The sequence below is a fragment of the Budorcas taxicolor genome, chromosome 12 (assembly GCF_023091745.1).
Source record: "Budorcas taxicolor isolate Tak-1 chromosome 12, Takin1.1, whole genome shotgun sequence".
Lineage (NCBI taxonomy): Eukaryota > Metazoa > Chordata > Mammalia > Artiodactyla > Bovidae > Budorcas > Budorcas taxicolor.
Window position 1 is genome coordinate 54338080 of NC_068921.1, and position 144179 is coordinate 54482258.

Sequence of the window (144179 nt, forward strand, 5' to 3'; positions counted from 1 at the left end):
ATTTGTAGACTTTTTGAAGATGGCCATTCTGACCCATGTGAGGTGATATCTCATTGTAGTTTGGATTTGCATTTCTCTAATAATGAGCCATGTTGAGCATCTTTTCATGTGTTTGTTAACCATTGTATGTCTTCTTTGGAGAAATGTCTGTTTAGGTTTTTTTTTCCCACTTTTTGATTGGGTTATTTGTTTTTCTGGTATTAAGTTGTATGAGCTGCTTATACATTTTGGAAATTAATCCTTTGTCAGTTGTTTCATTTACTATTACTTTTCCTCATTCTGAGGGTTGTCTTTTCACTTTGTTTCCTTTGCTGTACAAAAGTTTTTAAGTTTAGTTAGGTCTCACTTGTTTACTTTTGCTTTTATTTCCATTACTCTAGGAGGTGGGTCATAGAAGATCTTGCTTTGATTTATGTCATCAAGTGTTCTGCTTATGTTTTACACTTAAGAGTTTTATAATTTCTCATCTTACATTTAGGTCTTTAATCCATTTTGAATTTATCTTTGTGTATGGTGTTAGGAAGTGTTCTAATTTTATTCATTTACATGTAGCTGTCCAGTTTTCCCAGCATCACTTATTGAAGAGATTATCTTTGCCCCATTGTATATTCTTGCCTCCTTTGTCAAAAATAAGGTACCTACTGGTGCATGGGTTTATTTCTGGGCTTTCTATCTTGTTCCATCGGTCTATATTTCTGTTTTTGTGGTAGTACCATTCTGTCTTGAAGACTGTAGCTGTGTAGTTTAATCTGAAGTCAAGAAGATTGATTCCTCCAGCCCCATTCTTCTTTCTCAAGACTGCTTTGGCTATTTGGGGTCTTTTAGCTCAGTTGGTAAATAATCCACCTGCAATGCAGGAGACCCCAGTTTGATTCCTTGGTCAGAAAGATCGGCTGGAGAAGGAATAGGCTACTCACTCCAATATTCTTGGTCTTCCCTGGAGGCTCAGCTGGTAAAGAATCCACTCGCAATGAGGGAGATTTGGGGTTTGATTGCTGGGTTGGGAGGTTCCCCTGGAGAACAGAAGGGCTACCCATTGCAGTATTTTGCCCTGGAGAATTCCACAGACTGTATAGTCCGTGGGGTCGTGAGAGTAGGATACAACTGAGCTACTTTCACTTTCATAAATAGTGAAATTTTTTGTTCTAGTTCTGTGAAAAATGCCATTGGTAATTTGATAGGGATTGCATTGAGTCTGTAGATTGCATTTGGCAGTACAGTCATTTTCACAATATTGATTTTTCCTGCCCAGGAACATGGAATAACTCTCCATCTGTTTATGTAGTCTTTGATTTCTTTAATCAGTATCTTATAATTTGCTCTATATGGTTCTTTTGTCTTCTTAGGTAGGATTATTCCTATATATTTTATTCTTTTTGTTGCAATGGTGAATGTGATTGAGTCCTTAGTTTCTCTTTATGAGTTTTCATTGTTAGTATATAAGAATGCAAGTAATTTCTGTTATTGATTTTGTATCCTGTGTCATTGCTAAATTCACTGATTCAGTTCAGTTCAGTCGCTCAGTTGTGTCTGACTCTTTGCGACCCCACGGACAGCAGCACGTCAGGCCTCCCAGTACATCACCAACTCCCAGAGTTTACCTAAACTCATGGCCATTGCGTTGGTAATGCTATCCAACCATCTCATCCTTTGTCTTCCCCTTCTCTGCCTGCCCTCAATCTTTCCTAGCATCAGGGTCTTTTCAAATGAGTCAGCTCTTTGCATCAGGTGGCCAAGTATTGGAGTTTCAGCTTCACCATTAGTCTTTCTAATGAACACCCAGGACTGATCTTTAGGATAAACTGGTTGGATCTCCTTGCGGTCCAAGGGACTCTCAAGAGTCTTCTCCAACACCACAGTTCAAAAGCATCAATTCTTCAGCGCTCAGCTCTCTTTATAGTCCAACTCTTACATCCATACATGACTACTGGAAAAACCATACATAGCCTTGACTAGATGGACCTTTGCTGACAAAGTAATGTCTCAGCTTTTTAACAGACTGTCTATATTGGTCATAACTTTCCTTCCAAGAAGTAAGCGTCTTTTAATTTCATAGCTGCGGTCACCATCTGCAGTGATTTTGGAGCCCAAAACAATAAAGTCAACCACTGTTTCCACTGTTTCCCCATCTATTTGTCATGAAGTGATGGGACCAGATGCCGTGATCTTTGTTTTCTGAATGTTGAACTTTAAGCCAACTTTTTCACTCTCCTCTTTCACTTTCATCAAGAGGCTCTTTAGTTCTTCTTCACTTTCTGCCATAAGGGTGGTATCATCTGCATATCTGAGGTTATTGATATTTCTCCCAGCAATCTTGATTCCAGCTTGTGCTTCCTCCAGCCCAGCATTTCTCATGATATACTCTGCATATAAGTTAAATAAGCAGGGTGACAATATACAGCCCTGACATACTCCTTTCCTGATTTGGAACCAGTCTGTTGTTCCATGTCCAGTTCTAACTGTTGCTTCCTGACCTGCATACAGGTCTCTCAAGAGGCAGGTCAGGTGGTCTGGTATTCCCATCTCTTTAAGAATTTTCCACAGTTTATTGTGATCCACACAGTCAAAGGCTTTGGTATAGTCAATAAAGCAGAAATAGATGTTTTCCTGGAACTTTTGCTTTTTCAGTGATCCAGCGGATGTTGGCAATTTGATCTCTGGTTCCTCTGCCTTTTCTAAAACCAGCTTGAACAGCTGGGAGTTCACAGTTCACGTATTGCTGAAGCCTGGCTTGGAGAATTTTGAGCATTTGTTTACTAGCATGTGCGATGAGTGCAATTGTGTGGTAGTTTGAGCATTCTTTGGCATTGCCTTTCTTTGGGATTGGAATGAAAACTGACCTTTTGCAGTCCTGTGGCCACTGCTGAGTTTTTCAAATTTGCTGGCATATTGAGTTCAATACTTTCACAGCATCATCTTTTAGGATTTGAAATAGCTCTAGTAATTTTCTGATAGTATCTTTAGGGTTTTTTATGTATAGTATCATGTCATGTGCAATCAGTGAGAGCTTTATTTCTTCTTTTCTGATCTGGATTCCTTTTATTTCTTTTTCTTCTCTGTTTGCTGTAGCTAAGACTTCCAAAACTATGTTGAGTGATAGTGGTGAAAGTGGACACCCTTGTGTTGTTCCTAATCTTAGGAGGAATGCTTTCAGTTTTTCACCATTGAGAAAAATGTTTGCTGTGGGCTTATTATATATGTCCTTTACCATGTTGAGGTAGATTCTTTCTATGCCCATTTTTGGAAGAGTTTTAATCATAAATGGGTACTGAATTTTGTCAAGGGCTTTTTCTGTCTCTATTGAGATTATCATATGGTTTTTATCTTTCAATTTGTTAATATGGTGTATCACACTGATTAATTTGCGTATATTGAAGAATCTTTGCATCCCTGGAATACACCAAACTTGATCATGGTGTATGAGCTTTTTCATGCTAAAACCCAAACTATTAACCACAGTGTCAATGCCGCCTCCATAATAATATGACCCATAGTTGGGTGGTGGCAGTGGTTTAGTCACTAAGTCGTGTCTAACCCTTGTGACCCCGTGGACCATAGTCCTCCAAGCACCTCTGTCCATGAGATTTCCCAGGCAGGAATACTGGAGTGGGTTCCCATTTCCTTCTCCAAGTATGATCCATAATTAAACTAACGCAGAATGAAATTGTATGTGGATAAATAATAAAAAATATTACTGACGGAAATCAGTACAATGTGAAAGTAGAATGAAAACAGACAATGGTGTAGACTGATTAATTTATTTTGTTTTATTCTGTAAAAGATCCTGAGCCAAGTGCTACAACGAGATATTTCTCTGGTAATAGTTTCATTCAATCCTTCCTAGAGTATAAAATTAATTTTTTGAGGTCTTTTTCAGATTTTTGGTTCAGAAACATTAAAAAATCTTATAATCATTACTGTTCATCTGTGACTAGCCATATCTAGTTGAAATTTATACATCAGGGACATAAAGACTTTCACCCACAAAGTAAGAAATTACAATAACATAAAAATAGTGAAGTATAGGGACTTCCCTGGTGGTCCAGAGTTAAGACTCCATGCTTTCACTTCAGGGGACATGGGTTCAATCCCTGGCTGGGGAACTAAGATCTCACATGCTGTGTGGCTCAGCCAAAATAATAATAATAAGTATAAACAAAGTGTAATAGGGGTGAAATTATTCTCCTAGCTTTGTCCAAAAAAGTTCAACTTTAAATTTATCATATATGCATTAAAGGGGTGAGCACTCCACTCCATAATCTAACTTCTTTGAACTGAAAAGGTATTAAACATTGTAAAGAAATTAGTGTACATTCAAATTTTCACATTATATTTAACCTCTCAACATTTTAGGAAGGCTGTGGCAAAGAGAAAGACATTGTTTTTCTTTAGGCTAAAACTGTATAAAATAATATATATTCGAATATTTCTTCAATTAATCCATTTCATATGACCTACTAAAAAGAAATCCCAAAGGAATACTACAATAAATGACACTACATTCAACTTTTGCAAACCACAAATTGTCCCTATAATGTCACATTTCATTTTAACCCAATTTCAAGAATATAACTCTCCAATTCTCAAAGGTAATTTAGGCTGTATTCAACACTAAAAGGTTTCAGCTTTAGTTAATATGGTCTTCATTGTTGCTTGAACATCATGTACCTAAAATATTGGAACAAGTTAATGTGGTAAAGCAACCAGAGGTACTGCTGTGAATGAAAGGCACTTTCTTGTGTGACTCCTGGAAAACAAGTTTTTTTACTTTATAGAAACACTGTATGTATTATTTTAGCAGTCATCAAGAAATTACCAACCTAATGCCTATAAACAGAATAGTTAAAGCCTCTTTATAACAAATACTAAACCAAACTGTACATAGTACACATACAAATTTTCAAAACACTCATATTACCTACCATTTAAACAAAGCTCATTGATTGAGTACTGTGACCAAAGGAATTTTATCCATTGTTTCTAATACAATTTCAAATGGAATCATTTGAAACCTTGATTAAAAATGTATACTGGTATGTCATGTAAAGTATTAGGGAATAAAAATGGGCTTTTTAAGACCCATTATACAAGTTTTGTTCTTTGAGGAACAGAAAGAAGCAAAATAACACATAGGATTTAAAATAATGCATATCTTGCTACAATGCCCATCCTTAATTTTTTCCTACCATAGGGTTATATAAAGAAACAAAATTATCAAATGGAAGACCACACAGAGGCATCCACAAGCATTGTAAAAATCAATTTAAGAAGTGCAACTGTGGTTGTCTTTCCTGGGTTTTTAATTATGTGTTTGTTTGCCATGGTGGCCTAATTTAGTCAAGAAGATGAGCCAACATTAAAAGCTGGTAGGAGAGGTAAGTAATCCCCAGGGTGGGCTGCTTGTGCTCGGGAGTTTAAAAGCTACATATACAGAGGCAGAAGCCAAGGCCCATTTGAGAAGGGGGTCCACATGACAAACAGTGAAAGGCGAGCAAATCAAATTTTTCACAATTAGTTGAACAACAACTGTGACAGGTTTAGCGCTTAGCATTTTCATTTGTGTGCTCAAATTTGGTTATCTGTCCTCTTTTATGCAAATGCGATGTGACAGGAGAAGCTGGGAGCGCTCGAGCAGGCCAATCACTCACAACAGGGGCTAGGGCAGCTCGGCTGAGAGGCCGGGATTAAATGGACTGGATGCTGATGGATGAATGACAGGAACCGCGCTGAAAGCCTCATGAACTGATTTAAAACTTCTAAGGGAGGATGCCAAGAATATAATTATGCTTTATGCCCCAGCCTAAACTGTCAAAAATAAAAAGATAAAAGAAGAATATAAATTGTACCAAATATTATCAGCATTCATAATTTAACTAAACCCAGTATGTTTATCCTACATTGAAAAATAGATAAGATTGGAAAGCTATGTTCTTGTACCACAGGCCTTAAGACTGAGGCAAAGTTTAGCACTTTTAAAGTGGAGCCAATGGAAGGAAATCTGAGACATCACAGGTTTTCTCTTAACAGGCTTCCATCTCCAACAAGGCAGAGGTCCTCTCTGCAGTTGATGCAGTCAGTTCATCTTCAAATATATCTCTGCAAAGAGGTCAGGTTCAGGATGGCATCGCCTTTGTGCTCAGGACCTTGGAGAGCAACCACCAGCACCCAGGACACTCTGAGGGACCACTTCCATGAATGGGTAGGGTGTTTGGCCAACAGTCTATTATTCTATGAAGCCAGAAGTGTTGGAAAACACTAGGACTTGTTACCTAGTTCGCTTTGCCTAGGTCTTATAATTCTGCTGTTTCTAAAAATTCTTAATAGAATTTTTTACAACACCTCATTTCTCAGAGGGTAGGGTCTCCTGTCTGAGAGCAGGGATAATAACTATTGTCCTCTGTTCCTTTCAACATCTCAATTAACAACTTCTCTATTATCACTCCACATACACACACACCTCCTTCTGGGAAGACATCAATGACTTCAGACAAAAAGAAAAAGCCCACATATATGTACTTTATGGATAAATATATCTATATTTGGGCTTCCCAGGTGGCACTAGTTGTAAAGAAAGAAAGTGAAAGTGAAGTCGCTCAGTCGTGTTCGACTCTTTGCGACCCCGTGGACTGTAGCCCACCAGGTTCCTCCTGACAATGGGATTCTCCAGGCAAGAATACTGGAGTGGGTTGCCAGTTCCTTCTCCAGGGGAATCTTCCCGACACAGGGATCAAACCCAGGTCTCCCCCATTGCAGGCAGACGCTTTAACCTCTGAGCCACCAGGGAAGCTCCCCTGCCTGCTAATCCAGAAGACATAAGAGATGTAGGTTTGATCCTTGGGTGGGGAAGATTCCCTGGAGAAAATGGCACCCCATTCCAGTATTTTTGCCTGGAGAATCCCATGGATAGAAGAGCCTGGCAGGCTATAGTCCATAGGGTTGCAACTGATGTGACTTAGCACGCACATACACACATCACATATCTATATATCTCTCTATGTTTGTATAAAGGGACAATGTAATCTTAAATTCTTTTTATAAAAAGGGAGGATACCAAACAATACTTTATGAAGAGATGTAGAAAGTAAAAATGGTAACAAAGGTAAACCATGTTTAAATGAGCTACATAATACTCATATTCAAGAAATACATAGGTATTAAAATGTAATTTGTTGCAGGTGATTGATACTATTAGTTAATAGAAACTTTTTGCTCTACAAGAAACTTTAACATAATCTGTTACCTTAGTCTTAAAATCATCATTCCTTTCTACAGGATTAATTACTATAGAGAATGTCATACAATTCAGAAAATACTAATTGGTATACATGTTTATTTAATTAAAAATTAAAATACTGATTCTGTGCAAAGTATTCGACCTTATTGTGCTAATGAGAAAGAAATCTTTAAACCTATCTTTAAAAGACAATAATAATATTACAAATTAAATGTTTGTTACTTAAGCTTTTTAAAATTGTTTATAGAAGTAAAAATATATATACAGGAAGGTGCACAAATCATAAGTGACATTTAACAAAGTAAACACACCTGTATAACCACCATTCAGATGAAAAAATATAGCATTACCAATGCCACAGAAACCTGGTAATGCCTCTTCTCAGTCACTGACCCCTTCAAATATTGATATAACCACTCTAATTTCATCAGCACAGCTTGGTTTTGCCCATTTTTGAAACTCATAGAAATTGAATCTGATTAAGTCTACTCTTTGTAGTCCTTTGTGGGGAGACGAGAGTGACTAATACTTTATTCAATATTATGTTTGTGACATCTGCATTGTTGTGTGACAGTAGTTTATATTTTCTCATTGCAGAGTAGTCCACTGTGCGCATGGCATATTCTTCCCGTTGATGGCCACTGGTTTGCTGCCAGCAACATTCTTGCCCATTTACTTTCAGTTCAGTTCAGTCGCTCAGTCGTATCCGACTCTTTGCGACCCCATGAATCGCGGCGCGCCAGGCCTCCCTGTCCATCACCAACTCCCGGAGTTCACTCAGATTCACGTCCATCGAGTTAGTGATGCCATCCAGCCATCTCATCCTCTGTCATCCCCTTCTCCTCCTGCCCCCAATCTGTCCCAGCATCAAAGTCTTTTCCAATGAGTCAACTCTTCGCATGAGGTGGCCAAAGTACTGGAGTTTCAGCTTTAGCATCATTTCTTCCAAAGAAATCCCAGGGCTGATCTCCTTCAGAATGGACTGGTTGGATCTCCTTGCAGTCCAAGGGACTCTCAAGAGTCTTCTCCAACACCACAGTTCAAAAGCGTCAATTCTTCGGCACTCAGCCTTCTTCACAGTCCAACTCTCACATCCATACATGACTCCTGGAAAAACCATAGCCTTGACTAGATGGACCTTAGTCGTCAAAGTAATGTCTCTGCTTTTGAAAATGCTATCTAGGTTGATCATAAGTTTTCTTCCAAGGAGTAAGCGTCTTTTAATTTCATGGCTGCAGTCACCATCTGCAGTGATTTTGGAGCCAAAAACAATAAAGTCAACCACTGTTTCCGCTGTTTTCCCATCTATTTCCCACGAAGTGATGGGACCAGATGCCATGATCTTCGTTTTCTGAATGTTGAGCTTTAAGCCAACTTTTTCACTCTCCTCTTTCACTTTCATCAAGAGGCTTTTTAGTTCCTCTTCACTTTCTGCCATAAGGGTGGTGTCATCTGCCTATCTGAGGTTATTAATATTTCTCCCGGCAATCTTGATTCCAGCTTGTGCTTCTTCCAGTCCAGCGTTTCTCATGATGTACTCTGCATAGAAGTTAAATAAGCAGAGTGACAATATACAGCCTTGACGTACTCCTTTTCCTCTTTGGAGCCAGTCTGTTGTTCCATGTCCAGTTCTAACTGTTGCTTCCTGACCTGCATACAAGATTTCTCAAGAGGGAGGTCAGGTGGTCTGGTATTCCCATCTCTCTCAGAATTTTCCACAGTTTATTGTGATCCACACAGTCAAAGGCTTTGGCATATTTTCATTTCTATGGAGTCTATATCTAGATGCAGGATTTCTGGGTCATTGAATGTACACACATATATAAACATGACTCCACAGCTTTAGTAGATCCTCCCTAACAGTTTTCTAAAGTAAAGTAAAGCCCTTTTTATATAGTCAGGAAATCTCACTATGTCCTTTGAAACTTTCTTTTAGGTTACCGAGGGAAAAAATAAAGAAGAAAGAAAGAAAACAATTGACTAAAATTAAATACACATGGGGTTGAGGGAGGTGAGTGCTCAGTCGTCTGACTCTTTTGTGACCCCATGGACTGTAGGCCACTAGGCTCCTCTGTCCATGGGATTTCCCTGGCAAGAATACTGAAATAGGTTGCCATTTCCTACCCCAGGGTGTCTTCCTGACCCAGGGATTGAACTGCGTCTTCTGTGTCTCCTGCATTGGTAGGTGGATTCTTTACCACTGTGCCACCTGGAAGCCCATAAGTACACATGCCACACACACAATTCACAGCCAGAAAATAATGTGCCTTAATTGAAGTCTGAATGCTGATTTCTCCTAGCCCTGCCAATATGGGATATGCCTCGCTGTATAAAGAAAAAGTGGCAGTTCCAGCTGCAACTCAGACTGGAAAATGATCAGCTTGTTGAGTGACTTTGCAAAAGTGTGCCATGAAACTGAAGTTAGATACATCTGCCCACAAATCCCAATTTTATGTATCAGACAGGGGATCCACCTTAAATCATTCAGAACATGAACTATTTTTTACATTTCTTTTTAAATTAGCTAATTAATTTTATTACTGGAGCATAATTGCCTTACAATGTTGTGTTAGTTTCTGCTGTACAACAATGTGAATCAGCTGTGAGGAGATACATACCCCCTCTCTCTGGAGCCTCCCTCCCACCCCACCCCTCTCGGTCACCACAGAGCATGGGACTGAACTCCTTGTGTTATACAGCAGCTTACTGCTAGCCATCTATTTTACACATGGTAATGTATACATGTCAGTGCTACTCTCCAAAGAGCCATGTCTTTATCCCTCTAACACATCTGATTTTATCCTTTTAGAACAATAGAAGGCCTGTTGCATTTCCATCTAGAAATGCACTTTTTCAGTGGGTGAATGGACAGAGTCTTCACAATTCAGTCTCACAGCCCATCATACACAACAGAGGGCCTGGATATTATTATTAGCCAGTCATTGCATGAATGAGCTCATCTGCTACCAAAATGGGGTACGTGCAGCTTAAAAAAGAAAATCCAACTGCTACCACTACTACCAAGCAGGTCAACACATAGTCACAACTCAAAGCATCAACAACCAAACCCCCTGAGCAACATTTAAGTCAATTTCAGGAAAATGTACAGTCTGGTCTACTCTCACTTTTCCCCAGCAGGTTTCAATAGCTCAAAGGGAGAGGAAAACTGAAAGCTAGATCTCTTCCCCTAAGGTGGCCCCTGGTCTGAAAATTCCCCCACTTTACACTGGAAACCATCATTGTCTACAGAGTTAAGTTTTTCCTATTGTTTTTTTGCACACACTGAAAGTGAAGTTTTCACCCACTAGTGCACAATCAGCATGTACTTCTGTGGGTTCTGTTTAACCTTCCTTCTGATAACTGAGTTCTCTTCTTGACCTGAGTTGTGATGCTCATTTCTCATAACTTAATACTTTATTTCATGTCATTCTCCAGCATGAGAGTTTCTACTTCTGTGTTCCTGGAGATGCTGGGTCCTTTCCTGGAGGGCTTTGGTTTAGGGGTGCATACATGCATCCTGAGTCACTCAGTTATGTCTGACTCTTTATGACCACAAAGACTGTAACCCACCAGGCTCCTCTGTCCATGGGATTCTCTAGGCAAGAATATTGGAGTGGGTTGCCATGCCCTCTTCCAGGGGACCTTCCTGGACCAGTGATCGAACCCATGTCTATCGTGTCTCCTGCATTGCAAGCAATTCTTTATCCATGGAGCTACCTGGGAAGTGGTTTCGGGTCATCCTTTTCCAAATCTTTGCACAATCCCCTGATGAATCTCTCCAACCCCCATCCCCCTTCCCAACCAGTGTTGCCTCTTCTCTTCTCTCTGAGTCTCCAGATTTGATCAGCACAGTTCCAAGTTGCTGCCTGGTACTGTCACCCAGAGATATTTAAACTTCCATCTAAATGCTTCATCCCTCCTCTCTTAGGCAGTCCCCATTGCATTTCCAGGCCTACATCATTGACAGCAGATTCTTAACCAATCATAAGAATAATCACCAATAATTGTAGCTCAATTTTCTAGACTCTGCCTAAACCAAACAAACCCTGCAAATACAAATAATTTGTAGGGAGAAATCCTTTTTCAATAGTGCCAAAATACTTAAGCTTCCCTTCTCTACCAGACAGATTTTTACTCACCCCTTAACACTCAGCTCAGGTGTCATACTCTGTGTGGAACCTGCAGCACCTCCTTCAGACAGTTAGCCATTTCATGTTTTAAACTTCATGAAACCATTATAACATTTCGCATACTGTATTGAAGTTACCTACTAGGACATCTGCATTCCACACTGGGCCATGAACTCTGCAAAAGCAAAGGCTGTATCTGTTCACACTTTATAACCCAATTCAATTCAGCAAATTTTCAGCACTGAGCACCATGTCAATTTTAAAGTCAGTACTTACTAAATATTTCATGCAAGAATAAAAGTGACAGAAGATAAATTTACATTATATTAAAACTCTTTCTAAAAATTTCTGGCAGAAACTTCCTTTTTTATTTCTGCTTCCAAAAGGAAAAAGTATCTTTTCCCAGAATCCATGTTTAGGCCAGGAAACCTCAAGGTTTGTTTTTTTTTCCAGTTTGTTTTACATTTATAAATTTAAATGATGAACATCTTGAACTATATTGCATAGCACACACAACCTTGGAGGTAACCTAGTCTAGGGAGACAGCTAATACATGGCAGTTACAATGCTGCTCTCTACCTTCTGCACTCACAGCAAGCAGACAGCACTAATCGATCAGGGACTCCTTCTCATTAAGCCCAGACTTAGCTTTAGAATTCTTAGCTCAGCCCTTCACAAGTTACTTTCTAGAGTTGGTGGTCAAGATGTATCCTACTTATCATTTCTGGTCTGGTTCATTTTCTTTCTTTCTTTTAATTTTTATGGATCATTTTCTTTTATCACAGATATGCAAAGTAAGGTCCCGAGAGGTCAAATGACTTTGCGAGGGCACAGAGTCAGTTAGTGGGAGAGTCTAAAGTGGAATGGAACCCTGGTCACTGAAGGCTTTTTCCACTAGAATATACTTTTTATTGCTATAGTCAGTTAATAAAAATTAATACTTTGTTCATCTTATATGTATGTGCCTGTTATATATGATACATACTAGTTTACAACCTTTACTTACTGCTTTTCAACCAATGTGTCATAAAGACCTCCTTGGAGTGTAATATCAAGCCAGTCTTCCCTTAAAATCATGGAGGCATCATTTTTTGAAAACTGGCTGCAGCTTGGTCTGGCTCTTTAGGACAAACAGTGCATTTTTTTAAGTCAAAAGTAAGATGCCTCTCAAAGTTTCCATAAAAGTTGTAAAACACAAAAGAATGCAATGAAAAAGAAGCACCAATGAGTTTAACTGTTTGGTAGCCTTCTTATAGCTTCTTAGCCTATCAAAGATGTATTTGAAAAAAATAGCTATGGAAATTATAATGTAAGCAAGACTTGTCATCTATAGTTCATTTAGTAATTTCTGTTAACATTTTCATTATCCTCTTCCATCTTGGTGTCACTGCACCAGTACATGGGGATATCAAGTAGGATTCTAGAACTTTCTTAACAGTATTTTTAAGATGCTCAAATGCTGTGATTATCTATCTTTATTACACACAAATACTTCCTTGTAAATGAATGTATGTAAAAGAAAACAAGAAATATATTAAGTATGTGCAAGAATCTGTTTTCTTTTCCAGAGCATAAAACCCAACATTTTCCAAAGGGGTAGGTTTGTTTCTTCCCAGTGGGTTGAGAGAGGTATAAGAAAGAAACAAAGAAAGTTGAAATAAATTAAAATCTCAGATTCCTTAGCCTCTTTTTCTTTGAGTAGAGTACTGAAAAATCCTCTCAAAGAATCAACACCCAGGATACCTCATTACTAGAAATAGAGAGGGAAATGAGAGAGGGAGTAAAGAAAAAGCAACCCCTTAGCCTGAGAATAGATAAAAGAAGGAGAACAAAGTTCCTGGATGTGGAATTACACAAAGGTTAGCCATCTGAGGATAAGAAATGATATAAACTATTACCAAATAACAATGATAGCCTCGGGGAAAACTGTCTGATTTTTGTGGACCAATCAGAAGTAGCTGTAACTGACCTCTGGCAGATATTTCAGCAACAATGTGTCCATTTATTTCAACGCATGACTTACAAGTACAGCAAATTTATGACAGTGGTCCTGTGGACATGCCTCTTCAAAGACCTAGGATATCAAGCCAAAGTATTAGCAATCTTATTTTTCCAACAATCCCTGATGGCAGCTGTTGCTGTTACTTACCTACTGCCTCTCAGACCCACGCCGAACCCTCTATATTTGGCTTTGTAACGCTGGGTGTCTGCGAACTACATTTCCCAGACTAACCGCCAGTTGGAGACGCTGTTGGGAGACCACCGAGAAAGAAACGAAAAAAAGAAGCTCTCACAGTATGAAAGCATCTACACTACCATATGTAAAATAGATAGCCAATGGAAATTTGCTGTTTGACTCAGGGAACTCAAATCAGGGCTCTGTAACAACCTAGAAGGGTGAGAAAAGGTAGGGGTGGGAGGGAGGTTGAAGAAGGAAGGGACAGATGTATACCTATGGTTAATTCATGTCGATGTATGGCAGAAATCAAACCAATATTGTAAAGCAATCATCAGTCAATTAAAAACAAATGACTATTTTAAAAAGAAGCTCTCACTTCCAGCTCTCATGTGTATCCTTCCAGCATCTTTTATCAGTTTCAGAATCAGCTGTGTGTGATCCCCTCAGATCAGCCCAAGCAGCAGCTGAGAGTCAGTCCCTCTTCCAAGACAGTTAACTGTTCCCTTCTTTTCTTTGCTCTTCAGAGAGCAACGCCCTCTCTACCACTTTAAAACTGGTAGACTGGTAAAACTGTTAACTACACTTCATTATCCATTTTCGTAAACTGTTACATGAGTCTATCACTGGGAGATAAAAAGGTAATGTTACCGAGCCCAAGCTCCTGTTCGCCACAGGACACGCAGGCCAATAAATCGGGAGATGGGTTGTTGGAGCAAGGAATAATGACTTTAATGGGAAGGCTAGCAAATTGAGAAGGTGACAGACAAGCCTCTCAAAAAATCTTCCCTTAGTCAGAATTCAGGGTCCTTTTATATACAATAGAGGAAAAGGAAGAGACTTTCAATGGAATCAACCAGTGGCAGAGCTGGGCTGTTAACGGTCACTGGTTGACAGTTGCTCACTTGCTTGGGGGAGGGGCCTACAGCCGGTGTCTGTCTGAATGGAGCATGCAGGCTGGTGCCAGATGCCTTGGGTCCCCTCTGGGACCACCACTACAGTAACACAACTACATGCTTTGCTATATGCGCATGAACTGAATAAAAGACGAGCAGTGAACAGTCACTGCCAGACTTTGAAGGAGGCAACGTGATTATTCACTGATCATGATACATATCTCTTACATGACAATGTGTGGAGGGAAGAGCTAGTGGTGATATTTGTACTTGATACAGTTAATCACAGTTAATATATTGTGGTATGTGTTAGTCGCTGAGTCATGTCTGACTCTTTGCAACCCCATAGACTGTAACCTGCAAGGCTCCTCTGTCCATGGAATTCTCCAGGCAAGAATTACTGGAGTGGGTTGCCATCTCCTTCTCCAAATATACCGTGGTAACTGATTTGAATCATGGTATTTGAGAATTGGTGTTATTTAAAGGGCAGTCACTGAAATTTGTGCACATTGTAATGGTCTAAAGCAAGGGCTGCCTATAGTTATTTGTGTTAAGACTCAACAATTTGGGAGTTCGTAACTTCCTTCCTTTTGAATCTTACATAACTCACCCAATGTACCTCCAGATAGACTTGAAACGAATTCATAGTAAAATATTCTGAACAATGGAGTTCTGTCCATTCTCTATATTCTTTATTTCGTCATGCTATTTACAACTCTTCTGGCATTCACACACTAGATGTGCTAGTCGTGATGATTTGTGCCCACTGCCTCATTTTTCACTGAGAGCTGCTCTGCTTAGCAGGTTTTTGTGTAAGAATAGCCGAGGATATTACGTAGATTACAGTTGTCTGGTACAGAGGTTGATTCAATGTTAGCAATTTCTCACAACTTCCTGTTTTATAATTCCATACATCCATGCCCTTTCCTTTGAGACATTGCTTTATTAGGGTAAGCAGCAGATATTTACTGCCATGTTGGTGGCTGGGCAGTATGACTTGTTTGAGCTGAAGAAATACAGGTGGACATGGCAACTTGCCAGTCTGAGGTCTCAAGACACATGACTTGTTTATCTGCCATGAGAAGAGAATTCCCAAGAAGCTCCTCCTCCTTCAGCTAAGGCCCCAGTGGAACAGAGCTGAAGCCAATGCATAACCTGGAGCAAAGCTTCCCAGTTGACCTCAGTTGTAGCTGATGCACCATCAACCTGTGGACATGCAGGAAAATGAAGAATGAGTCTGGGGTGTTTCATTACACCACCACCTCCATCTCTCTCTCTCTCCTGCTCTCTCTCTTTGGTAATAGCTGATTAATATAGGACAACAGTATGCACTTAACCAATTATAATCCACTCTCTGAAATTACACTATAGATTCTACAGTATAGAATGCTAAGTCACTTCAGTCATGTCCGACTCTGTGCGACCCAACAGACGGCAGCCCACCAGGCTTCCCCGTCTCTGGGATTCTCCAGGCAAGAACACTGGAGTGGGTTGCCATTTCCTTCTCCAATGCATGAAAGTGAAAGGTGAAAGTGAAGTCACTCAGTCATGTCCGACTTAGCGACCCCATGGACTGCAGCCTACCAGGCTCCTCCATCCATGGAATTTTCCAGGCAAGAGTACTGGAGCGGGGTGCCATTGCCTTCTCCAACAGTATAGAATAGCAATCCCCAAACTTTATTGGCACCATTCAATGCTTTCATGGAAGACATTTTTTCCACAGACCACAGTGGGGATGATGGCTTCAGGATGATTCAAGCCCATTACATTTACTATGCACTTTATTTCTATTATTATTAGATTAGCTCCACCTCAGATAATCAGGAGGTTGGGGATCCCTGGTATAGAATACAAAGCAGAATGGAGAAGAAACAAAGAGAAAGCTAATACACTATGGAAAAGAGGTATAGCGCGGCATCTTTCAACCTTGAATAATTTTGCAGTTCCTGAACATATGTACCTCTTAAGCCAGTTTCCCTCCAAGATGCAGAGCTCATAGGGAGTGCTGGAAGCAGCTCAAGTTCTTTGCGATGCAAAAAGCTCAGCTCTCAGAGTTCCACAGGCTCCATGGCACTTTCAGTTAGGGCTCCAGAGTATTTAGTAGCAGCTGGAGTAAAGCAGGGGAAATACTGAGACTTTCCACAGGATTCCCCACATCTACACTAGACCAGATCAGAGGGTAAATCCAACTCATCTTCCCAGATGAGACACTGGGGGTGGCTGGTGGAACTATCCCACATCCATTGTCATTACAACTCTCTGAGCCTTCTTTTCCCCAAGACATGGAGCTCAGAGGTGCTGTTTTCTATCCCCCAAGACTTGATAAATATTAATCCAGTGAGTCATTACCAGGTCCCAAATAAATCCTTGACTTACACAGCTTCATCACATTTTTCAATTGTTCAGTGAGAAAGGTGTTTTTTCAGCCTTGCTTTACATATGAGGAGACTGACACCTATACTCTGAATCATTTGCTCGATGTCACATAGGAATACTAAAGCCAGGTGCTCTCTCTGCTTACCTTATGCTACTGGTTTCTTAGAAGCAGTAGCAGGGACCAAAAGTACCAGGTCTTGCCCTGTGAAGGTTTGCATTACTCCAGGTATCAAGACACAGCTTGAAAGAGACACATAGTTCAGAGACAGAAAAAACGAAAAGCAAATTTTGTGTCTTTTATTCCTAGCAAGCATAGACAAACACATGTTTTTCTTACATAGGGTGTGGTGTTAAGGCTGGTGTCAGGTTTTATTTCATCTTTCTTCGCTGGGAATCTTCTTCTCACCAATATCCCTTTTCCCACATTTATTATTCAAAATTTCCCTTCTCTCTTTTCCCAGAAAAACCCAGAGAAGCTTAATCCATTTATTTTACAAATATTTTGGATGCTTACTATGAGCAAGGTACTTACATTTTGTAATGAACAATTATTTAAGACTCCAGTTGTGTTAAGATTTGTGGGGACTGATTGTGAATGACAATCAGCATCGCCCAGCACTTGACACCTGCCTCAGTCATGACCAAAAGCACTATAAAAATGGATTTAAAATACAGAGTTTGGTTAGTTTCTTACATTTCTGGCTGCCACGTTCCATTAGGCTTGACAACCACACTCTAGCATACACTAGAATACTCACTGCTCTCACAACTCCTCTGTCATCCCTTCCTACGATGGACCCTGAAATGTCTTATCAATTATAAACAAATTCCCTTTTATTCTTAATCTCCTCCTTCCCGTTGACTCTTTTCCTTCAGTCTATAAAATATGCTCATGTGTCTACTATTCTTAAAAGAAAAAACCACCACCACCTTTCCCTTACCCAGCAAGCCACAACACTGAATTTTGCCTTTCACTTTCCTCCATTCAGAGGCCACATAGAGGAGGGGCTTCCCTCATAGCTCAGTTGGTAAAGAATCTGCCTGCAATGCAGGAGACCAGGTTCAGATGTTAGTCTCCACCTAACCTCTCATTCACTCTTCATTCCATAGCAGTATGTCTTTGCTTTCCACCAAACTATGTACAGACTTATGAATTGTCAAATACAGCTTGACTTTACTTGACTTCTTATTTGATCAAACTCTCATTTGTGAAGTTCTCTCTTCCTTTGGGTTTTGTGACATCACTTCAGTTTGGTCTTTTCTTCTAGCAACCTTTCATCTACTTCAAGGTCACCTCCTCCTCCAGTCCTTGCACATGATGGAGTTCACCATCCTTACTCTTCCCTCTGCATGCTACATGTTGTCTCTGGAGAATCTCCTTCATGTAGATGGTTCCCAGACCTGTCTCTGCATCCCAGACTTCTCTCCTGAGACATCTGCCCACAGTTCACTTCCATTTCAATATACCACAGGCCCTGAAGCTCAACATTCAGAAATGAGTTCAACTTCTTTTCCTGCTCTACAAACCTGCTCCCAATCCCACAAGCCCCTTCTCACAACCATCCAACTTTACTGCTCACCCCAGAAACCTGGGTTTTCTCTGCCATAGAAAAAACCCAGGTTTCTGGGGTGAGCAGTAAAATTGGATGTAGCATGTAGCATACAGAGGGAAGAGTAAGGATGGTCAACTCCACTATTTGCAGGAACTGGAGGAGGAGGTGACATTGAAGTAGATGAAAGGTTGCTAGAAGAAAAGACCAAACTGAAATGATGTCACAAAACCCAAAGGAAGAGAGAACTTCACAAATGAGAGTTTGATCAAATAAGAAGTCAAGTAAGGTCAAGCTGTATTTGACAATTCATAAGTCTATACATAGTTTAATGGAAAGAAAAGACATACTGCTATGGAATGAAGAGTAACTGAGATGTTAGGTGGAGACTAACATCTAAACTTGGTCTCTGAAGCAGGTTTGTAGAATAGGAAAAGAAGTTGAATTCATTTCTGAATGTTGAGCTTCAGGGCCTGTGGCATATTGAAATGGAAGTGAACTGTGGGCAGATGTCTCAGGAGAGAAGTCTGGGATGCAGAGACAGGTCTGGGAACCATCTACATGAAGGAGATTCTCCAGAGAGGACATTGGTTGTGATAAGGGGCTTGTGGGATTGGGAGCAGGTTTGTAGAACAGGAAAAGAAGTTGAACTCATTTCTGAATGTTGAGTTTCAGGGCCCTTCACTCTCCTTACCCTTGCAAAAATCATCTTTTAAAACTGTAAATATAATCATTTAACACTCTACTTGCCAGGAGAAATATCAATAACCTTAGATATGCAGATGACACCACCCTTATGGCAGAAAGTGAAGAGGAACTAAAAAGCCTCTTAATGCAAGTGAAAGAGGAGAGTGAAAAAGTTGGCTTAAAGCTCAGCTCTCAGAAAATTAAGATCATGGCATCTGGTCCCATCACTTCATGGAAAATAGATGGGGAAACAGTGGAAACAGTGTCAGACTTTATTTTGAGGGGCTCCAAAATCACTGCAGATGGTGATTGCAGCCATGAAATTCAAAGACACTTACTCCTTGGAAAGAAAGTTATGAGCAACCTAGATAGCATATTCAAAAGCAGAGACATTACTTTGCCAACAAAGGTCCATGGTTTCCAGTGGTCATGTATAGATGTGAGAGTTGGACTGTGAAGAAGGCTGAGTGCCAAAGAATTGATGCTTTTGAACTGTGGTATTGGAGAAGACTCTTGAGAGTCCCTTGGACTGCAAGGAGATCCAACCAGTCCATCCTAAGGGAGATCAATCCTGAGTGTTCATTGGAAGGACTGATGCTGAAACTCCAATACTTTGGCCACCTCACGTGAAGAGTTGACTCATTGGAAAAGACCCTGATGCTTGGAGGGATTGAGGGCAGGAGGAGAAGGGGACGACAGAGGATGAGATGGCTGGATCACATCACCGACTCAATGGACATGAGTTTGGGTATACTCCGGGAGTTGGTGATGAACAGGGAGGCCTGGCATGCTGCGATTCATGGGGTCGCAAAGAGTTGGACATGACTGAGTGACTGAACTGACTGACTGACCCTCACTTCTTTCAATCCAGCACCTTCTTTCTTATAAACTTTAAAACCTTGCAGTGCCCTCCCCTCCAACACCACAGGGTGAAGTTCAAAGCTTTTACCATGCTCCGAACCTTGTTTCTTTTCAGACTCCTATCCTAGCTTCTATTTTCCATAAAGCCTTTTCAGTTCAGTTCAATACAGTTCAGTCGCTCAGTCGTGTCTGACTCTTTGTGACCCCATGAATTGCAGCACGCCAGGTCTCCCTGTCCATCACCAACTCCCGGAGTATACCCAAACTCATGTCCATTGAGTCAGTGATGCCATCCAGCCATCTCATCCTCTGTCATCCCCTTCTCCTCCTGCCCCCAATCCCTCCCAGCATCAGAGTGTTTTCCAATGAGTCAACTCTTCACATGAGGTGGCCAAAGTACTGGAGTTTCAGCTTTAGCATCAGTCCTTCCAAAGAACACCCAGGACTGATCTCCTTCAGAATGGACTGGTTGGATCTCCTTGCAGTCCAAAGGACTCTCGAGAGTCTTCTTCAGCACCACAGTTCAAAAGCATCAATTCTTCGGCACTCAGCCTTCTTCACAGTACAACTCTCACAACCATACATGACCACTGGAAAAAGCATAGCCTTGACTAGACAGATCTTTGTTGGCATAGTAATGTCTCAGCTTTTCAATATGCTATCTAGGTTGGTCATAACTTTCCTTCCAAGGAGTAGGCGTCTTTGAATTTCATGACTGCGATCACCATCTGCAATGATTTTGGAGCCCAAAATATAAAGTCTTTGACACTGTTTCCCTATCTATTTCCCATGAAGTGATGGGACCAGATGCCATGATCTTAATTTTCTGAATGTCAAGCTTTAAGCCAACTTTTTCACTCTCCTCTTTCACTTTCAAGGATTTTAGTTCCTCTTCACTTTTCTGCCATAAGGGTGGTGTCATCTGCATATCTGAGGTTATTGATATTTCTCTCGGCAATCATGATTCCAGCTTGTGCTTCTTCCAGCCCAGTGTTTCTCATGATGTACTCTGAATATAAGTTAAACAAGCAGGGTGACAATATACAGCCTTGACATACTCCTTTTCCTATTTGGAACCAGTCTGTTGTTCCTTGGAAAAAGTAAAAGAGTTCCAGAACAACATCTATTTCTGCTTTATTGACTATGCCAAAGCCTTTGACTGTGTGGATCACAATAAACTGTGGAAAATTCTGAAAGAGATGGGAATACCAGACCACCTGACCTGCCTCTTAAGAAACCTATATACAGGTCAGGAAGCAACAGTTAGAACTGGACATGGAACAACAGACTAGTTCCAAATAGGAAAAGGAATACATCACAGTCTATTAATAATTACTTTTGCCCACTCCTCTGAGAACTTATTTTCATTATTTGATATTTATGGAAACTATTTTTCCCTTAAATATCAAGAAAAAGAGAAGAGCTAAAAATGGATTATGGGATGGCAAGATGTTTGTTTACCCATGGTCTTGAGAGGTGTATGGCAGGAAATAGGAGATGTGTTAAAAACAAACAAGCAAGCTCTGAGCAGATGCCGTGCACTGGGTCACAGGAACAAAGCTGATAGAGCTGGAGAAGCATCACTGACTTTCTCACGCCATGGGGCAGCTTTGGCATCCTGGGAAAGGGAGAGGGACACTGTGTGGGTTACCAGTAAGGCAGCGTTTCAACAGAGGCCACATAGTGGTGGGGCTTCCCTCGTAGCTGAGTTGGTAAAGAATCTGCCTGCAATGCAGGAGACTGGGTTCAATTCCTGGGTTGGGAGGATCCCCTGGAGAAGGAAATGGCAACCCACTTCAAGTGTTCTTGCCTGGAGAATCCCATGGACAAAGGAGCCCGGCAAGCTACAGTCCATGGAGTGGCAGAGTCCAACAGGACTAAAGCAACGAAACCACCATCACCACATCTGGTAGCAGCTGTGGTGAAGAGTCCAGACTGAATTTAGTAAGGAAGAATGTAAGATGAGATGTTTGGGAAATTCTGAGTTATAACTGGGAAAGATGGTAAAGGGGGGATGCTAGTTAGCAATTTCACAGGTGGGGGCTATGTAGCGAATGGTATTCCCACTTGAAAAGAAAAGTGGTCATTTGATGGGAACTCTTTAATTCCATTACCAAACCTAAAATCACAATGAATTTTTTTCTCTTCTTTCCCCTAGTTACAGTGAGGGTTTGTCTCTTACTATCTAAGGATGGTCCTTCTAATTGTGCTTTGATCTTTTCTCATCCCATCTTTTGGGCCCAATAAACCAGCATAAACTAGCATCATCACCTTTTTACTGGGACTCCTTTCTGCAGAGATTCAAACGTGATTAAGTCTCTGGCCTCCCTTTATCCCATCTGCCTTGCAGGCTTCTTAACATTTCTCTTCTACCCTTAAAAATCTTCTCAAAAAACCTGAGCCTTACCCTCATTTCTTGCCTCAGCATAGCCCACTTTGTCTGTGTGTGTGTGTGTGTGTGTGTTAATTGCTCAGTCATGTCTAACTCTTGCAACCCCATGCACTGTAGCCCACCATGGTCTCCTGTCCATGGGATCCCCATGCAAGATCCCTTGCATGGGTTGCCATTCCCTTCTCTCTATCCATCATTAAAAAGCAGTGGGTTGCCATTCCCTTCTGTCTATCCATCATTAAAAAGCAGAGAAGCAAAACAAATAGACAAAAACACATTCCAGGGTTATCAATGACATCTGTATCCTAAGATCGAGTGGACATTTTCACATTTCATCTTTACTTTATCTTGCAACATTTGAAACTGTTAATCATTTCCTTATTTCTAAAACAAAGTGGGATTTTGTTTTTATAGTTTGGCCTCTATAAATCCCATTCCTGGTTTTCTTTCTACCCCTGTCATTGCCCCTTCTAATTTTCCTTTGCACAATCTACCCACATTATCTGGATTAAATGTAGAGTTCCTCACTCTATATACTTGATCCCTAGGAATTTCCTGGTCACCCACAGATTAAGATTTCTGTAGTAAATAATTCTCAACATTGTGGATCTCTGTGCTATAGCCACACTGGGTTTCTCTCATTCTTCAAATGCACATTTGGTCCCTCGATAGTAAGTTTGTACAACACTGTTCACTTCCTCCAAGACTACACTCCCCCAGAGTAACTCCTGCTCAGCTCGCAGACCTCAAATGAAAGATCACTTTTTATGGGAAGACTTTCCTAAGTTAGATCCATTCACTTTATACTTTTACAAAGTTCTGTTCCTTCGGAGCATTTCATTTATAACTTTGCTTTTGTTCTGTTTCCTTCCCCCTTTGAATGATTTCAACCCTCCTGAACTGTTAAAGGTCAGGAAGAGTACAATAAGCGTCAGCTGTTTTTCTCCTCTCCCAGCTTATCATAGGTGGTGCCATTTCTGTCTGAAGTCCTTTCAGGCAGCAATGCTGATGGGAAGAATTAAGAGTCAACATATACATAGGACTACTTCATTTATTGGCACTGGTTGTGGTTTAACCAGTGGGAGAAATAAGTCTGCAGTAATTTCAAGTTTTCAAGTGCGCAAACTCCATTTATTCCTTTTACATACCTCAGATACTTGCTCTCAAGACCTCATTCTTTAGAGAGAGCACACATCCAAGACATTAACCTAGCTTGCACCTAAACTGGGACTACTTAGATGCTACTCTGCCTTTGTGAAAATTAAAATTCACACACAGTTGTTAAGAAATAATGGTGAAAGATCCCATTACCCTTTACCAAATTTCCCCTAATCCAATGGTAAATCTTTCAAAAACTGTACTGGTTATCACAACCAGTATACTTACACTGGTTAGACAAGATAGAGAACATTTACACCACCACAAGTATCCCTAATGTTGTCCTCCCACCTCCAAAATCACTGGCAACTACTGGCCTTCCCCATCTCTAACTTTGTCATTTCAAGAACGTTATGTAAATAGAATCATGCAATATCCTTTATGGGGCTAACTTCATTCAGTGTAATCTCTGGAGATTCATCCAGAAGTGGCATGAATCGATAGTTCGTCTTTTCTTTTTACTGCTTAGTACTTTCCTGAAATGGATGTATCAGTAACCATCCACCCATTGAATAATGTGGATTATTTCATTTTTTACCGTTAAGAATAAAGCTTCTGATATTTGTGTACAAGTATTTGTGTGAAAATAAGTTGAATGTCCAAGAGTACAACTGTTGGTTTGTATGACAGATGCATGTTTAGCTTTTTAAGAAACCACACTGTTATCCAGAGTGGCTATTCAACTCCCACCAGCGATGTGATCTAGTTTCTCTGCATTCTTGATGTCAGTTTTTACTTCGGCCGTTCTGATAGGTATGTAGTGATGTCACACGGTGATTTTAATTTCCATTTCCCTAACGGCCACAGATGTTAAATATCTTCTCATGAACTTATTTGCCATCTGAATGTCATTTCTGAGGAAACAGCTCCCTGTCTTTTGCCTATGTTCTACTTGTTTTTCATTCTTGAGCTTTGTTATTGATATAATCTAGATACCAATTCTGACATATACTAGAAACATCCATGTTTTGCAAGTCGTCTTCTACTTTGTAGCCTATCTTTTTGTCCTTTTAACAGATTCTTTCACAGAGCAAAAGTTTTAAATTTTGATGATGTCCAATCTATCATGCTTTTATGGATTAAGCTTTTGGTATTGTCTTAAGAACTTTTCATGCCTAGCTTCAGGTTCCAATGATTTCCTGGAATTTTTTTCCTATTATAGTTGCATATTGAAGTCAACGATCCATTTTGAGTTGAGTAAGGTGTAAGATTTAACTCAGGGTTCATTTCGGTTTTGCCAATGGATGTTCAACTGTCCTAGGACAATTTGTTGAAAAGGCTGTATTTCTTCCATTCAACTGTTTTGGCACTTGGTTAAAAATCAGTTGGACATACTCATGTGCGTCTGTGACCTCTATGCTATTCCAGTGATCTGTGTCTACCTCTCCCATAAAGAACCCAGTTTTAGAGAAGAAATATTGTACAACATCACTTCTATGTGGAACCTAAAAAGAAATAATACAAATGAATTTATGTACAAAATAGAAACAGACTCAAGACTTCAAGATTGAGCTTATGGCTGTCCAGAAGAATGAGAAGTAATAGTCAGGGAGGTTTGGGGGAGAGTTGATACACATGTATGTATGGCTGAATCCCTTTGCCATTCACCTCAAACTATCACAACATATTTATCACCTAAATCCCAATAAAAAATAAAAAGTTTAAAAAAGAAGTCTCTAACTTTAGCTATAAAATTACTCAAAATTGGATTTCTCCCACTTGATTAGTCTCTTAAAAAATTGTTTTATTCTAGTTCTTTTGCCTTTCCATATAAATTTAGTACGATCTTGTGTCCACACACACACAAAAGTACGTTAAATCTGTGTTATCAGTGTTAAATTTGTGTATCAGTTCTGGGAGAACTGACACATTTACTTTTGGGCTTTCTGACATATGACTGTCTCTCCATTTCCTTAGGTCTCCTTTGATACTTTTTATCAGCATTTTGTAGTTTTCAGCATACAAGTCCTGCACACACTTTGTTAGATATACACCTAAGTAAAAATTTTTTTCATTTACTAGAATTGGCAGTTTAATTTCAAGCTAGTATTTAGAAATACAACTGATTTTTCTGTTGTATTCCAAGCTAGTATTTAGAAATACAACTGATTTTTCTGTCTACCGTATGCAGTACACCATACTTGTTCACATCTGGAACACACGTAATTGTTCACATTTGTAACATTTCCAGGTCCAAATGGGGAAGAACTACTACAGGTAGGTTATGTACACAGCACAGTAAAAAAAGGAAAAAAAAAAAAAATCTGGGACATCAAACCCGGACATTAGGTGTAAATGGTATGGCTTACGCTCTCGTCAGATTAGAGTTCTTCGTGAGGAAGGAATAAGAACTAGCTCAAATTGCTATCATCCCCACCTTGCTCTCCCATGAGAAACACAAGTAGGACCCTGAACAGATGTGCCCTGGAGACAGGCTTTTCTATGGAATTTCCTTGTCTTTTGGTGCTACATAAAGCTTATCAGTTGAGAAAAATGAAAATGTACTACTTGCTTCCAGGTCAGAACTTCCACAAATGCAGGTCTAAATCTATAACTTATCCTTCTCTTCCCATCCTTGGCACCTTAGATGGGTCTGTTCTTTTGTGAGCACTCCCACTCTGGGAATTCTCTCCTTTTTTCACTGCTTGTTTAATCGCTAAGTCATGTCCAACTCTTTTCGACCTCATGGACCGTAGCGCATCAGGCTCCTCTGTCCATGGGATTTTCCAGGCAAGAATACTGAAGTGGGTTGCTATTTCCTTCTCCAGGGGATCTTCCCAATCCAGGGATTGAATCCAGGTCTCCTGCATTACAGGCAGACTCTTCCTCGTCTGAGCCACTAGGGAAATCCTTTCCACTGGAGACCTTGACGAAACAAAATTTAAAAGACCTACTTCTTTTAGGTTGACCAAATTGTTGGTTACAATTGTTTTTAATATATGCAGTTTTCATACTATTCTAAATATGACATGCATGAGGACTGTCATGACTAGTAACTGGTTCAGTATTCAGTGTTTTTGTCAAGATACCTATTTGGTTTTTACTTAAATTCTTACCTTAGGCAGACATAACAATTGTTAAATGCCAGAGATCTCCTTTTTAATCATTAATTTGTTAATTCTGAATATTAACTTGATAAGAAAAAAAAATGTAAAGCTGGCACATCATCTACCAGTTATATTTTTCACCCAAAACCAAAACCCTAAACAAGCAAAATACTGCATTAAACTTAGTACAAATTTGCTTCTAACTCCGAACTTTCAGACAGTTATAATTTCTAAGTATTTCTCCAACACAGACTTTAATAAAAAAAAATAAAGGGTATCTATTAAGTTTTAAGTCACAGATGTTACTTAAAAAAAAAAAAGATTAGTAATGTCCCTGCAAATTCTGATTTAAATGAGATATTAAGGACAAATAGCATCTTAACATTACAAAAAAAAAAGGTCAAAATGTGAGACTCTTATGGTTTACTTTTGTGTAATTTGTACTGTACCCTCTTTGAAGTCAGAAATATAAAATTGGTCTTTTCATTAACTCCATGATCTAAATTCAAAATCTTCAACACAAATACAGGGCATATTATATTTCAGATTATCAGAATGATTCTCACAGCACTGAATACAAATTCTTGCATAGTACTTCAATAATACACATTTGAGATATATAAAAAGTAAATTAATGTTCAATTTAAGAAAACTCTGCTATAACACTGTCAAAAACCCTTGAATATTGGAACTGTCATATTACATTATGTATTAGAAAAATATTAGATAAAACATGACCATGGATAGCTCAGGAAAATATTCAAGCAATATTTTGCAAGGAATCTTATTATTCCAAATAAAATGACTCTTCTAAAAATGGACTTTTATATAAGAAAATATATGGAACCCATCATTTTCTCATTTCTACGTAATTTTTTTCACAGTTTACTTCTCTTTATGTACTTCAATCATGAATGTTCATGAACTTCATGGGGAAGACAAATTTTTCTGGAAGCAGTTTGCAGAGCTGGCATAAAAAATAAAGGGAGTCTGCTTTTACTGTAAATTATTTGATACCTCTTTGAGTATTCTTATAGTGGCTATGGTATTAAGAAATGGAAATTCCAGTCCTTATTCTGTCATTTAACTTATTTAATAAAGACAAAGGTTATCTGCCCTACTGTCCAATAAGACTAGTTATGAAACTGTAGAAGTTCTTGAAAGTTTATAAAATGCTGTAACAAAAGTATACAAATCTGTAGTTCCAAGGGGCAAAAAAAATTGCTATGGTAGGGAATATAAAATCCTGCCAACAACACACTATAGAAAATAAAAATAGAGCTTAACCTCTGTAACAAGCATTAGTTTGCTATGTTTAGAACAATTTCAGTAAGTTCTAACACATTTACAAAGAAAACTGAATGAATGCTCTTTTCCAAAGCTAAATTTATGAAAATAGGTGTTCATACCTATCTGCCTGTAAAAGATCAAATTAAAATATATCATTTAAAAAATAATGTACTTTGATGCAGCAGTTCTGAGAAAATATCTTGAAGAAATAATCAAAGATGTTTAAGGATATGGCATTATTTACAATAAAATAAAAGCTGGGAAAGTTCTAAGTGCCCCAAATGAGGAGATAACACACTACAAGTCATCTACAAATGGAGGAGCTTTAAAAATGGTATATTAACCTATTACCATACATGGAAAGACAAAGCAATATGCATTATATAATCCCATTTTAAAATGGCTGGGGATCATTTGTAAATGACAGGATCATTTGTAAATATCATCCTACTTGTCTTTTTATTTTGAATGTCTAGCTTTTCAACAGTATGTCATACGTGATTTTTTACAGGATTAAAAAAGACCAAATCCACTCATACTCTATACAGAAGTACTTCCCAGGTTAAGTGAAGGCTAACATGATTATTCTGCAAATACTCCACATATTATATAATTTTTAATAATTTTACTGCCATTGTGTATTAACCAAAGTCCTCTATTTCAAGCCAGAGACTTCTATTTCATAACCAGATCTCTAATTGGATTTGTATCAACTTATGCACTTTGAGATGATAATGTATTTTCCTGTGGAAACAGTGGAAGATAGGCTATTACCAAACTTACTTAACCCATGTTATAGATGACAGAAGGAATATCTGCAATTAAAGAAAAAACAAAAAATATCACAATACTGATCACTCAATAAAAGCATGAAATGAACATGCCGAATGCTGGAAAAGCAGATCAAATTAGATCAGGAGAATAAACATTCAGATGAAAACTGAAAATTATGGAGGGACATTTTGAAAACTTTCATTGCCCTTCGAGGTTGACAGAAATGCTTTATGTCTCTAATTTCACTTCAGAATCTATGGTAGTCCTTCTCTGATATCAGAGTATCGTTATACTATCACTCATGATAAGGAGAAACTTTTTAGCCCCCAAATGAAATAAAGAGAACATTTCCAGCAATAAATAGGCAGGAACTAGGGAGAAAAGGGATACAGAAGATTTTTGTATATGTGTGACAAAAGGAGTCAAGAACACTTTGGTACCAAAGGTGACTTACAGCAATTTTAAGTGAGAATGGCTGTGAAGAGAGGAAGAGGCAATATAGAGCCATTTCTTCATATAAATATTTTCAGAATTTTCAACTGTGCAATGCCTGAGAGCTGCAAATTTTCCTTTCTATTCTATGTTCATATAACTGATGCAAAATGCAGGACAATTTTAAAAAGTTAACAACTGCTTTTAGTAAGACTATTTTATTTAAAAAATTTTCAAAATATAAAAATAATAAACATTATGGGTATTAACAAACAAAACAACATAATTCAACTATAAATAATAAAAATGTTGACAACCCCACATAAACACGTAATACTATAAACATTCTAGGCATACAAGAGTAGTTTTCTAGTTCAAGTTTTACCATTTTCAAGTTTTATCACTTTAAAAATAAACAAAAAAGCTGCTACAGCTTAACCAATTACTTTCGCTCCACTCAAAGAGCAGGGAAATTTTCCCCCATGCCAACACACATTCATGAAATGGGATACTTATGGGCACAGGTATTAAAAACTGGAATAATCCAGTCTCCAGACAAGAAGGAATTCCTTTGGTGTTTTTAGGTTCAACAATCCACAGAAATTGAGTTAAACTAAACCACTATTAAAGGAAATCTTGTGCCAGACATGTTCTGAAGTAATATCACACCCAAAACAGGTTCAGGATTCTGAGAATCAAAAGTAAACATCTATGAATGCTTTGCTGATACTTAAAAACTGTATCTTGAGAACATTCACTAAGGTGCTGGAATGAAGTCTTGCAGATGCAGAAAATCTGCACATCAACACGAAACTTGTACAATGTAAATAATACATCTCTTTACAACTCATCAAATGTTCTATAAATATTTACGAATTACCCTGCCTCCTGATGAGTAAAAGACGGATGGGAATTGAAAGCAGAAGAGGATTATACCATTTTTTAGGACTAGAGAAGTTTTCCATTTGCAATTGGGAAAACTGAGCCATGCTCAATGTATCATTTTTTTTTTTAAGTCTAGTCATATTAACACTATTCCTCTTATCAAAAGAGCTGCTGACAAATTGAAGAAAATATTTTCTTTTTGGGAAGTTGGACACCAATTAGTATAATGTCATTCTGCATCATTCTCTTTAAATTACAGGGTGTTTCTAATTGGCTGGGCTCTTTACCTGGCTCATCACAGACCGCTTTTTTAATTATGCTGCTAGATTAGATTAAGTTATAAGCAATCATAGATTTAAGCTCAGCAAAGTCTGGATAACAGGTTGAAAAATGATATTGAAAGGTTTTGTAGCACCAATGACTTTTTCCTAAGACACTTGAGGGGCTGCATCACTTTAAAGTATTATTTCTCTTGTAAACAAGACCAAAAATATTCAATTGATCTGTACTTTGAGCACAAATATTTATAAACTCTATTTGAAAAAAAAACACACATATAGCATGACTAGGGCAGCTAATAGTGTAAAATCTAAGTATATTGAAAAATATAAAGATATATAAAAGGCTTTCATAATGCAATCGTGCAGAGGTAAACTGCTTCATTCAATTACACAAAAGTGATTCTGTACAGTTATCTACATATAGCTCCATGAAAATCCTCTTCAGGAAAATGAAATAATGAAAATCCTCTTTAATTAATAAACATATGGGAAATTATTAAAATATGTACCTGACCTACCAAATCTCAAAGCAATTTTTCAAAAAGTGCAATGATTTTAACGAGAATTAAATCATCTCAACTTCTGATTCCCAATGGCATGTTCAATTTCATTTTGCTTTATTTTGTTTTTAATTTAAAAGCAAAGGGGGAAAAAAAAGGAAGATGACAAAATAAGAGAGAGTAGTGGTATGTGATCCACAGCTATTAACCAACCCAAAGCTGATAACAGCAAGTATGGTCTCTTCAGAGAATTATCTTTGGGTTTTCAGCCCAGCACATTAGAGCTATTCTAACTATTACACAGACAGAGAAGCTTTCCTTACAAAGAAAAAATACTGAACTAACCTGGGAAAATATCTGCGAATTCCCAGCGGCTACATGTTAGTTTACAATGTGAACTAATACAAAAGTCTAATTTTTAAAATGCCTTGTAGGCTACAAGGTCATAGGTAAAAAAATTTCCAAAATACTTACTGTTCCTTTAAACCAAGCCTACATTAACCATGCTGTTTTCAATTAATATGAATCAAAATAGATAATTTACATTATGTCTGACATATTCATTCTTTTTTCCTGACAACAAATGCAATGCATACTCAAGAAAAAGTGCTTGCAGAATAGTTAACTTTGCACAAAAAGGTGAAAATGTGAGCATGGCTGAATGGAACTAAAAACAAAAGGAAAACAAGGGTGAAGAGAATCAAATATAATTTGGACTCTTTTAATGAAAAGTTGCAATCAAGTGTAACTTCTAAAATGTTAATGAGAATCTAAGAAGGAATACTAAGAAATTAATGTTCTGAAAACTTTATGATGCCCATTATAAAGAGAGTATTTTGGATGAAAATTTAGAATAAAATTTAACTTCACTCTTTATAAACAATTCTACACCATATTGCTTATAAATAAAGAACACAGACATACACCTCTTAAGGCAAGAAAACTACTGTCTTTAACAGTGTTAGACACACACTATTTCCCCTTGCTTTTAAGATTGTCTTTGATGTCTTCGTTGCAAGTGAAGAAAACAAGGAAACACTATGTAAATTAGACGTTCATTAGATATTTCTCAATATTTATAATTCACAGATCATCCCATACTACTTGAAAAGCAAATTATTCTCCTTGTTGATTTTGAAGAGTTAAGAATTTTTTAAAAATTATTTGGGTAAGTGGCCTTGGCATAGACTTCAATAAATATATTTAGAAGAAACAGGCAAGTTATTACCATGTGAAAAAAATATTTTAACCACTTGTTCAAAATTACTGTAAGTAACCATCCTAACTCCAGAAATGTATCCTAAAGCCCAGAAAAATTAAAGCCAAACCACGGTTTAACTTTTTAATCATTTTCATCATTCTAGATTGTTCATGCTGATGAACATAGTATCATGGCTTTATAGATTTCCTAGATACAATTTCAACTTGGCTGAGCCTGAAAACTCATTTCATGTTAGGAAAACCAAGAGGATTTTTTTTTTCCTTCTTAGAGTGTTTAAAAACAAACGGCTATAAAGGGGAAAAAACATTTAAGTATAAGATCAAACAAAGCACACACTCAGATTTACTTCTGGACTCAGATGCACCCTAAAAGAACTGGAAAAATAAAAATGCTAATTATGGTACATGTAAACATCTATTCAAACTGATAAAGGGCCAACATAAAGTGATAGTATCATATTATTATAACAGTCGTCTCCAGACAGGAACAGGTCTTGCTGTTGTAGTCACAAAGCTAAATTCAGGCAATGATGATCTCCCTCTGCTGGAAAAAGAGAAGACTATTAAAAAAAACTTTGAAAACAGCAAATAAATCTAAAACTTGAATCATACCATACATTGACCTCCAACTTTTTAAAACATTACGTCTGAGAAAAGAATCAAAATGAAAGTTGCAGACAAATTTTTCAAAGATCAACCATGGTTTAAAATGATTTTAACAAAACCTCTCTGCAACACGCTTCACTGAAACATTAAGCTGCACAGATAACAGCTCGGCAACATGGTTATGATCCAAATTTTTCATTAGGAAATGTCATCATGGACCATATAGTAAATTTTTATCAGTGTGGGTTGGCAAAGTAACAATTTTAAGAAATCATTAACAAATTTCAAGATATTGATAAAAATATAAAAGCAAGAACGGACTACAAAATAATCGTGAGCTATATATATAATTTTCTTAAACTTCATGGGATAACGATTTCATTCTTCAATCACACTGTATGACATAAAATACTATACTAAGCATAATGATAAACAACAAAAGTAAATAAAAAGGAACATATCAAAATGAGACAGTGTTTGGTATACAAAAGAAGACTAACTTGGATGATGAGGTGATAAGAGGATAGATGAAATAAAGTAACAGGGAGGGAAGGGTTAGAAAGAAACAAATATAAATTGGTACAAAAAAGTAAAAAATGCTTCAATTATACTAATCTAATAAGTATATAATACTGATAAAATGCAAGAACCAAATTAGGAATTTCTCTACTGAATAAGTATAATGTTTTCATTAGAAATTACTAATGCATGTCAATCAAATTCACCAAGGTTTCTTTCTTAGGTCTTTTAGATAGCTATTCTGGATATCAGATAGCTGTCATCTGATAATCTACTTTCATCTGATAGGTATACAATACTCAGAGAGCAAAAAATCTATTCTTCTCTAAAAGCCTGTATGCTGTATACATACCTTAGAGCAACTAGCCCGTTCAGAAAGTTAATAAGATAGTTTCTGAAAATATGGGAAAAGGAAATTTTTTTCTTTCTGCCTTACAAATATTGTATGCTCATGAATGATCCCTAGATTAAATTTCTACTTTTAATCATACAGGGTTTCAGAAGAACGGGAACAGCACTGTGAAAGACCAAAAATAAGCTAACAAGCTTACCGAACTAAGCTAACAAGCCGAAACTTTTACACAGGACATTTTTGTTTTAAAATGCTAAGATTTTTTTTGTAAGGGAAGAAAAAAAAAATCTTACAAATATTTACATAAATTCTAGGACTAAATCTAATTTTCTATAATTAGTTTACACTACAGGTAAGGACAAAAGGAAGAAACTATAAATTGATAAAGCTTGTATGATACTCTAAAATAGCCATTGATATTTCAACATACTAGATGAGCAACTATTTGCTTTCTTTTCGTAACCCTTAGAACCAGTGAGTAGTGTTCCAAGTAAGACTGAAAATACAGTCCCCATAAAACAGTTCTAGTAAGAAGAAATTTCCTCCAATTAAATCATATTTTTCACAGGTAGTCAGCTAAAACAATGAGGTCTTATCTTAATAGTTAACTATCATTTGATACATTTGATCATATCACAAAATAAAACAAGAGCTATGGAATACTATCCCATTCATGCAACATGATTTCATTAAATGCTGAATACTGGTTAACTACCAAAATTAATTTTTAAATGTTACAATTATCCAATAACATTTAAAACAACACTGCTATGTAGAGACATAAGATACTGAATGAAATATGTAAAATGACAACTCCACCATCCCTTGAGGTAATCCTAATCAATCTTTTAACAAATGATATATAATTTCCTTCAATTTTTTCCTGAAAAAAGTAGCTGTCTACATCTCAATTCCTTTTTCATTCCCACTTCAGCCCAGATCATTACTATCGCAAAGAACTTCTAAGGAAAACTACAGAATTAAAAAATGTATTTCAAGTTTTAGGTAAATATTATAATAAAAAAGAGTTTTAAACTCTGAGTTTAGAACTGAAAGGAAGTTGTAAGTACGAAGAAAAAGTGCGAATACAGAAGTTAATCTATACTTTTTAGGTTCAATGTAATTTGTGTAGCAAAAGCAAACATCTGGGAACAGTATACAAAACTGTACCAAGACACACTGTATGACTTATCATAACCAAATCTAAGTTGCTTCTACTGATGATAGAAATAGTAACAGCAACAACAGGTAGGCAGAACTGGTATAGATATGGTAAACTGTTTTAGATCAAACACTAGGGAAACTAAAGATGTGAAAGGAACCTTGAGAGATCATCTAGTCCAACCCTTTTCATTTTACAGACAAGGAAACAACCCTGGATAAGTTAAGAGACTTGTCTAAGGCCAGAGAATTAGTTACAGAGCTTGGGAACAAAAGCTAAATCTCTTAACACTTGTCCAGTACTCTACACTCGCTCATCTTTGAATATAAAAAATTAATGGGATGGACTAGATTAGTGGCTCTTGACATTTCTATTCTTACACACTGATAGAAACCAAAAGGCTATCTTACTCCTGAAATAGACATTTAATATTCCAAAATGTTAATAGCTTACTAATTGCTATGGAAATTCCGCTGAAACTATGTGTATATTCTTCCATCACTATTTGTAACAAACCCCACTGGTACAATACTTAACAGAATCAACTGTTTACTAAGATGATCCCAATTGATTGAGAAGACCTTCAAGAAAGATTTCTGGAAAATTGATAAGAATTAACAAGGGAGGTAATTGTCACTCCATTACTGGAGATTTAAATATGCATTCATTCATTAATTCATCCCACAAACAACTGAATGTCCACTATGAGCCAGGTTTTATGATAATCACTAGAGATAAAGATGAATAAGACATGGTCCCCTTCTTAGAGGAGCTTGTAATCTAGTGGGGAAGACAGACATATAAACCAGATAAACTATATTACAACATAAGTACTGTAACAGAGATATGAACAAAGTGCTGTATTAAAAGGGATGGTTAAGGTATGAACTGGCTAATGACCAAAAAGACCAGTAATTCTGTGTAACATCTACTACATTTACTGCAAACACAATCTCATGCCCGATCAATAATTACGAAGGAGGTAGCAACATAGTTTTTAAAAAAGTTGGCACTGAAATCAGGTGCCTGAATTCAAATCTAGTTCTTCTATTTACTAGCTATCACTTTGGGCAAGTCACTCCATCTCTATTAGCCTAAGTTTCCTTATCTGTAAAATGGATATCTTAAGTTTTAAATGAGAAAACATGAAAGTACATGTAGAGTACTAGTATTTTTTTAATAAACATACTCATTAATTTAAAAAACCCAATAGCAATTTAATACTAAATAATATTTACAATTAAAATCATATTAATGATAATAAAAATATAATTATGAACCTGATAAATGTTGCTAATATTTAATCCCCATACTTCAGGACCCGATCAAAACATACTTGCGTTCTGATTCATTCAAAGAAACATGGTGTAAAACATTTTAATTTTAGGTTATGACAGAATTTAAGAATAGGGAAAGTGATTAGCTATTTATGAATTTAAATAAACAATATGTAATTTCAGTTACATTATAAGGGAATTTTACAATAATTACACAATATCACACTAAAATTTGCTAATCAAATTATAAAGCCAAAAATCAGTATGGAGATTTAACTGGCCTTTGAAAGATTTTCTTTCTTTATAATACCTGTTTGGTGTAAAGAGAAGAAACGTGAGCCTCTGCCAATTTGGCATCTTTCACGACTACTAAAAAGAAAAGAAAACAAACTTACCTAATGAATCAGAATAGCACACAGTCAACATACAAGAGACTATACATAAAAATATATCATAGCTCTAAGTATGGTAAAGAAGTTCTGAGTAAAGTCACTATTTTGACAAAAGAAATCTGACTGTGAAATTTTAAATATAAACATGTACATCAACTGCAAGCCAAAACGTTCCTATAAAACAGAACTACCATTGGGAGTATACATACAACTTTAAGTAGAGGAAGAAAAGAAAAAGAGGAACAGCATCCATGAGCTACTCCACTGGCAAAAGACTATGGTGGTGAAATTACAGTTTGTGACTGTGAGGACCCCAGCATGGGAAGAAAGTTTTTTTGTGTGTGATTTTCAATATAATCACTGTAATCTCAGAAGGGGCAGAAATACTTGCAACCAAAAGGATAAATTTTAAAAGATAAATATGTAATCTCCCACCCTCCATTCTACAAAGAACGCATTTATTTCCTAGAAACTGCTGTATCAACTCTCAATGATCATGTTGTCCGAGAAGTCCACTTAAAAATCACAATATTGTTGCAAATGTCAAAGATTTTTTTTATAGAAGTATAGGAAATGCACACTTAAAATATCAGACTGGAACACTTACCAAACAGTGCTTTCCTAAAGTAGTATCTATAGTACATTTCTTTATTCATACATCTTCAAATGGTCAAGTTTTCTTTCATACATCCAAAATGTAATGTGATGTTTTCTTATTCACCAAATGTTATCTCTACTTGAAGTCTGGTTCCAAACTAATCAGCCTGCTTTTAAATTTTAAGACATCTGTTGAAAGTTTATAGGATCAAACCAAACTCAAGTGGTATAAATTTTAAACAATGGATTGTACATTATTGTAAAGGTACCAGTAACCATTATAAGAATAAGTTAGTGATTATAGCTCCTTTTGTGATAACTGGGAAGAAGGGTAGATCACCATCTGGAATGGTCTATTTATTTTAATTCTTTTTCTTTTCTTTTTTTTCTTTTTTTAAATCAAGGAACATTGTCTTTTTTTTTTTTTGTCATTGCTTTTTTTCTTTTCTTTTCTTTTCAAGAGACCATTCCACTTTATTTTTTAACATCTGAATGCATAAGGACTCAAATGCAAAGCAGTCATACACCGTTATCATTAAAACCCATATGGTAAAATACATACACAAGTCCAACAAAAGGCTAATACATAGTAAAGCCTAAGCATACTACTATGTAATATTATGAATACATAACTTGGAGACTTTAGTTAGAGTACTATGTTATCTATTCATTTTTTGAAAACATTCATTAAGATTTTAAATGCAAATTCATTCCTTATTTGGAGTAAAACAAAATTCTCTAAGTTATAACAAGTATTGGTCATTAAGTCTTCAGACCTATTCATTAAATTACAAAGAACCCAAAGAATTCTGTAATGTTCAGTAAGTATGTAATAAAAACATTGCATATGTTTCTAGTGTGATGTCTTTACCAATTGTTTACTGAAATAAAACGCAAACATCAATCTTTCAAAATACAGGATTCAGAAGGTAGTTTTCTTCTCTTTTGTCTATTTGTGAAATCCATCTTCATCACATTTTACCAAAAATTGTTTTTACAAATATGTAAAAGTACATTAGATAATACTAATGAAACACAGGTAGAGTTCTATCATATGCAGATCAATGATCAGTCAAATCATCTTCTCCAAGAACGAGATTCATTGTCCTCTTCTTCTTCATCATCATCTTGAAGTAATGAATCATCCACCAAAGACTCTTCCTGAAACTTTAGGTTAAAATGCATTTAGGAATTTACCCAAAAAAAAAAAAGAAAAGAAAAAAGGTGACACTTTTAAATACTGATTACTCTCAACAGAGTTGAATACAAAAGGTATTTCTATAATAAAAACATTCAAGAAACAAAAAGCAACCTTTATCCACTCAAAGGTTTCTCAATACTATCTATTCTATTGCTTACATCAAACAAACACTAAAAAAAAATCAAAGTAATAAGCCTTTGTACATGCCATTTCTCCTGCCTCTCTTTATCAAATTATGCCATCTTCTATACCTACAAAACATTGCTGCACACCTTTTTTTTTTTAAAGAAAACATCAGTAATTCTTCTCTGACACTATATCAACCAATAACTTGAATAAAGTTTATCAATATTTATATTTCTTTTCTGCTGTATGTAACAAACATTTTCTTTTACAGCATTCTTTTCTTTTCCCCATTCCCTTCATAAAAGCTTCTCAGACTACTTTTCAAACTTTTCAAAATACCTAATACCAGGAGCTCTCCTGCTTTTCTCCCCATTCAATTCAAACTCATGGAAGGACAAAGGTATAATCTAAAATATAAAATGACAAATCATGTATATGAGTTTCAAAATACACATTTTATTCTTGCATTTGACTATGGACATGTATAACAGCCTCAAATGCTCTTCAAACAAAATGAAGTGCCATAATGAAAATCTAATCAAGGTAAAACATGGAACCATTTAGTTTTCCCACCTTACCTTTATTCCTTAACTTCCTCAATTTTTTTTCCTACAGCTTATTTCATGATTAAACAAAACAGAGTTGCTTATTTTTAGATTTTTGATTTCAAAGGGCTCTCCCACTTCAGTGGTCTTTATGCTCCCCCGTCTCAGCCATAACACTAACTGCTGTTATGCAAGAAAAAATATACTATTCCACACTCACATCTCTGCCAATTATAATGCCTCTCTATTCCCAGTCCAAGTTCTTGGTTATGAAAAGCTTTTTTTATCACTTGGGGTTCAGCTACACTGCTACCACCTCCTTCAAGATTCTTTTGGAAAGAAAGAATCATTCCTTCCTCTGGGTACCCACAGCATATTGTTCAAATCTTTAATCACCATATCAATCTGCCTTTTATTATAATTAGTTTCTTGTGTCTATCACCACCTTCTTTTCCAGATTGTATTGCTCCTTGATGATAGGGACCGTGTCTTATTCATTTTTCTGCCTATCACAGTATCTACCATATAGCAGGCATTCATTCTGATGAACTAAAATGATACGAATTAAAATAAAACCTGAAATGTCGATAAAGTAATTAAGTAAATATATACTCTAAAACTTAAAATATCACAAGACTTCCTGTGGATGAAAATCTCATGAGCAATTATTGTCTTCTAAGAGTAAATGAAAACTGAGTATATATGTGATTTTCATATATTCTTTTTGGATTAGCAATCCATAGTTCTCATTAATACATAAAATTTAGTCATCTGCATTTTATCTGCTATCCCCTGCCTGGAAGGTAGCTCAGGAATAAAAGCTTTATGTTAAAATCACAGCCATAGATCACATTTTATATAAAAATAAACATTTAAGGGTAAAAACAAATGGAAAAAAAAACATACTTCCTCTTCATCAGGTTCAACTTCTTCTGTTTCAACAGCTGAAATATTAGTTATTGGCTTATTCCATGCCAGCTTTAGATCCTGCCCTTTGAAACGAGCTCCATGAACTGCAGCCTAAAACAATGAAAAACATTGGAATACAGAACCTTAATAATTTGTGAAGAAAACAATGAAATGTTATAGTACCTAAAATTAAATACAAGTGAAGACAGTTGTCTATTTTTGCTTTGTGGTTTATTTCTCTATTTACTATTTATTATTACAGTTTATAATTTACTTTATATTATTATTTATTTCTAAAGTCAGCCTAGTGATTTGAGTAGAGCTATTTCACTACTGGCCGATATCTGACTAGAAGAACTATGCCTCCAAGTCTACAGTAAAATGATAAGTGCTACTCAAGGCAATAATTGCAAAGCCCTTCAAGATTCTGGTTTCAGATTTTAATTCTTATTAATTCACAAATGACTCATATAGTAACTAGAAACTAGAAGCCTCTAATAAATTTAAGGATCATTTTGCACCTGTTTTTATACTTAAATTACATCAAGTAATCACAAATAACATAAAATGCCTGATGTATCATTAATACAAAATACAAATATCTCAATGAAGAGAAAAAACCGAGCTTTTCTATTGAAAACTAAAGAACTTCCCTACAAAGCTTTCAGAATTGCATATAATGAAAACTGAGCAAACAGTCAAGCCTAAGTACTTGCTACATTAAATGGCTGGTTCAGAAAGAGTGCTTTCAAATTAAAGTACTGTGAACTAATATAAATCAATGTTAGCAACAAATCAAAATAACTGTCACCAAAGATTTACAGCAAAACCTCAAAGTACAGCATAATGTGAAATGTAGAAACAATTACATGTTTAATGACATCTGACCACGAGTAGTATGATATAAAGTCCCCAGGTAAAACTTTTAAATCTACACATATAAATTTATGGTTAATTTAAAAGATTTCATGCCTATTAAAATGTAGCTCAGAAATTTTTAGTCCATGACCCCAACATGTCATATAACTAAAGAAATTTTAAGTACTTATTATATAAGAAACAAACTAATTTTTTGAGGCTATAAATATTACATAAAAACATATTCCTGTAAGGAATTCCAACTATCTCACACAAAATGTCTACTCATAAAAATTGTGTTTTCATGTTTTCTTCCAGCTAAAGAAGGCAAAAAATGTTAGTGATGTCATCTATTGGAAGTTTCTTCAAAAATTTATGATCTAATTTTGCACATCTCTATATTCAATACTTACTTCAAATTCATAAGGCGAATCTACAACTCTCTAAAGTTTTAGTTTTAAAATTATTTACTGGGTGCTGTCATCCAGGCCTTGTTGTTCAATTTACCGGCTGTGCGTATGCGTTAGTCTCAGTTGTGTCTGACTCTGAGAGACCCCATGGACTGTAGCCCTCCAAGCTCCTCTGTCGATGGGATTCTCCAGGCAAGAATACCAGAGATGGTTGCCATTCCCTACTCAAAATTTACACATTATAAGGCAGAGTAAAATTAGCATAAATCTGAGTAGCCTGGGATTTTCGGAATGCTAAGTGAGTTCTGGTTTCAGCTGCAAGGCATCAGTTGCAGGAACCCCTAACAAAAGTCACCTGACCTTTGAAGCTTTGAAGTCAGGCAATGACTTTTCTCTAGCTATGAATGTCCTAGATGGCATTTTCTTTCACTATAAGGCTGTTTCATCTACACTGAGATTCTGTTTACAATAGCCATCTTCATTAATTATTTTAGCAATAACTCACAGCAGCTTCTTTATTGGCACTTGCATTTTTATACTATGGAGATAGATTCTTTCCTTAAACCTCATGAACCAATTCCCTGCTAGCTTCAAACTTTTCCTCCGAAGATTCCTCATCTCTCTCAGCCCTCACAATATTGAAAAAAGACAGGGCATTGCTCTGGATTAGACACGACTGAGTGACTTCACTTTCTTTCTTTACAAGGATACTGTGGCTGGATTTATCTTCTCTCCAGACCACTAAAACTTTCTCTATATCAGTGGTAAGGCCGTTTCACTTTCTTTTCATTCTTGTGTTTACTAGAGTAGCACTTTCAATTTCCTTCAAGAACTTTTCCTGTGTGTTCACGCCTTGAATAACTGGCACAGGAGGCCTCAATTTTGTCCTAGCTCAGCTTCTGATATACCTTCCTTACTAATCATTTCTAGCCTTTGACTTAAAGTGAGCGATGTGAGACTCTTCCTTTCACTTGCATGCTTAGAGGCCACTGTAGGGTTATCAACTGGCCTCATTCCAAGGTTGTTTTGTCTTAGGGAACAAGGAGGCCCAAGGAGAGGGAGAGATGCAGAATGGCTGCTTGACAGGGCAGTCAGAACACACATTTATTGACTGCCATCTTATATGGGCACAGTTTATGGTGCCCCCAAATAACCACCATTTGTTCTGGGGTCACCAGAACAAATATAATAATAATAATGAGAAAGCTCAGAATATTGCAGAAATTATGAAAGTGTGATAGAGAGACATACAGTGAACAAATGCTGCTGGGAAATGGTGGCGACAGATCAGCATAAAGAAGCACTGCCACAAACCTTCAATCTGTCAAACAAACAATGATATCTGCAAACTGCAATAAAGTAGAGCACAGTAAAACAGGGCATACCTGTGTGTGAATAAAAACCACACAGTACAGAATTATATGAGAAATATCAGCAGCCTTCAATTTATTTTCTTTATACGTGTGTATATACATGCATACATGTATACATACATTTTATACATGTATATGTGCACATCTGTATATGAATGCATTTTCCCCCCACTCCCAGCTCTGACCTCTGAAAAAAATTGTTATAATTAACATACTCAGTAGTAATGAGCATGCTTAGTACTCAGACTATGGTCTTTAAATACCTTTCCCAGTAACAAGAACCAGAGCTCCTTAGAGAAATGGCCAGTTCCTGGTCTGGAAGAGAAAATGTATAAGATGAACCTAGAACACCTTTTCATACCAGAAAGAAAGAAAATATCATAACCCATTAGAGTCCTGTCAAAACCACTCACAAAAAACCTAAAGACAGGACACATCAATAACTGAGAACAATGGATCAATACCCATGAAATGTTTAAATCTATGAATTTATAATTGTATAATTCCAATCAAGCTAAATCAAAATATGCATTTATTATGGATCCCTAAAGGAAGAAAGTAAAATATTTATAAGAAAACCAGGGAAATGTAAACTCTGACTGGGAATTTAATAACATTTAAGGAATAATAATTTTTAGGTGTAATAATAGTATTGTTTTATTTTATTTGGCCTCTAATATTGAAAGAGACACACTGAAAGGTTTACGGCTGAAATGATAAGACTGGGAATGGCTCCAAAACAAGGAGGTAAAGTGTTGTAGTGGGTGGAATATAGACAAAAAAATATTGGCCGTAAGTGGATAACTGCTGAAGCTCAATGAGGAACATGTAGGGGTTCATTTTACAATTTTCTCTAATTTCTATGCTTTGAAGTATAAATGAAGAGACTGTTTAAGCACTGAAGCATTTTATTCATAAGCTTGCTCTAGAATTTTGCCTGTTTAGTCTTACACAGCATCATTCGAAGTTTGCACCAAATTATAAGTAAGACGAGCAGGCAAACATATGACAGAAGGGGAAAAAAGAAAAAGGCTTGAAGATCTGACAAATGAAGAAAGAAAAAAAGTATGAAAAGTAGTTATGAGGTAGGCTCTGTATCTTACAGAGAAAATGATTCTAGAAACAACATTTGGAAAAGACTGGAATAAGCAAGGAGTGTTTGCCTTTTGCCTTTCAAGTTATTTAGATTATAAATCTAAACTGAACATACAAAATGCAGCTCTTCACAAACCTACTGACAAGAAAATCCTTTGTTAGAGCTCTTATAAAACCAATGTCTGCAAAAACACTGTGGGGAAAACGGACCTAAGTCAGAAGAGCTAAAGCTATAATTCCGGTATATCTTTCATTTTTAGTAATCATAATGGTAAAACTATCTATAAAGTTAAAACAAAGTTTATTAATGTTTGTAATAACCACAGTATATAATGTTTAGGCAGGAGTTACATTAAAGAACCACCAAGACAAAACTCAAAACATGTAAAATCTGATTTTCAGAATTTATAGAGAAAGACTTTTATTTCTTTAGCTTTAAGTTCAAGTTACATGGCCACTTTCTCACAAGCTTCAGACTTAGATTTACTAATTCTCACAGCAGTTTTCATCATATAGCAATACTTAACTGGTAAGTAAATCAGTAAGAACACACAGCCTGTTAAAAACACGATTTGATTTCTCTTGACTGAATCCACTTATACACTCAGTTCTTGCCACAGATTTACTATTTATTCAGTTAGCCCCATCAATTTCTGACTTGATGTTGAACTATCCTCTATGAATCCAATTTTGTGCTTCTATCTTCAGGTCTAAAGAATGAAAGTTTTGAAATCATTTCTTCTATCTTGTTTTTATTCAGTTTCATTGAATTAACAATCAATTCTCATTCACACACAGACACACACAAATATTAATAATAGCTAACACTACGATGGTTTGGGCTTCCCAGGTAGTGAACTGGTGTCTCCTGCATTGCAAGTGTATTCTTTACCAACTAAGCTAAAAGGGAAGCCCACAGTGGTAAAGAATCCACCTGCCAATGCAAGAGACATGGGTTCAATCCCTGGGCCTGGAAGATCCCCTGGAGAAGGGAATGGCAACCCACTCCAATATTCTTTTCTGGAGAATCCCATGGACAGAGGAGCCTGGCTGGCTACAGTTCATAGGATCGCAAAGAGTCAAACATGACTGAAGCAACTTAGCATGCACTCAAGATGATTTACTATGTTCCAGGAACCGTGTTCTAAGTATACTTTATAAGTTTTGAATCCTCACAACTACTGGAAGTTGAGGCATGGGTGTCAAAACCTACCAGTAGAACAAGAGTCTCTTTCCTTTTGCTATAAAAAGCTTCATATCTCTTTGAGTTTGAGACTGTCGAGTTTCATCTTTGGAAGTGACTCTCATAAAATAGGAACTTAACTATCCTATTCTAAAACCAGATCCTGGTTGCTTACAAAAGTATAGGAACAATTCAGAGTAGGAAAACTAACTTTCTAACCAGTCATAGGAAGAGGTCACTTTTTTTCTGTCCTCTTTGGGTACTTATCCACCTTCAGTACATTGGGGGTGGTGACAGAAAAACCGAGAACAGAAAATAAAGCAACAGGATTCATCGTCTAATTAACCAGAGTCAAACCTTAACCATCTTAACCTAAAGTTAAAATGATTCTGTTAACTTAACCTAAAGCTAAAATATTTCAATCTCTTTTCTGAGGAAAATTTCTTACTTTTCAATCATATTTGAATGTCTTTGATTATCTTATTCCTTGTACTTTTACTTTAAAATATTATGCATCTACTGACTTAAGAAAATAGACACATAATCATCTAATACAATGGTTCAGAAATTATGAACAATGAAGTATTTGGAAATAAACATTAAGAAAGGTGGACAAATTTATTTTCCTGGGAAAGCCTATCTTTTGGCTTGAGTTCTATCCACCCACATATTGGTATTAAATTTTTCATTATATATAATGATAGTGATGAGAGGCCTGGCGTGCTGCAGTCCATGGGGTAGCAAAGAGTCGGACACAACTGAGCAACTGAACTGAACTGAGTGATGGGACAAGTAATTTTTTGTACTTTTTAAGCATTCTTCTTTGAAAAAATTAAATATTGGTAACTCAATGTCAAACACACTAATTTTTAAATCGCTCAACCTAACTCAATCAGATCCAAGTTAACTGAGGTTGTTCTGTCACTTACTCAATCTTCACATAATTTATTGTTAAAATTTCTCTTTACACATTAGTCCTTGGTCTTTAAACTGACTGCTATTTGCTTGGAAAATATATACACAGTATAAGAATATATATTAAAAAAGTTTACGCCTGAGAGAGAAAAAGCAAAACCCAAGAAGGATGGTATATGTCAACAGATCTTACCTATTAAAAGCAAAGCATCCAAAAATTACTTAAGAGGCAGAAAGTTTTTTTTTCCCCTCAGTCATGTAAATAAACAGGGAGAAGTAACAATATACATTTTTTAAGCAGTTACTACATTCACAAATTTGGTAAATACTGTAACCATCTGAATGTAACTACCATTGTTTAATAACATGACTACTTTCCAGAAAACAAATAGAGTATAAAAGATGGTACTCAATCTACCTATTCAACATTACTCTGAAAATTGTCACTGAAGGCATCATTTAAAGGAAGCTCATTCTTAACTTACACTCTACAATACCTCTGAGAGAACACTAGATCAAAACTCTTTTTTAATATAACATATATACATACAAGCTTATAAGAAAGTTTAAAACTTTAATCAATTAATTAGCTTTTGTTTTCACAAAAGACTTTTAAATAAAAAGATTTCTTAAAACTTAACAAAACTCTAGGATGAGAAATTCCTATAAAACTATCCACTACCCACCAATCTAATTCTGAAATTCCATTATTCCAGGGCCCAGTTAACACTTCGCTGAGACTTCTCAGACACACAGTCTTTGTATCATAGACTACAATGTCCCAAGAATAACTCATACCAGGGAAATCCCCAGAAATGCACTGCCAGGGGATATTTACTAGATGAGGGTAAATCAATTTAGAAGATTTTCAAAACTTATTTAGACCACAATCATCTCAAAACTTTTAAAAACCATCCTACTCTTCCATTCCCCATTCATGTTAGGTTAACTGTTTGGAATGCTTAATGCACTTTTCCCAAATCAAAAGGGTACATCTATTTCTCTACAATCCTGAACAAAGAATACACAGGATTAAAAACGTTACTATGAATTCACTACATCTCATACTCATTTTTCTTTTTTTAATCTTTTAAATCCAGAAGAAAGACAAGGTTGCACATACTTCTGGTCATTTTTCAGAAAGAAAATTCAAGATCTACATTTGAAGACAACTACACTGAAAGGTGAGCACCGAAGAATTAATGCTTTTGAACTGTGGTGCTGAAGAAGACTCTTGAGAGTCCCTTGGACTGCAAGGAGATCATCCAACCAGTCCATCCTAAAGGAGCTCAGTCCTGGGTGTTCACTGGAAGGACTGATGCTGAGACTGAAACTCCAATACTTTGACCACCTCATGCAAAGAGTTGACTCATTGGAAAAGACCCTGATGCTGGGAGGGATTGGGGGCAGGAGGAGAAGGGGACGACAGAGGATGAGATGGCTGGATGGCATCACCAACTCGATGCACATGAGTCTGGGTGAACTCCAGGAGTTGGTGATGGACAAGGAGGCCTGGCGTGCTGCAATTCATGGGGTCACAAAGAGTCAGACACGACTGAGCGATTGAACTGAACTGAACTGAACTGAACACTGAAAAGACTCTAAAGGCTAGCACTATATATTCATGTCTTGGTAAAAAGCTGTAGAGGCCTAGACGAAGATATCTTGAGCTAGGGACACTGCATGGTTCAGCCAACTGAGTCTAGAATGCAGCAGATGAGGGATGATTAAGAAGAGCAGCCATCAGGATTATTTATTATTTCTGCTTCTACCTTACCCTTCACCACTCCTTCTGCCAAAGCAAACTTGTTTTGGGCCAGCTGAGAAAGGGAGAAAGTGAAGGGGCCTTACTGGTATTAAAAAGAATGGAAGAATTCCTGATGTCTCAAGACAGTACAACTTGTCATTCAACTTGGTGACTAGCTATTCTAACAATTCCATGTTATATATCAAAACTGCCTAACTGCTTTAGAACATTCTTTGTGGCCATGAATTCCACTTCATATGTCCTATGTCTTGTCAAAATGTAGTTAAGCAAAAAAAAACAAAAAACAAACAAACACCACACATATTAAAACTTAATTGTAATATTTATAAAACATTTAAATCTGAATTTCAATAAATTAGATTATTTGTAATACTTACTGCTTCAGCTTCTGCTCGTGTCTTGAATGTAATTACTGCATGAAGTGAAGAGTCATCAATCTGACAATCTTCAATTTCACCATATTGCTTTAAATTAAAAAAAAGTATTTCCTCCAAATAAATATTTTGAAACATCCAAAATCCTAATGGTTTTAAAATATTAAAATGCCAACAAATATAACCCAGATACATAACAATTCAGGGTGATAAGAAAAAAACTATGAGTAATTCATTTTAGTACTTGATATTGTAAGATAAAGGGTAGTCTTATTTTCAAATATTATTTTACTATTCTATACTTTTTAGAATTAGGGAAACTTGACTGAATTATTCTTTTTTATTTTTTATTGGCGTATAGTTGCTTTACAATGTTGTATTAGTTTCTACTATACAGCAAAGTCAATCAGCTATAAGTATACCTATATCCATCACTTCAAATTGAACTGTTCTTTAAATAATGGAAACATTGGTCAAAGACTAAGTTTCCTTATTGCCATTTCTTTTATGCTCATTATTCTAATTCCAGAAAATGCTAAATCCTTTCTAAAGCAGATCATTATCCTCAGACTATTCTTTGAGTGTTTTTGATTCCCAATTTAAAGCTGGGGGGCAGGGGAGGAGGAGTCAGAGAATTTAAGTAATTTTTCCAAAGTAACTAAGTTAATTACCAGGATGAGAGTCCAGGTCTTTCAATTCAAAAGTTTATCTGACTGCTGTTTACTCTTACTCTACACTCCTCTAGAACACATTCTTTGAGGACATTTACAAGCTAAGCATATTAAATTATCTTTGGGTGTGCTGGATTTTATTTTTTCCATGTACAGGAAGATCTTTCTGCAAATAGCAGAAAACAGCACCTTTATCACATAAAACTTCAGTCCCTTATATATCATTACTAATATTGTCCTTCTTTCTTACCCTCAAATAAAATTAAAACCACAATCTCATTAAATGCACACACTATACAAAGAAAAATTCTCTACGGCATAGTAAAGAAAATGGACCACAGAATCAGTCAGACCCCAGCTCTGTTAGTGTTAGCTTGAACAAGCTGAACAAATTCCTTAATCTCTTCATGTTTCATTTTCCCAATCTCTACAAAAAGCACAATAAAGGTACCTACCTCAGAGAGGTGTCAAAATAACTCATAATATGGTGAGTTATATAAAGCATTCAGAATAAAACCAGCTACAAAAGAAGTGCTTTATGTTTTAGCTGTAACGTTTTATTACTATACTAGCTCCAGCGCATAAATTAAAGAAAGCATTTCATTAATCACAATTTGTAATGATGTTTAGTACTATAGGTTTTTCCTGATACCTGTCATGTTCAAATCACAGGTTGAGATAGAGAAGCTATCTTATTTAAAGACTGACAATTTTTAAATGTTCATTACCACTATTAACTGAGTAGAATTCGAATCTCCAAACTCATGCAAGAATGAATATCCATTTAGAGGCTCTGAATGTTTCTAAGCTTTTCTAACCTGCCCTCATAGCTCAGTTGGTAAAGAACCCGCCTGTAACGCAGGAAACCCCAGTTCAATTCCTGGGTCAGGAAGACCCCCTTGAAGAAGGGAGAGGCTACCCATTCCAGTATTCTGGGGCTTCCCTTGTGGCTCAGCTGGTAAAGAATCTGCCTGTAATGTGGGAGACCTGGGTTCTATCCCTGGGTTGGGAAGATCGCTTGGAGAAGGGAAAGGCTATCCACTTCAGTATTCTGGTCTGGAGAATTCCATGGACTGTATAGTCCATGGGTCACTAAGAGTCCAACACGACTGAGTGACTTTCACTTTCTTTCACTTTAACGTTTCTAAAACCAAAACTGTTTCAGTCTTACCAAAACACATTCCTAAACTCACCTTGTCTGTCTGAATTATTTTAGCATATTCTTTAATAATTTCCTGATTAGCTATATAATTATAACTATATGTAATACACAAGTTTATCTGGATCTTCTTTCCCTTGGGAAGGTACAGAAACAGGGTATATAGGAGGTACTGGGCTATAGTATCTCTAAGCTAGAAAACTTTCTGATTCTTTTCTGTCTCCCTTTAAAGTCATAAAGCATAAGATATTCCAGACCCATCACTGTTAAATATTAATCATCTAAGTTATTTCTTAAACATACATCATTTCTTTCAATACCTCTTGATGTCCTAAAAAACTATAGTTTCACATCTGTAACTACAGTTAACAGCCTGGAATATAACTGTGAAACATTTAAATCTGAACATTCAAAAGGTTCAACTACCTGTGTACCTATCTACAAGCTTACCCATCCTTCAAGACCCAACTTCAGTTTTACTACCTCATGAAACTTGACTGTTCATTTACCATCATATGCCTGTGTGAAAAAAAGTTCTCTAAGCTATTGAGGCAGTTATAGTTTTTAATAAATTTAACTTGATTATAAATTGTTTTAGTTTTCTTTAACTGGTTTGTGTTAAACCATTATATGTAAAATCCTCTAGGATAAAGAACTGGTTATTTACTTTATATACTTTATCTAGAGCAATTACTCTAATGCTGCAGGCAAGACTGATGCTTAGTAACTAACCTTTGTGATAACACTAAGAATCACAACATGCAAGTTAAAAAGCCCTTTAGGCAGACATAATCTCCATTCTGCACATGAGCCCAACAGATTCCAGGATATCCACATAAAATAATGGATTAGCAGGGACTAGACTCTTATTCGCCTTCCTCATACATAACTCTTTTACCATTAGATTGACTCTAATTATACCCTGGTATCAACTAAGGCATCTTCAAGATCATATTCCAAAATTTTGTCTTGTTTCATTTCCAGGTTAGCTAGATTAAGAATAGAGTATTAATGAATAAAATTCCACCTTAACTTTTAAAAATCTGAGTGGCCCAAGCAATATGCTCAATTTTTCCTAAAAGTAAATATCAAATGAAACTAAACTCTAGGACTTCCCTCTCTGAATCAGTAAGTTTAAATCATTCCTGTCATAATATCTGAAGGCCTACTAAGTGTAAGAAAAGTAACATTTCTTTCAGACAATGATTAAACAAAAAACTCCTACAATTTGTTTCTTAAATAATTAAAAGATTATTATAGATTAATCAAACACTGTGGTGAGATTAATGTGTTTAAATTACTCATTTCATTTTCATATTTTCTCCTTTAACATCCATTACCCCTAACAATGTATCAGTATTTGTTTCGTTGGACAATAAGAAAGTACCGCAAAGTGAGGAAGAAGATCTTCTCTATCACTCTCTGTAAATGCAGAAATCTCCAATGCCCTGGGACGGTGATCCACCACAGCATGACCAGGCACACCTCGACCTCGGCCTCGACCCCTGCCTCGGCCGTGAGCTGCACCTCGGCCTCTTGAATGAACTCCTCTACCACGACCAGATGAAAGAATCCCTCGCTTGGCAGCCTAGACGAGATTAGACAAGCAGGTTATAAACATCTCCATTACGAACACAAGCCAAGTATTATACTCAGATCAGTCACACATCTGACATCAGTCATACAACTGAATATCACATTCAAAGAATGCCCTACAGAAGCATTTAATAATTCAAGCTAGAGTTTTAGTTTTTAAAGTGAAAGGAAATTTAGCTAATGAATTTAGCAAACAAAATAACATTAATTTAAGCAATATTCTGAAATTATTAAATACACCTTTTCTACTAAGTCCTTACTCTCCAAGACATCAAACTATATCACAAAAAGGCCAGCCATTCTTGAGTTTCAAATAATGCAGTGTTGAATATTATTTCAGAAGTGAAACATAGAGATACAAAATACCTATACATATATGTATATATATATATATAAAATAAGTACATTTTTTTCCCAGTTATGACTTTCAAATACAGTGTTTCTATTTGTTTGCCTGCTGACTTCAGTAGATAGTTATTTCAAATTCATTAGTTTGAGCACTAACACCAGTATACAACCAATGTAGTATAGTAACTTATATCCCACTGTATCACTCTCTATGATTACCACCCCATTTCTACATTCCACAAATATTTAATGAGCTCCTCCTGCGGGCTAGTCTTTACCCTCATGAAACTCAAATTCTAGAAGGGTAGAGAAATTAAGCAACTAAGTTATTTATCATATTAATGAAAACTGACTCCAAAAATGAGGAAATGCTTTACTTAAAGATATGAATAAAGTATTAAAGATCTGCACACACACACACTCATGCTCAGTAGTGTCAGTAGTGTCTGACTCTTTGTTATCCCACGGACTGTAGTTCACCAGCCTCCACTGTCCATGGATTCCCAGGCAATACTGGAGCGGGTTGCCATTTCCTACTCCAGGGGATCCTCCCAACCCATGAATGAGAACCCATGATTCTTTACCAGTAGCACCACCTGAAAAGCCCAGTTTGCTATAAATAAGCTACTAGAACAAAAGTTCCATGAGGAATTTTTTTCCTTGTCCTATTCTCTACTTTATTCCCAGCACGTACAATAGCAGCTGGCAAACCACAGAAATTTAGTATTTGTTCAATGAATCAAAGAAGGTACAAAGAATAAGCAAAGCAAGGCAAGGATGAGGGGTGAGGGATACAGCATGAAAAAGGAACCAAGGTTGAAAGGAACATGGTACTTCTAAGAAGGAGTAAAATCCAGCATGGCTGGACCACACAGGATGGAGAGATGAGGCTAGAGGGGCAGAGCCAGATCATGAACAACTTAAGGGCAAAGTTAAAGATTATGATTTCATCCCAAGAGCCACAAAAATCAATGAAAACATCTAAAGGTCAGAAGTAAAGCGATATAATCAAATCAGTGTTTTAAGATGTTATTCTGATAAAGAGAAAAAGAGAAGATAGGAAGGAAACCAGTCAGGCTATTATAATATCCCCAACAACTGAAGACAGAAGCTTGGTCTACAGTGGTGGCAATGGAGGTAGAAAGAAGTAAAATAAACATATTTAAAATATACTGGAGAGTAATATGTATACTACTTGGTAATTAAATGTATATGAATACTGAAGGAAAGGGAGAAATCAATGAAGATTTCCAGATTTCTGGTTTGAGCAATCGTGTTGATGAGTTTAGGGACAAAATAAGCACAATTTTGAACATGTCAAGTCTGAGGATGTGGAACATCCAAGTGGAATTGTCAAGTAGCCACCACTGCCAAAATCTCTGCAAGTATAAGTATTTTATTCATATCAAGACAGTTAATTTTAATATTAGCTAAAGTAATCATCTAAAATCCAAATAATAAATTTCAAAGGTCAAGGATTAAAGTTAATAATAGCACAGCACATACAAAAGTATCCTCTTGGGAACTTCAATGTCTCAAAATGCTCCTTAAAAAGGGGGTCCATGGACAAGTGAGTTTGAGCATTATTGAGTATTTAAATATGTACTTTGGGAGATACACAAATTATAAGCTTCTAGAAAACCATAAACAAAAAAACATGTTTACCATAATCTCGTTCAAACTTATTGGGCCTCAGTAGCTTTTATCACTAATACCTATTAATAAAATATGGCACTGGTGTGGCAAATGAATACACTCTGGCAAATACTGCATTACTGCACATACTAGTATTAGTTGTAAACTAAAGTTCGGCCATCATAAATGAAAAACAGAAGATGTCGTTCAGTGTTTAGCTATATTACGATAAAGAACAAAAACATGAATCAATGATATAAAGAATATTAGTAATACTATTATTTATTAACTAAAATTATAGGCCAAAATTTTTTAAATGATAATTGTTTTTAAAGTCACACCAACACAAGCATGAAATCTCCAGAATGGTAAAAACACAATTTCTACATTAACATAAAAGAAATCTGTTTTTCAAAACTTGTTATCTTAGGCAGGACATACAGACAACCATATAAATTTTCCAGAGAAGTAAAATATATGCAGGTTTAGGACTCCAACCTATGGCTTCCTATGAAGACAATACAGGGTCTTGAGATAAGAACAGTGACTGCTGAATGTTAAACTCTTTAATACCCAGATCCCAGTACTAAATTAGATTTGTACTATGCAGAAAGTGAAGAAGAACTAAAGAGCCTCTTGATGAAAGTGAAAGAGGAGAGTGAAAAAGTTGGCTTAAAGCTCAACATTCAGAAAACTAAGATCATCCAGTTCCATCACCTCATGGCAAATAGATGGGGAAAGAGTGGCTGATTTTATTTTGGGGGGCTCCAAAATCACTGCAGATGGTGACTGCAGCCATGAAATTCAAAGACACGTACTCCTTGGAAGGAAAGTTATGACCAACCCAGACAGCATATTAAAAAGCAGAAACATTACTTTGCCAACAAAGGTCTGTCTAGTCAAGGCTATGGTTTTTCCAGTGGTCATGTATGGATGTGAGAGTTGGAGTATAAAGAAAGCTGAGCGCTAAAGAATTGATGTTTTTGAACTGTGGTGTTGGAGAAGACTCTTGAGAGTCCCTTGGACTGCAAGGAGATCCAACCAGTTCATCCTAAAGGAGATCAGACCTAGGTGTTCACTGGAAGGACTGATGCTGAAGCTGAAACTCCAGTACTTTGGCTATCTGATGTGAAGAGCTGACTCATTTGAAAAGACCCTGATGCTTGGAAAGATTGAGGGCAGAAGGAGAAGGATGGCAGAGAGAGGATGAGATGGTTGGATGGCATCACCGACTCAATGGACATGGGTTTGGGTGGACTCCGGGAGTTGGTGATGGACAGGGAGACCTGGCGTGCTGCGGTTCATGGGGTAGCAAAGAGTCGGAGATGAATGAGTGACTGAACTGAACTGAACTGATGTTGGAAAAAGAAAATCAAGTTGCTAACAAATTTAGAAAAAAACAGTATTTTCAGACTAAGCAGAAACAATAAGCTAAGATACAAAGAATTTAATTGTGGCAACAATGATAAATACAGACAAGTACCAACTACACTAATGATATAAATGTCCCTTTACATCAAAATGTAATTCTGATTTTTAAATATCTTTCTGCTTTAGAAATTATCATGGTCCAATTTCATTAGCTTTTTCTTATATAAATAACCATATAACTAAACTATAAGAAACTAGTTTTTTCTCTTTTAAAAACACCCACAGCACCACCTATAGGCAAAACTTAAGTAAACATGTTCTTTGATGTTAATTCTACCACAGAAACTCTGATCCTCATAGTAACTCAATGTAACATGTCTATAGATGCACAGAACATCTCCATAAGAACACCTGAAAAAACTTTAATAGATTTTGGATCCAGGAAAAAAAACAAAAATAGAAAAGGAATAAAATTTACCAGAAGTCGAGAGACCAGCTGCCACCTTTCGTTAAATACTAAGAGATTTTTCTATTAGTTCTAAAAAAATTTGCTAACCTCTTCCTTCTTATATCAACTTCCAATATGTTTTCCAGAGACTGCCAAAGACTGCTGACCAGAATGAGAATATTTTTCAAATAAACATGCAAGACTACAACAACATACTGTGTGGTTATGATGAAACATACCTCCAGCTGTAATTCTGTGTACTTTCTCCTAAGTTCAGTGACTTCTTCTCCAGCTTGCATCTTCTTATATAAATCCAGTTCTGTGTCAAGCAACTCTTTCTGCATCTAGAAAACAGTGATTAGTAATTCAGGTGACAATAATATCCTGCATTTATACACACACACACACACACACACACACACACACACACACACACACACACACATTTTTTATAAGGAATGCTTTTTACATATTGCTATTTAATCTATACATTTGTTCTCTATCTCCAGTCCTACCATCCTAATTGAAGCCATCAATCAGCTAGGTCTACACTAATGCAACAGGCTTCCTAACCTGTTCCTACTTTCACTGATTTCCCTACAATTCATTTTCCATATGGAGGCCAGGGTGAAATTTCTATGGACTGACACAGAAGAATTTTCAGCAAATAACTGTGAAAAGGAAAACAAAAACCTAAGGTGCAAATGAGGACCATATAGTACCCTTTCGCATAAGAAAGCATACATACACACACATAGCAAGAGGGAGGGAAGAGTGAGGAACACAGTGCCAGGGATCAAACAGGAATGATCATCTACATAATCCTTTATATATATGAATAGTATAACTTTTGAATCATGTTAATTATTTATTTATTGAGAAAATTAGGGTAATTAAATTGAGAGAGTGAAACAGAAGAGAATTATGTCAATGGAGCCTCCTTCATGGTTATTACCGTGCAACTGCTGAAGATTATTTGAAATAACTTCAAATCAATTAGGACTGCGTAACCTTCGTATAGTCTGGAAATTGATTCTTCTATATTAAAGATACACTAAGATCCTCATATATTATGAAATAAAATACTTTTTAAAAATAAAAATACAAGAAGATTAAATCAACAAGAATAAGGGGCAGAGGAATACATATAGAAATAGACCTAACTTTATCAAATTAATAACATAACCACACAAAAGGAAAAAAACAAAAACGTGATCCCATACCACAGTTTAATTCTATACTCTTAATGGAGTACATTGTGAGGTTGTAAAAAATGCAAACAAATTCTGAATTTTATATTTAGTTAGCTGATTAAAGCGGTATTATTTTAGCCATTCTGGAACCATCTGAATGTGCAAGTGTATACTGTATTGATACTGTTCTTTCGTTAGTGGGAACAAGTTGTCATTATGGGAACAGGTAAATAATAGAAAGGCATAATAGAACAGGCATAATAGAAAGAAACAAAGAACACTGTGGTGTTAGATTAGAATCAGAAATATCAATATGATCTCATGATTACATATATATATACACACACACACACACACACACCACGTGTAAGTATTTGTAACTCCATGGGTTTTTTAAAAATCACTTACTGTCATCTGAAATTAACTTGCTCAATTTCTTATGTCTAATCAGTTAATCTGCTTGAATTTTCTCCCATTCAATCAGTTCATTCTGTACAGTGACTCAAACTGTTACTTCTGTTCATTAACAGTTTATACCACCAACTACTTACAAAATAAAGCTCAAACTCCTATCAAGCATTCAAGTACATATATTGTTTTGTCCTCAAGCTACTTTTTAAAGATTATTTATTACTATTCTCCTAATTATTGACTTTCTAGCTACCATGTATAGGATTCAAACGATGAAATCGTTTGCTTATTTGTATTTATTAACTTATTAATTCATAGAGAAGGGGGAGAATGGTAGCAAAGGAATTTACTGAAGAATGAATCTTAATGCAGTATTTTCATTTTTTTTTTACATGCACATGCAGTATAAATAACAACACAAACTGAAATACCTGAGTCTTAGTTTTTATACTTTTTGGAAGACAGCGTCCAGGAGAAGCAGCTTTGACCTCATCTTTCAACTTGGTAATATTTTTAGTCAAAACCTCTAAAGTTTTCATTATTTCTGCTTTATCTTCAGACTTCATTGCTTTGTTTTTCTCCAGTTTTGAAATTAACATCTGGCCAATTTTTAAAAACAAAAATATAAGACTTATTTCTACTACTACTTAGAAAGTAAACATAGCAAAGTAAATATAAAAATAAGTAAGTACTACTTATAGCTTATGTATTCATGACAAGGCTTACAATCACCAAGACAGCAACAGCAGACTGGTGACACTCTCTCAATTCAAGTCTTAATCTTGGTTCGCACTGTGAAGAACTATAGTACTGCTTAAGCCTCTTAGAATATAAATTTCTTACGGTTATAAGCTTTAAATTTAATTTAATCCCTGAAAAGTCATCAATTTGAAATAGCAATAATTTTACTTTCTAATCCATCTGTTGATATTACTGAGTCTAAGTATTCACACTCCAAAAGCAGTCTGTAACCCAGAAAGGATCACAGGAAAAGTTTTACGGCTTCCTTTCATATGAGATATTAGAAAAATGTAATATTTAATTACCTTCTTTCTTTTGTTAGAGGGAACAGTAACTGGCTAGGCTAAGAACAATACGCTGTACAAAGATAAGAAGAAAGAAGATAAACATGGTAAGGAGTAGAAGACACCACACAATATAGATTCTATAGTACTATAGTATAATGCTATAATCTATAGTATTATAGATTCTCTGAGTCAAGATGGTTTCAGTTTTTGGTGTAAAGCATTGTGATGTCTCTTTATCAAGTATATACAAATTTAAATCAGAAAAGGCATAATTTTAAACCAAATGTTCAAAAGTTTGTGTATTTTTAATATTTTGAAATGTTATAACTTTTATTACCAGACATAATTAAGAACTGACACCTGACTGAATGTCGTAACTAGAGCGAAACTGGCATCTTCTACTCCCTATTACCATGTTTATCTTCTCACTTGCTATGTCAGGCATATTGTTTTTAGCCTAGCCAGATATTGTTCCCTCTGACAAATCTAACTTTAATTATTTTACCTTCTGTGTTTCAATGTGCTTTTCTAAAATTTCTTGTTTCCTTTTCCTTACATCTTGCTGAAGTTTCAGTGCCTCCTAGAGAAGGGATCAAAAATAGTATTAGAAAACTTACTTTTCCAAAAAAACCCCACAATTACTTAAGAAGACAGAACTGTGCTCTAAATGAGATTGTGGCAAGAAGCTTGGAAACAAAAATAAATGCAAAATTTTCCTATGTAAAGCTTAAACAGTATGCAAGTTTCAAAGATTAATCAAGAGAGCCTTTCATTACAAGAAGAAAATTAATATTTACTAATATACTATGGAAAACAAAAGTTCAGTGGCAGCCAACATATATACCTTTATCTCTATTTTATGAAAAAATACATACATGCAGAAAAAAGCTTCCCTATATGCAAATACTGTATACTACTAATTACACTTACCTGCTTTTTTTTCTGTGCTTCATTATTATCAACTGCAGAAGTGGAAACAAGTAAGGTTTTTTGTGCAGCCTTCAAAGCAGCTGGATTATACACCGTTTTTGTTAGGCCAGTAGATGTAGACAACACCTACCAATACAAATTCAATTTTTCGAAAAATGTATCAAGTAGTCATGATCTCCTGAGTCCTATTTTCTTCAAAACTCAACTTTAAAACACTCCTGTCAAAATTTAGCACACTGAACTAAAACTACTTATATAGTAACAGTAACTAAGTCACATTTAGCATCTTGAAAGGAAGGGTATGAGTGGGGGATAAGCTACACAGTGAAAAAATTTTTAAGTAATATCATATACCTTCAGGAAAAAAGCAAAAAACAAACATATAAAAACTTCAAATCAATAAACACTGGTGGTATTACTGTAACACTGATAAAATATTAGTTGCTGAACACATTACTAGTATTCCTAGTGACTAAAGATAAACTGTACACAAGAGCACAGCAGAGGAGGAATTATGTCCTGAAAATAATTTTAAATGATGATTTATAATTGACACTTCTGACATTAACCTTATTGCTTTGTCTTCTCCATTTCTTTGCTAGCATTAGCATTACTCCTTTTTCTTTAAGGGACCTTATTCCCTTTAATTCAGCTCAGGTTTAGCACAACCATTCAAGATCTCTGCAAAGTCAATCACTTATTTCTTCTACCTAGGTTCCTCTATGAAATAATATTCCTATTAAAATATTTAGTAAAGATGACTTGATGATACTTTAATTTATATTTCTCCCTCAATCTCTCTTCCCTGTCCTTACTGTAAGAGCCCTGAAACATAAACCATGTCTTTCTCTTCCTTGTGCTTCTTCCAGTATCTAAACCTTGCTACCAGCTAATTATAAAACCATGAGTGAGTTCAGGAACCTTTCTGGGACTCATTTTGCTCATTAAATAAGAAAGTTCAACCTGATAGTATCTAATGTCCTCATAAACCCAAAGATTCATTCCATGAGGGTAAGGATTTTTTTTTTTTTAACATGGCTCACTGCTGTATCTTCAGTGCCTAGAACAGTGCCAGACACAAAGCAAGTACTCAATAAACACTTTTGCACTAAATTACAATGAAGCGATGGTAGATCAGAGTGAACAATCTTTTTCTCACAAAGATCAAGAAAATTAAAGTGTACAGGCTGCCTTTTTTATCTTCCAAAAGAAACAGAAAGTTTTCTGTTCCAGAGAGTGGTTGATTACTGGCTCTTGAGAAGGAATTTACAGATCCCTTCAAAGAGATCTATGAATGCCATAAAACCTAAACATGAAACCACATGTGAGAGTGTGTAACTTTCCAGAGGAAAAAACACAGCTTCCAAAGTCATGACCTAAAAGAAGTTAGAAGAACAACGTAAGTAGAAGAGTATCAATGAGAAATCGAGTCCTATTTTCTGACTACTGAAAGTAGCAATCTGGACATGATTTTAAATATTTTATCATGAAATTAGATTAGGGAACATCACAAAGCTTAAGCAACTCATCACTATTGTAAGTACTCAAGAATGTCATAGCTTCAAAATGGAAAAAAAAAAAAATCCAGAATACTGTAATTATACTACCTCCATACAGCACAACTGATGTTTAAAAATATAGGATTTTTACAGTAGTTGGTATGTTCAAAATTTGATAATTTTCTTCAGTAATGAAAACACTCAAGGTGTCACTAACAGATATGAAATGGTTGCATTCAGTAAAATACAAAATGGACACGGATTTAGTTCACTAACTTGTCACTATTCTATCATGCTACCTTACCACACTATGCAATGTCAAACTGTATGAAAACGTAAGGGTGAGACAAACACTGTATAAAGGGAGAAACACAAGATGATCTGCTGAAGCAAAAGTTGGAGTGTTTCATAAACCATCTTCATCATGATGGTTCTATAACAGTTGAAAAGCTGTGACCCAAAAAGATTTCTATATTCAGACAAACTTGGAAACAATATTACAATACTATTTTGTCCTTTCAAATGGTATATTATCATAAGAGCTATGAGAAAGCCAAAAGTAAAGAAATCCATAATTTAACTAAGCATTTCTCCAATTTCAAGGAGTAGAGAATTCTCCCTTTCAAAGTATTGTTATTAATACCAGATACCAGACTAAGGTGTACTATTTCAGGGTTAATAAACTCATCTGACAACAAGATTTCTGTATTCCTGTATCACTTCCTTGTTTTGTCCAGGAACTTCCTTCTGTAAAAACAGAACATGAGCTAACGTATTTCACTGAGTTTAAGACACCACTGACTAGGAGGTCATTTAATATAACCCTACTAAAGGAAAAGGCTGCCAATTATAACCATAAACATCAACAACTATAAGATACAGCCCAATTTCAGAGGTGTAAAAATGTGAAAATAAAATGTCTTACAAACAGTGAAGTTACAAATGTTGCTCACTGTCTGAAGCTATTTGGTTTCAGAGTTTAGATAGTAAGCGTTGGAATAACAAAAAATACTTGCATTTTTCAAAAGATAAAAATAGACTTGTGACAAAAGAAAATCTGTTTAAAAATGAAACCAGTGGAGGGAAGTAACAAACCCAACAGAAAAGATGATGCTACAGTTCTAAGAATATAATCAAAACATTCTAGTAGCCTTTCTAAACAACCACATCTCTGTTTTCGAAAGGGTTTCTGCATATGCCTTATTTTTACATATTGACTTTATTTCCAGTGACCTTGCTGCATTCACTTATTAATTCAAGTTGTTTGTGAATTCTTTTGGATTTTCTACATATATAATCATATCATCTATGAGTAAACAGTTCTGTCTCTCCCTTTCCAACATTTATGCATTTATTTTACTGCTTTATTATAATGGTTAGGCCCTATACTTCTGGGAAAAAGTGACAAGAGTGGACATCCTTTATTCAATATTTCACCATTAACAAATAATGTTAGCTGTAGGGTTTTTTTGTGGTTTTTTTACAGATATACTTTGTCAAAATTAAAGAAATTTCTATTACTAATTTCCAAAATGTGTAATGTGACTAAATAATTTTATCACATGTTTTTTCCTACTTCATAATCACATGGGGTCTGGTTCCCCTTCCTTCAATATCTACCCCATTCCTTCCCTCAATCTTTTATTTTGTTAATATGGTGAAATAAACTGATTTTCAAATGTTAAATCAACCTTGCATTTCTGGAATAAATACTACCTGGTCAAGATGTATTCTATTACCACTGCACACTTGCTAACATCATATTTTGGACTTTTGTGTTTATGTTCATGAGATATTGGCTTGTAATTTTCCTTTCTTGTAATACACTTGTCATGTCTGGTATCAAAGCTTTTGTTGAATTCATAAGATGAGTTGAAAAGTATCATATCCTTTGTTGTTGAAATATATACATCACTAATACCTCTTACTTTCAAGATAAAAGCCAATTCTTCAATAAAATAGAGGTTATAATCTATTTACACCTCCTTATTCATTTCCTATATAAAATATTACAAGCCATGACTATTACTAGTACTTATAAAAAAAACAGATTTTTCTCATGGATAAAAATGGGGAAAAAAAGTATTTTGTAAAAATTACTTACTGCAAAAGAAGGTTATTACAAATTAAGTCATCCAAGTATCATTTTTTAATAATTGGTGCCAAGTTAAAAATCAAACACAAAAGAAACACAGTTAAGATGACTCAAAGCCACATCTCAATAAGCTAGTTCTCACATGTTTCTAAAGCAAATGCCAATTTTATTCTTCATAAATCTCCCTACAGTAAGCTTAGGCATTCAGGCATCATTTTATTGATCACTCTATTCAAATAATACCTACTTAGCAGCTACTACGGTATCTTAATATAGCAGCAAAAATCAGGTTTTAAGTTTCCTCTTTCTTAGCCCTCTCACATGCAGTCTTTACTCAGCCGTTAAAAAGAATTCATTTGAATCAGTTCTGATGAGATGGACGAAACTGGAGCCGATTATACAGAGTGAAGCAAGCCAGAAAGAAAAACACCAATACAGTATACTAACACATATATATGGAATTTAGAAAGATGGCAATGACGACCCTGTATGCAAGACAGGAAAAAAGACGCAGCTGTCTATAACGGACTTTTGGACTCAGAGGGAGAGGGAGAGGGTGGGATGATATGGGAGAATGGCATTCTATCATGTATACTATCATGTAAGAATTGAATCGCTAATCTATGTCTGACGCAGGATACAGCATGCTTGGGGCTGGTGCATGGGGATGACCCACAGAGATGTTATGGGGAGGGAGGTGGGAGGGGGGTTCATGTTTGGGAACACATGTAAGAATTAAAGATTTTAAAATGAAAAAAAAAAATAAAATAAAAAAAAATAAAAATGAAGCATAGTAAAAAAAAAAAAAGAGTAACAAAGAATCACTAAAGGGTTTATTGGCTATTACAAGAGGTAGGGGATAAAATTTCATATTTGTGCACTTATTTGGCTTAAACAATGACAGAAATTACTGTTTAGATACAAGGTTTGAGTTTTTTTTTTTTTTTTTAAGGTTTGCGTTTTTGCCTGCCTTCAATTTTTTAAAAATTTAAATAACATTTGATGAACATTCTCCTACTCTTCCCTAAGACTTCTCTGCATCACTGAGCTCTAAGGATTACTACGCAGAAGTCCCTACTGACTAGGGAACAGAAATAACCAAGAATAAGCAAAACCAAAATGCTATTCTGTAAACAGGTTCACTGAAGACTGGAAGTTACATACTGGTAAATAATTGTTTTCCTTAGAAGATTGATTACAATCTTAACTGAGTAATTTTCTTTCAAAAATAGCCCACTACCATTAGTGATTTTTTATAAATTAACGCTAACTATATTAGTAAATGTATACTATCAATTCCAAATCTGTACACTTTTTATCGAAAGCTATACAAAACATGTTAAAAAATGAGAACAAGTAGGAAAACATACTAGAAAAGTTTTGTAGAAGTTGTAATTAATACACTTTAATTTCAGAGTACAAATCTTAACATAACAGATCCTAAACATAATCAGGGCTGTAGACCTCTCCAGAATTGCTTAGTACTATACTAAGGGTAATGATCCTTATACTGTTGTGTTATTCCTTAGTTACTTATTATCAAAGAGGATAAAAATAATCAAAGTAAATATTCAGACACTGCTAAATTTAGTAGCATAGACTAAGCCACACAGAATCAGGCAGGGGCGGAGAGGCATATACGGAAAAATCTGGAGGTTTCACAGCAGAGGTTAGATTTTCAATTTTTAAAAGAATGACTCGAACTAGAATTCTGTTAGGCAGAGGGAAATACACTCCAGAAAAACCACCACGAGAAAGAAGATAAAAGAGGCAGAAAATAGCAAGAGACAATGAGCAGAAAAGAGCTTATTAGGGTAGAAAGGAAGACCTAAAACAGAGGTAACAGAACCAGAATAATTGAGGTATGATGAGCTATTAATCCAGCAGTCATTTAGCTGAGAAAATTAGTGTAAGTTTCTATAAGGAGTTAAAGATAGTCTGAGGGTAGGATGGTGGCAGTGTAAATTAGAGGGGGTGCCAGCCCAGAGGTCAGGGAACTGAAGGTGGCAGAGACCTACAAACACAAGTGGATGACTCTAAAGCTTCTGGACTGCACAACATGAAAATGGGGCCATCACTTCCAGAGGTGGGTGGCTAGGAGAAGATATTAATTTAGAGAGGAAATAATGAATCATTTTAGGCATTTTATGCCTGAAGTAATGCTGAGGTACCCAAGAGGAAAATGTGATATTCAGAATGAGATTCATATTCAAATTTCTAGAACTGACAAAGTTTAACACAGTAAATATGGAAATAATATACTGAAGAACCAGTGAAGACAGCAGGTCAGCTATTTCATGAGACGTTCTAATTATCTATAATGTCAATTTGCTCTGTAATCTTCATAATGGAAAGAGCCAGGGACTAGAAACAGAAGATCCAGGTTCCAGTCTTAGCTCAGTAACTCACAGTGTATAGGTCAACCATAAAGTTTGCGGGGCCTTACCTTCCTTTAAGTTTAGGATAAGAAATTAGAAAGATTATCTAATTCTAATATTCTGTGATTCCACATACCTCAAAAAAAGACTAAAGATCAGGGCCATTCACTCACACCTAAACAAAAAATTAATATATCTACACAGAATTATAAGACAGGTTCAAAAATGCTCTTAATTTAGTCAGCATTTGCTCCCCTCATTTGAAAAAAAAAAAAATGACTAACTGCATCGTCACACTATACACAATAGCTGTCATAAAAAACGTTTTTATACCATTCTTTCCAATTTACAAGATACTTTTAAATAATATTTTATTTAATCCTCATAAAACCTCGAGAAAGATAAATATAACCATCACCACTTATTGATGAGGAAAAGGGTTCAGGAAGATTAAGCGCACTGCCCAAAGTCATGCAGTTAGTAAGTAAACAGCCAGAGCTCAAACTCAGGTAAAGCTCCTAACTCATGGCCCTTTCTATAAGGTTATCAGAGGTTTAAAATGAAAATGTACAGTATCTCTAAAGAAAAAATAGTAAGTGAAAAAACAAAAAGAATGGAGCATAAGGAAATAAAGTGAGCGGCAAGTATTAAAACGCTGATGCAAAAAGTAAAAAGAGGTAGGCAAATATTTTTCTTTTTCAGCAAATGGAAAGCAAAAAGTTAGGAATAAAAGATACAGATACTATTAAGAAGCAAGAGTTTGGAACTATGAAAAAAATTAAAAAATTAAGATGCCACCTGAAAACATTTATGAAGCCAAGACACACACATCATGCTATTCTTCTTACCTTTTCAGTTGCTGAAACAGATGGCTTTGATACAAAACCCAACCTGTCCTTCACAGATAACTTAGTTACATTCTAAAAAAATTAAAATGGACATATTCAGTGTTTCCCCAAACATATATAAGTCTGTAGGGATTTTGAACATTCTCATTCTACTAACATATCCTGACTATAAGTACACTGATATTAATAACAAAAACTTGGGCCATTTTCAAAGACAGAGACAGAAAGAAAATGTGTTTGGAAAAATAAACAGTATACAGTATTACTCAATCATGGAAAATGATTATATAAAGAGGTTTTTAAATAATTTTAAAATTACTGTGCCTGTCACATAAGCAGGTGGCTTGCTAAAGTCCCCTTCACTGATACAGAATCATAAATTCTTAGACTCCTATGTTGACAAGTAGAAAGTTTGTACATTCTAAATATTAGAGTAGTTAAAAATGCACCTGCTTCTTGAGCTTAAAACAAATGCTATTCTTTCCTATAGTACATTTGTTTTACGGCCAGTATACACAGTATTTGGTGATGATTTGAGATAGCAGGATTGGAGGGTTGTTTGTTTTTTAGTACCTAATAATTTACTGATTTACATTCTGCGTGTTTTTATAAAATCTCAATGTCTTACTCTTCAGGAATAATCTGCGAAGACTATTTTAATAAGGTGGCATCCATTAGCTAAGTAGGATACTACATCCTAACTATCTTACACAGCAAATGTTGAAACATCTGTAGACAAAAGAAAGTTAAGTTTCAGAGACTGAGGGTGTGGAAACAAGAAACTGCCACTCGAGTGTGGAAGGGAGTGGGAAGGGAATGACACATGGAGAAGAGAACCTGAGAATCAGGAATAAGTGATGCAAAGTTCTGAGAGAGCTGCATTAAGTAACTTGAAGCTTTAAGCCTTCCCTTCCAAAAGCTTTCAGTTCAGTCTACTGCATAATTATGTCCGGAACAGGAGTCTAATGAAGTAAAAGATGACGGAAAAGTAAGATTTAATGTACTAAAACTTTACTTTTTAGGCAGTTTTGCTAGAAAATGTCTCCTCTGAAGTGAAAAAGTTAACTCTTTCTCATAAATAAGTATTAGCTAGAGAAAAGAATTTAAGATTCAAATACTACAGGAAAAGTAGTCTGTAAAAATGTTATGGTAATGGTAAAAAAAAATTTTTACAGGTGCTGTCCAAATACAGACAGACTATATTTCTGTGTAAGTATATATACATACACATACACACACACACATATATATATACATACACGCACATACAATTAACTAAAATTCAGATCACCAAGGGAAACTGATAGACTGAGAACCTATCATGTGACAGGCACAATAAGATTTTTCATTTACCTGAGGAAGGTCTGAACTGGCACTCTGGGCTTCTGCTGGTTCAATAGTACTTGAAGGTACTGGACCCAACCGCTCTTTGACTGACTGCTTCACAACAGGCAAAATGGGCTGCTGAACTAAAGGCTGCATTACCTCAGAACAAGATAAAAATGTTAAGCTGATTAGTTCATGAGCAGGGAGAGTAACCTTCCTGGCAGGGAGAGTAACCTTCCTTATTCTGTTACTAAGTTGCCCATGCAGACAGTTTTAAAAGTGGAGCTTATAGTCAAAGCCTAACCACCTGCCAAATTCCTTCCTTCATACAAGTTCCCTATACATGTCTACAGATACAAGAAAAATTTATAAAGTAGAGGAAAAAATCAAAATCTACCCTTCAGTATCTTTTTGTCTCTCTTTAATTAACAGAAGAAAGCTAAATAGAAAAACAAGGTGCTATAGTACACTTCTACAATTAAATTTTATATATTGGTTGACTTCCTGATTAAAAGAAAGAAAAAGAGAAAAAAGGAAGAGAGGGAAGGAAGGATTTCCAATATGAACTCATAGTATGAGTTTCTAGAATACAAACAGGTACTACATACTGGAATCTGTCCCACTTTAAGGGATGGTTCTATGTTTTATATGTATCATCTCATGACTTTCTAAACTAGGGATGAATGTAACAACAAAATGAAAGAGCAGGTTGCTCAAACCTACAGTTAACAATGGTAGAGCCAGGATCTGAACTCAAGTCTACCTGACTGCATGCCTCTCCTTTTAAAAAACACTATGCCAAATGCTTTTCTTTCAAAAGAAAAGCATTTAATTTCACACAAATTTCTTTCTTACCTTTGGAGAAGTAGTTTGCAACTGTTGGGTGCTTCCTTCTCTGTGCCAGTAAACTTTAATAAAGCGATTATTTAGTACTGCTTCTGTACTTGATATCGCTTTCTTTGCTTCTTCGTATGTTGCAAATTGGATAAGGGCACCTTCAGGATCCCCATTATAGGCAACCTAAGATTTAAAATATTAAGCACAGAGAATTTGCAAATGAATCACTTGCTTTATATAGTAAAATGCCTCAGGAAATGAAATACTGGCCCTTCCAAGTTACAGTCTATCTTTATACTACCTTATATCGAGATAATTACCACAGACTACTTTCACCCCAGAAGAAATGGTAACTATGTACCACTCAGAGTAGAATCAGCCTCCTCTAGATAACATTTAGGAGAGAATGCTCATTGCACAAAGGTTATATTCAAGCATTCAAACTGTTTCACTTCTTACCCCCAATATTAATGCTATGGGAAATAATCCTTATGTCAGTGAGTGATATAAAGTCAAAAGAAGGCAGTAAACTATTTTCAAAGGAATGACTCTAACTAAAAATTACAGAAAAATCCATCTGTAAAATTTTCCAAACTGGTTAATTCCCACAAAAATGTTTCCAAAAGCACACACAAAAAAATCTTAGGTAGGAGAGGGGGGAACTCTACAAAACAATAGCAACAATCATATTTTACACATAAGGAAACTAAGACTCAAAAAGTATGCAATTCTTTAGACCCATATAATGAATAAGGAGCATTAACAGATCCGAAGCTTTTTAGTGTTCAATAATACCAGCACTTCCAAAATGTACTCTATAAACTACGGGTAAGGCAAAGCAATACAAAATAGGGATTAACCACACAGACCCTGAATCAAACAACCTGGTTTTAGATAACAATACCCACTCTGTAGTTGTTAAGAATTAAACAGTAATTCATATAAAATGGTGGGGCGGGGACTGTACACGGGGCGGATGATGGTAGGGTGTTGAATTAGGATAAAGCTACAGGGCTTTTTGAAACTAATTTTTCAAAATATATATTTTATAAATAAAAAGGCAAATGACATACAGATACAGCAAAAGGACCTGTATGGAGATAACAATTTCAATAGTAACTGAGGAAACACAAATTGAAACAATATAAATTGAAGAAAAAAACTGAAATAATAGTGAAATACTCAGCTCTAAATTTCTCTAAATTTAATATTACTAACGTAGTTAATTGGGGAAGGAAAAGCATTTTTCAAAGTCTAGATCTACATGCGGTAGATCAAACTGAACTGCCATAAAAAGATATTTAGAGACAGCCCAGATAACATTAAATCACTACAGGGGACCCACAACAAGCACCCACATACTTTTAAATACATATATATTTGTAAGCTTGCATACTAATTTATTGGTAGATACATACAGAAATACAAAAGAAAAAATCCAAAATAATACATGGTAAGCTGTTACCAATAATGTAATAATATCATGCAGATACATGAGGAAAAGAAGAGACAGAGAGCTGAAAATATTTTCTTTAAATCTGGAGAAATCTCTACTGACTGACCCTAAGCAAGCATGCATTTTCTCATCTATTAGTTAATAATATTATTTTTTAAAGGGCAACACCACAAAATTTTCCAAAATACCAACTTCAGCTGTACTCTCTAACATCTATTCTTATCAGATTATGGGAAATAATTATTTTAGTTGAAAAGAATGCCATGCAAACTGGAAAAGAAGCCCAAAATTATTTCAACACTTTCAACATATCACATAATATAAACTCAATACAAAACAATCTCACAAATAACATATACCTAAGCCAAGGTCTAATTTTAGGTGAAATCAAATACAAATTACAGATATTTATCTTCAAAGACATTTAAAAGCGGTAGAGGAAAAAGTAAATGTTTAAACTAATTAGGTATTTGGGCCCCCAAAGTATCTGAGAGATATGCCCCACCTTAGAGGCAGCAAAAATAAATGTGACTAAAGCATTCTGCTAAAGTGAAACTAAGGAAATGAAAACTATAGTAAGATTAGACTTTACCGCTGTGGCTATTTAACTTTGCTGTAATTTTATGATAACCTCTATTAGGTAAAAAGTATATAATATGATCAATCAAGCCTCTTGCCTTTTCAAAGTAAATATGTTATTCAAAATCACATTTTTCTAAAATACAAAGTTTCATTTCATATCCAATTTTCTAAATTTAGAATATTACCAAAATTTCCATAATATTTTCTTATAAAAGTATTTCTTTTTACTATATTAAGATTTCCTCTCTAAATTAAGCAAAGACAACAGAATCACTTCATAGTTCTTACCTGCAAGTTAACCAAGGTTCCAAATCGACTAAAATGCTCATTAAGTTTGCTGATATTATTTAATTCTGGAGGAACTTTTCTAAGTTCAAGTTTGGTATTTTCATTTCCAAACTGAACCTTTTTCTGGAAGCCTGGGCTGTTTGTTCTATTAAAATTTGGTCTGTAACAAAAATCAAGTTAATTAATACATTCATTTATAAATCCTGATCCTTATCAAGTACAAAGGAATAAAGTTCTGCAATTTACGTTCAATTTTCTTTTCAAAATTGAAATTGCTAGTTGATAAAGGAAATGTATACTTTTTTCCTTAAAAAATGAAGTTTCCAAATAAGTAGTATTCATATCTTTCACAGAAGCCAAGTGAGAAGGGTTCTTCCAGATCATTTGTTCCTTCCCAATTCTATTCTATGCCTACTTAAAATTTGCAGCAGGAAAGGTCTATCCTCTTTCAGTCAATTTGCCTATATAACCATTTCACCATTTGTACCATTTCAGCAAAAGCTAGCTTATCAAAATAATTCCTATTTTCAAATACTGATTAAAAGTAAGAAATCACTGTCTTGATCTCTTTCCAATTAAAACAAAATGTGGGGAACAACAGACCATACGCTTGACACTTGAAGAACGGGGGCAAATCTGTGGCCCAGGGAGGTTATAATACTTGCCTTAAATCAGAGAATTAAAGGCAGAGACAGAACTGTATATTATTCATTAATAAACATACGTGAAAGCTCTAAAAGTGTAATCCTAATCTTTCCTCAAACATGCTAAATTGTAAATGAATCCTCAAACACATACACTAACATTCTGATTCTCTATCTGCTTCTCTGAAGCCCTTCCTCAACAACTTTGGTGCCCATCCTATCTCTCCTGCCCCCACCAAAGACTGCTTTCTAACTCTTTACAGGAATCGCCCACATGCTAAAGCCTCCTCCCATTTCTTCCCTAATAGCAGGCTCATGACTATCCCTTAAATAGCTAGTATTCAACAACATCTTTAAGTTAAGGGTTGGGTTTTTTGGGGATAGGTAGGTACAAACAGGAAAAACACGTGCTAACCATCACACCATTTCTGTAAGCAAGTACCTTCCAAGTACCAGACGACTAACATACACACTTTAAGAAAACAGATACTATATACTTTAGTTGGGGACTCCCTACAGAATAAATTTTACTTTGAAAGAGACCACTATTACTGCCACAATAATACTGCAATGATCCTAAAAATCACTGCACAATAAAATTCCTCAATTTCCTCTGCCAGCTTACTTATCAAACCAAGTCTTCTTTGTAGGAACTCCAGGCTCCCCAGAACCAATGGTTCTTTTCCTTGACTCTGAATCCACTACTATCCTCATACTGCTTTTATTAGGAGGCTTTTCTGTTTGAAACAAAAGAAAAAAAAGCAAAGATTAATATTTTCTGCTAATCATAGCCACATTCTTAAGTTTACGTTAAAAACAAAGTTCTGGCTTTTTGTCCAAATATACATTTTAGAAGAAACAGAAAAAATGTACATCTAAATACAGTAATCTAAGTGATTTTATTTTGAATTCCTTTCACACTTAAATTAAGAATCAGTAATTCTCATATGTCAAATTAATAATAAACAAATCATCTTGGGACTCTAAGTTTATAGTTTTGAAATCAAATGCACAACCTATAAGATTCAAAATTTAACACTAGTGCAATGACCTTAAGAATCAACAACTTTGAACTGAGAATGAAATGAGCTGCTTATTTGAACATCAGCAAATTAACATAATAAAATTATGTTACATTTTAAAAGGTAAAGATTCAAAAGACTGAAATGCATTGCAAAAGAACTGTAAACTGTAAACTACTTCCAGTATTTTATACACTTTTAAGAGTTTGACAAACACAACTACATTTAACCTGTTATTCCCAAATGATGCTAAAGTTTAAAACATGCATCTTGGAAAGTGAAGTCAGGTGGGCCTTGGAAAGCATCACTACGAACAAAGCTAGTGGAGGTGATGGAATTCCAGTTGAGCTGTTTCAAATCCTGAAAGATGATGCTGTGAAAGTGCTGCACTCAATATGCCAGCAAACTTGGAAAACTCAGCAGTGGCCACAGGACTGGAAAAGGTCAGTTTTCATTCCAATCCCAAAGAAAGGCAATGCCAAAGAATGCTCAAACTACCGCACAATTGCACTCATCTCACATGCTAGTAAAGTAATGCTCAAAATTCTCCAAGCCAGCAATACGTAAACTGTGAACTCCCTGATGTTCAAGCTGGTTTAGAAAAGGCAGAGGAACCAGAGATCAAATTGCCAACATCCAATGGATCATGGAAAAAGCAAGAGAGTTCCAGAAAAACATCTATTTCTGCTTTATTGACTATGACAAAGCCTTTGACTGTGTGGATCACAATAAACTGTGGAAAATTCTGAAAGAGATGGGAATACCAGACCACCTAACCTGCCTCTTGAGAAATCTGTATACAGGTCAGGAAGCAACAGTTAGAACTGGACATGGAACAACAGACTGGTTCCAAAGAGGAAAAGGAGTGCGTCAAGGCTGTATATTGTCACCCTGCTTATTTAACTTCTATGCAGAGTACATCATGAGAAACGCCGGACTGGAAGAAACACAAGCTGGAATCAAGATTGCCGGGAGAAATATCAATAACCTCAGATATGCAGATGACACCACCCTTATGGCAGAAAGTAAAGAGGAGCTAAAAAGCCTCTTGATGAAAGTGAAAGAGGAGAGCAAAAAAGTTGGCTTAAAGCTCAACATTCAGAAAACAAAGATCATGGCATCCGGTCCCATCACTTCATGGGAAATAGATGGGGAAACAGTGGAAACAGTGTCAGACTTTATTTTTTTGGGCTCCAAAATCACTGCAGATGGTGACTGCAGCCACGAAATTAAAAGACGCTTATTCCTTGGAAGAAAAATTATGACCAGCCTAGATAGTATATTCAAAAGCAGAGACATTACTTTGCTGACTAAGGTACGGCTAGTCAAGGCTATGGTCATGTATGGATGTGAGAGTTGGACTGTAAAGAAAGCTGTGCGCCAAAGTATTGATGCTTTTGAACTGTGGTGTTGGAGAAGACTCTTGAGAGTCCCTTGGACTGCAAGGAGATCCAACCAGTCCATTCTGAAGGAGATCAGTCCTGGGATTTCTTTGGAAGGAATGATGCTGAAGCTGAAACTCCAGTACTTTGGTCACCTCATGCGAAGAGTTGACTCACTGTAAAAGACTCTGATGCTGGGAGGGATTGGGGGCAGGAGGAGAAGGGGACGACAGAGGATGAGATGGCTGGATGGCATCACAGACTCGATGGACTTGAGTCTGGATGAACTCCGGGAGATGGTGATGAGCAGGGAGGCCTGGCGTGCTGCGATTCATGGGGTTGCAAAGACTCAGACACGACTGAGCGACTGAACTGAACTGAATTTTAGTCCACATAGAAAAAAATGTATATTTAAAATTCCTTTTTAAAAAGGAACTGGATAAATTTGTTATTTAAATCCTTTTCTGAGTATCTCTAAACACATGTAACCAAAAGAATTCTGGATCTGTTTCAGTACAGTCTTTCTCATGGCTACCACTATAATTTCCAAGCAGGTCTTCCTACCAAATCAATTCTTCCTCTCATAGAATGAAAGTATCATCTGACCAATTATCCAAAAGCAGAAACCTGGTGTCTTTCATTTTACCCTCTCCATTAGCCCCATTTTAAGTTCCCAAATCAATAAGTTATAGGTGTTGTCAATTCTTTACACTGAACTTAAATCTTTTACTTCCCAGCGTTATTACCCTAAGTCTAGCTACCATCATCTCTTCTACAATTTTTCAAACGCCTGTAATTGACCTCCTATTCCCTCCAACATTCCTTATTCCCTCTGTTCTAATCAAAAAGATCTTCTGGTTTCACAAAAGTATCAACAGGCTATACGTGCTTTATCAACCCCCTTTTTCTGACTGCTGCTAAGTCACTTCAGTCATGTCCGACTCTGTGCAATCCCATAGACGGCAGCCCACCAGGCTTCCCTGCCCCTGGGATTCTCCAAGCAAGAACACTGGAGGGGGTTGCCATTTCCTTCTCCAGTGTATGAAAGTGAAAAGTGAAAGTGATGTTGCTCAGTCGTGTCTGACCCTTAGCATGGACTGCAGCCTACCAGGCTCCTCCGTCCATGGGATTTTCCAGGCAAGAGTACTGGAGTGGGGTGCCACTGCCTTCTCCTTTTTCTGACTAACTCTGACTTATCCTACATCTCTTCAGCATATCAGGTAGAAACATCCAGCATCTGGCACTGCAGGCATTCATAGGACAAACTGTGTTTTCTTTGCCCAGTGGTATCTTCACAGGGCCATTTTTGCAACACAATTTCTGGCCTCATTACTGCCTCCCAAACATGTTCGTTCACTAGCCCTTTTATAAAGTCTTTAAGCTATCCAATATCCTTTTCTACTTTAATACGTTCTTTATCTGAAGGTTCATTAAGAAAGATAGTGATGTGTTTGCTCCAACTCATCTGTATTCGCTCACTCATATTCTTTCATTATTATTTATTTAAAAGAGAGGGTGTTAATAAACAAACAGAAGCAAGTTCCTCTTGATATACAATTAGCAAATGTGTCTTTTAGTTGCATGTATTCTGTTTTCCCCCAGTATCTTTTTAATAAATTGTTTTTCTGCTTAAAATTTTCAGCACTAGTTTTGTTGATGAAAACTACTGAGCCCTTCCTTCCTATCTATATCCAATTAAGAGTGTCTAGCAAGTTTTCCACTGCCTTAGAATCTAGAATGAACAATTATCAGGCCTCGAGGTCACTTTTTTAGTAATTCCAAGGCAGCAAAAGGCCTAAAGTTTTTTCATTTGCTTAATAACAGTAATTTCCTATGAAGCTTTAAGTACGAAGCATAAGAATAGTTTCCACATAATACTCTGTGACAAATTTAAATGAGGCCATCTGCAGGCTATTATAAATGTATAATAATTATATAATGAACAATATTATAAACTTTTAATTATGTATATCTCACAATCCAGGCCAGTAAATTTCAAACTAAATAGGCAACAGCTGAGAACATTTTGTGGGGGGGAAAGACTGAAAAAGGTAAGGAAATAGAAGTATAGGTAACCCTCAGTTTAAATGGTTTGCTAAATCAGTTGTCTAGTACATAAAACAATTTATGGACAATGTATTCCTGAACCAGCTTACAAAAACAGTACACGAAATAGCTAAAGGATAGTAGTAAAATAATCACTATGTATAATGATTCTATGAGAAAAGGCATTCAAATTTCTAAGCAGGCATACCAGACATTTATATCTCAGCGAGCCATTTCCTGTAACTTCTAACTATAGGCATGTGGAGCTGAAATGACCATAATTCCAACTTCTCTATATTTAAGATTTACGTTCAAGGGATTTGATCCTTCTGTCTTCCCTCAATCATCACCACCAACAAAAAAAACTGACCAAGATTTGGGATGGGTCCAATATTGATCTACAGTGGAAAGCCACAAGGTAAGAAAGAGATGATTTGATGCTTCAGAGGTTCTAGTAAGAGCAAAGAATACCGGTATAAAGAAAGAAAATGAGTGCCAAGTCATGACCGAAAGAAGGAAGTGGTTTTTCTCCGAACTAGTCAGGTAGGAGACACTCGGGATGAGTCAATATTAACACAATGAACAGCCACAATCTTAACTGGCTACTTTTCAATTACAAGCCATCTTATAACTCTTACATAAAAATTGTTAAGAAATCTCTTTTTCTGTTGTTGCTTTTACAAAAGTCATTAGAATCCCTCTAGGAGACTTTTTGTTGGGGAAAAGGGGCATCTACATGAAATGTTGTCCTGTGACCTCATAGGCTATAAGTTAAACTGGGTGTAAATTTAAATGTTCCTCACTCTATCACAAAAAGTTCCCTGAACACTCAAGACAGATGTTCAGGATCTGACAGTTTCTAATGAACAAATAAAAAAGTGCAAAGCATAAGTAAATAAGTTTACTAAACCACATTAGGTATGGACTGCTGCTGCAGCTGCTAAGTCGCTTCAGTTGTGTCCAACTCCATGCGACCCCATAGATGGCAGCCCACCAGGCTCCCCCATCCCTGGGATTCTCCAGGCAAGAACACTGGAGTGGATTGCCATTTCCTTTTCCTACTTAGTTAAATAAGTTTGACTTTATTCACAACTGATAATGCATGACTTTTTTTTAAATTAGAAATAAAAGATGGGCAAGGAAAGACTAGAAAGAAAATGGGATTTAAACGTTAGTTGAAATAGGAAAAAACATAGATTTTTATTGGTCTATACAGTATTTCCTACAATGTCTGACAATATTGTCAAATATCTGTAGCAAATGCTCTGTCTTTCAAATTAAGGTGAATGCTTCCTCCTCTGAACGTCTATAGCACTTTTCTTGCACTAGTTTGTGGACCAATCTAAATTCTTCTCCCATTCAGAAATTATATAAAAAGTCTGTCTCCTCTAACAAAAATTTTAAAAGCTAACAAGTCAGTCTAAAATACAATTTTTTGCTTAAAATGTTATAAGCAAATCAACATCAAATTCTAACATGTCAAAGCAAACAAAAATAAAATATATATCATATATTAAGTCTGCACAGCTCATTTCATTTTCTAAACTATGAAAGATTGTACCTTTAGGAATTAAAGCATTATTCTTAAGACTTTAAATGAACCAACTAAGACTGCAAATGAGAGAATATACCTCCCCAAAGCTAGAAAATTAGTACTTTAGGGAAACTCCTTTCCCCATGGATGACAGAATAAAACATCACCAATACTACAAATAGGGTACCACATATTACCTTTTTCTCATGTTGAGACCAGAGAATCCAAGGAACAAACATAACAACATCCCTTACTGAATCCTAATAAACATAAGACCAACTGTTCTTTTTAAATGTTTTGCCACTCTTGATATTATGAAAATGATAGGAAGAAAAGATTCATCATAGTACCTCTGGGTGGCAAATCCATATCCCCTGATGTGAGCCCTATCAAGTTGGGCCTTTGTGCATGCACTCTGTGTCTGTACATTGGTCTGGAAGTGTTCGTTATGCTTGGGGCTTCAGGATTGTAGCCATCTGTGTCATATGTATCTGGTAATACAAAAACTGTAATTAAAAAACAATTATAAAACTCCATTTGGTAATTTTTTATACTGATAATATAAAAATATTACTAATTCATAACTCACATTTTATGTATTTTAAAAAGTAGTTTTAGAAAAATAAAATGCTGTTAAAAACTTCATTTTTTAAAAATCGTAACTAAGGACTTATATTTAATGTCTACATTTTATTCCATGTAATTTTAGTGAGAATAGACCTGATAGAGCAATTCACTCTCTAAATATTTTTAAATCCCTCACCTAAAACTCTTCTCTAAAAGTATATTACATTATTAATATAGAAAGGCTAAAACTGCACCTGCAGTAAAAAGAGAAGGTGGAGCAGGAGGCGGCTGGTGATGAATGCCAGTTGTTACTACAGTAGGAACAGAGCTGGTTGCAGAGTTTGGGGGAGCATCCATGCCAGATGGTTGCAAAGGAGGAAGTGGAGGTGGTGGTCCTGTCAAAACCAAAGAATAAGAAATATCATCTGGAAGCAAACAAATAAAATAAGTTATTGTATATCCAAACATGATATGCTCATTTATCAAATAATAGTATCTATAAAAATCAAGCTTACAACTGAAATAGTTTTCAAGGGTAAAATATCCATTTAATGTATTCCAAAACAGGTTTGTCTTAAGCTCTGAAGGACTACAGACAGCTGGGATTCATTAGCAATGTGCATAATTCAGGGTCACCCTAAACCACAGTAAACCATGGATTTGGCTGTGCCATGCCATGCTAAGTCACTTCAGTCATGTCTGACTCGTTGCAACGCTATGAACTGTAGTCTGCCAGGCTCCTCTGTCCATGGGACTCTCCAGGCAACAAACTGGAGTGGGTTCCCATGACCTCCTCCAAGGGATCTTCCCAACCCAGGGATCAAACCCGCATCTCTTATGTCTCCTGCATTGGCAGGCGAGTTCTTTACCACTAGCACCACCTGGAAGCCCATTAGCCTACAAAATATATTCCAAACGGGAATATCTTGCTCTTAATTTCTAGCAGGCATATATAGGATTACTATAGATACTTCTAACAAAGGCAAGCGTCAAACTATTAACTTTTATAAAAGACTATGAATGGGCAGATAATAAGTATAGGCAAACATATTTCCTTACCTGTGACAGGTGGCAGACTGGGTGGTAATGGGCCTGGCGGTGGCACAGGGGGTCTCAGATTCACAGGCGGGGGTGTAAGAATTGGTGGTGGTGGAGGGAGTCCAGGAGGAGGTGGTCCTTCAACAACAGGAGGCTGTGCTGGGAAAGGCAGCATCCCAGGAAGATTGACATCTTCTACAACTACCGGGTCACTTCCATGATCAAAAGGGCACATGTCTCCTCTCATACAGAAACCCTTTTCTGGGAGGAAAAATAGTTAGAAAGAACTGTGAAAAGTGCTGGACAAACATTTTCTCTAAGTCAACAAAAGTAAGATATTTAAAAATTGGAATATTTTTAACATTGGGCAAGTATAAATAACCATAAGAACTACCTACTAATTTCCAGTAATATAAAACCCTCATTAAGTGATAATATAGCTAACATACACATTAAAAAATGTATCATCAAATTAACATGAGTATTCCTGGCTAGCAAAATGATGCAAAATAGGTACTGCTGTCTTATTTTTACCATCAGAAATATTTCCTTTATTTAAATCTCTCACTTAAAACTTTAAGGATACTGCAACTACAGCTTTACTACAATTTACAAAATTTTTACAGTAAAATCTTAAGAGTCTTCAGTTCATTTATAAAAGTCTTACATAGGTGATACATTTCTAGATTTTACTTACATGCTAATAACCCTGATTTTAAAGTATGTTTTGTCAAGAACGTTTCAGTCGCCAATTTCCTGATAAATAATTCAGTAGATATTCCTCTTTGTTTGGTAAATTCCAAAAATATGTTAAGACTTAAGTGCAAATAAATACTATCTTTAAATTGATATTAGTCAGTGGTGACTAATGAAGACTTCAGTAACATACTGAGGAATTCATGAAGTACCTAAAATTAATTTCCCACTATTTCCAAAAGGTTAAGTATTTGAGTAACTGTGTATAACCTAAAGTTACAGAATTTACTCAGCTGAAAATATTAATTCATACTTCATGAAATGGTTGACAGGCTTACCATCATAGTCTCTACACCGTTTCTTTGGCATTGGTGGTCTTACGTATGAATTATGGTCCACCTGGTCTTCATGAAATTCAGACCAACTTTCGGTAGTGTTATTACCATGATGAGTAGGAGCAATTACTGTAATAGTGCTGCTCAAAGTAGGTACAGGGTAGTGGCCAGATGAAATATTAGGTACCGAAGAGACTGGAGTATAATTGTTTTCTAACGGATCTGCTCTATCCAGGTCATACTTAGGTTTTACCAGATCCCTTTCTGCAACAAAATATAAATGACTTAAAAAACTACACTCGATTAAAAACAACAACAACAAAGTCCCAAATTTAAGAGATATTTTTGCTAAACATAAAAAAAAGTTCAAATTTTACACAATCCTCCTTTTAAAAACTACTCAATATATAAACAATGTTTTAAGAAAAGTTATTTCTTTTTGTTATGACCTAAACTAAAAAGCCACACATAAAGTTGCTGTGCTTAATGAGATTTTTCTTGGAGTTTTATTTATAGAAGAGATTTATTATTTTCTTCATTGAAATCTTAGTATGCAAAACTTTAGCCAATGAAACAAAATATGCAATAAAAGTACAGTTATTTTTTTCTGTGACGAACATTTAGTTGCTATCCATTTACAGGGCCTAACATGGCTTTATACAGTGAACACTGCTGAAGATGAGAATGGATACTTAAAGAGGAAGGAGAAGGAGTTCATAATAAATACAAACAAATTAACTGGGCCAAGAAATGAAAATTTACCATGGAAAGAGAAAAGATATTAAGGAGAACAGTTAAGTGAAGTAATGTGTAGAAAGGCCTAGAATACCTAGATGACAGGAAAAAAACTCTTAAGAACAGAGTAACAGAGAAATACTGGGATTATAAAAAAAGTCATGATTTTCTAAAGACTAAAAGTAACTATACAATAAAGGTCCCAAGGGGAGTAAAAATCTAAGCTTGTGTAAAGGTGTTTTACTCTAAGGTGTTAAGCTGTTTTATTGCCTGCAACATATTCCTTTCAGTAATACACACTGAAAGAAAAATTATACATGTTGAAAATGACACACTCTTATAAACTCACATATCTGAAATGAAACTTTTAAACTCTTTTCATAGTTTTGAGGTCTAAGTGATAAATAAACTGAAGATATTTTAAAGATACAATTTAACGAATTCTGATCTATGCATATACCTATGAAACCAAACGTCACAACTACAGTAAGGTATATATTGTACATACTCATCACCCCCCAAAAGTATCCTTGTTCTCCTTAATGATCCATCCCCTCCTTTACTTCATCCCAGGCAACCACTGAATTGCTTCCTGTCATCATAGATTACTGTGCATTTTCTAAAATTTTCTCTCTCTCCCTCTCTCATATTCACACTCTGTTTTCTGTGTGGCTTCTTTCAATCAACATGATTATTTTCAGATTCATTTATTTTGTTGCATGTATCAATAGTTTTTTTTTTCCTTTTTATCCATTCTATGGCTATACCACAATTTGTTTATCCATTCACTTGTTGATGGACTGTTTCCAGCTTTTGGTTCATCTGTATATGTCTCTGTGTGGAAATACATTTTCATTTCTCCGAAGTAAACACTCAGGAGTGGAATGGGTCATTGGTAGATACAGGATTAACATTTTTAAGACACTGTTGAAGTGTTTTCCAAACAGTTCCAGCTTATTCCCCATCCTCACCAACTCTGAGTAAAGCTAATCTTTTTAATTTCAATCATTCTGATGCATATGCAGTAGTACACTATGGTTGTAATTTGCATAAAATAAAAGCTTCAAAAGAAATTTTTAAATAGTTACTCAGACATATAAAATACAGCAAGATAGAAAAAATAAAAATACTGACAAAACAATTTTTAAAACCTTCAAATACAAAATTTTTTTCACAATAAAAGTGCCAGGCAAAATATACCCATATGTCATTATTTACCCCTGCTTCGTGTCCTGCTCCTGCTTCTAGTCCTGCTTCTATCCCTGTCTCTGTCACGAAGCCTCTCTTTACTCCAACTCCGACTCCGACTCCTGCTGTAACTGCGACTTCGCCCTCGTCTTCTGTTGTACCGGTCTCTGTATGAATCTCTTCGAGGAGGGTTTCGATCATAATCTCTTTTGCGAGAACGATCATCTTTTTTCCTCTCATCACGACTTCTAAAGAAATATATGAACTTTTTTACTGAAAATATATATAAGTGGATACAGGAAAAACTCTAATCAAATGCAAAAGTTCTGTTTTATTCTTGTAACACCATGATTCTTTATTTCATCTTACAAATACAAACATAGGAGACTTAGAAAAGTGAAAAACCGAACACGATATGCTTAAGCACTCTAAAAGCCCTTCACGGTACCCACCCCCCACCAAAAAACACCCAACTCTTTCAAAGCCTGACTCATATACACACAGGCATCTATACATATGTCCTATAGTATATTCTGTCTTGCACAGTCTCGTAATTATAGGAAAGTATCACAGGCACTGCACTCTAAATGCTTTTGAAGCTTTAATGGGAAAAATAACTTATTCACTCTAAAGGGAAGCTTTGGGTAAAAAAGGTCTCAGAGTAAGACTTCACTGGAATTGAAGTTAGGAATAAAAATAGTAACAATAACTAACATATGCCAAGTACTGTTCTAAATCTCACTTCTAGTACCTTCAAATCTCACCTACTTATTCTTGATAGAAAAGGATCGAGTTACTATTTTCCTAGACTAATAAAACAGTAGATGATACTTGCCCCTAAGTAAAGGAACATCAAGTCTACATATTCATAAAAAGAAAAGCAATGTCTAAAAATTAAACATGGTTCAAAGAATCAATCACCTATTTTCTCTGTATCGGGAGCTTGACTGAGGAGGACTGTGATTTAGCCTTCTAGAAAACTTCTTCTCTCGCTCTTCCTCCTTTGTGATCTGATATACAAAGAAAAACATATATAAGTTTAATAACAGTTATTCCTTGCCATGTTACTGCTTCAATGGCCTAGCTGGTATTAAAATATTTGGGAAAAATCGAAGGCCAGAGAAGTGGGTGGCAGTGGATGAGATGGTTGGATAGCTATCTCTGACTCAATGGACATTCAGTTCAGTTCAGTTCAGTCGCTCAGTCGTGTCCAGCTCTTTGTGACCCCATGAACCACAGCACGCCAGGCCTCCCTGTCCATCATCAACTCCAGGAGTCCACCCAAACCCATGCCCATTGTGTTGGTGATGCCATCCAATCATCTCATCCCCTGTCGTCCCCTTTTCCTCCTGCCCTCAACCTTTCCCAGCATCAGGGTCTTTTCAAATAAATCAGCTCTCCGCATCAGGTATCCAAAAATATTGGAGTTTCAGCTTCAACATCAGTCCTTCCAATGAACACCCAGGACTGATCTCCTTTAGGATGAACTGGTAGAATCTCCTTGCAGTCCAAGGGACTCTCAGGAGTCTTCTCCAACACCACAGTTCAAAAGCATCAATTCTTCTGCATTTTCTTTATAGTCCAACTCTCACATCCATACATGACTACTGGGAAAACCATAGCCTTGACTAGACGTGAATTTGAGTAAACCCTAGAAGATAATGAAGGACAGAGAAGCCTGGCATGCTGCAGTCCATGGGGTCACAAAGAGTCAGACATGACTTAGCAATTGAACAACAACAACAAAATACAAGAGCAATATGGTCTTCTGCAAGCATTCAAACAAAATACATTTCTCTTCTAAGTACATTTAACAATAAAAGGCTTGCTGAAAGTTAAAGTGAGTGGTAAAGAAATTCATAAATGTTTATCTTAGTTAACAGTAGTGACAAAAACATTTTAAGCAAGTGTCCTCACTTTACAGGCTTCCCAGGTGGCACTAGTGGTAAAGAATCCACCTGCCAACACAGGAGACAAAAGAGATGCAGGTTTGATCCCTGAGCCGGGAAGATCTCCTGGAGGAGGGCATGGCACCCCACTCCAGTATTCTTGCCTGGAGAATCCCATGGACAGAGGAGCCTGGCAGACTACGGTCTACAGGGTCACAAAGTATCAGACATGACTGAAGCAACTAAGCACGCACACATGTCCTAATTTTAACATAATTACTGGAAAGCCAATTTTATTTCTACTCATGAATTTGGTCTAGCACCAAACACATCAGGAGTTTTAAAGAAGCATGCAATAGAATTAACCAAGTCACAGAAAAAGAAAATGCTTGAGAAAATAATACATGTGAATATAGTTCTCTAGTTTCTCATAGCAGTATGACAACTATATAATCCTCTTCCTACAACCCATATTATACAATTAATAGAAAGCAGTCCTTAAACACATTCCCATGATCAGTGTTGCTTTCCCTACACCAGTTTTCCATGCTGCCCCAAAAAACTGGTTCCACAAGACATTAAGAGGTGTTATTAGAGAAAAAAGGATTTTATTTAGAGGATAAGCAAATTGAATAAATATTAAACATGAGCCTCTATAAATATGATAAAGCTCAAGATTTTTAATAAAAACCCTAAGATATTCTGATGCAGATAAGTCTACAAGACAGCATAAAGACAAATAAATAAACGAAGTAGCATAAACATGTCCAGGTTTATGTCAGTTGTTTCAGCATCCCTTTGGGTAAAAGCCTCTCACTGTCAAGTGCCCCTGAATGAGAAAGTAAATGAAATCTTATCAACAGACCAAACTCTGAGAAACAATGCTTAAAAGCCTTCTTGTAACAATTTGCTTTTTTTTTCTTTAAGTACTTTGTTCAACTCTTCCTATCCATTTCAACCCTCCACTTGGAAAACAAAACAAACCAAAACCTCCTGTTGCACTTTACCCCTTCTACTTGCTTCCATGCACTCTTGTAAGTAATCTATGTTGACAGATTGCCATATTCCATGGTACATGCCCAACTGGGAACTTTTAAAACACCCACAGCATTTAAAACACAGACTGCCATCCTGACATTTCAGTTCTGAAAGACGAGCGATAAATATCCTTCACAACTGGTCAAAACAACTGTGGTGAAATATTATTGTATCAACAGATATAAGACTAAGGCTTCAATATTAATTCATCAATGGGTAAAATTTAAATGAATTATTGTATATCTCTGTGTTGCATAAGCAGTTGCTAAGACAATACCCACTATCCCATTCTTTCTCACTAATGTTCTAGAACCCCTGTACTATTAGGTACAAAGCATGAAGTTATAATAATTTCTGGTCTTCCCCAGCAGATAAAAGTAATGGGGGTGTTTTATGTATGTGTGTGAGAAACTACATACATGTACATGTGTGTAAATGCGTTCAAACACAGATAAAAATACATTTGAGAATTATTACACAATACATAGCAAATATATTACTACATAATATATATATATATATATATATATATATCTTACTTACATAATCTGGAAAAAAAAAACAGGGTATCAGGTGAAAGAACCAAAGGTCACGATTACACCACATCACCCACCACTTAACATCCCTCAACAGTAATTGCAGCTATCGTTCACTGAGAACCTACTTTGAGCCACATACTCTGCCAAGTGTTCACAGACCTTATTTCACTATTCCTCACAATAACCCTATAATACTTCCATTTCACAGCTGAGTAAAGGTTGGAAAAGTAGTAATTTCAAGGTCACAAAACAAGGAAAGGCAGGAAAGGCAAAAATTTAACCAAGATTTGTTTAACCTTAAATTAGACTAACCATGGACATATTATATTATAGCTTGTCAACAATTATTTTTAAAATTACAATCTTTAACATCAAACTAAGGAAATCTGAATTAGTATATGATCATTATACATGAGTGGTAAACTTGTACAGAAGGTAAAAACTTCAAAAACTCTTAAAGCGTAAGTCATTTCTATTGCCCTGTGAAGGCCCTTTTATTTGACTACCTTAAAAATAGTCCCTTGCAAAATGCATGTAAGGCAGAAACAAACAGATCTACTGACAATCTGGTTATTTTCCTAGAACACAGATAATAGGAGCCCATACCTGTAAGATACTATGCGCAAGAGTTCAAAGCACACCTGAGACTGTTATCTTTGAAAGGGCTGCTGGAGACTTCCCTAATGGCGCAGTGGATAAGAATTCGGCTGCTAGTGCAGGGAATATGCGTTTGATCCCTGGTCCAGGAAGATTCCACATGCTGCAAAGCAGCTAAGCCCATGCGCCAAAACTACTGAGCTTGAGCTCTAGAGCCCAAGAGTGACAACTACTGAGCCTGTGTGCGACAACTACTGAAGCCCACATGCTTAGGGCCTGTGCTCTGCAACAAGAGAAGCCACCACAATGAGAAGCCTGTGTACCGCCACCAAGAGTAGCCTGTGCTTGTCGCAACTAAAGAAAGCCCCTGTAAAGCGACAAAACACCCAGTGCAGCCAAAGAAATAAACAGAAAAGGCTGCTGACAAGGGAAGCCCTTGGTTGACATCTGCAAACTATGACTTCTGGAAGGTTCCCATCATTCCCTAGTAATAACAGTTCACCATGCCTGAACTGCAGATGGTGACTGCAGCCATGAAATTAAAACGATGCTTGCTCCTTGGAAGAAAAGTTATGACCAAACCAGACAGCATATTAAAAAGCAGAGACATTACTTTGCCAACAAAGGTCCATCTAGTCAAAGCTGTGGTCTTTGTAGTCATCACGTATGGATATGAAGAGTTGGACTATAAAGAAAACTGAGCACCAAAGAATTGATGCTTTTGAACTGTAGTGTTGGAGAAGACTCTTGAGAGTCCCTTGGACAGCAAGGAAATCCAACCAGTCCATCCTAAAGGAAATCAGTCCTGAATATTCATTGGAAGGACTGATGCTAAAGCTGAAACTCCAAAATTTGGCCACCTGACGCAAAGAACTGACTCATTTGAAAAGACCCTGATGCTAGGAAAGACTGAAGGCGGGAGGAGAAGGGGACGAAAGGATCAGATGGTTGGATGGTATCACTGACTCAATGGACATGAGTTTGAGTAAGCTCCAGGAGTTGGTGATGGACAGGGAAGCCTAGTGTGCTGCAGTCCATGGGATCACAAAAAGTCAGATACAACTGAGCGACTGAACTGAACTGATGCCTAAACTGTCTGGATAAACAATGTGGATTGTGCTAAACATCTGTTTTCCTCCTCAGAGTTTGGAAGTTTGGTAAATCCTAGGCTGAAGGTGGCCATGTAACCAGTCCTAAATACAAACCCTGGGCACTGTGTCTCTAAGGAGCTTTCCTGGTTCACATGTGTTGTCACTACGCATTACGTGTATCCTCTTTGACTCCAGTGGAAGAAGCCTCTGCAAATTTGTTCCTACCCCGGCCTCTGCATGATACACTTTTTTCCCTTTGCAGATTTTGCTTTGTATCCTTTCACTGTAAGATATAGCCATCACAATGACTATATCCTGAGTCTGTTAATCAAACCTGGAGGTGGTCCTGAGGACTCCAACACAGATACAAAAAATAAAACTCAATTTAACTACTCCAAATATGTTTTTAAAGAACACGGAAGTTTCACACGGAAGTTTAACACAAATTCTTACCTCTTCTTTTTTTATATCTTTTTCTTGGTGCTGAAAAAATTCTACCTTTAAGCTTCCTGAGGATGGCTGCTCTGGAGGAGGTAGATAACTCTTTGTATTCACAGCATCAAAAAGTTTTTCCACAAATATCTGTGTCTCTAAAACAAAAACCAGCACAGATTAACAGATTTCCTAGTTTTTCTCCACTTCTTCACATCAGACTTCAGTATGATGAAATATATCTTGATTTTTACAAATCTAAAAATTATACTGACTAACAGCTTCCCAACCAGTGTGCTATGGTACAAGTCCCATGGGAATATGGATTCAGTCAATTCCCAGGATGCTGAGGGCTAGAATGAATGGCCAGAGCCTGTGGGTCAGTCACCACCAGCCATCGCTAGTCTCCATGTACCTGCCTAGTGTGCCAAACGGAAATATTATCATTACCTAGTTCCCGGCAAAGTGAAAAATGTTGAGAAGCACTGTGCTAGACAACATCAGTAGTAGGTTCCTAAACAGTACTATCTTTCAGTCATTTTCTTAACCTTTTAAGGAAAACTATCAGCATTCTTTAAGAATGAACACAGGATGTTAATGGAAAAAAAAAAAAAGATTTCCATTATAAATAAGCCATGAATAAAACCAGTAATTATACTATCTGTTCAACTTTATTACAGTTACAGCCTGTCTCTTACCAAACTCCTTTAATACTCTCTGAATCTTGTTTTAAGTTATCAAAGCAATATTTTGAAACCAAAGATCTTACCTTTTTGAAGAAATACATCCAGTTGATCAATACATAATGCCTTTAACTCTTTTTCACTTTTGTCTTTCTTTACCAAAGCGAGAACATACTTTGCCAGGGCTGATGGATCTGCATCACAGCTGAAGAAAAGAGCAATGTTGAAGGAAATTTAGCCATAAACAACTGCACACTCTATAAGTTCCAATTACAAACTAAGTCAGCATGATAGTTAAACAAGTTAATATATGTAAGCATCATCTAATTCACAGAAGCAATGATGAACTAGAAGTTTTTCTCCCTCATATTAATATACTTTACACATTACATGTAGTCATCATTCTGTATCCTACCAAACATATACTAATACATGTACTAAAGATTCAGAAAGTTCTATTATTTTAAAAAAAGAGAAGTTACAACAAATTATGGATAATACCAAAACATCAAAAACTAATAAGCAATGCGGTACCAATAGAAATACCAAGAGGCTATTCTCTCCCAAACAAGGTAAATAATTGTCAAACAATATCTGGAAAAGAGGACAATAAAACGAAACTTGAAAACATACCACACAATATATACTTTCAACGAAACAAAAGAAAGTTTAGAAACAGACCCAAATACACATAGAAATACAGATTTTACAAGGATGATATCCAAACCAAGGATGAAGAGATGAACTACAAAATAAATGACACTGAGAACACTTGGCAGTTATCTTTCTAAAAAATTAAGTTGGACACATAATTTATTCCATATACCACAGTAAAAACATGAAACCATTACAAGTATTAGAAGAAAACAAGAAAAAGTTATCTTACAACTCTGGAGTAACGAACACTTTCTGAACTGCATTGCAAAAGAGTAATTTGATTATATTAATACAAATAAAAGCAAAAACTTAGAAGTGTAAAGAAGCCTTAAAAGTCAAACAAAATACTAAACAGAAAAACAATTCTTAAATGAGTAAAAATACAACCTCATCCATCCATAAGAGAAATTCAAACTTAAACTATATTGAAATATCATTTTTCTGTTACAAAGTTGAGAAAATCTAAATATATGAAAATATATCCTAGAGGCAAGACTAAGGGGAAAACAACCAGTTTTCACACATTATGGCTGCTAAGAGGAACTCAGTAGATACTAGAGTATGGCATATCAAGGTCACAAATGCAACTGACCCAGCAACTCTATTTCAGTGAATAAACTTTACAGATATACTTACATGTTCAAAATGACTTGTGTACAAGGTATTCAGTGTCACACTGATTATAAAATAAAAAATCTGCAACTGTCCATTTACAGAGGACTGGAAAAAGAAAATATACTAAGTCTACACAAGGGAATGGCATTCAACAAAAGGACAAAAAACAACGGGGGAGTTTTCATGTCAGAGATACCTCCCTATCAATTTGTTACATTTAAAAAGCAAGACAGAAAAAATCTGTATAGTATATTACCATGTGTGGGGAGAAAAGGAGAGATTATCTATTTGGATTGGCTTATGTCTGAATAATGGAATATGTATAAGTATAAACTATGCCTGCCTGTTGATCGGGATGGAGAGTAGGAAGTTAGTGAAAATGAAACAGGGTCAGGAGGGAGTTTCTGATGTCCAAACCATGCCCATCAAATTTTTAAAAAGCAGATAACTGTTTTTCAACTAAGGTAAAGTTGTTACCTATTTAATTCACAATCATTTTCCAAGTTAGGGTGAATAAAATCATAGCAACAGCTAATAAGCACTAACATTTACCAAACCCTTATTTGAGCCATGAACTATGTTCCATACTTTACATCCTATATTTAGCTCTCACTTTACTGATGAAACAGAGGCTCAGAGAAAAACTAGGCAAACTACTTCAGACTACATGTTAGTAACAGAACCAAGATTTAAACCTGAACTTCTTACTCTGAAGTCTACTCTCTCAACACTACAGGCCCCAACCGCATTGTTTCTTATAGCGACCTACCCAGAAACCAGACCTCCAATTTACTTACTGCTACAAACATCTAGTTACAGCCACCAATTTACTTCTTAGCCATCCTAGCAAAAGCCCCTACAATGCCTCCCTATACACTTAGAGGCTGTCCAAGGCATAGTTCCTCTAATTTATTTCTTCCTGTGCTCTTCCCCTCAGAGTCCATTATTTCGATAAACCTCTGAATTCCTCAGCCCCATCTGCATCACTTTCTACTATTTTTCTATCCCACCAACTTATCAAAAACCCAACTCAGAACCCACTCCACCCCCAGGTTAGATTTCACTTCCTAGCTTGGGTTAATTTCATGACAGCAACATAAACATGTTCAGTAAATTGGATTTTCAAAGGACAGATGACACAAAAAGACTTACCGATCATGGCTTAAAAAAAAAAAAGACAAATACATTAGGGAATTACAGTGGGGAGAGATAGTGACTACAAACGAGAGGGAGAGGTAGGATAACAGTTCATTTGAGGAAAAACATGATACATTAGAAAAGACCCTGATGCTAGGAAAGATTGAAGGCAGGAGGAGAAGGGGACGACAGAGGATGAGATGGCTGGATGGCATCACTGACTCAACGGACATGAGTTTGAGCAAGCTCTGGGAGATGGTGAAAGACAGGGAAGGGAAGCCTGGCATGCTAAAATCCATGGGGGTCACAAAGAGTCGTATCCAACTAAACGAATGAACAACACAACAATACATGACATCCTTCAATTTATTTTTATTGCTCTTTATTGTAAAATTGTCAGCAATCTTAACTCTAACAACAATAAACACAAAATATAATTCTACAAGTTCTACTAAAAGTTCAAATACTAAGAGTATTAATAAGGAACCTATATACATTAAAGCTAGAAAACTATACTATAATACATATACCAAAAAGTCTTAATTCCTATACATACCTGGAATGTAACAATTCTACAGAAGTACAGTAGTAACACACCACTGAATCAAAAAGCACATGTTAAAGACAGTGGACAACCTTGGCTGCACAGTAGTAACACTTTAGGAAAATCTGACTGCAAGTGAATCAACAGGTCTAATACAACCATCTGTAATTTTGCTTCATTTATTTTATAAAAGCTGCACAAGTCTGATACAATATCAGAATTGAGAACTGCTCTATCAAGGAACCAGTACCACATTTATCATATGCTGTGAAGACTCCCTACAGTACATGGCTCTGGTGACTTGTCTTCAAACTCTTCAGTCTTCCCTTCAAAAGGCAGAGCCAAATTCCCTACCCTTTGGAGAGTAGGCTCAATTTAGTGCCTTGCTTCTAAACAATTAGAATATGGCAGAAGTGACAGTGTCTGACTTCTGAGGTCAGATATCATCTAGGTCATGAAAGACACAATGGCATACTCTTTGTTCTTTTTCTGGAATCATTTATTCTAGAGAAATCAGTTGCTATGCTTCAAGGATACTCAAGCAGCCTTATGGAGAGTACCATGTGGTGAAATGAGGGCCCCCCAGGGTGGACTGAGGTCTCTCGCCAGTAGTCACGTTAATGAACATGGAAGCCGATTCTACAGCCCCAGTGGAACCTTGAAAAGACTGCAGCACTGACCAACAACTTGACCACAATCTCATGAGAGACTACATAGCTAAGCAGCTCCAAATTTCTGACCCACAGGAATGATACATGTCATGAGATGATTAATGTCTGCTGTGCTACTAAGCCAAGTTTCAGGGTATCTGTTAGTAATCACAAATCCACTTTTCTCATAGATCTATTTCCATTTATTCACAAAGACTTGAAGTGGATTACAACCTAAATAGAAAAAAATTCATTTCAATGGTACATGAGATTTTTAAGCACTTTCTCTTTAAAATTTATTTTAATATACTTATTTAAACCAACCATTTAAAAAAATGCAGACAAAATGACTTAAGTTAATTTTTTCACGTTTACCATAATGAGCATGAAAGTACTTAAATCTGTGATGAAATAAACATGAAGAAATGGGATAATAACCTCATGCTGTACCTACAGACACACTTATACTGGCAATCTGGTAACTGCACGAGAGACCATGAAATGATACTTATTCATGTTAGGTAACCTGAATAAGCACCATCACCTAAACCTTAACCTAACGAGGCGTCAAGCTAAACACACTTTAGTTTACCAGAAATCACTGTGGTAAAATATATATATATAATACTATCACTATCTTTACTGCTTTATTGCAACTGCTATTACTGAACAAATTCAGAGTCCCTACACTGAGTCCAAATGCTATAATTTGACTGAGTATTGGTTTGAGAGCTGTGGTGAATTTTTAGTTTAATAATGACCTAATAACTGTCACTTCACATTTCTCTCAGCCAAACATCAAATCTATTCCATTTCCTCCATTATTTTTTAAACAGGACACTTTAATAGTGAATTAAAATGTTAGCAGCTAAAACTGTGGAGAAAGATTTTTAAAATTATTATGGTCTAGACTACAGTTCTATAAAACAGCAAGATAGAATTCCTGATTCTTTGCTCAGAATCTTTTATTAGAAGCAATTCAAATCAAATCAAGAACTAAGAAGTCCCAACAATCATAATGAATCAAGAACCATACCAAAAAAATGCAAAATACTTAACATGGTCTCAAAGGCAGATTACTCTGTAAAATGTTAGACTGCAAATTACATAGTAGAAGTACGGTTTATAATTTCACATTTAACAGCAAAACAGGAAATATGTATTTGGGAGGTAATTTTTCTTAAGTCCTAAGGAAGCCATTTCATATTTATTTCAACACTTTTGAAAAAAGAAGGTATGTACTTACAAATTACAGCTAAGTAAAAAATAATCTGAACACAATAAATCTGAAGAGCAAATAATAATCTGAAGTTTAATATACCAGAATGTCATGGGTCAGGGACAAAAGGCAAACAATGTGCTCATGTTACTATCTGTCTTAATTAAAAGTAGCACTGCTACTTCATCTGAGCATAGAGCAATAATAACCTACTATGCAAAATTAATGAAGTAAAAATATTTAAATTATGTATCAAAAGAAAACTATATTCTGATAGTAAGCGGTCAGTTATTTTTAAAAACTGTCTCCATGGTAAGCAAAGACTGTTCATGAGGTACTTTACCAGTTGCTGCTACTGACAATAGGTTTGTGATTTGAATGACACTTTATCTTGTCAGAACCAGTCTACCCTCTGCTATAATACCACTACTTTGGAAACATGTGAAAGAAAAAGTGGGGCTAAAATAGTTTAGATCAAGGAAAGAGGAAAAAAGAATCACATTTTGAAAATGTTAAGGACAAAGCAATAATACTGAAACTGATAAAATTCATTTCTACTTAGAAAACAGGCTTAATTTCCACAAAGTTTAAGTGCTTCTAAGATCAGCTTGATTCCAAGCTGGAATCAAGATTGCCAGGAGAAATATCAATAATCTCAGTTATGCAGATGACACCACCCTTATGGCAGAAAGTGAAGAGGAACTAAAAAGCCTCTTGATGAAAGTGAAAGTGGAGTGAAAAAGTTGGCTTAAAGCTCAACATTCAGAAAATTAAGGTCATGGCATCTGGTCCCATCACTTCATGGCAAATAGATGGGGAAACAGTGTCAGACTTTATTTTGGGGGGCTCCAAAATCACTGCAGATGGTGATTGCAGCCATGAAATTAAAAGACGCTTACTCCTTGGAAGAAAAGTTATGACCAACCTAGATAGCATATTCAAAAGCAGAGACATTACTTTGCCAACAAAGGTCTGTCTATTCAAGGCTATGGTTTTCCTAGTGGTCATGTATGGATGTGAAGAGTTGGCCTGTGAAGAAAGCTGAGCACCGAAGAATTGATGCTTTTGACCTGTGGTGTTGGAGAAGACTCTTGAGAGTGCCTTGGACTGCAAGGAGATCCAACCAGTCCATTCTGAAGGAGATCAGCCCTGGAATTTCTTTGGAAGGAATGATGCTGAAGCTGAAGCTCCAGTACTTTGGCCACCTCATGTGAAGAGTTGACTCATTGGAAAAGACTCTGATGCTGGGAGGGATTGGGGGCAGGAGGAGAAGGGGACAACAGAGGATGAGATGGCTGGATGGCATCACTGACTTGACAGCCATGAGTCTGAGTGAACTCCGGGAGTTGGTGATGGACAGGGAGGCCTGGCGTGCTGCGATTCATGGGGTCGCAAAGAGTCGGACACGACTGAGCAACTGAACTGACCTGAAGACCAGCAAAAACATAATCTGCCAATAAAGTATACTTCTGACCAACTTCAATTATCCCTCTGTGTGTTTGTTGTGGGGAAGGGAGTCAGGGAGGGGAGAAGAGGAGGGGAGAAGAGGAGGGGAGCAGGTAAAACACAAAACAAGAAACTACAAAATAGCACTGAGGAGTGTGAGATGAAGGGGAAGCAACCACGTATTCTAATTGATAAAAGCCAAACGAGATAATGTGTGAAAGGAAGGAAAACGGATCAAGATGAGATAAAACCGGTAACTGAGAACTCGAGAGCAAAGTGTCGCTCTCGTGTGCAGCAGGGAGGCCACTGCTTTCTCTTCTAGGTGCCACCTTTCATAAATGTATAAACAAACCCAATCATTCTTAGAAACTGACCAGAATGGAAATGTGTATCATCATCAAATAGCTTGCTAGAGATTCCTGGCCTGGAAAACTGAAATGTCAAGAGTGCACTTGGTAGGTTTTCAAATAATTGAAGGGCTACCACAAGGAAGAAGGATCACCTTTATTCACTACATCCTCCATGGGATATAATTAGAACCAGTAAGTGAAAGCAAGAGATTCTGGTTTAAAATAGAGATGGAATTTTTTAATAATCAAAGGCCTCCCAAAGGCTGAATAAACTGCCTGAAAGAAAGTGAATTCTCTATCATTAGAAAGGTTTCAAGCATAAGTTCAACAGCCCCTGGCAGACAAGCACTAAATTAGATAGTAAATCCCTCACAAACCTCAAAGAGTGTAATCCTTAGGTTTAATTTGTTCATGGGGTATTGTGTAGATATATAAAAAGATAATACAGCATTCTTTTCAAATCTATAATAATGAGTAGCAACTTTATACTACACTATAGATAAAAAATAAACTATAAAATATAGTTTCATCAAAACTATATCAAAACCAAAAAATACAACTTCTTACTCGTATATGTAGCCTCTGCACCTAACACAGTACCTGAGACAATACTGAAAGAAAGAGAAAAAGAGAATATACTTACAAATTTCCCTAGATTATTAGCTCACTTGTCAGGGCCCTTTCTTTTCCATTTTCATAAAGTTCTGAGAATAAAACTTCAGTTTATCAATTATCTTCTAACAGCACATTCACCTTTCAAAAATATTTAATAAGCACCTAAAACGTCAGGTACTGTTCTAGAATCCTGGGGATACAAATTTGAAAACCAGGAAGTCCCTATCATTACAGAATTTATTTCACTGGAGATGTAGGGAGGACACAGACCATACATACATACAAGGCATTCTCAAGCAGACAAGAGTTCTGAACAGAAAAGATGCAAGGTAAGGGAATACAGGGCTTCCCTGCTAGCTCAGAGGTAAAGAATCCACCTGCCAATGCAGGAAAAGGATGTCAACCCATTTCAGTATTTCAGCCTGGAAAATCCCATGGACAGAGGGGCCTGGCAGCATAGTCCATGGGGTAGCAAAGAGTCAGACACGACTTAGTGACTGAACAACAAGGGAATAAAGTACAGAAAAGGAGTGAAAGGGAAAAAGAGAAAGAAAAGGGAAGGGGAAGGACTGAATGAGTAGATCCTAGGTAAGATTATCAGGGAAGGATATTTAAACAGGGATCTGAAGTTAGATAGGGAGTAGAACGTAGTACAAGCAAGCTTTTTTGGCTTTCTAGAAAAAGATCCTTCTAGGAAAAAGAAGGAACCCAACAGGAAAGACCTCAGGTGGGCATCTACTTGACACATAGGGGACAGGAGTCCAGTGGGATGGAGCAAAGTGAGCATTCACAAACATTTGGATCTCTTGCTTTTGTAAGGATTTAAAATTAACATCGGGTCACTATGAAGTCATTCAAATCAATGATTTTAAAGGCATACAAATAAAACTTTAGCAATCTCTGAATATACTCTGTTAAGGATACAAATAATGCCCCTGAAAAGCATGGGGTGAACATGCTCATCCTCCTCCAGCTGTATCTGGGCAGGGGAGCGCATACACTGAATAAGCTAGAAAAGCCAAAGCAATGCGGAAGATCAAACTTTTAATAAAATCTCCCGAAAGAACTTTATTTTCTTAAGAAAGACTTCAAAAAACATGAATCAACAGTCACTTTGCTATACAGCAGAGACTGGCACAACACACAACACTGTACATCAACTACACATTAAAAAAAAAAAAGAACCCTAATATAAAGGTTCTAATTAATCCTAACATCAACATATTAGCTTTCATTTTTTAATTAATACTTTCAAAATAGTAATGAGACAGTAAAGTGAAAAAATATTGTACTGCAGTACAATATTTCAAAGAGTAGTTGGTTTCGTTTTCTTCAAGCTTCTTGGAGGCTTTAGAAATTCAGTGGAAGATAACTGATGAAATGTAACCCAAGCTTCCATTTTCAGTAATCTTGAGAAGGAGGAACTGGAGGCGGCAGTGGGAATTAAAAATTAAATTTAAATATGTTAACTCAGTAACTTTAGAACACGGATATACACCCACGTCTGTTCCTACCAAATTTTCACTTTATATTCAAGAAAAATATCTAATTTGCATCAAAGTCATGCAATTATATTTTGTACTTCGAATTATTCTTTTGAAAACCCAAATTCCACGGCAACAGACTATATACATTGAAAAATTCGATTACCATAGTTTATTATACAGCTTCATCCAATTCAAATAAAGAGGGAAAATAGTTATTTGTATGTAATAATTAGTTACAGGAAAGGTTACTCATTTAGAATTATTACATGCCCACTTCATTTTACAAAATAAAATGAACATCACAGCAAGCATATCTAAACATGATCTATCTATGACCATCACACGTACCACTTATCACTGGTAAAAACTTATCACAAAACATGCAATTATAATGCTGAAAACTACTTAGTTAGTTCCTTCATTGTTTTGTATTACCCTCAAGAAATGGCAGGAATGCCTCCTTACCTTGAGAGCAGTGGTTCTCAAATTTTTGGTCTCAGAATCCTTTTACACTTTACAAATTAGAGAGAACCCAGAAGAGCTTTTATTTAAAATGATTCTATATGCCATTATTTATAATAAAATTTGAAACTGAAAAAATTCTACACTATTTAGCTTAAAATAACTAAATAAACTCATTACAATTTAACATAAATACTTGGGAGGAGGCAGGAAGAGTAAACCAGAAGAGGAACTTAAATGGATATAAACAAGAGGCACAGCTAGATCCACGAGTTCAAATGCTGTTACCGGGACCTTCCCCTTCCATTCTGCTTTCCTTTGAATTTTCTTCATTTTGAGGCAGGCGTTCTCCATGTGGCAACAAAAATGGCCCTGAGCAGTTCTGTACTTACATTCTTCTGACACCAAGAGCAGCCTCCCCTCTCCAACAGCATCATCATATTGGTTCTGGGAAATGACTGACCTTCTCTAATTTGAGCTATATCCCCACTGCAGGGCAGGGCTGCATGGAGCTCAATGACTAATTGAATAACCTGAAATTAACATACAACATATCCCCTGCTTTTTGAAAATTTGCTTTATGTCACTTTGTGACTTTTACAGAAGAGCTATACTGCTAACAACCACAAGAAATTTGGAAAGGATTTTCACTTTTATGAGAAAAGCTGAAAAGCTGAAAGTCTCCAGCATTTGTTTTGTAGCAAGTTGAAGAGAAGTTCGTATTATCATGAGCAGACAGAGTGGTACTGCTAAGATCCTTTCCCAGGAACTACACCAGGCATCTCAGCATCAGGCCACCATAGCTCTGAATTGTGTCTGTGAGCAGCTATGCTTTATCCCAACTTATTTTGTGCACCCATTAACAAGATGTGTCCTAGAGTAATGACTTCTTCACTTCATGACATTTTGGCTTAAGAAAAGTTTCACAGGAACGCTCTGTTTTCAGAAATCAAGGGAAATCTGTACCCTATACTTTTTATGAATACAGTTATATTCCCACAAGAAAATAAAACTTTGGTAAAACTGATAATGTTTCTTTTTTGGGGGCAAATACCATTGATGCCTGGCTTAAATAATAGACAGGTTCTTTTATCTTTTACATTTAATCTGTCTTAATATGCTGTTTTGGTTGAAATATATGAAGAAAATACCTCCTCAACTAGTATACAATTGGAAAAGTGGAGACCTCATAGATTTCATGGAAGGGTCTCAGGAAATCCCAGGAGTCACACAGTTGAGAATCACTGCTTTACAAGTTATTCATCAAGTATTAAGTGTCTGATTTAAAGACAGTCTTCAAACTCCCCAAGAGTCAGACTTCATACTGTTCAATGCAAAAAGCAGTAGCCCAAATAGCAAATTAAGCATACACACGTATGGTTACACAATCATATTACACAATTCTCTCTCAAAGGAGAAGTAGACTGCAGGTGAAATGCTGATATGGCAGCCCTCAAGAAAACTCCATTATTTCTTAAATGTTTTACATTTCAATTCACAGCTGAGGAAGAATCAAATGTGCTGGGAAAGGGCTCTGGCTTCCAAAGTCCACTCCTTCAGTTACTTATATGTGGGGTCCCATTTACCTAGTTACAAAACAGATCTGAAGCATTTCATCCCTTCAGTTACTAGCAGAGGCTAAGGAACATTTTCTCCCCTGACTAAGAAGGGGCAGAATTATCCAAAAGAAATAGCACTAAGACTAGAAATCTGAAAAACCTAATTCTGTCATTCTATTTTCAATTAAATTCTTATTACCTGCTCCCTCATATGTTTAAAAAAAAAAAAAGTCTAGCTAATACTGTGTAGCTTATGATAGATAGACTTCTAGGTTTTTTCTAATATTGCCACAACAGTTTTCTATTATTGCTATCAAATCACGCTGAATTTTTTTCATTAAAAAGGGGATACTTTCCACCTCACAGATCTCACAGCTAAAAAACTAAGCTTCAGTTTCCTTATCTGAGAGAACAGCTGCTCTGCCAAATTAGAAATAATTACAAATAAATATGATTACAAATGAGAAAGCATTAACCTGCAAACACCAAAGCAAATGCACTACTAATGAAAAAAAACATTAAAAATGTGAAATTATAAGATGCTTATTATCACCACTCCCTTTGAAAAGATGTTAAAATTTAGTTACTATATTTTAAGCACTATTCCCTTTCAAATCTATGTTCTCTTCTAAGCCAAACTGTCAGCTTTTTTTGAAGCAGTCTGGTACTGAAAAGCACTGAACTCCAAAAACCCAGAGGTTTTCAGATTTCTAGTGTTATCTTACTTTATTCATTTATTACATAATCCTGGGTTAGTATTTTATTTCTCTAGGCTTCCGCTTTCTCATTTTTAAAACAAAGGCACTGAACCATATAACCTGACCAAGTGGGTCATTTTTTAGGAATAAGATACAAAAGCTTTCACCATCATTGCTCTCCCTCCCCTACTTTAACTGAATTTAAAATAATTCAGTATGTAATCTGAAAAAAAAAATTGAGGAAAAAAAAAAAAACCCCAAAATGGTTCCTCTCGATCTTTTTCAAAAGCCACAGAACTCCCTCTTCTGAACACTGGTGAGCAAGGTTTGAGCCTTTGGGAAAGATAAAGAGTAACTAAATAGAAACATTTTACATATTTTTCCCCCAATTCCCAGGAAACAAGATCTGTACATATTTCTATCACTGTTAAAATGTTACTACTGGTGTAGCTGTCTGTTTCAGACTAGGTAACAAAGTCTATCTTTTCCCTAGAACCAATCACACTGGTGAAGAAGTGTACTAATTATCACAATAAGTAATAGCATTCTTAATTAGGGGTATATCAACCAAAACACACACAAAACAATTTTCAGTTAAGATCAAACCCAATTATAGCAAACATAAAAGTGTGCCAACAAGTTCAGAGCTGTCACGGATCTCAAGAAAGGTCAATAAAAAAAAGTCCACGAGCATTCTGACAAGTCCTTCCTGGCTGCTTTTTCTTCCATACCCTGACTGCTGAGATGGCCCTCCTTGCATTCAGTACATATGTTCAAAGAATAGTACTTCTATCTTCCTACCTTCTGCCAAAGTCCAAATTTAGACATTTTACAATTCACTCTTAAAACTAGACTAAAAAACTAGTCTTTCTTATCTCCAAAATGTTACAACTTAATCAAATCTCTAAACATCATAGTTAAATTCTCAAAAGACAATCTGACCAATTACTCCATTGCTTTAATTGACCCTCCCAGTATCCTATAACCTAGTTCCCAAAATGTCCATACACTTTGGTATGGCATAATTCATCCCTCCTTAATTTGAAACCAACAAAGGCTAGCTGCAGTCAAAAACCTTTTCCTAAGCATAATGAAGAGTCGTAATTCCCCATAGAACTGTTCTTCCAATCTGGGGCACTCAATGTCTTCAGAAGTTTCAAAACTTTAACACAATCCAATTTGAGAAAAGTGCTTGAAATACTTCACAGACTACTAAGTACAAATTTATGAAAGTCTTCAAAATGAGATCTCTTTCACAATCTGTTATTATAAAAAACTTTTTTGAAAATGTAAAGTAAGTACTATGCTGCTGCTGCTAAGTCGCTTCAGTTGTGTCCGACTCTGTGCGACCCCAAAGACAGCAGCCCACCAGGCTCCCCTGTCCCTGGGATTCTCCAGGCAAGAACACTGGAGTGGGTTGCCATTTCCTTCTCCAATGCATGAAAGTGAAAAATGAAGTCGCTCAGTTGTGTCCGACTCTTCACGACCCCATGGACTGCAGCCTACCAGGCTCCTCCATCCATGGGATTTTCCAAGCAAGAGTACTGGAGTGGGTTGCAAGTACTATAGCCATCATCAAATAGTATAAAAATAACAAGGTTCACACTTGACAGTTTCATTTATGTTTTTTATTTATAACTGAAGATTTTTATAAATGCTTTTCCATATCAATTTTTAAACTGCCAGTAAGCAACAGCAAATTGATGAGAATATAAGCAGAGCAGTTGTTTTCTTGCTCCTTCCCTTTTTTTTTTTTTTTTTTTGTAGGGTAACCAACCAATTCTCTGTGAAGACCTGGAATCCTAAAAGGAGTTTGCTCAGCCCTCCAATTCTTCTCCTAGACTTTGCTAGTTGAAAGCTGGGAGTGCCCTGGCAGATCTCTTCTAATTTTCCTTCCCTACTTCCACAACTACTCTTGTAGTTTTAGCTGCTAAGTGTTGAGTGTGTATACACTTCGCTGTTTTATAATACTATTGCCAAGGTCCTTCATCAATGATGATAAGCAATTAGTCACTATTTGAGTCTTTATTTTCTTATATGTAAAGTATCTTTTTTCTTTGACTATTTTTAAAAGTCTTTATTTGATCAGCAGTGTGTGACCATGAAATGCTCACAGCTGTGTGTGCGTGTACATGCAGACGCACACACACACACATATTTTATCCTGCTTGATTTTGCCAATTTGGATTTTTGTTTTAATGTCTTTCACCCATTTTTGGAAAGTCCTTGGTTGTTCTGTCTTCAAACATTTTTTCTGCTTCATTTTTCTTCCCTTTTTCCAGGAATTCCAGTAACATATTTTAGGCTGCCTGATACTGTCTTACAGATCTCAGATATATCTTTAAAATTACTTTTGTCCCTTTGATTTGGATATTTTCTATTTTCCTACATTCAAGTTCACTGCTGTTTTTCTCTTATGGTGTCCAGTCTGCTAATTTCTGCTATACTTTTCATTTCTAGATTTCTCCATTAAATTCTTCTGAATAGCTTCTGTATATTAACTGAAGTTCCCCATATCTTTATGTATGTTGTCCAAATGCTTAAATAAATTCTTCAGCATTTTTATCACAGTTAAAGTTTTTATCTAATAATTCTAATACTTGAGTCATCTCTCCATTGACTATTTCTTCTCAAGTGAATCTTACTTTCTTACTATTTTGCATTCCTTGCTATTGCATTAAGTTGAAAATTTTGTGTAAAAGAACACTGAGGTAGAGACTGAAGTAAATAAAATTTATCTTCAGTAAAGGGTATGTTCTTTCTTTTGCTAGGACACTAGAGTGGAGTCAACTGTTCTGTAACTGATATGGCTTGGGCTTTGTAAGAAACTTAGTTTGATTCAGTTCACCACTGGCTTCTAATGTTTTTGAGGGCATGATCAGGATCATCTTTTTTTTTTTTAACTGTTACATTATGATTTAATCTAATTGCACAATATTTGAAATTACAACCCCTCTAGATTTCTAAGAGAAAGATTATGCATGCCTCTATATTCAATTTTGCACTGTTACATTTGAATCACACAGTGAATTTCACATCATGATGGATCAATTTAGAACTCCCATACGGCACCTCAAATTATATAAAATGGAAGCAGTTTTTAAAGGTTTGTGGCCACGATGTTCAGTGACCAACATTTTGAAGTACCTGATACATTATAGTCCAACATTGCTGGTTTAAAAAAAAAAGTTTCTGTCACTAGCAGGATCTTGCCTTTTATAAGAACTGGAATCTCAGCATTAACGAGATTCTGGATACCTGCCTGTGCTTTACCTCCAGGACCTAGTTTTTGAAACTACAAGAAAAATATAAAACCAATGGCCTAGGCTTTCCTCGGAAGAAAGAAGGAAAAGCCAGCAAATTAAACTCTAAGTAGAAAAAGGAAATGATAAAAATATAGTATCAAAACAGAAAACAATCAAAGCTAATACTGTTCTTGGTAAAAGATGACTAAAATTGATAAACTATTAGCAAAATTGGTCAAGAAAATAAAAAAGTAATATTACCAAAATCAGGTATAGTTTTTAAAAGAGGAAGGGAAGCATCAAATACATTCTATAGTCATTATATGGATAATAAGGCAACAATGCAAACAACTCTGTGTCAATAAATCTAGCAACTTAAGAGAAAAACCCTTGAAAAACATAAATTACCAAAAGTAACACAAGAAGAAACAGAATACCTAAATAGACCTATACCTATTAAACAAACTGATTTTGTAATAAAAGATCCATTTCACAACAAAATCTTCATTCCCAGATGGCTTCATCAGTGAAATCTAACATTTTATAGAAAAAATAAAATACACACAGCCCTCATAAACAGAAGCAAAACTTCTTAACAAAATATTAGCAAATCAATTCCAGTAATATGCACAGAAAGGATAATTACATCATGACCAAATGGGGTTTATCTCAGAAATGCAAGGTTGGCTTAACATTTGAAAACCAATCCAGGTAACGTACAATATTAACAGAAAAAGAGAGAAAAGCACGTGATCATTTCAATAAATGTAGACAAAGAATTTAACAATTCTTTACTTTTTCATGACAAATCACTCTGCAAATTAAGAATAGAAGAGAATTTCCTCAATCTGGTAAAAGGCAATTATAAAAAAAATCTAGCACTAACATCAGTTAATACTTAAACACTAGGTCTCTTTCCCCTAAGACTTGGACAAAACAAGGATGTCAACTCTTAGACCACTTCAATTTAACTTACACTGTTGTTCCTAACCTATACAATAAGAAATGAAATTTTTTTAAAAAACCAGAAAGTAAAACTGTCACAGATAACATGACTGATAAATTCCAAAGGATCTATAAAATAGCTACTGTAAATAATAAGGATTCTCAGTTGCAAAATACAAGGTCAATATGTAAATATCAATCATATTTCTATAAATAGCAATAAAATTTGAAAAATGATCCTCTTTCTTCTAAAATTGATCTCTACATTCAACTCAATCCCTATCAACAATCAACACAGGCCTTCTCATAGAAACTGAAACACTGACTCTCACCTTTATAGGGAAATGAATCCAGCATAACTCAGACAATTTTTCAAAAGGACAAACTAGGAGGATTTACATAACCTGATTTCAAAAATTATAAAGTTATTTAGACAGTGTGGTATAAGCATCAGAATAAATACATATCACTGGACCAAGATAGAGTCCAGAAATAGACTCATATACACAGTTAATTATCAACCAACATGCCAAATGTCAGTGGACCAAGACAGAGTTCAGAAACAGACAGTTAAGTACAGTTAATTATCAAACGACAAGCCAAGTCATCCAATAGGAAAGTCTTTTTTTAGGGACCATTTATGGAAAAATTAACATTAAAAAAAAAAAAAAAAGATAAAAGAGCCACTGGCCCTACCTCATTCCATATGCATTTCTGGTTTTTCGTTTCTTGACTCCAAACAGCCTTGAGCCAGGGCAGCCAGTCCCTGTCAGGGAGAGTCCTCCTGAGTTCCCCAGAGCGACATGAGCTCTGGCAGGTGCTGGGGACTCGGGGAAGAGGCTGCTCCTGGGCAGAGTCAATCTGCCACTGAAACAGACTACTGGGCTGGCTTGCCAAAACTGTTAATAAACACAAGTTTGTGTGCCTGATGGACACACAGGTAGGCCAAACAAGCCTAAATGTCAGAGTTTGGAGCAGAGAAACAATTATTACAGGGCCAAGTAAGAACAGGTGGCTTGTCTGAATGCCTCCATATGCATTTTTTTAAAAATAAATTTGAGATGAATGACCTAAACCTACCAAGAGGCAGAATATTTCTAGAACATATAATGTCTTTATGATCTTGGAGGAGATAAAGACTTGTTAGACATAACCATAAAACAAAAATAAACTGGACTTAATAAAAATAAAAATTTCTGCCCACAAAATGACATTATTATATAGTAGTCCCCCCTTATCCACAGGGCTTCCCAGGTGGCTCAGTAGTAAAGAATCCACCTGCACTGCAGGAGATATGGGTTCGATCCTGGCTTGGGAAGACCCCGGAAGAAGGAAATGGCAACCCACTCCAGTATTCTTGCCTGGAAAATCCCATGGACAGAGGAGCCTGGGGGGCTACAGTCGACGACGTCACAACAAGTCAGACGTGACTGAGCAACTGCACGCACACCTTATCCACGGTGGAAATACATTTCAAGACACCCAGTGGATGCTTGAAACCACAGATACACCCTACTATACACTAAGTTTTTTCCCATACAGGGATGTGTATGTGCTAAGTCACTTTAGTCGTGTACAACTCTGAGACCCTAGGAACTGAAGCCCTCCAGGCTCCTCTGTCCATGGGATTCTCCAGGCAAGAATACTGGAGTGGGTTGCCATGCCCTCCTCTAGAGCATCTTCCCGACCCAGGGATCAAACCTACATCTGTGTCCTGCATTGGCAGGTGGGTTCTTTACCACTAGCACCACCTGGGAAACCCAAGAATACCAGACTGGTTGCCATTTCCTTTTCCAGGGGATCTTCCCCACCCAGGGATGGAACCCACGTCTCCTGTGCGTCTCCTGCATTGCAGGCAGATTTTTTACCTGCCACTTATACACACATACCTATGAATAAATCAGGTAGATAAATGAGACACAGTAAGAGATTAACAACAATAATAGAATAATTATAACCGTATACTGTAATAAAATTGATGTGAGTGTAGTGTCGCTTTCTCTCTTCTCCTTTCAAAATACATTATTGTACAAATTGAAGGCCTTTTCCATCTTAGGTACTTACCACACAGCTGTCAAAACTTTGGCACTTTGAAGTGTGACAGCAAAACTAGAAAGAATTTTTCTCCTTTTTCACAATTTCCAGAGATAGAAGATTCATTCTTACTATAAATCTCAGCAACTTCAGTACTGAATTTTTCCTTTCCTTATTAAGTTGAGAATTTCCACCTTTTTGTTTAAAGGAAGCACTTTATGGCTTCTCTTTGATATATTCAAACTGCCTATACTAATCTTGAGTGCTGCAGTCATAATTAAGCAAAATAAGAGTTACTTGAACACAAGCACAGCAGTATAGTATCACAAGAGCAAAGCTGATAACCAGGACAGTTACTAAGTGACAAACGGTTGGGATATGCTGGACAAAGGAATGATTCACATCTTGGGCAGGACAATGAGAGATTTCATCATGTTACTCATAAAAGCATGCAATTTAAAACTTATAAATTGTTAATTTCTGAAATTTTCCATCTAATATTTTTAAACCATAGCTCATCATAGGTAACTGAAACCACAGCAAGCAAAACCACAGATAAGGAGGGACTACTGCACACAAGTCACAGAGTAGGGGAAAAACCTGTAGGACATGTATTCTACATGAATAAAGAGCTCCTAGAAACTGGCAATAAGATAGCCCAATTTTAAAAATAAATAAGACTTAGCCACAGGCTTCCCTTGTGGTTCAGCTAGTAAAGAATCCACCTGCAATGCAGGAGACCTGGGTTTGATCCCTGAGTTAGATCCCCTGGAGAAGGGAAAGGCTACCCACTCCAGTATTCTGGCCTGGAGAATTCCATGGACTATACCGTATACAGTCCCGGGATCGCAAAGAGTCAGACATGACTGAGAGACTTTCACTTCACTTCACTTCAGCCGCTTTACAAACGATGTGACAGTCAATAAACACATGAAAAGGTCCTCCATAGTATTCCTCATCAGGAAAATGCAAATTAAAACCATACAGAGAATGAACTAAACTGTTAGTCCAAAAAGGGTAAGATGTCATTTTATACTCACTATAAAGGTTTAAAAACAACAACAAAAAACTTAACAATACTATATAATGCTGAGGATATGAAGCAACTGGAACTCTCACAAATCACAGATAGCAATGTGAAATAGTTCAACCACTATAGAAACAATCTCTAAAGTTTCTTATAATAGAAAACAAGCAGCTACACTATGACCTAGCAAATACCCCTCTAGGTATTTACCCCTCCCCCAAAAGAAAATATTTCAACAACAGCTTAATTAAAAATATTCACAGCAGTCATATTCATAATGCCAACATAAGAGTGGATGTCTTGTTAGAAAGAAAAACTCAGAAAGAGGCACAAGAGAATTTCCCAGACGAAGTTCTAGATCCTATTTTATACGATTACATAGCTATATGTAACTGTCAAAACTTATGCAACTGATCTGTTTATGTTAATTACAAATTACCACATGATACATACACACACTATGGTTCTATTTGTTCAGCAAATCAATAAACGATGGTTAAATAAATTATGGTATAGCCATTACATTAAAATACTATGCAACCTGAAAAAGGGGGGGGTGTCTCTTATGTATTATATTGAATGACCTCCAATTATAGAAAAAAGGAGAAAGAAAAATATATATAACATACAAGTGACTGAACACACACACAGGCAGAATATGTCAGAAAGAACAAATGAGTAACATATCTCCAATTCCTACATCTTTTACACACACACAAAATACTAAATAGAACCTCAAGTTAAAAATAAACTTTTACCTATTTCAGAAATTACCACCTGTAAACTGAAAAAGACTTCCACAGAAACAAAGTAGTAGGAAGGTAGTGAATAAGTCCAGCAGGAAGCATTTACCATCCACTCATTCCTGGGGAGTAAGGAAGCAGGAGGAAGAAAAATTCCTAAAAGCCTACACTTAGCTCAAGTTTTGGTCATTCTCAACACAAACATACCAAACACTGGAATATATTATTTTCCATTTTGTTACTAATACTATCCCTATACCTGGATTTATACATATAAAATAATTCATTTAAAAGCACTGTAAGCCAAAAAAAATGGAACTGCTAAAACAGAAAATGCTAAATGCATTTTAACTATTCATCACTCCGATGGAAAAGTCAACTAAGGTTGCAGCAGTGAAATGTGGTAAGAAAGTCATGAAAGATGTTTTAGCCAATAATTAATTACAGAAACTCTTTTACCAGCTATAAAATTCATCAGACTAGAATTACCATAATTTTTTGTGCAGCTCTATGGAGCTAAGCAATCTTGCATATAGCAGCATTCACATACTTTAATGAGTAAATGCTAATATTTCTCAGTGTCCTTTCCCTCTTAAAAAAAAAAAAAAAGAAAAATCACAGAGTCTTTAGTTAATCTGAAAGTGCTGTAAGGTAAAAATAAAATGAAACAGACCCAGAGATTAGTAAATCTTAAAAGTGCTCATATATCTGCTTTTCCAAAACAGTTTTATACAAATGCCTCTTCTCTCTTAGATCATGGGTGCACAAAGTAGAAATTTCAACTAATGCATTTGAAACCCAGGTGTACAACCCCCACGAGGCATTGTGCTGGGTGCTACACAAGAGAACACTTAACATTTTGAGTTTACTTTCAAGGACCTTAGACTCTAATAACAACAGTAAAACAAAAGAATTAACTACTGAACAAGTCTGCAAATGATGAGTGTCAAAAAACCATGCAAACCGGCACTAGGAGAGGAGACTCATGAAGAGTCACTGACTTCAACTGGACAGATAAATGGCTTTCTGGATGAACTGGAATTGGAATGGACCTTTGATATCAACATATATAAAAGAAACCAAGAAAGGCATTACATCACAATACACAGCAAAACTCTGGAATAGAAATGTCTTGTCATTAATTCTGTCTCTTATCATTTATTAGCTATGAATGAAGTATATTACTTAAACTTCCTGAGTCAATTTCTTCATCTTTAAACTTGGAATAACAGAACCCAGCTTACACACAATGAATGCACAAACATTAGCAAATAGTAAGCACTCAATGAATGTTACCTTCTACATAAAGTTGGGGCAGAAAGGACAATATAAACTATGTGACAGAGAATCAGAATGTAAAGTTCAGCTTTTGTTGAAATTAAGACTTACGTAAAAAGTAGGAATATATAAACTGGAAAGATAATTTGAAACAGACATTAGAGTTCTGAAAGTCAAGTGAAGAAGTATGCAATTGATTATTTAGAAGTGCTGAAGATTTTGATCACACAATACAATAAACAAGCTGGGTATCCAGACCAGAAGAACTCCAAACGAGAAAAACACTGGCGATAGGGAGGTTTGTTAGAAAACAAACTGCAGAGGATTAGATAAGGAGTGCAGGGTTCCCTACTGACCACTGTCATTAGTAAGAATTATTAAAAGAGACAGAACCCAATGATTAACTGAATGGGGGGAAAGGAATGAAGGGAGGAGAAGCCAAAAAAATAAAAGTTCAAGCCCAAATAATTTGGAAAAATGAAACAGAAATAAGTGAATATTTTATTTTCAGAAACACACAGCGGTTTGAAGTTCAGGTGAAAAGGATCAGGCGAAAAGGATCAGGCACAGAGCTAGCAGTTTTAAGCCTAGACATACCTATGAGAAAAATAAATGCTTACAGGTACTCTTGAAAAAGCTCTAAAATTCAAATGCAAATACGTCTATGCAATATCCTGGGTAAGGGAGTCTTTAATCAAACTTTCAAAGCAACTACCACACACACACAGTTTTTAAAACCAATGGCACATATTACAATAGAAACCATCCATAGGAATGAATGTGAATAAAGTGTCAGGAGTGGTAATGATTAAGAAAAAAGAATCATGGGAACAGGACAGAGAAAAATACAATTCAAAGGCAGGAAAAAGAGCTTAAGGAGATAGGACCGATTTGTGAAGAAAGAGAACCAAAATATTAGAGATCTAAGTCATGAGAAGTTTAAAGAAAAAAAAGGCAGCTATCAACACTGTCTAATGTCATACACAGAGGTCAAAGAACTAAAATTTCTATAAGTCTTTACATTTAGTAAACAAATTCAATGGTAACACTGGGGTAGGCAATTTCGGTTGAATATGAGTATAAAGAAACTATTGTACGGTATTAAGAAGTAAATGGTTAAGACAAATGAGTGAAAAATTAAAGGCTGACTACTAATTTCAAGAGTTAACAGTGACAGGAAAAGAAAGATGGCATGAAAAAGACTAGAAGTATGACTAGAAGTGTGATTTAATTCTTTGTTTTGTTTTTTTGCTGAGCTTAAGGAATGAGAGACTGACTATACCCAAAAGGGTCTGCAGAAAATGAAAGATCAAAGGAGGGGAAGAGTAAACAAAATTCAGAAATAAAAAGACCACCTTTCAGTTCTTCCTGTAAAACAAAAATAAATTTTAATGTGGTTAGAAAGGTATAGTAATAAGTGTGGGTAAAGGAGAAATGACTACAAAACTCTAGGTTTCTGTCTTATACTCTAAAGCATTCATAATCACAATGCCTAAGAACTTTCTTCCTTTACAAAGGAACAAAGCTTTTTTGTAGCTACTACTACAAAAATCTAATAGTACAAAAAAAAGTACACATACACAGGCACACACATAGAGAAGTAGGAAAGGATACACTGCATTATGTTGTAGTAAATTAAGAACAAGGCTCCAGAGTCAAAAGCTTGAGTTTAAATCACTGTTCAGTGACTCTGGGCAAGTATCTTAACTTCATGCTTCAATACCTCAGGTGTCATCACTTGCAAAATGGAGCTAACAGTATTTACCTCATAGAACCTGAAAGTAATACAAAGGTTTAACAATGTATACAAATGTTAACAGTAGCAATAATAGCAATGTAACCTGTATTTAATCAAACTAGTATTTAAGATCAATACAATGTAATTGTTGTACTTATATCTTCGTTATTACTGTACCATCTGTGAACCTTATCAAACGCATTTGACTTGTCACAGCTGTTGTAATCTCATCTGTTGTTTTCTATGTTGTCGGCAGTAGATAATATAGCTTTAAAATACCTTGGACTTGAGAGCAGATAACTTATTTAATATGTTTTCCCCTGGTAACTGTTGCTAAAGAGTTAGGCATTAAATACTATATTTGTCTTTAAGTTAAAATTTTGGTTAGAGATAAAAGAGGAAGAAAAGGTCAAAGTGAGTGAAAGACACCTAAGCAAATTGAAATAACGCCTGCTGTAAGAGTGAGCTCCCCAGGCTGCACAGCAGGTACTCTTTGTATTTCAGAACATTCCCTTTGGGTAAATGCTTTTTTCACTGCGTGTGTATATATATCTCCTGAGAGTGGGGGGGAAGAGGCTGGGCTCTTAAAAATATGTCTCATTTAATTCTTTCACCTACAGAAACAGGTATAATTCTTCCTATCATACTAACAAGGAAAAGGGAGGTTCACTTGCCTGTTCACTTAGTAAGTGGCAGAGCTGAGAGATCTGAACACTGGTCTATGTGGACACAAAAATGTTTTCTTTCCACTACACAACGCTACCTCCACAGCACGACCTAGTAGCAGCACAAAATGAGGCATTCTGCTCTTCACTACTAAGCTCAACAAAACTTGGGCATGTCATTAAGTCTATCTCTCAATTTTATTTTCTGAAAAACTAAGGGGTTTGATTAGATCTTGAGATTTCCCTTAAACTGAAAATAATCCACGATTTTATTAAATCACATTTAGTGATACGTAAACTCACAAAAAGTTTTAAAATACTGCAGAAAAACTTTTGTTTAAAAAATAAAGAAACATCAAAAGAGAGCTTAACGTTATGAAAAAGAAATCAATGATACAGGAAAGACCAACATCTATTTTATTTTATTATAAGTGTGTATGATGAAGCAAATGTTTTGGAGAACAAAAACATCAAGTTATTTCAAGATGATAATTTTATCACATATATTTTCAAAAAATTATGAAAAAGAAAACTTGGAATCCTGATATACCTATAGACCTTATAATCAAATAAAATACAGATTTACCAACTTTTATTTCATGCTGAAACTGCAACCAGGTTGACTCTCCACCCCACCCCCCCCAAAAGTCCATCTGAAAACTCTCCTCCCCCAAAACCCTTCATGGGCTTCCCACTATCCTTCAATGACATCCCAAATCCTTAACATGACTCAACAGTCTCATGCAATCTGGCTCCTGTCTCAGGAGCTATCTGCCGCTATGCTTCCCCCAGCTCTTTTTTTCACCTTTCCTTCCTTCGTTTTAGGGTCTTCATGCAATCTGCCCTCAAAAACCTTGCTGTTACAACTCTCCATTCCCATCCTTTTGCCCCAACAAACTACTCCTCATCCTTCCTAGTTGAGATGAAATACTGTCTTTCCAGACGTTCCAGAAATATATTTTCATAGCATTCTGGATTCATCATGCTCACCAGTCTTATAGTTACTTGTTTAACATCTGTCTTCCCTGGTAAACGATATGAAGATGGTCATTTCATGTCATGTTTCCCACCATTTCACCAATATCTTAACACACTGCTTAGCACAGAGTAGATTAATATTTACTGAATTAAAACATTAAAACTACAAGGCAAGTTCAAAACCATGAGATACTTTACTAGCGCAAATAGGTAAAAAGTTCCATACAAATGTCAAGTTCTATCTTCGTAAGGTCCTGCCTCAAATAGGTGCTATTTGGCCAAAAAAAAAAAGAAAAAGTCTCTTTAGATAACAAACGCATCTTAAAGTTACACAAAACCAATGTTAGAAACCACAGGTCTTAAATAACTGGAATCAGCTTTAAAAGTCATCTAAAAGAATTCACTTGAAGTGCGGTTAAAGGGACAGGAACTTGGATAAGTGCTCAATTTTACCACAGCAGTGTACATTACAAAAGGACCAATCCCAGCTCCTCCCACTGTCTAGGTTCTACAAGTAGTGCCTTATTCCAGCAGTAAAGACTGCAGGGCTACAGTCATCTGAGTATGCTATATGATACCTGAATATGCTTTATTAAAACGACAAAAAAAAATTACAAGCAAACACACTAATCAGCTATAAACTTCTCTTCAATAAGAAAAAATGGTAATAAAACTAAGTAATTTGAGAACTGAAGGCTTATACAAGGGAATGCTATTTTAACGCAAAACATTCTAAGTTTTCCGTTCACCTAACATTTACTGGCATCACTGACTCGATGGACGTGAGTCTGAGTGAACTCGGGGAGTTGGTGATGGACAGGGAGGCCCGGCGTGCTGAGATTCATGGGGCCGCAGAGTCGGACACGACTGAGCGACTTAACTGAACTGAACATTTTCTGAGTGCTAATTACAAACTAGACAGTGTTCAAAGATTTTCTTAATACATATTCATTATTTTCCCCCTCTCAGACACGAGGAAGCGGAGGCACTGAGCTAAGCTACTTACCCAATATCACAGCAGGTAAGTGGCAGAGGCAGAACTCAAAGGCAGCCATTCTGGCTCCACGGTCTCAACTGTACTCTATCGCTGCCCACTCTCTCCAACCCATTGAATCAGGGCTTCTATCTGCACCATCCTACTCAGTGAAACTTTTCACCAAGTTCACCGATGACTTCTACTTTGCCAATGTAAGGTCCCCTGTCTCCATTTTATCCATTATGTAGTATCCCACCAAGCCGACAACCTTCCTCTTTTATCATACATCTCTTTCATTAGTGACACATATCCCACTTTTCTTCCAACCTCAGACCTGGACTCTCTTCTTTTCCCTATTTACACATTCTTCTGAAACTTCCCAGTCGCGTGACTTTAAATACTACCCGCATGACAGCAAGTATCTCCGCTCCTGGCCTGAGTTCTAGACGCATACCCAACTACCTATTTCACATCTCACTTAGATGTGTAACAAACACTTTCTACTTAATGGTTAAAATCAACCACCCTTCTCCCCTCAAACTGTTCTCTCCAAGCCTCCTCAACCAACACACATTCAGTTGCTTAGACTAACTTCTTAGTCATCAGTCACCCTTGATCTTCCTTTCCCTTCTCTCTCACATCCAATCCAGCAGCAAGTCCCACCAGATCTATTTATTAAACATATTTGTCTCCACTCTCACTCTAACGCAAACTATCTACAGCTTGGCCTACAACTTCCTTCAGCATGGTCCCCTTATTTCTATTCTTGATCCCATAATCTCCACAAAGTAGGCGGAGTTTTAAAACAAAGTCAATCTCTGCCTGCTTTAAATCATCTAATGTCTTCCCATTAGATTTTAAGTAAAATCTTAGCTCTTGATTATAGCCTAGGAGATTCTACATGATTTGGCCCCTTCCTACTTCTTCAACTTCACAACTTTTCCTTTTGTTCCCCCTTCATAAGATTTCCTGCAGCCACAACAGCCTTGGTCTTCCCCATCGAACCATGATCATTTCCGCTACAGGGCCTTTGCACTTGTCTTTCCTTCTGGAAGGAACACTGTCTTTCCAGACTTCTGCACAGTTCTTTCTCCTCCCCAGGTGTTGCTCCACTGTCACCTCCTCTGAGAGGCCTTGTTGTCACTATTTTACATGATCCTCTAGTATTACTGTCACGACTCTTTACTACCTCAAGTTAGCTAATTTACTTTTCTATTATGCCTTGTGGATTTTGGAATTTAAAAATTCTAGCCCCAATGCCTCCCACAGTACATAGAAGGCGTTTAATAAATCTATTAAATAAGTAAATATTCTGCATTGCACTTTGTTTATTGTAAATCAATCAATTTTGATCAAAACACTTGGCCCATGATATACTTTTTATGTATTAAAAGGTAAATCCTTAAAACTCAATTTTTCCAATCTAAGACATTTCAGCACTTAGAACCACCCCCCCCCCCAACACACACACACAAACACACACACACAACCCCTATAGGATTCTACTTAAAACTGCCGAACAGTCCATATGGTTAGATTGCATTTTCTTCCTCCAAGCGAACAAACGTACAGAGATGAGAAAGGGAAATTTTACTGGGCACATTAGCACCTGTTACATTTTCAATCAGTTAAGAGCCAGACAGCACATGGTAAACACGGCCTTTCTTTCAGAGACGGTATTTAGGTAAAACATGAGTGGGCAGGGCGAGAACTGTTCTAAATCCCTAAAAAGAGCTGTTCACTTCATTAAAAAAAGAAAAAAAGCGAAGTAAAACAGTCTAGTGAACAGGAGATCATGCACGAGTTCGCCAAAAGAAACCGACCTGGGGGCCCTCGGCAAATAACGAGTTGTGTGTTTAGGCTGGGGTCGGTCTACAAATAACGGGAAAACAAGAGAAGAGCCATCGGTTTAAAAACCAACTCGGCGATGAGGTAAAGATCAGCTCAGGCTCTCAGGCGTATTCTGAACCTGGGAACGGAGGTGGCGGAGGAGGCGAAAACACAGAGCCCGGGACCTCAGTTCACCGCTTCGGCCTCCACGGCAAGCACTTGAGGCAACTGGGAGTCCACCTATCTCCCCCTTCCATCCCTGCAAGTAAAACAGCTCCCGAATACTCACATGGGCTCGAGAGTCTTGCTGAGCCAGGACTTGAGTGCCTCGAAGTTTTCAATGATCATTTTAGAAACCATCCACAGCGGCCCCGAGGCCCGTCACACTCCTCCGCCCGCCCAGGTCGCGGCCGCTATAGCCGCCGCTGCCCCCGCCCCCTACTCCGCGCGCCGCCCGCGTGGGCCGCGGTGGGAGGCGCCGGTGGCAGGTTCCCGCTAGCCCGGATCGGCGAACAGCTCCGCGGGGACCGCCGTAGGCCGCGAGTCCACGGGGTGCCAAGAGCTCCCCCTCCCCGGACCCCGGCCCCGGCTGAGGCAGCAACGGTTTGCCCGGGCCCTCCCCCTTCCCTCCACCCCAGCGAATCTTCCTGGACCAGAGCGCGACACGCGCCTAAACACGGGCTTGCCCTCAGCCCTGAAACCAGGTGCTTGCTGGCAACGCAGAAGAGGAAAAAGTGAAGAAAGCGAAAACGAAGGACAGCTGAATGGGAACGATTCGGGGGGTCTTCCCGGCTCCCAGCACCCCCAAGAAGATGGCTGCCGGTAAATCTCGCGAGAATTGGTGAAATCTCGCGGTGACTCCCGGAGCCTGCTGGGAAGAGACGTAAGTTGTGGTTTTTGTTTTTTTTTTCGGAGTGCACGTTGGGCAAGAGTGGCGAGTCTTGCTTATTTGCTTGGTTTGTGGGCCTTGTGCTTTTGCACGCTTTGGTCTTCCTAAGGAATAAAGACTTTCTTTCTTTACTAGGAGGGAAAGGCCGTTGACTTCAGAATCAGCAGGAACTTAAGCAGCTCGAACTCTGTACCAGACGGCGTGGCCCATCGGCTGGAACGACACTGCTACTGCAGAGCTTTCTTGAGAGCATCCGCTCGGATGTGTCGGGACACAGGCGATCAGGGGGTTACAGGTGTGCTGCGCTGTGCTGCCTCCTCCGTTTTTTCCCAGGGTTCTGCAGTACTGTATTTTGGCTATGCTGTGCTGTGGACAAGATTGGGAAGAACGGGATGGTCTCATCTAACGCACTGAGACGTCCGGAGGCTTAGTTAAGTCTTGTCCAAAAATACTCGATTTATGGCAAAACACTATTGATATACTGATGACCTAGGGATTCCTCCAGCCCTTAGTTCTCAAGTAGTTTGTTATTATCCAAAACTTTCAGACTTAACCTCTAGCTAGAAATAAGGGAAGTGTTTGTTGTGTCTTTAATTCTCTCCATTTAGAACTGATTCAACCAGTTCTGTCCATTTAGAACTGATTCAACCCCAGATAGGGAAATGACATAGTATCAAAAGAGAGAGCCTTTCTATCAGCATCCTAAATAAATTACCTTCATTTCTCCTGGGTGGTCAGATAAATTTGATTCCTGGCTCAATTGTTCTATTCGCTGTTACTTACTTCCATTAAGGGACTAGGTGGAACTTTACAAAATGTTTACTGCCTGTAAACTATAATGAATTAAAAATAATTCACAATATAAAGACATTTAAAGTAGATCAGTAAAAAGCTTTTTATGGCAGACACAATGGTAGACTAAATTGTTAAGAACTCTGAGTTTGTAATTTTCTAAAGTGTTCCTTAAGCAATAAGTGGAAAAGATTTGATCAAGTAAGAAAATCAAGACATTTGTAAAATACAGCATGAAAAGTATTTTTCAAATTAGAAGCCAGCTTTTGATTAACCAGAGTGTTGATTAAAGTGATTTAGCCAGATGAAGTAAGCTGAATGCAAAGGGGCGATTATTGTGTGTTTCCACTTACGTGAGGTACCTACAGTAGCCAAACCCCTAGAGACAGAAAAATAGAATTAGTTGCCAGGAGCAAGAGGGACAGGGGAGAATGTGAAATTATTTTTTAATGAGTAAAGAATTTCAGTTTGGAATAGCGAAAAGATTCTAGAGATAGGTGGTGTTGATGGTCACACAACAGTGTGAATTGTGAGTTTAGTTCCGTTACGTCGCTCAGTCGTGTCCAACTCTTTGGGACGCCATGGACTGCAGCATGCCAGGCTTCCCTGTCCATTACCAACTCCTGGAGCTTGTTCAAACTCATGTCCATCGAGTCAATGATGCCATCCAACCATCTCATCCCCTTCTCCCACCTTCAAGCATCAGGGTCTTTTCAAATGAGTCAGTTCTTCACATCAGATGGCCAAAGTATTGAAGTTTCAGCTTCAGCATCAGTCCTTCCAATGAATATTCAGGACTAATTTCCTTTAAGATTGAGTGGTTTGATATCCTTGCAGTCCAAGGGACTTTCAAGAGTCTTCCCCAACACCACAATTAGAAAGCATCAAATTCTTCAGTGCTGAGTATTCTTAACGGTCCAACTCTCACTCCATTCATGACTACTGGAAAAACCATAGCTTTAACTAGACGGACCTTTGCTGGCAAATGAATGTCTTTGCTTTTTAATATGCTGTCTAGATTGGTCATAGCATTACTTCCAAGGAGCAAGCGTCTTTTAATTTCACGGCTACAATCACCATCTGCAGTGATTTTGGAGCCCAAGAAAATAAAGTCTGTCATTGTTTCCATTGTTTCCCCATCTATTTGCCATGGAGTGATAGGACCAGATGCCATGGTCTTCGTTTTTTGAATGTTGAGTTTTAAGCCAGCTTCTGCACTCTCCTCTTTCTCTTTTATCAAGAGGCTCTTTAGTTCCTCTTGAATTGTGAACTGTACACTTAAAAATGTTTAAAATGATAATTTTTTAATATTTGCCACAATAAAAAAATGATTCATAAATTTAATATTGCTAGGGAAAATGTAAAATCCTAATTGTTTTAGTCTGTTGTTTAGTAGCCTTGCCACAGGCTGACTCCACCAGTGTTTTCAACCTCATCACCAACTGTTGAGTCTTCTGTTAAATGCTATATACTCCTGGTAAACTGATTTGCTCACCCTTCCCTCCCCTAAATAGTTATTCACTGTTCAGGGAATGCTTCCACTTCAACTTCTTTCTCTGGCTACCCAAACCTTGCCCACCCTTCTCTTTGGATTATCACTGCTGCTATTATTTTTGAACCTTCTCTTATTTTTCCTAAACAGTAGTAACAGCCTTTTAGTTTCTCTGCCCTTAGCTGCCCTCATATCAGTTCATCTTCAATGCCTTCCTCACCATTACTTTTAATAGAAATCTTTGTAAAATGTGGATTTAATCATGTCACTTCCCTGCTTAAAACCTGTCTCAACTTCCACATTGTCTTCAGGATAAAAATCTAAAATTCTTAAATATCTATAAAAGACCTCTTGTAGTCAAATCCTTCCTGTATGCCTTAGAAACTTCTTTCACTGCTTTTCAGTCTTTGCTCCAGCCATCCAACTATTTAATGTTCCTTGAAAACAGGTGTGTTCTCTCACTAAACTGATCACCATTACAAAATGTTTCCCTCCCTTGCACTTGAACCCTACTCATCCATCAAAATTCAGGGCATACAGCAAGCATCACCTTTAGAAAACCATCCTTGACCTCCCTGCTCTAAAGCAGGAGTCCCTTTTAGGCTTTATCACATCAGCCTGTACTTGTGTCTATTGTAACAGTCATTGCTTTATTTTTACAGTTATCTGATTATCTGTTCATTAGTAGACTAGGTTTTCAATATCCTATTCCATGCCCAGCCCTTATATACAGTCAGTTCTCAATTTGTTCAATTAATCAGTTACAGCCTTGCTACTTCCATGAAACCTTCCCTGAACAGTGTAACTGATAGCAATCTCTTACTCCTCTAAACAGTTACAGTGCTTGTTGCAGTAACTTATAGTGCTTGTTACCACTCCACAACGAGTCATCAGTGCTTCCTAGCATGATTCTCTTAACCACTGTTCATCGCTCATCAGTTCAGTGCCTCATCTTTGGCTTTGTCTTCTGATTAGCTAATTAGCTAATTCATAATTAGCTAATGTAATAATCAGTGCAACTGAGAAAAGACTAAAACAACCGCCATAGACTACTTTCTCTATTCAATAACAACATTTCCAGTATTAGATTACCTACTTAACATTTTCTAGCACACCATGTTCCTTCAAAGCCCTGTGACTTTGTTAGTACTGTTCCTTTCGCTTGGAATGACTTTCCTCACTGCTGAAATACCAGATAGCTGAGACAAATGTTGTCTCTTGGTTCTTACCTGTAGTGTGTGTGTGTGTGTGTGTGTGTGTGTGTGTGTGTGTGAGTGTGAGTTGCTCAGGTGTGTCTGACTCTTTGTGACCCCAAGGGCTATAGCCCACCAAGTTTCTCTGTCCATGTGATTCTCTGGGCAAAATTACTGGAGTGGATTGCCATTCCCTTCTCCAGAGGATCTTCCTGACCCCCTGGTCTCCTGCATTGCAGGCACGTTCTTTACCATTTGAGCTACAGGGAAGTCCTGTAGAATAGGAGTTAAAACAGTTTAAAAAATAGACAGTTTTTCTTCTGTCTGCCTAATTAGAATATGAGTTCTTTTAAGAGGATTCATAATCTAGGACTAGGACTCAAGTTTATTCCTCTCTGTTCTTTCTGCACTTAGCATAGTGTCTGGAACTCAAAACTGTTGAAGGATATAGGAAGGAAGTAGAGCAAGGGGAATATTTTTGATAGGTAGGTCATAATGATATATCTCCTGGTAGACCTGCATCTCCTTATAATTTACGTAATTGCCCTGATCCTGGGAATAGTCTCTGGAGTATGCTTAACTCCTCCTTAGGTTCATTTAGTTCTCTCTCCTAGCTTATGGAGACAATCTTATTACCAGTGGTGCTTCAGGAGTTTTGCTTAAAACTTAGCCTGTGTTTCACCATCACACAGATTTTCTGTATTTTTTTCTTCTATTTCTTTTATATTCATTACTTTTTCCAGAGAATCACATTTAGGCGTTTATTCTGTCTGGAATACATTCCTTTATTTGATGTACTGTGGGGATCTAGCCTACTTTTTCTTCAAACAGCAAGGCAATTTTTTTCTATGATTCTACTCAATGGTCTCTTCCTTCCCCATCAATTTTTGATGCCACCTTTATCATATATACGTATTTCCATTTATGTATGACTGGTTCTGACCTCTTCTTCAGTTGGTCTCTTTGTCCATGACTATGCCAGTTCCATGTTGTCTTTATAGACTACCTTACGATGTAACAGGGAAAATCCTTCCCCTTTGGACTTCTCTTTCAAATTTGACTTAGCTAAACATGAACTCTTGGTCTTCCAAATACTTCTTAGAGCAAGATTATTGAGCTTAGCAAAAAAGAAAAAAATCCTTCCTTGAATTTATTGAGTAATGTGGGTTGGCATTCTGTGTGAGGCAGTCACAGAGGTACGTTGCTCAGATCTGCCTTTGAGAAAGGACTCACTACCCAACTGCGAGGCATGTAGTTAGCTGACATTCTTCAGTTAATTTCTTCTGGATTCACCTCAGCTTTCAAGCTGAAGTTACACTATTCTCAGGACTACCTCTCTCTCCCACGCCCATGCTCAGCTAAAGACAGTGAGGTATAGAATAAGGACACACTCAACATTAGGATGCCAGTGGCTTTATCAGTCCTGCATGGCAGTCTGATGACTGCCCTGCCCAATACAACTTCCTCCCTTTCTCTTTCACAAATACTATTCTCCAATAAACCTTTTGTACTTCTACGTCTGTCTCAGCATCTACTTTCCAGAGAACCTAACCTATGACACAAATCATCCAATTCATTCTACTTTTATAAATTTTAAAAAAATTGTAGTTAACAATAAAATCCAACCATCCCTTCTGGCCCAATAACTTCTTTGAAACCATCCCTAGCCACCTTAATTTAATATGATCTCTCCCAGGACAAATCTTTTACATTCTAACAAACATTTTTCTTACCATGGTCATCATTGATTTGGCCCCTATCATTTTATTTTTTACTGCACACACACTGTAGCCTCTATGGCCTCTTGAGTCCTCTGTTTCATCAGTTGCTTCCTTGTCTCCCACTTCCACTCTTGTACTCTATTGAGTCTTTCCAATTCGTCCCTCGACAAATGTTTACTGAAGGTCTGCTCAGTTTCAGATATACTACTACTCTTTACTGACAATACAGTGATGAACCAACAGGTATGGTATCTGCTCATGAAGCTTATAGCCACACTTCAAAAGGGAAAGTCATATAGGAAAAAAAGTTAATGTTTATAATTAAATTTTAAACTTTAATACAAACTATTTAGATATTATGAAAGAAAACAAATATGAATCATTATAACAGTTTAGACTGGAAAGACCCAAGCATAGCTTCTCTTAGGATATAGTGTTTAAATGGTTAAGAAAGGGAATAACGAGTAGAAGCTAGCCATGTGAAACAAAATAGAGACAGGAACATTCAAGGCAGACATAATAGCTTGTGGGATGTTCCTGAAATAAGGATGAGCCGGATCTGAAAGGAAGACAGAGAAGTGGGAGGGTATCAAGTTAGGGGGAAACACATTGTGTAGGTCAAATTAGGTAAACAAGGGCCATGTTAAGATTTTTGAACTAGATTTTATTTAAAATCTGATGCACAGAAAAAATTGAAATTTTTTCCATATGACAGGATGAATTGAACACATGAACAAACACACGCATGCATACTTCTTTTAAAAGAGAAAGCTTAATTAAATTTGGGACTTTTTCAGTAAAAGCAGAAGGGAGGCAAATCACTTTTAACGTAATATTAGCAGGATTTTTATTTCCGTCTAAGTGATTACAAGCATGTTATTAAAGGGAATACAGTTTTCTCATCTTGAGATTAGACACTAATAACTTGGAAAGAAAAATAATGCTTGCTGTGGTGAGGTATATCCTTAGGTAATTTAAGAGAAAATGCTTCAGCAATTGCTAACAGTGTGAACTGGGATTAGAGGACATTCTAGTTCAGAGCACTTCTTGTAAAACAGTTTGTGAGACAATCTCCAATTCTTCAGTGGACTCCATTTATACCTATAATTGCTTATAATGACTGCATAGAGCAGTACATTTGTGAAAGGGACCCAAAACAGTACAGAATAAGAGAACCAGGAGTCGTGCTATGAATGCACTGAAATTTTTTATTTCATTCCATGTAAGGAGAGAAAAGGGGGTTCCCTGGTAGCTTAGCTGGTAAAGAATCCACCAATGATGCAGGAGACCCTGGTTCAATTCTTGGGTTGGAAAGATCCCCTGGGGAAGGGATAGGTTACCCCTCCAGTATTCTTGGGCTTCCCTGGTGGTGCAGATGGTAAAGAATCCATGTACAATATGGGAGACCCAGGTTTGATCCCTGAGTTGGGAAGATCCCCTGGAGGAGGGCATGGCCACCCACTCCAGTATTCTTGCCTGGAGAATCCCAGCAGATAGAGGAACCTGATGGGCTACAGTCCATGGGGTCAAAAAGAGTCAGACACAACTGATCGGCTAAGCACAGCATAGCAGCACAAGGAGAAACAAAATCCTTAGGCTGAAAAAAAACACCAACATACTGTCCAATAAAAATATGTGAGCCACATACATAATTTTGTAGTGGCCTAATTTTCAAAAGTTTAAAAAAAGTGAAATTAATTCTAATAATATATTTTGTCAGCATATCCATAGTATTATCATTTCATTGTACAATTAATATAAAAATGGTTGAGATATTTTACTTTGTTGTTGTTACTAAGTCTTTGAAATTCAATGTATATTTTTACACCTACATCACATCTCAGTTTAGACAAGCTGCATCACACATGCTCAATAGCCACACATCACTAGTAACTTTGGTACTGGACAGGGCAGCTTTCAAACTTTGGAGGGTGCCTCTTGTGGGCATTTAATTGTACCGAGGGCTGTTGTTTCAGTGTTACTAGTGGTTTCCCTCTACTCAGATTCCGGCCCCCAGTGAGAGTGGGCTTGAATTTCAAAAGCCCTAAATAAAGTTCTGCATGGTTACTTTTGTAATAGACGGTTTTGTCCTAAGACTTCTAAGGAAATGAGAACAAAATGTAGAGGCAAACCTTCTTCAAAAGGGGAAGACAGGGTACGTAGAGTTTTTTTCTGATTCTTAGCTTGAAGGACAAAGATACCTCCACTATGAATGTTGGTTTTTTGTGTTTTTCTTTTTTAAAAAAAAAACAATGGAATAAAATGATATGACAGAGTCCTGCAGAAGATTTCTAAGGACCATATGGATATAAGCATGTAAATACCTACTTCTCACAGAACACCAAAGTGAAGTTTGTGAATCTGCTTTGCTTTCTCTTGGGGTGGTTTTCTTGAGGTCTTTTTCCTTACAATAGCTAATGGGATATCCTATGTAGCACAAAACATGAAAGGAACCCCAGGGATCTTGGCTCTCAGTGTAAGCTGTCAGACTCACTCAAACTATGGTTTTTGTTTGCTGGTGTTCATTTCTTCAGTGAATGCATACTGAGAGCCTACTATGTGACTATGAATTGCCCTAGGCCCTGGAGATAGATGTAACTAAGACAAGCAAGGTCTCTGCCTTCATGGTACATGTATTCTAGCCAGTCTACTAGGCCTCCAGGGATCTTTTTGCCTGCCTTAATGTATTTTTTAATGTTTTTTGTTATGGAAAATTTTTGATGTGTACAAAAGCAGTAAAAAGTATAATCTTTCCCATCATCAGTTTCAGTGATAATCAACTCCTGGTCAGTCATTTCACTGATACTCCATCCTTTCTCCTTACCCCATTTAAGTTATTCTGACAGACTGACATCGCATCAATTCACTGACAGATGATTTTAGTAAGTGTTACATATTTTGTTCCGCTGGAAACAGATTTTCTACACTTGTCATTATCTGTGGCAGTTTGTGTAGGAGACATTGTGTGTGTTTATGAATACATAATATATATATGCAACATATAGCATATATATCATCAACCTTCATGCAATCAGTAATATATACTGAATCTTCCTCTTAAGAACACTTAGAACCTACTCACTGTCATGCAAGCTAGACTATACTCTGCAGCCAAAGAAATCCATGAAAGCCCATTCTAATCATATCAGTACCTCCAGCCCTTTACTGACTTCCCATTTCTCAGGATGAAGAACAAATTTATTAACAATGATATCTAACGGAAATTGAGTGTGTTTTATGATACTGAACCCTCTGCTATGTACTTTATTATGTTAATCATCTCAGTTTAGCATCTCCATTGTACAGCTGAGCTAATGAAGGCTTTGAGGGCCAAGGCATGGCAGAGATTGAACCCAGGTCAGTAGACAACAGAGACTACGTCTTTAACCACATCTTTGCTAGACCTTTCATTAACTGGTGCCTGCCTGACTCTCCAGCTTTCTCTCTCACTTCTTTACACTCTACAGTGTACTTAACACTCTGCAGTGCTGCCACACTAAAGTATTCGTAGTTCTCAAAGAAACAGTAGTGCATTATGCAATAGACAAAGTGGTATGTGCTGAATACCAAATCAGCAACATGAACATATTAATATATTTTAGAGAATCCAAATTTTCTTTTAAAGTATTACACCATACATGATGAGAAAAATCAGAAGGACTTTCCTACATTCCTACGTGTATTTTATAGTTAGCATTAGTTTTTAAAATTTTTGTTATTTATTTATTTATTTTTGGCTGTACTGGGACTCCGTGGCTGCGCTCAGGCTCTCGCTAGTTGTGGCAAGTGGAGCTACTCTCTAGAGACAGTGCATGGGCTTCTCACTGTGGGGGCTTCTCTTGTTACAGAGCCTGGGCTCTAGGCACTTGGGCTTCAGTAGCACAACTACTGGCTCAGCAGTTGTGGTGCACAGGCTTAGTTGCCCTGTGGAATGAGGAATCTTCCCAGACCAGGGATTGAACCAGTGTTCCCGGCATTAGCAGGGGAACTCTTGACCACTGGACCACTAGGGAAGTCCTGAATTTTAAATGGAAGAACATTGCAGTATTTCTGATGCATTGGACCTATAAAATCCTTAATCTATTCCTAGCTCTCCTTTATTCTATTCTAAAAATGCTGTCCTTTATCCTGTTTCTTGTAGAAGGAGTCACTGCTGTTTAGAACACTATGCTTTACCTGCCCAACCCTATGCTTTACCTAACTCGTAAGCAACCTTCAGGATTTATCCTAAAAATCACTTCCTCCAGGAAGACTCCGCCAACTGGGCAAAGTGTTCACAGTGCTTATCTGATTATAATTTTTATCACCCTGGAATGTTAATATTGGTCTATCTACCACATTAAAAGTTTAGGTTAGTTGAAGGCAAAAGCTTTTTCCATTCAAAGTTTTATTCTTAGTATCCAACATATAATAGGTAGTACTTTTTTTTTTTTCCAAACAAAGGTTTATTAGCTTGGTGCAGCAAGGAGGTATACACAAAATGGAGAGTACATTTTAAAAGGTGGAAGTTAGGGAAGATACCTGTAGAGTTTGCAGGACTGGAGTTAGTCATTGGATGGCCTTGGCAGAGATAGGTCAGAATTTGTAAACTCGGAAGTTGTTGGAACAATCAGTGGGCTAATCTTCAGAAGACATGACTGTGTGGAGTTACTGCTCAGATCATCAGCTTCTCATAGCAAAATTCAGGCTTAACCTAAGGAAAGTGGGGGAAACCACTAACTAGGCCAGCCAGGTATGACTTAAATCAAATCCCCAATGAATATACAGTGGAGGTGACAAATAGATTCAAGGGATTAGATCTAGTAAACAGTGTACCTGAAGAACTATAGATGGAGATCCATAATATTATACAGAAGGCAACAAACAAAACCATCCCAAAGAAAAAGAAAAGCAAGAAGGCAAAGTGGTTATATAAGGAGGCTTTACAAATAGCTGAAGAAAGAAAAGAAGCAAAAAGCAAGGGAGAAAGGGAAAGGTACATCCAGCTAAACACAGAGTTCCAAAGAATAGCAAGGAGAGACAAGAAAGTCTTCAATGAAAAGCGCATAGAAATAGAGGGAAGCAACAGAAGGGGAAAGACAGAGATCTCTTTAGGAAAATTGGAGATATCAAGGGAACATTTAACCCAAAGACAGGCACAATAAAGGACAGAAATGATAGAGACCTAGTAGATTGCAGAAGAGATCAAGAAGAGATGAAAAGACTATATGGAAGAACTATACAAAAAAGATCTTAATGAACCTGGTATCTGTGATGGTGTGGGCAGTCACCCAGAGCCAGACATTCTGGAGTGTGAAGTCAAGTGGGCCTTACGAAGCACTGCTGTCAATAAAGCTAGTGGATGCAATGGAATTCCAGTAGAGCTATTCAAAACCCTAAAGGATGATGCTATCAAATTGTTGCATTCAATATGTCAGCAAATCTGGAAGGCCCAGCAGTGGCTGCAAGACTAGAAAAGGTCAATCCTCATCCCAATTCCCAAGACAATTGCTCTCATCTCCTATGCTGGTAAGGTCATGCTTAAAATCTTGCATGCTAGGCTTCAAACGTGAGTCAAGAATTTCCAGACATCCAAGCTGGGTTTAGAAAAGGCAGAGGAATCAGGGATCAAATAGCCAACATTTGCTGGATCATAAAGAAACAAGGGAATTCCAGAAAAACATCTGCCTCTGTTTCATCGACTATGTTAAGCCTTTGACTGTGTGTATCATAACTGTGGAAAGTTCTTAAAGAGATAGGATACCAGACTATCTTATCTGTCTCCTGAGAAACCTGTATGTTGGTCAAGGAGCAACCGTCAGAACCCTGTATGGAGCAACTGATTGGTTCAGGGTTGAGAAAGGAGTATGACAGGGCTGTCTGCTGTCACCCTGTTTGTTTAACCTATTTGCTGAGCACATCATGAGAAATGCCAGGCTGGATGAGTTACAATCTGGAATTAAGACAGGCTGGAGAAACATCAGCAACCTCAGATATGCAGATGATACCACTCTAATGGAAGAAAGTGAAGAGGAACTAAAGAGCCTCTTGATGAGGGTGAAGGAGGAGAGTGAAAAAGCTGGCTTAAAACTAAAAAAACTAAGATCATGGCATCTGGTCCCATTACTTCATGGCAAATAGAAGGGTAAAAAATGGAAGTAGTGACAGATTTCCTCTTCTCTTGGGCTCTAAAGTCACTGCGGATGGTAACTTTAGTCATGAAATCAGAAGACAATTGCTTTTTGGCAGGAAAACTATGACAAACCTAAACATTGTGTTGAAAAGCAGAAACATTACTCTGCCTACAAAGGTCTGTATAAGGCTATGGTCTCCCCAGTGGTCACATACAATTGTGAGAGCTGGACCGTAAAGAAGGCAGAACAGCGAAGAATTGATGCCTTCGACCTGTGGTGCTGGAGAAGACTCCTGAGAGTCCTTTGGACAGCAAGGAGATCAAACTAGTCAACTGTAAAGGAAATCAACCCTAAGTATTTGCTGGAAGGACTGATGCTGAAGCTGAACCTCCAGTGTTTTGGTCACCTAATGCAAACAGCCAATTCATTGGATAAGTCCCTGATTCTGGGAAAGATTGAGGGCAGAAGGACAAGAGGGCATCAGAGGATGAGATGGCTGGATGGCATCCCTGATGCAATGGACATGAACTTGGGCAAACTTTGGGAGATGGTGAGGGACAGGGAGGCCTGGCATGCTGCAGTCCGTGGGGTTGCAAAGAGTCAGACACAACCGGGCAATTGAACACCAACTGCTAGGTTAGTTTGTCCGTTGCCTTGTTTAGAACACTATGAAGTGTTGTTAAGAGTCTGAACTTAGTTTGTCTTGATTATCATGGGTTTGCACAGTTTTTCTCTTTTGTGACTCATGATACAGTTTTGCAAGTTGTGGTTTCTGTTTCAACTTTCAGTCCCCTGCCCCTCTCCTCACCTCCTAGCAGCTGAACTGGTTTTTCCTTTATCAGAAGAACAATGATAAAGTTCCTGTACTCGAGAAGTTCCCAGTTTAGGTTATTACAATATAATCTGATATGTGTCATGATATGAGTAAGTTGTTACAGAGTTCAGAAGAAAAGACTAACTTTTTTTAAACTACCATTTGTTGAAATCCTACCATATGCAGAGCTCCATTTACAATTATGTACAAGGCAAGTTACATACATTATTATTAATCTTCAGCAACCCTATGAAATTGGTGCTGTTTTTCTTATTCTTGTGTTAAAGTCAGGAAATTGAGATACAAAAAAATTAAATAACCCACTGAAGGTCACCTACCTAAGAAATGATACAACAAGGACTTTATTAAACATTTGCTAGGCACTGTCCTAGGCACTTTATCCCATCTCCAAAGTAGACTTTTGAAATAACCACTGCTCTTTATCTTATTTAACTGTCGAGGAGGGGCCTGTACGAAGCCCCAGGGGCAGGAAAGTTTCTGCTCACTTGGGGAACGGTATTTGAAGAACTCTGAATGCATAGGATGGGGAATGGTGGCACCTGATAGAGACTTGTGTATTGGGACCAGACAGGGACTTCACAATCGCCTCTCACAGTTGACTGAAGGGATGTGCTTCTTCTCAGTGCCACTGTTGGCTCTGAATAACTGTTCTGATCATAATGCATCCCCAAAGGAAAGAGATTTGTCATCATCAAAGGTACTCATGCTAGAGACAACTCCAAAAGAGAATGTCCAGAAGTGGGTTAAGCAGAGAGACCTTTAGAGGAAAAGTGCTGCTTAGAGATATTCTTATGTCACCACTTTCCATCAGTCCAGTAGCTTTTATTTATGGAGTTCTGGGAGCTAACATGCATTTGCTCTTTACATTAATCCATAAAGTAGGTATTGTTCATGTCCCAACTGTATAGATGAGAGAACTGAGGCTCAGAGGACTCAAGGAATTTGGGCAAGTGGTAGAGTTAAGATTTCAACCTAGTATGTCTGATTCTAGAGCCTGTTCTGCCATATCGCCTCAAGAATCTGTGTCCTTTGGGCTTATGAGTGTGCAGAATGTTCCAAACACAGCAGGCAGGTAAATGCCTTGGAGAGCTAGCAGTCAGGAGAGGGAAGAGCAGTGGTGAGACCAAGATGGGGGGACTTAGAACTTCATCTACATTCATTCTGTATCAGACCCACCCCTCTCTGCATACATCATTGGAATTTATTAGTTTCCTTGGTGGCTCAGATGGTAAAGAATCTGCCTGCAATGCAGAAGACCTAGGTTCAACTCCTGGATCAGGAAGATCCCCCTGAGAAGGGAATGGCAACCCACTCCAGTATTCTTGCCTGAAGGACTTCATGGACAGAGGAGCCTGGGAAGTCCATGGGGTTGCAAAGAGTTACTGCTTGGATAGCAAAAAATAATCTAAAAAACTAAGGCATAAAATTATGATCCCCCTCAGGTTTTCTGGGACATGGGCTCCTCAGACAATTAGCAGATGTGTTTATGTTGACCCTTCTGTTACCAACCTAGTGATTTTCTTACTTAAATAATGACTGGTAGCCTCATTAGGAGCTGTAGGCACAGAAAAATCTTCACTGACTCTGGACAAGTGATGATCTTTGTGAATTTGAGGCTATGGCAGTTCACTTCCTCATAGAGTCAGGGAGAAGGTGGCAGCATCTAGTGAGCTCTGACTGCACAGTCTGAAGATGAAGGAAATTATTTATTATAATTTTTTTTCTAGAGAGTATGTGAGTGGATTATTAACTGGTTAACTTAACCTGAGATTGACCTGTTCCTTTGGCCCTGTGGTTGTCCCTACCAGGGGCAATGGTAGGTCGTGTAGCCAATGAGAGCCTCAGGTGTAGTTAGACCAGCAGGGTCTGAATCCTGATTCCTTGATTTATCTTGGGCAAGTTACTCAAACTTTCTGCACATTAAATGTTTTCACTTCTAAAATGGAAATAATAAGATAACACAAATGAAGTTGTCATTTATCTTTGGAGAGGGGAACTTCTGCATAGTAACTGTGATGACATATAAATTACTACAGTAATGGGCTGCACAATTTGTTCACACTTCCTACATTCATGCACTTTCACAGTTTCCTTCCACAGTGATTTTGGACTTAGCTCTGTGATTTGCTTTGACTAAATGAGACTAAAGTAAATATGCTGAGATAAATGTGATAAGTCAAGAACTTGAAAAGTGTTGCACATCCTTTGGAACCCTGAGAACCCTGAGGCCACCATGTGAATAAGTCCCAACTAGATCCAGCCTGCCAACCACCAGATGTGTGAAAAAGATCAAACTAAACCACTCAGCTTCTGCCCAGTCAGCCCAACTGTAACGTCCCAGCAACTCACAGCATGATGAGAAATAATAAATGGTTTAAGCCACTAATTTGAGGTGGTTAGTTATATAGTGAACGCTAACTGATACAAAGCCCAACCAATGCACAACTGAGGCTTGTAGTTTCTAAAACACATGTTTTTCTTATGACACAGCTCTAGGTTTCATTCTATCATTCATTCAACCAATATTCAGAGTTGATTTACTTGTAAAAGGAGATTCATGTTTGAATGAAATTAAGCTAACTTATGCCATCAAATGCTGAACAGCAAACCTCTTGGCAACAGGAGCCAGCACATCTCTAGGAATCAGAGCTGCCAATATATGTTCCTTCATGGACATTTTCTATAGAATGCTCATGCATCCCAAAGACACAATAGCAAGCACCTACTTTGAGTATCTCTGTTCAAGATACAAATGATCAGGATCGAGAAGCGAAATGATTGAGCTTGAGTCTATGCCTATCTCTTCACCAAGGAAGAGGGATTTACTATCAGCATAAACTAGAGAACAGGGCACATCATCACACATAACACTTCAACAGAAATCAAATTCTGATACTTTTTCTTTAATAATGACCTTGTTTGCAAGTGATTTTCCAGAAGATGGATGTTAATTTGGGAATCATATATCCAAAAGGCAAATTCACATCACAAATAAAACACACAAGCACCTAAACAGCCCAAACAAAACCAGTGGAAATTATCTTTGGGGAAGACTTAATGGGAGTTGAAGAAGCAATGACGATCTATGTGAGCTGCTTAGCTGAGAGGTTCTGATAAGGGCCTCTCATGAAGTTGTGGGAAAGATGACTGCTGGGACCACAATCTTTGAAGCCTTGCCTGGGGCTAGAGAATCTTCTTCCAAAACAGCTGTTGGCAGGAGTCCTCAGTTCCCTACCACGTGGCACTCTTCATGTGGATGTTTGTGACCTCATGACATTGCAGCTGACATCCTCCAAAGCAAGGAAGCCAAGAGAGCAAGTAGGAGGACACTACATCTTTTATGAATCAGCCTTGGAAGTCTAATACCTTCACTTGCACCATATTTTACTCATTAGATTCAAGTACAGCCCACATTCAAGAGAGAAGGAATTAGGATTCACCCACCCTGGTGGCTCAGCTGGTAAAGAATCCACCTGCAATGAGGGAGACCTGGGTTCGATCCCTGAATTGGGAAGATCCCCTGGAGAGGGGAACAGCTACCCACTCCAGCATTCTGGCCTGGAGAATTTCATGGACTGTATAGTCTATGGGGTCACAAAGAGTTGCATACGACTGAGCGATTTCACTGTAGAAATAAGATGTATGAAAGAATCTGTGGATGTATTTTAAAGCCATGGCACTACCCTTAAGGCTGGGTGAATACTACATCAGTGATTTCTTCAGGAGCCTCAGTAGAGAATTGGCTGTTTTACCCACCTTTACTACCTTTGCACATAGAGACTTTGGTGATGAGTTGATTAATGTTTAACATCTCCCTTTCTAGAAAACAAAATGCATAGATATGTATGTATAAACATAAGTTGAACTGATACAAAAGATGTGTAGCACAGAATTTGCAAATAATAAAATATACAATACTCTTTATTATAAATTCCACACAACAAATTGGTTCTCACAAAATGTTTTTGTTGATTTTTGCTAAGTACTTATATATAACATTTTCTGCATCACTTCCTTACTGAGATAGGCCCAGTCTCTGACCACTTGCCATTTCCAAATGCTCCCACCATAGCCAATTTCAAGTTACTGACATGGTATCACAAAATGCAGAGCTGGAAAGAAATTTGCAGTAAGACACCATCATACAATATTTTCACCATCCAGATACAATAGATGTAAATAATCTGAGTCACATAAATAATAATAAAGTAGAATAATTAGGAGTATATGAGTTTTGAATACTTTTTGGAGTACTTTTTTGCCTCTTTAATAGAATTAATGTAATTTTAAGTTTAGATAATTTTGTTTTTGATAAAAGCTGTGTTTAACAACTAGATTGCATCCTTCTTGAAACATTAGCACTCAGGTTTCATAGGCTGCTAACAGCTGACTCCAGCACACCATTATCTTCCACCATGTGGGGAATCCTCAATATTTCAACAATCAGAATTGAACACATGAACCAACCAAGAAAAACATCTTATGTAAGAAGCTTGAGTAATTTGAAAGAGGAATATCAGCAGAACAAAGTAAATACAACTGATAAAAGAGAAAGTTGAAAACCTGAACTGATTTTAAAAGCATCCTTAAAGAGATTTAAATAAAGCAGAAAAAAATAATTTAGTAGATAAATTGAAGAATAAGATGGTCACCACTGAGACACTAATCAGTGATCTGGAATATAAATCATAAAAAGACAAGAGAAGTAGCTGGTAATTTTACACAGCACATCACAATCATAGATTATGCTATCATGACAAAGAACAAAATATTTACAGTTATTCAGAACTGTCATGTAAATCGTTGTTTAACCATGCATTTATTTTGTATTCCTTCCAACTTCAAAATATGCATATGGTATTTTAAATACATAAAATATTAATATACTAATCCAAACACATAGGTTTTATGGTAAAGCTATAATAAACTTAAAAACTAAAGTGGAAGTTTGGGATGGACATGTACACACTGCTGTATTTAAAATGGGTAACCATCAAGGTCCTACTGTATAGCACAGGGAACTCAGCTCAGTGTCATGTGTCAGCCTGGATGGGAGGGGATTTGGGGGAAGAATGGATTCATGTAGATGTATGGATGAGTCGCTTCACTGTTCACCTGAAACTATCATAGCATTGTTTGTTAATCAGCTAAACCTCAATACAAAATAAAAATTTTAAATAAATAAAATAAGTTAAAAACAGTTTTTAATAAAAACTAAAATTGTCCTTTACATATTGTGGTGTATGTAGAAAATCTGTGCTTGTGCAACCCACTTACATGGCACCGTGTTCCGAAATATTAAAGGCACATACTGAATAAAATTTTAAGATTTTATATTGAAAATATGAGTGATATATTAGCAGAACTTCACAATGGTAAAATTATGGAAAACCCAGTTTAGAGTTATTCTTAAACACTGCTGCTGCTGCTGCTGCTAAGTCGCTTCAGTTGTGTCCAACTCTGTGCGACCCCATAGATGGCAGCCCACCAGGCTCCCCCATCCCTGGGATTCTCTAGGCAAGAACACTGGAGTGGGTTGCCATTTCCTTCTCCAATGCATGAAAGTGAAAAGTGAAAGTGAAGTCACTCAGTCGTGTCCGACTCGTAGCGACCCCATGGACTGTAGCCCACCAGCTTCCGCAATCCATGGGATTTTCCAGGCAAGAGTACTGGAGTAGGGTGCCATTGCCTTCTCCCTGGCAAATGAATTAAAGGTATTAACCATGTGAAAGTTTGTTTCTAAATAAAACCAAAATTTACTCTGATATGCTACCACAGCGCCAGCAGAGGGAGCTCAAACGTTTTTGTTTATCAACGGCACCCCACTCCAGCACTCTTGGCTGGAAAAGCCCTTGGATGGAGGAGCCTGGTAGGCTGCAGTCCATGGGGTCGCTGAGAGTCAGACACGACTGAGCGACTTCACTTTCACTTTTTACTTTCATGCATTGGAGAAGGAAATGGCAGCCCACTCCAGTGTTCTTGCCTGGAGAATCCCAGGGACGGAGGAGCCTGGTGGGCTGCCGTCTATGGGGTTGCACAGAGTCGGACACGACTGAACTGACTTAGCAGCAGCAGTAGCAAAAATTATTTTCTCTTTTAGAACTGCTGGATTCTGTAAAATAATGTAGTTATTTTTCAAATAGTAAAAATGTATTAGTAAAATGAATAGCATATTTCTTGTTAATAAACATATTATTGAACAATGTATTTTGTATTAATATCATTTATTTCACTTAGAAATTACAGGCAATTAAAATTCTTTCCATTTATTTTTCCAATAGCCTTTACTTAAAAACAATCTTTTACCAAGATTTTGTGGACTGAATGAAAATGAAAGCCTTCCAGTTACATATATAGAACATGTTACATAAATCATGACACATTTTAAGTGTAATTCTTCCATATGTAATAAAACAATATAAACATGTTTCCATCCACTTAATTCTCAGCCCCTCCACATTCATGGATAAACATTTATTATTAGTTTCTTTGTGTATACTTCCAGTATTTCTTTATGAATATACAGATTTACCAATACATATGTTTCATTGTAATCCATTTTTTTCTCATGCAAAAAGCAGCATGTCATAACCCTATTCTGTACCTTACTTTTATTAATATTAGTTTTGTTACTAATATATCTTGGAAATCTTTCCAGAAATCTACTTTTTTTTTCCCACTTGTATCAGTTCAGTTCAGCCGCTCAGTCGTGTTCAACTCTTTGAGACCCCATGAATCGCAGCACGCCAGGCCTCCCTGTCCATCACCAACTCCCGGAGTTCACTCAGACTCACATCCATCGAGTCAGTGATGCCATCCAGCCATCTCATCCTCGGTCGTCCCCTTCTCCTCCTGCCCCCAATCCCCCCCAATATCAGAGTCTTTTCCAGTGAGTCAACTCTTCGCATGAGGTGGCCAAAGTACTGGAGCTTCAGCTTTAGCATCATTCCTTCCAAAGAAATCCCAGGGCTGATCTCCTTCAGAATGGACTTGTTGGATCTCCTTGCAGTCCAAGGGACTCTCAAGAGTCTTCTCCAACCCCACAGTTCAAAAGCATCAATTCTTTGGCACTCAGCCTTCTTCACAGTCCAACTCTCACATCCATACATGACTACTGGAAAAACCATAGCCTTGACTAGACGGACCTTAGTCAGCAAAGTAATGTCTCTGCTTTTGAATATGCTATCTAGGTTGGTCATAACTTTCCTTCCAAGGAGTAAGCGTCTTTTAATTTCATGCCTGCAGTCACCATCTGCAGTGATTTTGAAGCCCAAAAAAATAAAGATCCAATTGTATAGTGGATAGCAAGTGCATTTTAAGAACATATCATAATTTATTTACCTGTGACCAGCTGATAAACTTTTTAGTTGTTTTCAGTCTTTTTCTATTGCAAATAATTCTTCAATAATTACCTTGTATACATGTGCCATGTTATATATGTGAAAATTATGCCTGAGGGATTGGATAAAGTTCACAAAGTGGAATTGCTAGGTAAAAGGACATGTGAATTTGTAATACTGATGGCTATTGCCACCATGAAGTTTATACCAACTCATATACCCTCAAGTGCAATGTAGTCATTTTGTTACAGTTTTGCCAACTCAGTGTTATCAACCTTTTGAATTTTGCCAATCTAATAGACAAAAAAATGTATCTAGTTGTAGGTGTATTATACACTTCTCTTATTATGAATTAAGTATCACTGTTAGAGCTTTTTGTATTTCGCTTCCATGAACTTACTCTTCGTAACTCTTTGCTTATGTTCTTTTGAGTTGTCAGCTCTTTTCTTATTAATTCACAGGCTGTCTCTTTGTAGTAGGGAAATTAACCTTTGTAATGTGTGTCACCCTTTGTTGTCTTTGGGCTTACAGCATTTGTCATACAAAAGAAAGATACAAACTTATAGTTATAAAGTAAATAAGTACTTTTTTTTTTTTTTTTTTAAAAGGTAGTTAACATAGCTGTACTCACACTTCAAAATCTCTCTTCCCTATAGAGGGCAGCAGCTGAATTTCTGTTCAAATCTTTTGTACTCGTTGCTCAGTCGTGTCTGACTCTTTTCAGCCTTATCTGGACCCTTTTAATCTGTCATGTGCAAATAAAGTTTAGGTTTCAAACTAAATATTTGAGCAGAGAATTTGGAATTTTCCCTTTCTGGATGTCTGCTGTATAAGATTTTTTTCTCTTCCCTTCCAGCTGTAGTAATCATCCCAAATTCAATGATTTGTTTCTTGCTTCTTTAAGCCAGTATAACTGTGGGTTTCCATCCAAGTTTTAACTTCCTCACTGGAGACTACCTTTAGGATAAAACTCATCTGTTACCACTTCCTTCAAGTTCTTACTTCCCTCCAGCTTCTGCCTGATTTTGGTCACTCTTCAGCTCATTCTGAGGCGTTTTTAAAATCATGATGTATATTTGAATGATCACTTTGATGCCCATGCAGAGAATTGGGTTTAGTGAACAAACGATTGGATGCAGGAAGCCCCAAGTAACAGAATGATGATGTCCTGAAATAGGGCAATAATCATGAGAAGGCCAAAAACAATGAGAACATCTGCAATCTCATATTGGTGAGCTTTGTGACTCTGAACAACCACATTTGACCCATCTAAAATGTCCTTCATTGCACAGAAAGGATCAGAAAAGAGGTTGAGGAAGCAGCAGCCAGTATTATTAATTGCTTGTTATCAGAAATAAATGAAGTGAAAAGATAAGTACTTGTAACTTTAAGCAAAAATATTCCTGTCCCATTTCTCTTCACTTGACAGAAAATAAATTCAGGCATCTCCTGAAGTACCATTGATGTTCAAATGTAGAGTTGCATTTATGTCAAGTAGGAATTTTGTCAGCTACTGGCAATAAAAACCTGACTACAATGGCTTAAATACATTAGAGTTTATTCTTTAAGAAACTCAAAAGTAGGCTATCCATACTGGTAATGAAGTTCTACAATGGCAGCAGGAATCCTTTCTTAATACATGGTTTACATCCTCAAGGTCATAAGATGGTCACGGGAAAAAGTGGACAGTCAAAGAGCAGAACTCCTCCAAGCTTTCTGTTAGTAAGACTCTTCTAATAAATCCTAGCTTGTGACTTACATCTACCATCTCTTTGACCAATACTTAGTTACATGGTCATTCCTACCTATAAAGGAGGTTGGGAAGTACTTTTTAAAAAGTATGCTAGGACAGTTGGCACCTTGAATAAAATTGAGATTAAGTTACGAAGGATAAAGAGGAAAATGGAAATTGAATAAGCAACCAGCTGTCTCTGCCACATGTACCAAATGATTTTGCTGGAACTCTCTCAACCAACTTAAGTCAGTGTATATATATGTGTGTGTGTGTGTGTGTGTGTGTGTGTGTGTGTGTGTGTTAGATTGTATATATACATATATATATATATATATATATATATATATATATATATATATATATGATGGCATCCGGTCCCATCATATATATATATATATATACATATATGATGGCATCCGGTCCCATCACTTCATGGGAAATAGATGGGGAAACAGTGGAAACAGTGTCAGAGTTTATTTTGGGGGGCTCCAAAATCACTGCAGATGGTGATTGCAGCCATGAAATTAAAAGACACTTACTGCTTGGAAGAAAAGTTATGACCAACCTAGATTGTATATTCAAAAGCAGAGACATTACTTTGCTGACTAAGGTCCGTCTAGTCAAGGCTATGGTTTTTCCTACGGTCATGTATGGATGTGAGAGTTGGACTGTGAAGGAGGCTGAGCACCGAAGAATTGATGCTTTTGAACTGTGGTGTTGGAGAAGACTCTGGGGAGTCCCTTGGACTGCAAGGAGATCCAACCAGTCCATTCTGAAGGAGATCAGCCCTGGGATTTCTTTGGAAAGAATGATGCTAAAGCTGAAGCTCCAGTACTTTGGCCACCTCATGCGAAGAGTTGACTCATTGGAAAAGACTCTGATGCTGGGAGGGATTGGGGGCAGGAGGAGAACGGCACGACCGAGGATGAGATGGCTGATGGCATCACTGACTCGATGGACGTGAGTCTGAGTGAACTCCAGGAGATGGTGATGGACAGGGAGGCCTGGCGTGCTGCGATTCATGGGGTCACAAAGAGTTGGACACGACTGAGCGACTGAACTGAACTGAACTGATATATACATATATATAGGATATGTATGTATATATGTATATATTAGATTGTGTGTGTGTAAATATATATATATATATGTATGTATACACATGGACCTGAATTAGCAAACTCTTGTCTCTGTCTAGGCAAACCCAATCTAGGCACTCAAATGATCACTGGGAAATTTTACTTCCTTTTATCTCTCACCTTTGCTCACCTTTTATCTCCCAGCCAGCTTAGATGGGCTCTCCCCTCATAGTGGCAAGATAGCTACTAGAAAGACCGAGCTTACATTTTCTCAATTTAGCAATCCCAGAGAAAAGAGATCACCTGTTTCCTACTAATGTTAGAATGAGTCATATGAGGGACTCCAGGTCCCTTGAATCACATGCCTGCTCCTACCATCACTGTAGATAGGGCTTGTGCCACTCTGATTGGCCAGCTCTGCATCAAGGACCCCATCTTTCTGGGTCAGTCCCAATCAAACCATATGAACTGAGTTGGAGGAGGCTTGTTTCCCTAAATTAAACTCAGTTCCAGATATCAGGTAGCTGGGTACCATGCAAGCAAATACAGCAGACCTTGTACAGAAGGCAAAACTCTGAAGGAAAAACAATAATTTAGGCACTTCCAGTCTAGGAAATGAAAAGACAAAACAGACAAAATACTGGTGGTCTATAAATCTCTTGCAGAATTCCTGTTGTCTTCAATAATATTCAACAATACAATGTCTACAGGGAGGTAGTTTACCACAAGCCAAGGCTGGTATTATTTTGAGCATTATGAAAAGCTTTCATAATTCTGAAGCAACCACCAAAATACCAAGAAGATTTTCATAAGTATACTATTTATAGGGACATTTAATTGTGATCACTCCCATAATACCTGAATCATGGAGAGTCAAAGTGTTGCACAATTATAAACTGATCTTCCCAACACTCCATAATGAAAAAGATTATGAGGAGAATAAAGCGCAAGGCAATGACCTGTTTTTTTCCCAAGGTCACAAACTGAATCAGCAGCCAACCAACACTGCTGACTTGCAAAATAATATGACTCATTCTGCTCCACATTTCCATACCTTATTTTAATTTATCACAACTATTGTTCTTTGGGGACATTTGTGTGTGTGTGAGTGAGTGGCAGAAAATGAAAATGGCCATATGTTTACAACTTAGCATCATCTGCCCTAGGCAGATAATAAATAAAAGAGGAGAACACAAAACCGCAAATGAAAGAAGCGAATAGAGCACAGCAAAAGATCTATGGAGAACAATTGCAGCAGCTAAAAATAACTGAGTGGAGTGTAAATTAAGGTATCGGAACTTTCAGTATTCAGTATGACAGTGTGTACACTTAGAAAGGTCTTTTATTTTGTTTTCTTTTAACGTAATACTGTACTTACAGAAAAGTTTCAAAAATAGTTCAGAGAATTCTGGAATAAACTCCACCCAGATTCCTGAAGTGTTAACTTTTATTGTACTCACTCTTCTTCATTTTCTCTCTCTATCCCTCTCTCATGTGTGTGCCCACCCACATCCACACCTGCAACACACACACTTGTGAATCGTTTAAGAGTAAGTTTCAGATACAATATTCCTCTCTTGCTATGTACTTCAGTGAATATTTCCTAAAACCAAGAACATCTATATAGCCACAGTACAATTTTCAAAATTAGGAAATTAATACTGATATAACACTGTTATGCACCATACATCACTTACTCAGATGCCACTGATTGTCCAGTAATGTCAATTATAGCAAAAGAAATTGAAGATCATACATCATATTCAGTTGTCATATCTCTTTACTTTCCTTCAGTACAGAAGTCCAGAGACATTCTTTGTATTTTACGAAGCAGACATTTTTGAAGAGTGCAAGACAAGGATTTTATAGAGTGCCCTTCAAATTAAAGTTTATCTAATACTTCTCATGATTAGATTCAAGTTATGCACTTTTGGTAGGACTATGATAGAAATGAGGTTGTGTTCCTCTCAGTGCATTATAGCAGGAGGAATGCGCTGTTGATTTGTCCCACTAGGGTTGAAGTTAATGTTGATCATTTGGCTTATCATTTGGCAATGTGGAATCTGTCATTTTCTCCACTATAGCATTACTATGTTATCTCTTATAATTAATAAATACTTTGTGGAAACATAATTTGAGATTATGCTGGGAGGGATTGGGGGCAGGAGGAGAAGGGGATGACAGAGGATGAGATGGCTGGATGGCATCACTGACTCAATGGACGTGAGTCTGAGTGAACTCCGGGAGTTGGTGATGGACAGGGAGGCCTGGCGTGCTGCGATTCATGGGGTCGCAAAGAGTCGGACACGACTGAGCGACTAAACTGAACTGAACTGAACTATCTTATTGGACTTCCCTGGTGTCTCAAATGGTAAAGAATTCACCTGCAATGCAGGAGACCCAGGTTCAAACCCTGGGTCGGGAAGATCCCCTAGAGAAGGGAATGGCTACACACTCCAGTATTCTTCTGTGGAGAATCCCATGGACAGAGGAGCTAGGCAGGCTACAGTTCATGGAGTCACAAAGAGTCAGACACGACCGAGTGACTAAGCACACACACAGCCATCTTATTACTCCTCAAAAAGTTACACACCAGTTTTACCATCTATTGATGACTACTGCCTAAATTGATTAGAATGAATATCTTTTAATTAAACGTGTTTCTAAAATGTATAGCAATCATGCATACTGAGTGTTAGCATAGTTACAGGACTCTCATTACATAGGTGCATTCTCATAACCTAAAAAACACTACTATAATAATGAGGAGGAGTTGAGATACATTTTTAATACACCTACTAATGACCTGAATGTTCAGTCATGTCCAACTTTTTGCAGCTTCATGGACTGTAGCCAGCCAGGCTCTTCTGTCCATTAGATTTCCCAGGCAAGACTACTGGAGTGGGTTGCCATTTGTTACTGTAGGGGATTTTCCCAACCCAAGGATAGATCCCGTGTTTCCTGCATTGGCAGGCAGATTCTTTATCACTGCTCCATCTGGGAAGCCTACTAATGATCTAAGGACCATCAGTTACCATGAGTGATCTTATTAGGGCATGAAAATGTTCTAAAATTGACTCCATAAAGCTACTAATTGCATGATTGAATTATACACCTGAAATGAGTGATTTTATGATATGTAAAACATGCCTCATTAAAGGTATAAAGATAGGAAGACATATGAGTTAAGGAAATGGTAAAATGATTTAAATCAGAACACAGAAGCAAATGCCAGTGAAAGCAATAGTTCAGTGTCATGATATACATAAATAACAACTTACATCTAAATAAAAGGTTCTTAACCTTCTTTTATATCATGGACCCCTTTGGCCGTCTGATAAAGCCAATGGATCCCTACCAATAGCCAAGACATGGAAGCAACCTAAATGTCCATCAACAGAGGAATGGATAAAGGTGTGGTACATATATACAATAGCATATTACTCATCATTAAAAAGAATGACATAATGCCATTTTTAGCAACATGGATGGACCTAGAGAGTATCATACTGAGTGAAGTAAGTCAGACAGAGAAGTGGGACTATCGTATGACATCTCTTATATGCAGAATCTAAAATGAAATGATACAAGTGAGCTTACAAAAGAGGGTGAGACTCACAGACTTAGAAAATGCAATTATGATTGCCAGGGGAAAGGGATAGTTAGGGAGTTTGGGAAGGTCCTGTACACACAGCTATATTCAAAATGGATAACAAACAAGGCTCTATTATATAGGACATTGAGCTCTACTCAATGTTAATATGGCAGTCTGGATGGGAGAGGAGCTTGGGGCGATAGGATACATGCATATGTATGGCTGAGTCCCTTCACTGTTCACCTGAAACTACCACAACATTGTTAATTGGCTATACCCCAACACAAAATTAAAAGTTTAAAGTTTGGAAAAAAGAATAATGTTTTAATTCAAATGTATTTATTTTGTACATACTTACTTTATATATTTAAATTCAAATATAGTCAGCATTTCTTATATAATTTGCATTTTTAAATTGTAAAATCCATTCCCTCTTTAATCTGATGGATTACTTTGTGTCTGACTAAGCGTGGGTAACTGCCTGTGTGTAGCCAAGTGAGACCATTAAAGCTGCTTTGATGTTAAGACCGCAGGTGAGCTTAAGAGCAATTCAAGGGACAAATGAAAAAAATGTAAATTGGTTGATTATCATCTTTGAAGTTTATGCAGACATTTGTATTAGTACTAAATAACTTGTGTATGGTAAAAATTTGTTGTTGATAAGTATGAGATAAAAATATTCATCATTTTTGCCTAGTAATGACTGGCCCCTGGTAAGTGTCAATAAACATTATTTTAATTAAGTGAAAATAAATGTTTTGAATAATACAATTAGAAACAAAGTCAATTATATTGAAAAAATTAACATTTTTTGTACTGTAACAATGTATGAGCTTTAAAAATATGCTAAATGATAGTACCTGCAAAATACAGGCAACTCAAATTTAAATTTTATTTTTACAACAGTTATGAGTGTGAAGCCTGATGTTACTTAATATGAATAAGAATGACAAACTTCCTTTTACAGAGCAATATACATGTCCAATGACATCAAGTTTACTTCCAGTTACTGTGTTTTGGCTTCGAGTGCTGACAATCCATGTTCTCAAAAACATATTTTCATAACTTTAATTAAAGTTTTCATTGCCTGCTTAACAAGAAATGGAAAGGTTCTCTCAAAAATCTCTAAAGTTGTTTGAGTTAAATTTCTATTATGAGGTTACATAGCTTCACCACATGGAGGCCCAGTATTGCTCTGCAGTTGGCCAGCTCCACTGCAAGACTGTCTGTGGACAGGGAGGCTGAGAGCTAATACTGCAGTATTTTTGAGGGAGTGATTAGCATAAATGGTATTTTGAGATATATGCAACAACTTCACTGTGATTTGAAAGTCTCTGTGATTTCAATTGGTAATAATGTCACAGGAACTAAAATTTTTTGCCAACATTCATACCTGAAGGACTTTATAAATTTCAGTTAAATATTACTGAAAATAAAAATCTAAATATTTTTACCCATCAAGACAACAACCTGCTGAATTCTATCCACGAGAGTTTGAGCATCCAAGGACTTCAGGTTAAGAAGTCTTCATATAAACAGATAAAGTAAATGGAATTTCTATTCCTCACATTTTGACTGTTTGGTACAGTTACATAATGCCTAAAGCCATATATATGTTTATATATATATAAAGCATAAATATATTTATAAAGCCAGGATGTTTTAAGAAAAGAGGAAAATTCCTGGTTTTGTCTATGTTAAGCCTAAAGACTCAAAAATAGAAGCCTCTCAGTTTCTTTCAAGATTCTTCCTCATAAAATGTGGTCAAAATACTTAGCGCTGTTAAAAAATATCCAATGGTGAGGCATCTCTTTCTGCTCTTTCATTTCTAGGCGTTATTCCAGCCTGGGGTTTTTCTGCCTCATCAGTTGTGATAGGAAGAAACTGATCTTTTGTTTCTTATTCTTATTTCCAGTTTGAGGTTACCCTTTTATTTTTTTCATTTTCATCTAAATTTAGATGTTGAACTCTTCTTAAACTCTTTGCAAGCAGGAGAAGTCCAATTATTTGTTCTTGAGCAGTTAATTCTTTCTCATTACAAACAAGATTCATTTCGCTCCAAAATGTCTATCAAGTCCTTTCATTCTCTGAAAGAAAAAGATTACAGATGTTTTCTGCCACATGCATGCTCAGTTGCTCAGCTGTGCCCGACTCTGTGCAACCCCATGGACTGTTGCCCCCCAGGCTCCTCCATCCGTGGATTTCTCCAGGCAAGAATACTGGAGTGGGTTATGATTTCCTCCTTCAGGGAGTTTTCTGCCATCTATATATTAATCAAAAGAAACATTTCTGGAATTAGGAACTGGGATATAATGAAAGTTGAACTGCTGAATGTCAGATTGTGCTTTAATCTGTGTTATGCCAAGTCGGGTACTTTTAAGACTGTCTTTGAACCTCAGTTCTCTTTACATGAAAAATGACGGGTAATGTTATCTAATTTCTAAGGTACTTTATATCACTGCATTTTCAAAAATTTAAAAATTTAACAAGTCAAGATCATATCTTCTGGACAAAGTTGGTATCCCCTCCCCAGCTACCCCCCCACCCCTGCCCCATCTCCTGGTTTGATCTGGCTGATCTGTCCATTCCCTAGCACTTCTGAGTACCTCTTGTTAGCAACTCAAGCTGTCCTTGACCCAGGAGAACTGCTGTCTTCCCTTCAGAGGATCAGGAGCCTGGAGCAGCCACACTCTGGGGAATATAGCCCATATTCAGTAATTGACTGACAAAAGGCACCAATAATTGACTGACAGAAGGCCCAAAAGTTGGCCCTCTTCCATCAAAATGAGACCAGAATTTCCCATAGGACTGGACTGAAGCTAGTGTCCCAGTGAGATTACATCCCTGCTAAGCGTTTATCCCCTGTACTAACCTGCCTCTCTCACCCACACTGTCCTGAGATCACTCTCAACAAATCATTTCTCTTCAATGAGAATCTCCAACTCAGGTTTTGCTTCTAGGGAACTCAATGTAAGATAGCATCTTAGAGCAGGCATTCAGCAAATCTCTATGGACTGACTGACTGAATAAATGAATGGAATCAATCTGCTTATTATTAATTGTAAAAGTTATAGACCAAGGCTGAGAAAGCTTCATATAGTTTTTAGCAATACCTATGTGTTGGCAATCTTTCCTAGCAAGTACTATGGCTATGTGTGCCTATAAATTTGCCTCTCTTCATTTCTGATAAAATTATTTCCAGAAAGAGCTTTCCCCAAATGATTATTCAGTGTTCAACAGAGGATGGGCCATTTTTAACCCTAACCATTGGACCAAGTGATCAAAGTCATGAACTCAATATAATGGAGGAAAGGAAAACTGAAGCTCCTATCCCCAAAGTTCAGCACCTTTGATTATTTATTTCTAATGCAAGGGGGTACATTGTCAACA

General features: G+C 36.8%; 1 protein-coding gene across 7 annotated transcripts; it reads right to left on the reverse strand.

The window, feature by feature from the left end:
* Positions 1-32197: 32197 nt before the first annotated feature.
* Positions 32198-114529, reverse strand: RBM26 (RNA binding motif protein 26). 7 transcript variants are annotated; one of them, XM_052649963.1, is made up of 22 exons: positions 114295-114529; positions 87194-87312; positions 86446-86582; positions 81760-81848; positions 80869-81086; positions 78919-79179; positions 77906-78145; positions 77101-77271; positions 76630-76770; positions 70921-71032; positions 69652-69811; positions 67344-67508; positions 66516-66647; positions 65163-65234; positions 58343-58468; positions 57918-57992; positions 56816-56983; positions 55020-55124; positions 50770-50970; positions 47556-47642; positions 39574-39687; positions 32198-32431 (listed from the first exon to the last, which is right to left on the reverse strand). In XM_052649963.1, exons 1-22 carry the CDS (start codon positions 114363-114365, stop codon positions 32411-32413), a joined length of 2985 nt encoding a protein of 994 aa, XP_052505923.1. In that variant the 5' UTR covers positions 114366-114529; the 3' UTR covers positions 32198-32410. The 7 variants fall into 7 exon arrangements, with proteins under 7 accessions (XP_052505923.1, XP_052505922.1, XP_052505921.1 ...); XM_052649962.1 differs by lacking the exon at positions 32198-32431 and adding an exon at positions 37408-37962 and having other exon boundaries at positions 77101-77241; XM_052649961.1 differs by lacking the exon at positions 32198-32431 and adding an exon at positions 37408-37962 and having other exon boundaries at positions 66516-66638.
* Between the last annotated feature and the right edge of the window lie 29650 nt (positions 114530-144179).

Coding starts and splice junctions, on each gene's coding strand:
- RBM26 (XM_052649959.1), bottom strand. CDS start 114,365: ATGGTTTCTAAAATGATCATTGAAAACTTCGAGGCACTCAAGTCCTGG. Junction 71,033..76,629: donor TATGGATTTGCCACCCAGAG/GTACTATGATGA, acceptor TGTTTCAAACAG/AAAAGCCTCCTAATAAAAGC. Junction 65,235..66,515: donor CCAGTTCAGACCTTCCTCAG/GTAAATGAAAAA, acceptor TAATTTTTTTAG/AATGTAACTAAGTTATCTGT.